Here is a 144,179-nt window from a genome sequence, read left to right as displayed (position 1 = left end):
CCATGAAATTAAATATAGAACAAGTCAATTAAATGGGAAATAAAAAAACAAGTCAAAGTGGGGCCCGGTGCTATTGGAATGACGAATCAGAGGAGAGAGGGGAGTCCGATCTTTTACTGGCCAATGGTAAAGTGCAAAAATGCCACACGTGCACGTTGACTGGTCGGACGTTTGACTGGATCCAGACAGCCACCACGCGCGGTGGCTGCAACCTTCTTCTCCGGCCACTAGTATTCTCACCTGCGCGAAAAGCTTTCTTTCGACCATGAGACTTAGGTTACCCCCCCCCCCTATTTTGGGGGCTGCGAACTCAATCATGGCCTTAGTTTTCTCTGAAAACGCATGTAAATGGCAGTACGAAGCTTGAGTATGATTATGCCCTAACCATGGCAACTGGACATCTACACGTCAAAACTTCTTAACATGGATCCAAACATGCTTTAAACATCGTCATGATCATAAATATGTACTCAAAACACGTTAATAATGAAGGAATTAATATAATCGAAGCTTGATAAATTTTAAACAAATCGTGCTCTGAATGATGGTGAATTACGATGCTGCGAGGCCTAAGGATGATTGGAGAGTAATCAGGAGAGTCCCAGGATTCCTTATCGATCGTCAGAAGCTCTTGAATTAGCCTGCAGTTGTGAAATCGGTTTCTCTTTTCTTGGAACTTTTGAAGTTGTTTGTCGTGTGTTCTGGGGCAGCAACCCTTGTCCTTTGCCTTCTGAATGTCCAATCACCCATAGCACGAAATTTCCATAATATTTGATATTTGGATCTCTTGATATGGCCATAAAATAAATCTCATGACTAATTTAATTATTTCATATTTTATTTGATTTATTAATATTTAAATGAATAAAATTCACATAAATAAAAATAAATGCCATAAAAATGAAATAATTGGCTTAATAGTGTTTATTTATCCCATGGACACATTTAGAATCAAGAAACCTTGGCCCATTAGTCAAAAGTTGAAATTTTTGCCAATTAAGATTTCTAGCTTTTCTCAATTTTCCCCCAACTTCTGTCAAACATAACTCCTCCAATATTGGTCATATGAAGATGTTATAGGACTTTTTGGAAAGCCCAAGATGTCATCTACAATACATTTTGGAACACTTTTTGCATTTGAGTATTTTGTCTTGAAGATATGGCTCCTGACAAAAAACAGCTTTTTGCGAGCTTCTAGAAGGACCTGTAATTTTTTGGCTCATATCTCTCAAATGAAGTATTTTTAGCCTTGACATGTGAGAGACAAAGTTGTAGAGAATTCAATTTCCTTCAAAATGAGATTTGGATGGGAAATTTCTGATGTTCCATGTGAAAGTTATGGCTGGTCAAAGTTTAGTTGACTTTAGGTTAAAAAAACCCTAATTTAGAAACTTTAGGTTTTGTTGATTTCTGAACTTTCCTTGATGAATCATGATCAACCCTTGATAAAATGATGAATGATACTTCAAAATAAGGATGTTTACAAAAAAATCAGGAGTTTTGACTGTACTTTGACTACAGTTGACTTTTAGGTCAAACTAGTCGACTGTTGACTTTCTGAGCAATTGACTAAGCAATCCTTGGAGTTGAAGCCTGAATTTTGTAATAGAGATCATTGGAAACATCATTAGCCTTATGAAATCCCTTGGAGACCTTGATTCATTCATTTTCTTCAGAGAATTCAAAACCCTAGTTCAGGAGGTCATTGTCTAGGAGAGTGTGCCCTTGAGTTTTGAATTTTGGTATGAGTTTTGAAAGGTGAAATGAGATGGGAAAATTTTGGGGTATGACAGTGTTGATTAAAGAAAAAATACTAATCTTTGGGAACTGAAGAAGAGGAAATGTCTGACCACATGTCAGGACATTTATGAGGACATGCCTCCCTTGAGTCAAACAAGGAAGCTACTCAGGAAATAAGGTCTAGCACCGTCAAATAGAGGTGTCAGTGATTGTGCTGGGAACTTTATTGGAGATAAGTCTCTTCAAATAATATCAGGCTCAAGCAGAGAAGGGAAATCTTGGAAAGGAATATTTTGGGAAGATAACATCAAAGCTTAGTCAGGGGGTCGTGTCCATGTCTATGCATGTGCTATCTTAGAAAATTGGTTCTTCCAGAAGAATTGGTCCACAGCCAGAAAAGGTAGTCAAAAGGCAATCTTTGAATGGGAATACTTTTTGGATAGACTACACACGTGGATGTTTTATCTGCTCAAGAGAAATAGTCCAACAGTATTAAAATAAATTCAAAGATTTTGGACGGTACACATTGGTTTGTGGTGGTTATTCTCCTCAGTTAACGCCTTCTTTGACCAGTCTGTTTGCCATAGTTCAAGAATCGTTACTTCCTAAGTCTGTCTTCATCCTATTTATAGAGCCTTCTATTTTCATCGGTTCACAGTGGGAGACAGTGCTAATTGTAACACCCCATTTCTACCCGACAAATATATATAAATCAGAGTTTTCAAAAATTTCTCAATAAACAAATGAGGCGTCACATAATAAAAACAAAACAAATCAACTCGTCGCATAAAGCGGATACATAGCACCTTTGAAATGGAATAACTTATTTTATTAAAACACAACGGAATCGCTTAAGAATGTACTCAATAAAATATCCTCAGTTAACTTATCATTTTGTTCAACCAAGATAACACAATTAAACAACAACATCATGAATGACATAAATCGTTTCCCCCCAGAGTGCTACGTATCAGAGCGACAACTGATTCGAGTAACGACAACTAAATCTTCATACTTGAATACCTGCACGTTACCAATATAAAGGCAACGGCGAAACAAGAGAAAAGGGTGAGATATCAAATCATATAAGTGGGCATATGATAAATTGCATGCTAGGATTAAGACATATAAAATCATCACATCACAAGTATCAATAGCTACTATACACATCATACTTCTACAGTTCATTAATCTCACATACTTTTCATCACACAACAAGTCATAATCATGTAAATAGTATCATCTAATAAATTTCACATATTCAAGTAAGCACAAAATTCAATAGTATAATACTCAAAAGATTCAATACTATTATCCCAAATATATACACAATCCATCATTATCACATAGTCACACGTTTAACCAATTATATATCAAAACATCACCAATTTCAATTATCACATCTCATGTACACATGACAATCACATAAATGCATATATTCAAACATCACTTAACCTCAATGTGACTCAATGCAAGACATGTGACTCTATGCATGTGGTACCCAATGTGGACCCAAAGTTCCACCGCTTCCGATTCATATAGAATCTAGCCACGCTTCAGATCCGGACAAGATCAAAGCCACCAAATGTAAACATATAGTTTACCGCTTCCGATTCACTTTAGAATCTAAGCCTCGCTTATGTTTCAAAGCAAACCACCTTTGTTTCAAGGCATCCATGATATGAATGTATGTACAATGTTAATCAAACATATGCAATTAAGATCATCTCTACCATCTTAATATTTAGCATATCACAATAATTCAACTCGATGAATTATCCACCAATTGTACACAACATTCACAACACATACATATCATTCACATATAAAAGGTCAATTAATCAATTACGATTTACAAAATCCAATTAACACTAGTAACCATACTATCTCATGTTAATTCTCATTTGCCAATTATATATAAACATACACATTTAAAATCAAGCAATTAATCATTAAAATTAATGCTATCCAACTACCCACAGAGAATCAATATCAAAACAACATCATTGACATAATAATATATATTTCTCAACATACATATTCAAGTCAAAACACAATTACGGATAAATTCTCAAAATATCGTAATTTACCGACAAACCAAATAGTTGATCTAATTTCAAATTGTATTCTAATCAATTAAACACATTGAAATTAATTCAACTATTAATTTAATCAACCAATTAATAATCACACTATATTAATTTAATTCACTTCTATTTCTACTCCATTTCCAATTTCTAGCATTCTATTGTTCAAGACCATTTTTATTGAAAAGAATATCATGCTAGCTTTCTAACGCCTCGAACGGAGACTCAAACGGAGTTACGGTTCAAAAGATATGAATTGTTAAAGTTCCAATAAAAAACAAACACCGACGTTATACACTGACAACTCTAAACATGTCAGAATTACTCAAAACAAATAAAAATACTACTCTAAATAATTCAAAACAACTCTGACAACTTATTATCGACTTTAACAACTCTATTGACAACTCTAACAACTCTATTGACAATTCTATTAAATTATTATAATTTATTTATAAAGAATATTTAAACCAAACACAATTTCAGTCGATTCGTAAAATATCACAATTTCAACAAAATAACACTACCATGTTAATCTACTAATTAAACTTAGCTACCACGTAAATTTTTATCAAATTCCAGACAACTAATTATATCATTTAATTCGGCTATTTCGAACAAACGGGACTATTTGAAATATATGGGTTCTATAATTCCTACTGTTTCACACTAACATTACCTACTGTTAGAAGTTAATAAAACCAAAGAAATAATATGAAACAAAATAATAAGGCTAAGGGTTCCCATTATATTATCTATCATAAATATTATCTCATTTTGGCACAGGAAAAACAAAAAGAACGAAACAAAAAGGAAGAGTTCGCTGTGCACATATGCCGCCGTCAATAGTCCATACGTTGCCGTCATTCTTAGGGTGCTATACCCACGTCTCTATTCATCCATTTCTAACCTTCTACTTCAATATCATTCAATATCAGATACACATCAACCTTATTTATTAATCCATATTCGTTTCCTAATATTTTTACACGGAAACAGTTTCCCATTCTAATTGTTTAATAGCACAACAGTATACCAACACAGCAACATAAATTCATATATCTCTAGCAGGATCAAGAAATTAACACTAACCATTGCAATAACTTAAATTCCTACTCCCCAATATACAAGGTTTCATAAGCCCCATTATAGGAAGAGAACCCCACCCTTACCTTATCAATTTGAGGCAACTTGTTGGGTCTCCAATTTGGCACCATAGATGGAAATCTTCAAGCTTTGTTCATCTTCTCCAAAGCTTGCCTCTTTCTCTTCTATTCTTGTTTTCTCCAAAAATGACAACTACTCTTTCTCATCTCTAAAACCCTAATTTAAAATCCAATTTGGGCTTAGTGGTTAACAACTCTTATTTATTTAATATCCTCCAAAATCAATTTAGGCCCAATAAGAGATATAACTCAATAACCAAAATATCACTTGTAATAATAATTCCTTCAATATAATAATTCCGACTTATAAATAATATTATTCTTAATATTATTTTCCGAATATCCGTCTTCAATTTATATAATTCCAAATACACCCTTAAATAACACCGACAATCCAAATTCGACTAAATCAATTATTTAAATCCTTCAATAATTTAATTAACCAATTTAATTAAATTCGGGGTGTTACAACTCTCCCCCACTTAGAATATTTTCGTCCTCGAAAATTCGCTCAACACCATCCAAACACAAACCTCGTGTCCAAATCTCAAATCTCCAAATCGCGCATGGTAACACTTCGATCACTACCTCTTTCTCACAACAACGATTCTCATGAACACAAACACATTACAGTTCTTACCAGTTTCTTAATAATCAATGACTCAATGCAGTATTCCTGGCGTATCACACTTATTCCAATAGTCCATTAATTTAAACATCAAAATAACTCATATTTACCGACTTCTTGCATATAGTTTCATACTCCCTCAAGTCTTACAATAACAGTGTCACATAAGCTTTCGCTGCTCAACTCTGATAAGTCTCTTTTAAATTACCAGTCTCAATAAAATTCCGTCTACTTATATGGTTCACAAATTCTCGATCCAATACAAACTTTCCTCAATACTCATCCTCACATAGTTGTTCACTTGATATTTCCAATCTTTCACTTTGCGACACTGGCTTGCATAAAACGTACCACACCGATTGTTAATCTTATCTAATTCTAACTCAACCATCCCTCTTACCAAGCTACACAACTGATGGGCGACTAACTTCACGATAAAATTATAAAAATCTTTCCACACTATTAGGACAACAAGACAAATTTATAACATCTAACACGGGTTTCGTCTACCATTAACAATAGATTGAGGGTGATCAGTTCCCCAATTTGTCAATTAGTATCCGACAACCATAGTGGAGTATAAATCGTTGTTACATCATAATAGCGTTTTTTTTTCTTCTGAATTTCCACTTAAATCCAATAACACGACGTAATCCAATGATTCACTTTGGGTGTTCACAATTCCTACAACTTCTTACTCAATCGATCTTGTCGATGAGACACCGACGTCCCAACATAATACAAAATCTGATTCACAATTACTTAGCATCACACAATAGTCAAACATCTTTAATACCAACACCTCGTCCTCTTATTTTAATCATCAACAATAAGTTCTGCTTAACTTCACTTCAGACATTTCCGGTAACAACCATTCTTATTCAACAGGCTTACACATTTCCATAAGGTAGAATACAACTTCACCTCTTCGTAGGTCCAAATGGTACGTCCAATTGATACTCAAAACTCAAGATACGAATCTCTGACGTTATCCGAATTGCAACATCGACTTCAAACATCGACAATTTTTATGTTTATCTCCCAAACTACTCAAATAACTTTGACGACAAACTGCACCTCATCCCAACATCATCACTTCAAAATCAAATCTATTACGGTTGCGGCAATCATTCTTATAATACACTTCATCTCGTTATCTTTCGGACGCTTCAAACGAAGTTCAAATCAGATATCCAAAACTCAAGCTACGCGCATTCTTGAGTTCCAACTCTGGTTCGCGATTCACAACACTTCACACATCGACTACGTCCGTTAATCACTTATGCGAGTCAAACATAAAGTCTACCGCAACCTCATCACTTTAACACTTGTCAAACACCGGCATCAGACGCAAAGGTTAAACACCGACAACTTCACTGTCCTCAACTGTGCTGAACATCGCCACTTTCTAAATTATGGCTTCCAAAATAATTCTTAACTTCAAGTCATTTCCGAATCCGGTGACATCCAAAACTCTCAACAACACTTGCATCATCGCTTGTTGACAATATACCGAACCATCTCTTACAACAGAAACATCATCAAGGAGTAAAACTTCTCCCCCACTTGGAAACAAACCAATTCCTGCAACAAAACAAACAAGCACAAACAGTGTTTCACACACGTGTCGTGTACTAAAGACTAAAATACTGACAACATTCAACTGTCGCACAACTCAAAAGACTGGACAACTTGGCCGGACGGACCGACCTGCTCTGATACCACTAATGTAACACCCCATTTCTACCCGACAAATATATATAAATCAGAGTTTTCAAAAATTTCTCAATAAACAAATGAGGCGTCACATAATAAAAACAAAACAAATCAACTCGTCGCATAAAGCGGATACATAGCACCTTTGAAATGGAATAACTTATTTTATTAAAACACAACGGAATCGCTTAAGAATGTACTCAATAAAATATCCTCAGTTAACTTATCATTTTGTTCAACCAAGATAACACAATTAAACAACAACATCATGAATGACATAAATCGTTTCCCCCCAGAGTGCTACGTATCAGAGCGACAACTGATTCGAGTAACGACAACTAAATCTTCATACTTGAATACCTGCACGTTACCAATATAAAGGCAACGGCGAAACAAGAGAAAAGGGTGAGATATCAAATCATATAAGTGGGCATATGATAAATTGCATGCTAGGATTAAGACATATAAAATCATCACATCACAAGTATCAATAGCTACTATACACATCATACTTCTACAGTTCATTAATCTCACATACTTTTCATCACACAACAAGTCATAATCATGTAAATAGTATCATCTAATAAATTTCACATATTCAAGTAAGCACAAAATTCAATAGTATAATACTCAAAAGATTCAATACTATTATCCCAAATATATACACAATCCATCATTATCACATAGTCACACGTTTAACCAATTATATATCAAAACATCACCAATTTCAATTATCACATCTCATGTACACATGACAATCACATAAATGCATATATTCAAACATCACTTAACCTCAATGTGACTCAATGCAAGACATGTGACTCTATGCATGTGGTACCCAATGTGGACCCAAAGTTCCACCGCTTCCGATTCATATAGAATCTAGCCACGCTTCAGATCCGGACAAGATCAAAGCCACCAAATGTAAACATATAGTTTACCGCTTCCGATTCACTTTAGAATCTAAGCCTCGCTTATGTTTCAAAGCAAACCACCTTTGTTTCAAGGCATCCATGATATGAATGTATGTACAATGTTAATCAAACATATGCAATTAAGATCATCTCTACCATCTTAATATTTAGCATATCACAATAATTCAACTCGATGAATTATCCACCAATTGTACACAACATTCACAACACATACATATCATTCACATATAAAAGGTCAATTAATCAATTACGATTTACAAAATCCAATTAACACTAGTAACCATACTATCTCATGTTAATTCTCATTTGCCAATTATATATAAACATACACATTTAAAATCAAGCAATTAATCATTAAAATTAATGCTATCCAACTACCCACAGAGAATCAATATCAAAACAACATCATTGACATAATAATATATATTTCTCAACATACATATTCAAGTCAAAACACAATTACGGATAAATTCTCAAAATATCGTAATTTACCGACAAACCAAATAGTTGATCTAATTTCAAATTGTATTCTAATCAATTAAACACATTGAAATTAATTCAACTATTAATTTAATCAACCAATTAATAATCACACTATATTAATTTAATTCACTTCTATTTCTACTCCATTTCCAATTTCTAGCATTCTATTGTTCAAGACCATTTTTATTGAAAAGAATATCATGCTAGCTTTCTAACGCCTCGAACGGAGACTCAAACGGAGTTACGGTTCAAAAGATATGAATTGTTAAAGTTCCAATAAAAAAACAAACACCGACGTTATACACTGACAACTCTAAACATGTCAGAATTACTCAAAACAAATAAAAATACTACTCTAAATAATTCAAAACAACTCTGACAACTTATTATCGACTTTAACAACTCTATTGACAACTCTAACAACTCTATTGACAATTCTATTAAATTATTATAATTTATTTATAAAGAATATTTAAACCAAACACAATTTCAGTCGATTCGTAAAATATCACAATTTCAACAAAATAACACTACCATGTTAATCTACTAATTAAACTTAGCTACCACGTAAATTTTTATCAAATTCCAGACAACTAATTATATCATTTAATTCGGCTATTTCGAACAAACGGGACTATTTGAAATATATGGGTTCTATAATTCCTACTGTTTCACACTAACATTACCTACTGTTAGAAGTTAATAAAACCAAAGAAATAATATGAAACAAAATAATAAGGCTAAGGGTTCCCATTATATTATCTATCATAAATATTATCTCATTTTGGCACAGGAAAAACAAAAAGAACGAAACAAAAAGGAAGAGTTCGCTGTGCACATATGCCGCCGTCAATAGTCCATACGTTGCCGTCATTCTTAGGGTGCTATACCCACGTCTCTATTCATCCATTTCTAACCTTCTACTTCAATATCATTCAATATCAGATACACATCAACCTTATTTATTAATCCATATTCGTTTCCTAATATTTTTACACGGAAACAGTTTCCCATTCTAATTGTTTAATAGCACAACAGTATACCAACACAGCAACATAAATTCATATATCTCTAGCAGGATCAAGAAATTAACACTAACCATTGCAATAACTTAAATTCCTACTCCCCAATATACAAGGTTTCATAAGCCCCATTATAGGAAGAGAACCCCACCCTTACCTTATCAATTTGAGGCAACTTGTTGGGTCTCCAATTTGGCACCATAGATGGAAATCTTCAAGCTTTGTTCATCTTCTCCAAAGCTTGCCTCTTTCTCTTCTATTCTTGTTTTCTCCAAAAATGACAACTACTCTTTCTCATCTCTAAAACCCTAATTTAAAATCCAATTTGGGCTTAGTGGTTAACAACTCTTATTTATTTAATATCCTCCAAAATCAATTTAGGCCCAATAAGAGATATAACTCAATAACCAAAATATCACTTGTAATAATAATTCCTTCAATATAATAATTCCGACTTATAAATAATATTATTCTTAATATTATTTTCCGAATATCCGTCTTCAATTTATATAATTCCAAATACACCCTTAAATAACACCGACAATCCAAATTCGACTAAATCAATTATTTAAATCCTTCAATAATTTAATTAACCAATTTAATTAAATTCGGGGTGTTACAACTCTCCCCCACTTAGAATATTTTCGTCCTCGAAAATTCGCTCAACACCATCCAAACACAAACCTCGTGTCCAAATCTCAAATCTCCAAATCGCGCATGGTAACACTTCGATCACTACCTCTTTCTCACAACAACGATTCTCATGAACACAAACACATTACAGTTCTTACCAGTTTCTTAATAATCAATGACTCAATGCAGTATTCCTGGCGTATCACACTTATTCCAATAGTCCATTAATTTAAACATCAAAATAACTCATATTTACCGACTTCTTGCATATAGTTTCATACTCCCTCAAGTCTTACAATAACAGTGTCACATAAGCTTTCGCTGCTCAACTCTGATAAGTCTCTTTTAAATTACCAGTCTCAATAAAATTCCGTCTACTTATATGGTTCACAAATTCTCGATCCAATACAAACTTTCCTCAATACTCATCCTCACATAGTTGTTCACTTGATATTTCCAATCTTTCACTTTGCGACACTGGCTTGCATAAAACGTACCACACCGATTGTTAATCTTATCTAATTCTAACTCAACCATCCCTCTTACCAAGCTACACAACTGATGGGCGACTAACTTCACGATAAAATTATAAAAATCTTTCCACACTATTAGGACAACAAGACAAATTTATAACATCTAACACGGGTTTCGTCTACCATTAACAATAGATTGAGGGTGATCAGTTCCCCAATTTGTCAATTAGTATCCGACAACCATAGTGGAGTATAAATCGTTGTTACATCATAATAGCGTTTTTTTTTCTTCTGAATTTCCACTTAAATCCAATAACACGACGTAATCCAATGATTCACTTTGGGTGTTCACAATTCCTACAACTTCTTACTCAATCGATCTTGTCGATGAGACACCGACGTCCCAACATAATACAAAATCTGATTCACAATTACTTAGCATCACACAATAGTCAAACATCTTTAATACCAACACCTCGTCCTCTTATTTTAATCATCAACAATAAGTTCTGCTTAACTTCACTTCAGACATTTCCGGTAACAACCATTCTTATTCAACAGGCTTACACATTTCCATAAGGTAGAATACAACTTCACCTCTTCGTAGGTCCAAATGGTACGTCCAATTGATACTCAAAACTCAAGATACGAATCTCTGACGTTATCCGAATTGCAACATCGACTTCAAACATCGACAATTTTTATGTTTATCTCCCAAACTACTCAAATAACTTTGACGACAAACTGCACCTCATCCCAACATCATCACTTCAAAATCAAATCTATTACGGTTGCGGCAATCATTCTTATAATACACTTCATCTCGTTATCTTTCGGACGCTTCAAACGAAGTTCAAATCAGATATCCAAAACTCAAGCTACGCGCATTCTTGAGTTCCAACTCTGGTTCGCGATTCACAACACTTCACACATCGACTACGTCCGTTAATCACTTATGCGAGTCAAACATAAAGTCTACCGCAACCTCATCACTTTAACACTTGTCAAACACCGGCATCAGACGCAAAGGTTAAACACCGACAACTTCACTGTCCTCAACTGTGCTGAACATCGCCACTTTCTAAATTATGGCTTCCAAAATAATTCTTAACTTCAAGTCATTTCCGAATCCGGTGACATCCAAAACTCTCAACAACACTTGCATCATCGCTTGTTGACAATATACCGAACCATCTCTTACAACAGAAACATCATCAAGGAGTAAAACTTCTCCCCCACTTGGAAACAAACCAATTCCTGCAACAAAACAAACAAGCACAAACAGTGTTTCACACACGTGTCGTGTACTAAAGACTAAAATACTGACAACATTCAACTGTCGCACAACTCAAAAGACTGGACAACTTGGCCGGACGGACCGACCTGCTCTGATACCACTAATGTAACACCCCATTTCTACCCGACAAATATATATAAATCAGAGTTTTCAAAAATTTCTCAATAAACAAATGAGGCGTCACATAATAAAAACAAAACAAATCAACTCGTCGCATAAAGCGGATACATAGCACCTTTGAAATGGAATAACTTATTTTATTAAAACACAACGGAATCGCTTAAGAATGTACTCAATAAAATATCCTCAGTTAACTTATCATTTTGTTCAACCAAGATAACACAATTAAACAACAACATCATGAATGACATAAATCGTTTCCCCCCAGAGTGCTACGTATCAGAGCGACAACTGATTCGAGTAACGACAACTAAATCTTCATACTTGAATACCTGCACGTTACCAATATAAAGGCAACGGCGAAACAAGAGAAAAGGGTGAGATATCAAATCATATAAGTGGGCATATGATAAATTGCATGCTAGGATTAAGACATATAAAATCATCACATCACAAGTATCAATAGCTACTATACACATCATACTTCTACAGTTCATTAATCTCACATACTTTTCATCACACAACAAGTCATAATCATGTAAATAGTATCATCTAATAAATTTCACATATTCAAGTAAGCACAAAATTCAATAGTATAATACTCAAAAGATTCAATACTATTATCCCAAATATATACACAATCCATCATTATCACATAGTCACACGTTTAACCAATTATATATCAAAACATCACCAATTTCAATTATCACATCTCATGTACACATGACAATCACATAAATGCATATATTCAAACATCACTTAACCTCAATGTGACTCAATGCAAGACATGTGACTCTATGCATGTGGTACCCAATGTGGACCCAAAGTTCCACCGCTTCCGATTCATATAGAATCTAGCCACGCTTCAGATCCGGACAAGATCAAAGCCACCAAATGTAAACATATAGTTTACCGCTTCCGATTCACTTTAGAATCTAAGCCTCGCTTATGTTTCAAAGCAAACCACCTTTGTTTCAAGGCATCCATGATATGAATGTATGTACAATGTTAATCAAACATATGCAATTAAGATCATCTCTACCATCTTAATATTTAGCATATCACAATAATTCAACTCGATGAATTATCCACCAATTGTACACAACATTCACAACACATACATATCATTCACATATAAAAGGTCAATTAATCAATTACGATTTACAAAATCCAATTAACACTAGTAACCATACTATCTCATGTTAATTCTCATTTGCCAATTATATATAAACATACACATTTAAAATCAAGCAATTAATCATTAAAATTAATGCTATCCAACTACCCACAGAGAATCAATATCAAAACAACATCATTGACATAATAATATATATTTCTCAACATACATATTCAAGTCAAAACACAATTACGGATAAATTCTCAAAATATCGTAATTTACCGACAAACCAAATAGTTGATCTAATTTCAAATTGTATTCTAATCAATTAAACACATTGAAATTAATTCAACTATTAATTTAATCAACCAATTAATAATCACACTATATTAATTTAATTCACTTCTATTTCTACTCCATTTCCAATTTCTAGCATTCTATTGTTCAAGACCATTTTTATTGAAAAGAATATCATGCTAGCTTTCTAACGCCTCGAACGGAGACTCAAACGGAGTTACGGTTCAAAAGATATGAATTGTTAAAGTTCCAATAAAAAAACAAACACCGACGTTATACACTGACAACTCTAAACATGTCAGAATTACTCAAAACAAATAAAAATACTACTCTAAATAATTCAAAACAACTCTGACAACTTATTATCGACTTTAACAACTCTATTGACAACTCTAACAACTCTATTGACAATTCTATTAAATTATTATAATTTATTTATAAAGAATATTTAAACCAAACACAATTTCAGTCGATTCGTAAAATATCACAATTTCAACAAAATAACACTACCATGTTAATCTACTAATTAAACTTAGCTACCACGTAAATTTTTATCAAATTCCAGACAACTAATTATATCATTTAATTCGGCTATTTCGAACAAACGGGACTATTTGAAATATATGGGTTCTATAATTCCTACTGTTTCACACTAACATTACCTACTGTTAGAAGTTAATAAAACCAAAGAAATAATATGAAACAAAATAATAAGGCTAAGGGTTCCCATTATATTATCTATCATAAATATTATCTCATTTTGGCACAGGAAAAACAAAAAGAACGAAACAAAAAGGAAGAGTTCGCTGTGCACATATGCCGCCGTCAATAGTCCATACGTTGCCGTCATTCTTAGGGTGCTATACCCACGTCTCTATTCATCCATTTCTAACCTTCTACTTCAATATCATTCAATATCAGATACACATCAACCTTATTTATTAATCCATATTCGTTTCCTAATATTTTTACACGGAAACAGTTTCCCATTCTAATTGTTTAATAGCACAACAGTATACCAACACAGCAACATAAATTCATATATCTCTAGCAGGATCAAGAAATTAACACTAACCATTGCAATAACTTAAATTCCTACTCCCCAATATACAAGGTTTCATAAGCCCCATTATAGGAAGAGAACCCCACCCTTACCTTATCAATTTGAGGCAACTTGTTGGGTCTCCAATTTGGCACCATAGATGGAAATCTTCAAGCTTTGTTCATCTTCTCCAAAGCTTGCCTCTTTCTCTTCTATTCTTGTTTTCTCCAAAAATGACAACTACTCTTTCTCATCTCTAAAACCCTAATTTAAAATCCAATTTGGGCTTAGTGGTTAACAACTCTTATTTATTTAATATCCTCCAAAATCAATTTAGGCCCAATAAGAGATATAACTCAATAACCAAAATATCACTTGTAATAATAATTCCTTCAATATAATAATTCCGACTTATAAATAATATTATTCTTAATATTATTTTCCGAATATCCGTCTTCAATTTATATAATTCCAAATACACCCTTAAATAACACCGACAATCCAAATTCGACTAAATCAATTATTTAAATCCTTCAATAATTTAATTAACCAATTTAATTAAATTCGGGGTGTTACACTAATCTCTATGAGGTTCATGCGGGTTGGGGTAAGTTGTACTTGGGTTTGGTTTTGTGATGGCCTTAGTTGTCAATTTTTGGCCAAAAAGGGGGAGAATGGGTGTGTTGCTCAGATGCTCTGTCAGGAGTTTGTACTCATATCTGATATCCAAACAAGTCGAAAACAATGTTCTATCTTAAGACTCAGTGGTATCTGTTTGTGATTTGTGTTTTGAGTTATGAAGAATTGTTGTGACTTCTGATCTGAGTTACACCATTTGTGTACCCAAGATCACATATCATGCAGGTAGTTCTTCGATTAAGAGGGAGAGTTATATATCTTTTTCCTCATGTACGCCAAATGACTTCAAGAGTTTCTATCTAACAATCTTGAGGTTGTTATTCCTTGGAGTTGAAGATCTGTGAAAATTCTGGTAAGACAGACTCAGAATGTCATACACAATGTTACGACACCTTTTCTGTCATCAGCTTAGCTGAGGCAATACATACAGATCCCCCAAATTTTGATTACTTCTTGCATGCAGAATTCCATGAATGTCGGGATCATATTAGTTCAAGTTCACTTAACACAAATAAATTTGCTTTGCAGAGGTTCTGTGACAGCACAGTCATTAAGCAAAACACTAATGTCATGAACGAAGTTATGACATCCAAACTGAACAAACAAATAAACAATGTAGAAACATAAACAACACAGAGAATTGTTCACCCAGTTCGGTTCTAACTAACCTACTCTGGGGGCAACCAAGCCAGGAAGGAAATCCACTATCAGTAGTCTTAATTTGAACCTAAACTCACGCGTTTACAACTTCTCACTTAAACCATACCCAATGCAATCTCTACCTAGGTTCTCCCTAGATATGGAATATCTTTATTCCACTCCCAATCATAGCAATGATGTCTAGAAGTCAACAACTCAGCCACTGCATCGACAGCCTAATTCCCAACACTTTAAACACAAATAAACACAACGTTAACTTGAAGTTGCTTACAAGCTTTCTTCAAGAACAAAACTTCACTCATTGCTTCACAGCTTCTGAGTGATTAAAATAAACCTCTCACCTACAGGCTTTGAGGCACAAATCAGTGACCATCCCACACACCGGGTGGTTCACATACACGGCTAACCCTAGAGACTACATCTTCCTAGCTCTGGCTATCAGCACCCAAAATTAGGTTACAAAGGTTTCCTATTTATAACCTGATCCCAATTGGACTTGGGCTTACAAATCCCAGCACTCCTTGTTGTTACAAATATGCAAAAAATATTCTGCTACAAATAAGGTCTTTCAATCATGAGTTTCCTAAATTAGAAACTGTTGAATCTTCAATCTTCAGATTTGATTCTTCAATATTCTGACTTGATTCTTTGACCGTTAAATATGTGCCACATAGGATTACATAATATTCTCATAGAATATTTTGTATCTGTTTTAAATCAAACTGAATCTTTCTTCCTCAGTTCTGCAGGAGCGATGTCATGGTTGAAGTCATGACATTCCATATAACATCTTGCTTTAGTACCTGTTTTGTTCTTTTCATATTTGTAATACTTATACAATATTACATTCAGCTGCTATTATGTTTTAGCCAAGCATGGATGCCAATAAGACAATTCTACAGAACAGAACATCAACAATTTGGAGCAGATAGAGCTGAATCAGAATGCTGGTCAAGATATCGAATGAGATGTTTCGCCAACATAGAGTTGAAGATGCTTCCGTTTATCTTCTTCCTTATGTGCTCCATATGTCGACTGCAAGCTTTCCAAACTGGACCTTCCTTCCCATGATTTTGAAGAAGAGGGGTTGTATCTCAAGAAGATACTGAAGAACAAAGTAGGCATGCTGCTGGACACAGAAGTTGCTGTAATGACACCTTCTGGTGTGTGGTTATTTGTTTTAGTCAAAAATATGCCAAAGGGGGGATTGTTAGTTCTGTATTTTAAGATTGGCAGATTTTTTGTAAAAAAAAATAATATTAGGACATATATGCTATTGAACAGGTACAGAAGATATCCTACAAGATGTCGTAACATGTTGAGTTGAAGGCTTTTAACATCTGGAACAACATGTCAAATAAGGAAGCACAAGACATCATGCCTGCTGAGTCGGACGATTCAGTCTGTGTTGAACTATGCAGAATATTCAGAGAATATTATGCAATCTTTAAAAGCGCCAATTTAAAGGTCAAGAGAATCAAAAAGAATATTGAAGAACAAAAGACTTTCTATAATTGGATGCAATTTAGGAAGATTTAATTGAAAACCTATTTTGTAGCAGTAGATGTTACTGATTTGTAACCGCAAATATGCTGCGATTAGAAGCCGAAATCCAGTTGGGTATAGGTTATAAATAGAAGCATTGTAACCTAGAAAAAAATACAACCACCGAGTAGAAAATATGTAATCTTTAGGGTTTGTCGAGGTAAACCTCCCGGACTGTGGAAAGGTTACCATAGTGATCCTCAAAGCCTGTAGGCAATAAAATAAAATAAATAAATTATTTTGAGATGATATGACTGGTGGGACTCATAAAAAACTCAAAAATGAGTTGCACCCATTGGAGATGGTCTAAGGAACTCATCCCCTGCTACTTCTGATCAGGCCAACACATGCAGTTGTGGCAGTGGTAGCTGCCTCATCAGTATTTCCCTTCACACAATTAGGCAAAGGCGGGATCCAAAAGACTTTCTTGATCAAGGTAGGTCTTGGAGGCTTGAGAGGAACATCAAAAATCTTCATATTAAATGTATTATAATTAGCCTTATCCAGGTGTAAATTGAACTATTCAACCGATTTTTTGAACAATAACTTAAATTAAATTGAAGTGTGAAAAGTTATATTAACTGTATTATAATTAGCCTTATTTTTTCGACAATATTAAACAAATAGTTAACTAATTCTTTAATTACAAATATTTGTCCAGTATATATTTTTATATTAAATTATAATAAGTATACTATAAGAGATTAATATGCATGAAATAAAAGTGTTACTTTATTTTTACACATGTATCTAATTAAATTATTATATAATACTATTTTTAGGTTAGTTTCAAAATTATCTCAATAAAAATCTATTTGACATAATTTAATTTAATACATAAGTAAAAATGTTTTACAGCGCAAGTGCATGAGTATTATTTTCATATTATAATCCTTTCTATTTTTAATTTCTATATATCCAAGGAGAAATAATAGAATCTCCTTTTCTTCCAGGGAGATATCCAATTGGGAGATATCCTTCCTATTGGTTTTCATGAAACAAGACGTTCTACAAAAGTCTTAGGAAAATATCCAAGGAGAAATAATAGAATCTCCTTTTCTTCCAGAATAGACAATAAATTTGGGTTCTCATACAGAAGTTATACCTTATCTTACCCTTCAATAACAAAGGGTTGAACAAAATCATATTACTCTTAAGGAGTTAAATTTCATAATTAGATCCAACAATTATACTAATGCCTACCTTGTTTGTCTAGGAGAACAATTTATTTCTCTAGAAAAAGAACTTTTATCCATAAAAGACCTTTTAAACAAACAAATAGCTCGTCAAAAAATTATTATTGACCTTATTAATAAGCCTAAACCTCAGGAACAAGCTTCTACATCTAATATTTCAGATGTTCCTATAATTCAACCGCCTATTCCTATAGAAGGATTTAAAATGGAAACCAACGGTGATGAGTTTGTCCGTATTCTTGAGAAAAAGCTTAAAGATTTACATTTAACTGTTATGTCTAATCAAGACTGTTCCAATGAAGAAGACATTAATGATTTAGCAAATATGTTTGTTGACTTAGACATTAGTAATCAAAATACTAGTGAGATAAACCCTGTTTATAACTCTAAACCCTTAGAAAAATATTATTATAAGCGTCCCTTGTAACAACCCAATTTTTATTAGTATTTTTATTAATTATATTAGTAATTATATTATTTGGTGCTTTAATAATTATTTATTTATTTAGTTATTATGTGATATAATAATTATTTGAATATTTGATTATGTATGTAATTGTGCTATTTAGGTTAATTGAGTTATTAGCATGATATAACTAATTGGGCCTAAGTATTATAATTATGATGCTATAAAGATTGTGGGTTAAGCCCAAATAAAAAAAGAGGGATAGTAAGAGAGTTAGAGTTTTGGAGAGTTGTTTCATAACTTTCATTTGGGAAAAAAAAAAGAAAAATAGAAAGATAGAAAGAAGAGAAGAGAAAGAGGCAAGAAGAGAGGAGGTAGATTCTTGAAGAAGAAGGAATTGAACTAGATGTAAGGGTTAGAATCCAAATTGCTATAGATTATATGATTGGGTAATGTATGTGTTTGTGTGATTCTCTTCAATCCTTGCAATTTCATGAAAACATAGAAAAGTTAGGGTTTATGCTAATTTCTATGGATTTGTATGATTAAACATGATTTTGATGAAGAATGTTGTTCAATAATGATTAATACTGGTTGTATTTGATGGTTATTGATGTTTGGAAGTGATTTGGAGTATTGGATTGTGTATTTCGCAATTCTGAATGTTGTTGTTTTTTTCTGTGAAATCGCAGGTCCGCTAAGCGGCCCCAGGCTCGCTAAGCGGATGCTGTTTGTTTTTCAAAAATAAAAGGAGCTCGCTAAGCGGAGCCAGTCCGCTAAGCGGAGCTCAGTTTGTGATTCGCTACTGTTTTTTACCGCTTAAAGCGGGGTTATTGAATTTTCATTTCCATAAACCTGCTTGACGGCCGCTAAGCAGACACTGCTGTAGGGAACTTTTTCCAAACTTTAAAATGTTGTATCTTCTGATCCATAACTCCTTTTTATGTGCCGTTTGAAGCACATTAAAGCTTAAATAATTGTCTATATGATAGAGTAGGATTGGTTGGAAATTTTTTAATTTAATTATGATGTTAATTGAGAATAACATGTAATTATGTGTGTATGTTATGGATGAATCGTGTATGATCAATGTTCATGGATGCATTATGTGATGTTAATGTCATGAATTATGTAATTGATTTGCTAAATGCTAGTTGATGTCGAATAGTTTAAATTTGATGTTAATATTATGGATACCATGTGATTACTTATGTGTGCATTATGAATTAATGACTTGTGGCTAATATCCATAGATGTGTTAAGTGATGTGATATCCATGATATGTTGGAATATACTATTTGAATATGTCTTGTTGATAATGATCATTTAAATGTGTATGTATTGAGATGTGGATTGAATAAATGATAATGCTAGACTTGAATACATGTGATTGATTGATGTATGTTAAGTGATGCATTGTTTGGAAGTGAAATCATGTTGTGTAATGTTGTGCAAAGTTGGAAAGATGTGATTATGTAGTTTAAGAGATAGAGAGATCGTCTTAAATGCATGAGCCTTGTTTTGTTGAACATGTACACAAGCATGAGTCTTTGGAAAGAGGCAATGTTGGGTATTCTTGTGAAGATTATTTGCTTGTCCTAAACCTAGCGCAATATGGGGTTTGAAAGCTTAACACTGAATGAGGCTTTTGAGGTGGTTATCTAGTCTATAGAGGAAAGACAATCGGCATGACTGGAAATGATAACGGATGGGATCCACATGCATATCGCATTGAGTCACACTTGATTCGCACGCTTTGGTGTGAAATGTTATTGTTGGTGTGATTTATGTGATATGAATTGTGTGGAATGATGTTGGTGGATATGCATATATGTGGATTTGGTGATTCATTTGATATGAATGGTTGTTGTGTTAAGAATGTGATATATGTGATTGGAACATAGGTGATGTAGATGTGAATTTAATGTACTAATGATATATATATATATATATATATATATATATATATATATATATATATATATATATATATATATATATATATATATATATATATATATATATATATATATATGTATGTATATATATATGTATATATGTATATATGTGGATATGTGAATCATGTTTGATCGCTTAGAATTGAATGAGCTAAGTAGTATGACATGAACATGGAAATCTTAATATATTGTATATGAATTGTTTTTTTGAGAAGAGTGATGAATTGTGAAATGTATTTGCTTGGTCTATTTTACATTTCTTATTATTATATTTTCTATAATAATTTGAATTCTCACCCTTCTGTTTGAATGTTGCCCTTTGTTGGTAACGCGCAGGTTTCGTGGATAGTGGTGCTTCGAAGGAGACTTAACTTAGAGATTTAGATCTCTTGTAAGGTGTCGTGACTAAGTAGTCATTTATGCTCTGGTCATATGTAACACATGAGATTTGGGTTTATATTTTTTATGACTCGATGTTATGAGATATTTGTTTGCTCATATTGTATTTCGTATCTGAATATGTTATTTTGTTGATGAGTAGCCTTGAGCCGAGATGTTGAGACATGGTGGATGATGTATGGGAATCATCCGATTTTACCATTTATTTGATGAGATGTTTATTCCGTTGTGGTTTTGCATGTTGCTTTAAATCCCGTGTTATTTGGAAATGAACATTGCATGTTTAAAGAAAAAAGGTTATTTTATTTTGAAATATGTGTAACGCCCTCGTGAGATGCATGCTTCTTTACTCTGATTTATGCAAATTTTACTCTGATTTATGCAAATGTATGCCTTATTTGTTTAGTATAGAATTAGCGGTGTTGCATCCCTCTCCTCAAGATTTACTTTTTGAGGAACCTGAACCCTTCCAAAATTCGTATTCTGGAAAAGCCATTTATGAATGGAATATTGATGGATTAAATGACAAGCAAATCGTTAATACAACACATAGAATAATTATGTATTCAACTGTTTGTAAATAGCACGGGAATTCCAACAGAGATATTGCCTCCTTCATATCAACTGGATTTGTTGGTCAATTAAGAGGCTGGTAGGATCATTATCTCACTAAAAGTCAGAAAAAATATATTCTTCACCATAAGAAAATGGTTAATTCTGAAGCTCCTGGAATTGGATCAAGTGGTATTGCCACCACAAGTGAAGAAGATGCGGTTTATACCCTGTATCTCTCTATCCTTCAACATTTTGTTAGAACCAATATCCCTATTGGAGAAAAAATTCAAACTCTACTTCAGAATCTAAGATGTCCTTCTCTTACACCTTTTTTATTGTATAAAGATACTTTTTGTCTGGAGTTTACCAATTAAACAACCCTAATTCTATCCACTGGAAAGCCAAATTTATTGATGGTTTACCCCATTTCTTTTTTGAAAAGGTTAGACATTCTTTAAGAAGTAAAAATGATGGGATAAATATTAATTACCCTGATCTTACTTATGGTCAAATTATTAGCACTTGTGTTAATAAGGGTTAACCTTATGTAACGATATTAAGCTTAGAAATCAGAAACTTTCTTAAAAACACCAAATGGATAAATTCTGCGACCAGTTTGCCTTTGATCTTGGAAGATCTTCAGAGAATCAAAGGAAGAAAGAAAAAATCTTCAAGAATAAACCTCATAATAATAATAATAATAATAATAAGGATATTTATAAAAATTCTTATAAGAAGAATAAGAAAAGGATTCACTTTAATAAAGGTAGACCAAAAGATAAGACTTTTAATTATAAAGGCAAAAGAAAAGCTGAAATTCTAGATGTATCTTGCCACAAATACGGTAAAGCTGGTCATTATGCAAACCAATGTTGGACCAAGAAAGCTCTCGATGAAATTGAGGATGAACAATTACGCTCTCAACTTGAGAAAGTTTGTTTGCTTGAGTCTGACTCAGAGACTAATTCTTCTAATGAAGATATTGACATGATCTATGAATCATCATCTAATAATTATGACAATAATAATTGTCGATGTAATCAAATAGATTACTGGAAGTCTATTGTTGAAATGAACAGTCTTAATGCTCTTACTACAGAACAAGATGAAGCCATAAAGGATATTGAGTCTATCCCTTATAATAATCTTAAAAGAAAAATGATTGAAGTTTTAATTCAAGAAAATTCTAAAAAAAGAATCTCATATTATTATTGAAGCCCCTTACCAATTAAGTGAGGTTTTATCCAAATTTCAACAATCCAATATATGTTAAACTCTTGTTTTTCTTACTGATTTACATAGAGAAATTAATCTTTTGAAATATGAAATTACTCCAATAAAGAAAGATAATAAAAAATTATCTTAAAGGGTCTCCTTACTTGAAACAGGTAACCTTAAAGTTGAAGAAATATCTTCTACTAGTAGTCCTTCCACTAATGATAGGTTTCTCACTCTTATTGATAGAGTAATTTCTCAAAAATGGTTTGTTAGAATAACTTTAGTTATTAACATAACGTTTATTTTAGAAAATGAAGTTGCCTTTATTGATAGTGGCGCTGACCTTAATTATTTGCATGAAGGAATTGTTCATACTAAGTATTATACCAAAACCACTCAAACCCTTGCTCAGGCTAGTGGTGACAAATTAACGGTTAATTATAAATTACCTAATACATACATTTGTAATCAAGATATTTGTTTACCTACCCATTTCATCTTAGTTAAAAGCATGACTCATAGAGTTATTCTTGGAACTCCTTTTTAAATAGCATTATGCCTTTAATTAATGTTGACACTAAAGGCATTACTACCATGATTAATGATAAAACTGTCACTTTTGAATTTATTACTGACCCTCGTATTAAAATGCTTAATGAAGTTAAAAGTATTCTCTTAAAAAAAGAAAAACAATTAGGTTTTCTTAAAGAGGGAGTTAGTTTATTAAACATTAATGAACAACTTAATAAAAATGAGATAAAAGCACAAATCAAATTGATTGAGCAACAGTTTAAAGACGAGGTGTGTAATGATTTACCAAATGCTTTTTGGGATAGAAAGAAACATGTTATTTCTTTACCTTATCTTGATGACTTTAATGAAAGTTAGATTCCTACCAAAGCTAGGCCAATGAACCATGAGTATTTGGAGTCATGCAAAAAAAGATATAGAATATCTTTTAGAGAAAAAATTGATAAGAAAATCCAAATCTCCTTGGAGTTGCACAACTTTTTATGTCAATAATGCTGCTGAAAAAGGTGGGATCCCTAGACTTGTTATTAATTACAAGCCTCTTAATAAGGTGTTAAGATGGATTAGATATCCTATTCCTAATAAAAAAAGACCTTTTAGATAGATTAAACAATGTTTTAATCTTCTCTAAGTTTGATATGAAATATGGTTATTGGCAAATTCAGATTAATGAATCTGATAAGTATAAAACAGCCTTTATTGTGCCTTTTGGACATTATGAATGGAATTTCCATCCTTTTGGCCTTAAAAATGCCCGTTCAGAATTTCAAAATATTATGAATGATATTTTTAATCCTTATACATAATTTATAATTGTTTATATTGATGATGTCTTAGTTATTTCTAAAACTATAGATCAACATGTTAAACATTTAAAAATATTTAAAGGATTAACTAAACATAATATTGGATTAGTTATATCTGCTCCTAAAATGTAACTTTTCCAAACAAAAGTTAGATTTTTAGGTCGTGAAATTGACCAAGGAACAATAATTCCTATACAAAGAAGTATTGAATTTGCTTCCAAATTCCCCAATATTATTACAGATAAGAAACAAATACAAAGATTTCTTGGTAGTCTTAATTACATAGCAGATTATTATGAAAAATTTTCTAAAGATACTGCCATATTACATGCTAGGCTTAGAAAAAAATTTGGCCCTTGGACTAATGAACATTCTCAGGCAGTCCAAAGAATTAAAAATAAGGTTAAATGTTTGCCTTGTTTATCTCTTGCTAACCCTAAGTATTTCAAAATTATTGAAACGAATGCTTCAGACTTAGGCTATGGAGGAATCCTTAAACAGGTTATACCAGATACATCAAAAGAAATTTTGGTCAGATTTACTTCTAGAAAATGGAGTCCTACTCAAACTAAATATTCTACTATCAAGAAAGAAATGCTTTCTATTATAAAATGTATTTCAAAATTTCAAGATGATCTTCTTAATAAGAAATTCGTATTAAAAATTGACTGCAGCTCAGCTAAATCAATTATTGAAAAAGATGTTAAAAATCTTGTTGCTAAGCAAATCTTTGCTAGCTGGCAATCTCAATTATCTATGTGTGAATTTAACATTCAACACATTAAAGGAGAAAATAATTCACTTGCTGACTACCTAACTCGTGAATTTTTTTAGGGAAAAATGATGATCCCATATAGGGGAAGAGGCCACGGTTATGGCCGTGGTGGAAGAGGGAGTAACAATATGTTACCCCAACCAGAATCAAACATTCCTCTAATAGGCGATTGGACTACAGTTTACAAAGAAAGAAAAATGCAGCAATTGCCTGCATCTTCATCAAAAAAGGAAGATATTGCTTCCTCCTCTTCTAATAAAAATATATCCTACAAGGAAGTTGCGGTTAATAATCCATCTCAAGAACAAATGGATTATTTTGAAAATCCAGTAACTGAAAAATCATGTATATTGATGAAGAAGATATTAAGATAAATCCAAATGATGGATGGTCTATCAAAACCAGATACCTCGAATTAAGAGGATATCCAGGTCTTCATGGAAAATCTAGGCCTCACCTTGAAATTCTTTTGACTGTTACTGAATCGGTAACGATTACTCACCACTTCCAGAAGATCAATAATCCTAAAAGTTTTATAAACTTTTGTAAATGCCATATTAATAAAATCTTGTTACCAAGAGAATGGGGTCTCAACCCAAATGGTGAAAAGGCAATAAGGATTGCTGAAGGAAAGTATATCTACTTTAATTACTGGGACTATGTCCAAGCTTTCACTCAAGCTTTTTACTATCAAAATCCTAAGAACAAGCATTCTTGGTTTTTCCCTATTAATCCATAAATGATTAATAAATCCATACCAAATTGGTTTTACGAATGATGGACTAAATTTGGTCCGTCTTTGGAAATATTACCCAAAGAATTACTTGATTTATACAATCCCTGGTGTGATGATAGTCCACTTATTGTAAATATTTTATTTGATAATTTAATCATGGGACAATGTCCATTTTGGTTCTTTACCAAATTTCAGATTCCATGGATATGGAGATGGTCTATCACCACATCTCAAGATAAATTTAACATACTCATTTTAGAAAGAAATTTCTTCTATAAATGGTGGAACAAGATGAGTTTTGGAGAAATATAGAATAAAATTATTCTAATTCAAGCAACTATAGCTGGAGACCAAAATAATAAAGTCAAAGACCAAAGCTCCCAACAAATGTCTATGGGAAATTTAAAAAACTTCTTCCAGAGAAAATATCCAAATGAATCGGAAGAAGAAATTATGGTTAGAACTTTGGATCATATGAAGAACCAATTATTTTCCACTTTTCCAACTAACGCATCAAAAGATGAGAATTCATCTATGAACACTAGCTCTTATATGGGATCAATAGATTCCAACAACTTTGACTGTTTAGCAGGAGAAGTCCAAGCGGATGACCCCATTGCTGAAGATTTCTGGGATGCAATGATTCAATCTATGACTCAGAAAGCAAAAGACAAAATAAAGAGATAATAAAGAATCTTAGAATCTCAAGACAAAGAGATAAAGACAAGAGAGAATCTTATCTTGACAGAAAAACAATGCAAAAAATAAATGCAAAGATAAGAAGGAATCTTATCTTGAAAGAATGCACATGCAAAGATAAGAATCTTATCTTGGAAAAAGGAAGGAATCTTTTCTGCTTTTTGTAAGATTGTTTTGTTGTTAATGAATTATTGTTGTGTTGATGGGGCCCAGTGTGTACCCGACATTAATAATTCATCTTTGTTTGTTGTAACCGGCTATCATAGATAGCTCTTACCGGCTTAAATAGTAAGTCTTTGTATCCCTATATAAAGGGAATTTCTTTCCTTTTGTAAGCACGCAATTTTTATACAACAAAATTTTTATATATGCTCTGTTTTCTATCTACCCTCTATCACTAAAATACTTAAATTTCTGATCCTTATTCCGTTGTTATATATATATATATATATATATATATATATATATATATATATATATATATATATATATATATATATATATATATATATATATATATATATTCCAAAGCTTTTTTGGTTTATTAGTTAACGAGAATTTCACCACTTAAAAATAAATGAATAAAAAGTGACGAGTTCAAATTCGCGTCATTCAAATGTCCCTCCATATATTTGTCTAATACTAGATTACCGACCCGTGCTCTGCACGGGTATGTTAGAAGTAATTTTTTAATAATAGTTGATATTTATTTTTTATTTGCATAAAAATTATTTTATAGACCATATAGATTATATTGCAATTATACTATTAATTATTTAGAATGTATAAATTAGAAGAAAGAAAAATTAAGTAACTATAGAATATTATTAAATATTTTTTTAAACTACATTTGATATTGTATCTATATCTTCACATTCATCTTTAGTCATCAATATCTTCAACCTTTTTTTTGAAGTAACCCGTCATATGGTAACATTTAAACTTTTTATTGACTTTTTAAGAATTAATAATAATATATTCAGCTAACACTATTAAAAATAATAATATTATAATAATAAGAATATTATAAACTTCAAATAAGATATTTAAAATTTAAATTTCATAAAAATAATATGAATTTTTTAAAAAATTAATAAAATAAAAACTCATAGAAATAAAAATATTTTGGGATTTAAATTTACAAAAATATGAATATCATTTAATCTTTTGAGTTATAATAAATAGTTAAGACAAATTTAATATATATATATATATATATATATATATATATATATATATATATATATATATATATATATATATATATATATATATATATATATATATATATATATATATATATATATATATATATATAAATTTAATGATATTAAATTTCCATTCTAATTGCAATTTTTTTATAAATACGACTGTTGTAACTTAATTATTAATAGCAAATAAGTAATGACTCTAATACTAATAGCAAAAGTATAACAACTCTAATAATGATTGTTAATAGGTTTTAGAATATGAGAAGTGTAACAATAAATAATGAACTATAAAATTTTAAAGAAATTAAATATAATAATACCCTTATAATAATTAATAATGTAATTTCTTATAGTGTTAATATTTAAAAGAATTGAATAAAATAAAAATGTGAGCTATAAGTGTCGGTTAATAAAAATAATATATTTATTATTTATATTAGTTACATTGTATCTCATCATTGTTTAAATATAAGGATATTTAAAATGAGATAATAGTCTTTGGTATTTAAATCAACTATTTTTATGAAAATGATATTATAATTGTCTTCATCAAAATTAAACCTGTAATGCCAAAAATATACTATATCAAGCAAGAAACATTATCACAATCACAAACTTTCGGAATCAAAATAGAGAAAAGTTGTAGAGAAGAAAAATGGTTAATAATCAAATAAAGAATGAATTGTATTTTATATCATACTTTAGAATTAACACACGAACCATCTAATATGCACATAAGAATCAATATAATTAATAATTGCCTTTTTTTCAATAATAATTTTTCTTAACATATCAATTACTTTTGACATTTTATAAAAAGTAATATTGATACACCAATAAAAAGTTTCTTAAGTAGTATTAGTTTGACTTTTAATAGCGTTCCGTTACTTATTTGTTGTTATTTATTTATTTTAAAGCATTAACAATCTACTTAGATTAGTATCAGCTGAATACATTTGGAAACAATAGAGTTATGAAACATATCACATCCAAACTCTAATTCAACTTTTTTAGTTTTTCCTAAATTATGAGCTTCCACATTACAAAGCCTACTAATAAAATTAAAATTCAAAATTTCACATAAGAGCTCCACACTCATGAATAATATCTTCAACGCATCTGTTTGGACTTTTATGCTTTGAATGTTATTTTTCATTGACAACTGAAGACATCATTTGATTCCTAGAGTTTCAGTCAGGCTAGAGTCAATAGTAACTGTCTCTTACTTGCAAGATTCCAATACAATTTCATTGTTAAACAATCTTATAACATAACTCCAATTTGTGAAACTATCCCTGTTACACCCTACAACATTAGTTACGAAGTTAATATTAAATAAAATAATAAGAGAAATAGAAAGACATTATTTCAAAAATAAATAACAGAAGGAAGAGGAAATTAGAGAAAAAAAAAGTAAAAGTTCTTATATGAATATATCTATTTATTATTCATCGGCTCCATGGAACCTCGCCATAAAACTGTTTATTCTCTTTCATCTTCCACACCCAAAAATAGATAAAAATGAAGAAATTGTCTTAACTTGTAAGACAGCTACATCCTTGAACAAATATTGGTTGAATCTATGGTATAGATCCTAATGTCATTTATAATTGTTATACAAATTCAACATCCTTGTACGTGAAAAATGGAGTGCAATTAGGAAAGGTTGAAAAAATGGATGATGAATTTTAATGTTTGTCTTTGGTTTAGTTTGTATGCTATGCTATAAAGGGACTGAGATATCCTTTATATATTAGTTATTGAAATTATGGAATTAAATCATATTAATGAGTTTTTTTAAGTGAGGCGAGTAAACTGTAACTGCTACACTAAATTAATATTAATGGTGGATTGGGGAATATAATGAGTTTACGTTATACTACTATAAAATAGGTGGAAAATTAAAATTGCAATAAAGTCTTTTCATTTTATTTGATATATATACCATCTTCAAGTAATCAAAAAATTAAAAGAATTAGGATTTTCCCTAGAGTTGTTATCATGAAAATTTAATTAAAATATTTTTAAATTATACATTAAAAATTATTATATTTTCAAAATAACTAACAATAATAAAAAATAAAAAATATTTATATTTTTTAAATTTGAGAAAATATTACTATGTAATTATTATTAATATTTTATTTATTTAGAAATCAAAAGATCATATTTATTTTGAGAAAATAATATCAATTTTTGAAAAGAGACAATTGTATTGACTCTATTCAATTTTTAGAACTAATTAGTTATAAAAAATGAGCTACTGAAATCATGAAATTTAAAATACAAAATATTTATAATTTATAATTTGAGAAAATATCACTATGTAATTATTATTTATTAAGAAATCAAGAGATCATATTTATTGAGAAAAATATATCTATTCTTGAAAAGAGACAATATAATTGAATGGTAACCGAAAGAGACAATATGATTGAATAATTATATTTTTTTTTTATTATTATTATTATTATTATATCATTATTATATTTTCTCATTATTATTATTATTATTATTATATCATTTTTAATTGATTGAATAGTAACTGAAAGAGTTATAATTTGATGACTTATAACCAATTAATTTTTTCATCATATTAATATTTTAATGCATATTAGATAGAGAGTTAAAGAGAGGGGTAAAAAATACTGAGATTTACAATTTCATTACAATATTGAATTATTAATTAAATATATATTTTATTATATTTTTTAACTTATATTTTAGAAACGATAAATATATATTAAAATTGTATTTAGATTTTTTTTTATTTCTTTTTGATTATAAATTATTTTATATAAAATATTTATTTATATACTTTTTGAATAATATATATTAAAATTGTATTCATGTTTTTTTATTTTCTACTATTGCAAAATAGATAAATAATTATATTTTTTATAAATCAAATTATTTTTAATCGTGGTAGCTAAATATTATATTATAATTTATTATTTATATTATTATTTTTAACAGTGATGCTGAATATTATATTATTATTAATAATATTATTTAATTTATAATCATAATTATTATGTTTATTATTATTATCATTACTATTATTTTGATTATTATTATTTTGTTTATTATTAATATTGTTATTATTATTATTATTATTATTTTATTTTTAGATATTTATAATAATATAAATAATAAATTATAATATAAATATTATTTATATTTTTAACAATAATAATATAAATAATAAATTATTTTTAATATAAATATATACATATAAAAAAAGTTTTATCTAATGTTTTTATACTTTATAATTAGAATATATTTGGGAGTTACAAAATACTAAATAATAAAATATTATTAAAAATATAAACATTAAAATACATACACATAAAAGTTTTTTATGTAATTTTTATATTTTATAATCGGAATATATTTGAGAGTTACAAAATATTAAATAATAAAATACAGTTATTATCATTAGATGAGTAATTTGAAAGAATTTGAGTTTATGTAAAAATTAATTTGTTGTTCATTAAAAATAATATAATTTTTATTATTATTATTATTATTATTATTATTATTATTTTAATTATTAATATTATGTCAATTCAATAACTAATAGATTTCAGATTGTGGCAATAAATATATATTACTTATTATTTATATTATTATTATTATTATTATTATTATTAATGGTATTATTATTATTATTATTATTATATTTATTCTTAATGTAGGGTTAAATTAGTAAAGTTAAAATTAGGGTGTGAGGTCAAATTTGTAAAATTAGTATTAGGGTTTGGGCTTAGAGTTGCTATCAGGTTGACATGTGGCTAGGGTTGCCATCATGACAACCTTGCATTTATATATATTAAGATTAAGATACAATGTATATGATAGATAAATAATATTAATTTAATTATTATTTATTAAAAAAATTAACTTAATTAAGACTAATTAATATAAACATTAAATTCGTATATAAATTTTATCTTCCGAATAATTTGTAAAAATATGATGTCAAAACAAAAAATAAACAAAACTGAAGAAAAAAAATATGTGTAAATTTTTTTAATGAAAACATATAAAAGAAGAAAAATAGAGTATAGGGTGGAATAAAATGTGTAAGTGTGGAATGTCACTAAAAAAAGGATGTCGCAATTTGTTTATTTTTTATTGAAGAGACGGCTAAACGTCCAGAAATAACAAACTACAAATTAATAACTCTAGAGACACCTAAACTGTTTAGATCAGCACTAAATAAATCTATAAAATCTGTTGGACAATCCGCAAACTCCTTGTAATCTTCCTTCAAATAGAAATTATACTTGGCCATAACATCCGCCAGCTGATTCGCTTCTCTGTGAATATGCTTGATATTAACCTCCCAGTCTAACTGGCATAAGCTTAAAACCTTGGACAGCACATTATTACTATGGTGTTGAGTGTTCCGCTTCCATTGAAAATCTCGCACCACATCTATTGAATCTACCCGAAGCTTCACCTTACTAAACTTTACCTGCCTTGCTAATTTCATATCTTCATATAAACCCCACAGTTCTGCCATATACGGTTCTCCTTGCCCAATAAATTTAGAGAAACCAGATATACATTCTCCCACATCCTCACGAATGACTCTCTACACCCAATTATGTCATTCTTACAAGCTCCATCCACATTAATGTATATCCATCCCCTCTTAGAAAATTCAAAATGTAGTTGAATTTTCATGCTTCTTCCCATGCACTTGTCCTTCATTATATTTGTCATTCCATAATACTCTACCATTTTCTTCACTTTCTCCACTTGATTACGAGGTCTCACAAAATCTTCCTCGTGATTCTCTTTTTTAATTTCATGGTGATTAACTTTTTCCACAAACAAGATTGATTTTTTAATTTGAAATGTGTATTAATTGTACGCGTCTACCACTTCTTAAGGAATTTGTTTAAAGAGAAACAACCTGAATACAATTGAAACGTGAAAAAAATTAGTCAATGTAGTACATGACATGTACATTGTTTTCATTTTTATTTCAACTAGATAATTCAACCAATTATTTAGTCAGATATTTATTTTGTGTCATATTTTTTAAATAAATTCAAATATATATATATATATATATATATATATATATATATATATATATATATATATATATATATATATATATATATATATATATATATATATATATATATATATATATATATATATATATATATATATATATAATTACTTTTTTATATTCTTATTTAAAAAATTAAAATTTTCAGATTAATATAAATATTTACTTTGATTTAGAATCGTACGGGCGACGATTTTTTTTTTAAGGTGTAAATTTTTATAAATTAAAGTAACACTTATGACTATTTTAGAGCAGTTTATAATGGAATTCAAATTCATTATACATTGTTGTATAACTCTAAAAAAATTATAGTTAATGTATAATTCTACTAATATTAATTTTTCTTTGTAACTAATATTTTTCTTATAATTTAAATAATAAAGTAAAATTATTATATTTTAATTCTTATTTCTACTTAAAAAATATGTTTAAAAAATAAATAATTAATTAACTAATGGTAAATAAATATTTGTAATATATAAATCATAGGAAGCACCAACGATTTCTTTAGTGATATATTTTCAAAAAAATATGTTAAAATATTTAGGCATTAAAAATTATAATTAAATAAATTTTAAATATATTCCCTTTTTCATATGAAAGTTAAAATATTATTAGTTTTAATTTATTCTTAATTGTAGTATAAGTCACATTCTATATTCTTCTCCAAAAAGAAAAGAGTGTAGGTGTACGTATGAGTTTGTTGTTTTCTTCCACCTTGGGAAGTTATGATTTTATTTCCATGACCTTCTTTCTAACGCAATCACTTATTTAGGTTCGACAGAGAGAGATTATGTAAGTATGATGTCTCTTAATTTATTAGGTATTTTGGCTAACTATGGGATTTGGATGCTCTGTCGTAAAAGCAATAGATGTAAAGTAACTTGAGATAAAATTTAAATTAAATAAGAGAGGTGGTGTTCAAAATGGAAGAAAAATTAATAATGGAAATCAAATCGATATTTAAAATTTAAATAGTTCTTAAGCAAAGAAAATAAAACGTGATGAATATAAATAAATAAAACATATTTTAATGTAATATATTAATGGTTAAGTTATCCTGAGAGAGGATTACTTGTTCAAGCTTCATAACTTTTTTTTAATACCAAATCCTGATCTATTAATAAAGTTGAAAGAAAAACCAAAAGTATGACAAAGATAGTCATAAGTATAAGATAAGAATGCTACAAGATATAACTAAAGAGCAAAAACATACAAAATAGAACAAACAAACAACAAAAATAAACTAACCAGCACTACTCATCAAGGAACCTCACACTTAAAGATCCAAACTACTAAAATTCAACTCGTTGGCAACAAGTTAGATCTTAAGCCATTTGATCTATCATCAACAAATCAAATTCAATTAAAAGAACACCAAAAAATCAAATTCCAAAATCTACTTCAGAAACCAAGGCAAATAAACACTCGATCCTAATCTATCCCATTAACCATTTCTAAGTTAAAAAATACAATTTTCTTCCACTCATTTCGCTGATTTTGTGACACTCACTACTACAAATAATACATATTATGACAACGATTTCACCTCACGTAACAAAAAATCAAACTATAATTGTTGGACGCGCCATGTCTTTTTAAAAAAATAAATTTACAATCTATTCCGTCGTTTTTTCCTAAACACCAAAGGGTAAACTACTTCAGGGTACATGCTTCGAATTCCAGCAGTTTCAATTTATGTTTTTATTTCATTAAAAGTGGTGTCTTCCTACATATTTTATTTTTAATCCAAAAATAATTCACTTTTCACCTCGATTATGTTTCTCAAGTGAGGTGAAATTTTTTACTATGATATATAGCTTAGCTTGTAATTTTCAATTTCCCTTGCCTAAAACAAAAACAACGTGCGCAAAACTCTAACAAAGAGTCATAAATAAAGAGAGCTCTAAGCACATATCATCCTCAATATGAAGATGATATATATATGTTTAGGGCTCTCGTTCGATACTTACCAAAATGTAAGACCTAAATCATTTCTTTAATCTTGTTTTTTAAACTGAGATTGATGTTGTTGTTTAAACTAATATTGATTGTTGTTGCCAAATTGATATTGATGTTATATGTTTATTGTTGATGTTGTGGTCGTTTTGTTGAGGGATTGTTTTTAGTTGTTCTACTTCCTAAATTTATGAAAAGATATATTGTTGTGTTGGAGTACCGTCAAGAACAAATCAAAACTATGAGAAAGATTAAGTTTTAAAAAAACGAGAAACCTTATTAGGTGTTACGATAGAGAGAGAAGATGGAAGAAGAAGAAATATTAGAATGGGTTGTAATTGTTTTTCAATTCATTTTCTCTATTAGGGTTTACATATTACAAGTGAAAAACAAAAATCAACCTCTCGCAACAACCTGAGATAACTAGTCTATTTATAGACTACTACGCTAACTTAGGCTACAAGCTAATTTAAACAATTGGGCTAAACAAAGAGACCTAACTGTACATGCTAATAAAACTAACATTATCGACAATTGCATGCTAGAACACAATTCGACTACAGCATGCAGGACTTCAACATCAATATGTGAACAGACTTCGACAACATGCTTAAATTTTGTTGAACCAAGAAGTTATCTATGTCGAGATAATAGAGTTCGATCCAAAATCTTGCAAACTCCACCTTGGAACAAACTCTACAACATCAAGGGAACAAATTAGCTTTCTTCATGCAGCTTTATCAACTACATACAGTTGAAAAATTGCAGCTTGGGAATGTCTTCGTGAACATATCAACAGCATTATCTTCAGTCAAAACCTTCAGCATTTGGACTTATCCATGCTCAATTATTTCCCTGATGAAATACAGCCTCACATAGATGTGCTTGATTAGTACATGATAGGTTGAATTCTTTGACAAGTGTATTGCAGTTTGGTTGTGACATTTAACAATGATAGCTTGACCTTGAAGTTTCAGCTCCTTAGCAAAGCCTACAAGCCACAATGATTCTTTCAAAGCTTTAGTGAGGATAATATATTCTGCTTCAGTGGTTGATAAGGCAACAACCTTCTGAAGTGTCACTTTCAGATTGATTGTTGTGTCAAACATAGTGAAAACATATCTAAAAATAGATTTTATGGAATTCATGCAACCTGCATAATCTGAATTTGTCAAATCTCCTATTCCATTATCGAGGAGATTGTTTCAGCACATACAAAGAACTATTCTGCTTGCACAGATGATCCTCCTTTCCTTTTTCTTCATACCCTTCAGGTTGCTTCATTAGGATTATTTCGTCTATTTCACCATACAAGAAAGCGGTCTTCACATCCATCTGTTCAAGTTATAAGTCGAACTTTGCCATCATGGCTAACAATATTCTAATGGATTTATGCTTCACAATAGATGAGAACACATCATTGAAGTAGACTCCATATTTTTGAGTGAATCCCCTAGGCCCTATCAACCAATCTTGCCTTATATCTCTTTGACTTCACTCATTCGATTCTTTCCTTAACCATGCAAATCCACTTACAACTGACTAACATCACCCCCAACAAGTTTCTTAATCAGCTCCCAAGTGTTATTATCATGAAGATATTTCATCCCATCATCCATATATTTCATCATTCAATTTTATTTCGACTCCTTTTAGCTTCCTTGTAGTCTCTAGGTTCTTCATCAAGGACCTCACCTACAGAGATTATTGCAAAGACTATGAGATCTGCATAACCAAATCTCTGAGGTGGCTTAATAACTTTTATCGGCCTATCTCTAGCCAGCGGGTAGTCATTATTAGTCTCCTCATCTTCATTAGAAACTTGGGATTCTTCTTCGACTTCATATGGATTATGAAATGCAGCATCAATATGCTCCACCTTAACATGAATCTTTTCCTATTCTAGCTCTTCTTAATAGATTTTTAAGTTTTTACTAGCATTATCACTTTTCTTGAATGGTATTTCTGCTTCATTGAAAACTACATCTCAACTTGTGATACACCTCCTGTGACATGGCTCTAAGAACCATAGCCTATAAGCTTTGACTACTTTAGGGTACCCCATGAACATGCATCTGAGAGCTCTAAGTTCAACCTTGTCTTGTCTAATGTAAGCATAGGATACCCAGCCAAATACTCTAAGTCTGTTGCTATTAGGTGGATATCTCGACCAGACTTATTCATGTGTCTTCATCCCCAAGACAGTCGAGGGACATCTATATATCAGATACGCTGCTGTCAAAACAGCCTCAACCCAAAACACCTTCTTCAATTCAGCACTAACTAGCATTCATCTAACTATCTCCAAAATGGTTCGATTAAACCTTTCAACTAAGCCATTTTATTGGGGAGTACGTGTAGTAGTTCTAGGCCTTGCAATAACAAACACAACACAATAGGTGTCGAATGCCTTATTGCAAAATTCAATACCATTTTTTGTTTTCAACCTCTTGACTTTCTTGTCAGCTTGGTTTTTCGGCCAGAGTCTTCCAACTTTTGAAATTTTCATAAGTTTCATCCTTAGCTTTCTAAATGAATACCCATAACTTTCTTGAACAATCATCAACTATGGATATAAAATACCTTGCACCTGACCGTGAAGGACATCTTGCAGATCCCAGAAGATCAACATGGATATAATCAAGGGATCCGTGTGTTATTTGTTTACCTTTGTTAAACCTCGTCCTACAGGATTTATCAAATACACAAGGTTCAAAAAATTCTAGCTTTTCGACCTTGTCATCACATAACATATTTTGTTTCGACAATTCGACCAAGCCTCTTTCATTGACATGGAAAAGTCTCTTGATCCATAACTCATTCTTCGACATAGGTTTTGTGGATGTCACATATGCTAAACACTTACAACCTCATCCCCAAGGGTATACATAGCTTTCCTTTTGATACCTTTCAAGACTTCATTCGAACGCTTCATTATCCTTAGGTATACAGTCAATAGATTTGTTGACTCATCATGGAGCATGAATCTTACAGATCCAATTCCTACAATTTTGCAACTTTTATTGTTTCCCAGCAGCACTGATCCACCATCTTAATCACAAAATTCCTCAAACACATCTTTATTGGACTCATATGCCAAGTGCAACCTGAATCCATGATTCATTCCTTGAAAGAATTGCTAATTGAAACTACAATAACATTAGATGATTCAAAATCATCTTGCGTAGTGGTTGCATTACCATTGTCCTTAACACCATGGTTGTTCTGTCAATCAGGGCACACCTTTCGTGTGTGACCCTTGATCAGTGCATTTTGATGCACATTCCTTTATGTTTGTACTTAGGCATTTCTATGGTTTGGTTTGTTTATTTTCCTATTTTATTATGTTTTTATATTTTAATTTATTTTTACTGTTATTTGATTTTCGCATTTATTTTTCAGCTTTAGCAGTCTGCACGGAAACGATCATAACTGGAGTTCCAGGAGTCCGATTGAGACGTTCTAATAATCGACGGAAATCTAAGAGAAAGAGCTACAATTCTTATGTTGGAGTCGAAGTCAGAATCGGACTGTAGAAGGGCCAGAAAATTCGTTGAAGTTGCAGCACTAGTTTTAGTTAAGTTTCGGGTCAATTAGTTTTGGGCCTGGGTCGTATGTTTGACCCAGTTGGATTGTAAAACGGGTCGTGCTATTGTCCCTTAGGTTAGCAGCCGCGGTACTGTAGCAATCATCTCCCATTCACGAAAAAATCAAGCTTGTACGAATTGATCCATGGCGAACTAATCCTTCCCTGTCGAATTGCTGTATTCAGGTTTCGACCTTGAGATTATTTTAATTTTAATCTAGTGTTTATTCCTTTCAATTTTGTTCTATGTTCTTGAATGCTTAATTCGAATTTCATAGAGTATTTTGATTCAATTCGATTGATTGTATGATCCTAACAAATAATCACGTTACCATTTGCTTAATTCGTTACCGTGTATGATTTATCATGTTTGCTTAATTCGTGAGGCTTAACTCCGTTTGCTTAATTCGGATATTAGGATTATACATCGTACAATACTCTTTCGCGCTTGTCACTGAGTTTGTAGTCGAATAGGAATAGATTACCCGCTTAGGAGATTAATATTGCTTAATCGATGATAGATAGGAACCGAATCAGTAATTCGACTTTTCAGCTTATTTGATAATCACTTTTTCATAATCAGTTTTTTTGTTTAATCTAAACTTAAAGCCCCCCCCCAATTCGTTTTTTTATTAGTTAATAATAATTCAAGAATCCTTGAGAGACGATACTCGAGTTACCGTTACCGTCGTTACTACAGTTTTACAAATTAACTCGTTTTTGACCGGCGTGCGACAGCGGATCAAATTGGCGCTGTTGCCGGGGATTCTTGTGAATATTAACTGATATTAGAGTCTTAGGTGTAGTGTTTGTGCGTTTTGGCCATAGGTTCCTCACGGTTTTGGCCATAGGTTCCTCACGGTTTCGGCCATAACGCCTTTTGAGTCGAAAAAATCGGTTTTTGGGAAAATTGCACCGTTTCGAAAATCTGTCCCGACAGTTAGGTGTGAAAAAATTCCCCGATCAAAAGTCACCTACTACAAAGTAGTTACGTGACAAATTTTTCAAATCGCGAAAAAAGCCTTTTTACTATTTTTAATGATTTATTTTCTGTTTTTATAGAGTCGAAAAAATCCAAAAAAAATATCAAAATTCTATTTTTACGTCGTTTGATTATTTTCGGTGTCAGTTTATTTTTTTGAATTGTTTTTAATCGATTTGCTTCATTTTGTTTGTTTTAGGGACATAGTTGGCATTTTCACGATTGTTGCTGCATTGCTGTGCACTAGTCCTGGCTACTAGGTCTTCCTGTCCTAAACTTGTTGCTTTTGATCTTGAGGTAGAAAGAACCTTGCACACACTTCGTAGAGCAGGCCAGGCTAGCAATAGTTCACCTTCACCGACCATAGTTGAGTCTGATTCTGAGTCCGACTATTTGCATAACTTGTTTGCTTCTGATTCTGAATTTGTTTTTGAAATGGCTGACAATAGAACGCTAAGGCAACTTGCAGCCCCTGATGTGAATTATAATGGCTTGTGTATTGAATATGATGTTGTTGCTATTCCTTTTGAATTAAAATCGGGTTTAATACACTTGTTGCCAAAGTTTAATGGTCTTGCAGGTGAAGATCCACACAAACATTTGAAGGAATTCCAGGTGGTGTGTTCTACACCATTGAAGCCTGAAGGGATCACTGAAGATCATATCAAACTTCGTGCTTTTCCTTTTTCTTTGCAGGGTGCAGCGAAGGATTGGATATATGATCTCCAGCCGAATTCGATCACAAGCTGGAATGCTCTGAAAAGAGTGTTCTTGGAGAGATATTTTCCTGCCTCTAGAGCTGCTTTAATCCGAAAAGAGATTTGTGGCATTAGACAAGATAACGAGTCATTGGATGAGTACTGGGATAGGTTCAAGAAGTTGGTTTCAAGCTGCCCTCAATATCAGATTACCGAGCAACTTCTCATTCAGTACTTTTATGAGGGGTTGTTACCTATGGATAAAAACATTCTTGATGCTGCTAGTGGTGGAGCACTTGTTGACAAAACTCCAGCTGCTGCCAAGGCCCTCATTGAAAATATGTCCTTAAATTCCCAACAGTTCACCACTCGAACCAATTCTGTCCAGACCAAGGGTGTACATCAAATTCAAGGTTCCTCGAACAGAGCTTTAGAAACCAGAATTGATGAGCTGACCGCTTTAGTAAAACAACTTGCAATAGCGAAACCTCAAACAGCAACTGTATGTGGCATTTGTACAGCTCATGATCATCCCACTAATACTTGTCCTCTTCTGAAAGATGATATTGTTACCGAGCTGCCTCAAGCCTATGCAGCCAACCTTTACAACCAAAACAGGTACAACAACACCCCTGACTTGTCCACCAACAAATATCATCCCAATTGGAGAAATCATCCCAACCATCGATATGGAAACCAGCAGCCCTCACAACAACAGCTCACCGTTCCATTACCCCAGCCACATCACACCCCTCCGGCTACTACTTCTGGGCCATCCTTGGAAGATCTTGTTAAACAAATGGCCGTGAACAACCTTCAGTTTCAACAAAGAACCGACACTAGCATTCAGACCTTGACCACACAGATGGGACAACTTGCTACTCAAATAAATAATATGCAAGCTCAAGGTTCGAACCAACTTCCAGCACAAACTGTTGTCAATCCGAATGGTAATGCTAATGTGAGCGCTATTTCTTTGCGATCCGGAAAAGTTGCAGAAACAGCCCCTGAAAAGAATAAAAAAATCATCGAGGTAACTTTTGAACTTTCTCCATCTGAACCTTCCCCTGCTGCACTTTCTTCTCCTTCTTCTGTTACGGTCGAAACTGAAAAAATTAAAGAAAAGGAGTATGTTCCACCAGTCCCCTTCCCACATAGAGTTTTGAAAAATAAAAGAATTGAGGAGGGAGACAAAGAAAGGGAGATTTTGGATGTGTTTCGAAAGGTGGCGGTAAATATTCCGCTACTTGATGTTATCAAACAGGTTCCTAAGTATGCAAAGTTTCTGAAAGATTTGTGTACTAATAAGAGGAGGATTAAGGGAAGTGAAAGAGTGAACTTAGGACGAAATATTTCTGCCTTTATTCAGCCCAAACAATCATCTGACAAGGCTGTAAATGAGCAAAATGTTTCAGCCCTCACTACTCAGGCTCTGCCACAAAAGCAAAAAGATCCGGGAACATTTGTTATTCCTTGTATCATCGGGGATAGTAAATTTGAGAATTGTATGCTTGATTTGGGAGCGGGCATTAATGTTATGCCTACTTCTGTTTATAATAACCTTTGTCTTGGACCTTTGCAACATACAGGTTTAATCATTCAATTGGCAAACAGGAGCAACGCTCGACCCGCCGGGGTTGTCGAAGATGTCCTTGTTCAAGTTAACGATTTGATTTTTCCTGCAGATTTTTATATTCTAGACATGGAAGGCGGAACAAAGACAAGCAGAGCTCCCATAATTTTAGGCAGACCGTTCATGAAAACGGCAAAAACGAAGATTGATGTTGATGATGGAACCATGTCCATGGAATTTGGTGACATTGTCGCAAAATTCAACATTTTTGACGCCATGAAACATCCCTTGGAGGAGCATTCCGTTTTTCACATTGAGTTGATTTCTGAACTAGTTGATGATAGTTGTTCTGAATTATTTGCACTTGATTTTCCATCTCTCTCTGATTTTGATGATAATTATTTAGGGATGTCAACTTGCCTCCGTTAGCGGGGATCCCCGTGGAGATTCTCCGTTTGGGGCCCCAAAGACGGGGAGTTTTATCCCCGTGGGGACGGGGATGGGGAGCAAAGTCTCCCCGAATTCACTTCAGGGATGGGGGTGGCGTAAATATCCCCCGCCCCGTGGAGTCCCCGCCCCGCCTAAAATAGCATAATGTCATTAATTTATATATAATTTTAAATTATTATGTAATTTTATTTGTCATTTCATATAATTAATCTTATACACAAATTTAAAATATATATGTATTGTTAGTAAAAGAGTAAAAACTAAAAGATTATTTCAATTTTTTTTTAGTTTGAAATATTTGTAGTCAAGACACTCAATATTTTAGATTAAATATTATTAAAACAATATATTTATCATAAAGGAATAATTTCTAAATTTCTTATGGTTAGTTTTTGAAGCTTTTACTATTAATTTGGTTTAAAAAAATCATATTTATGGATCTCCGCATGAACCTTAGGGATCCGTGGGGACCCGTGGGGATCCGCGGGGACGGGGATGGGGGACAAAATTCCCCCGTAGCGGGGATCCGAAGCGGGGATGGGGAATAGATTCGAGGGCGGGGATTGTGATGGGAATGTATCCCCTGGCTCCACCCCGCCCCATTGACATCCCTAATTATTCATGTCCTGATTGCACTGACACTAACGTTTGTGTTCTTTGTGCTGAGATTGATGCTTCCTTGCAGCCTGATACATTTCCTACAGGTGAAGTTGTTATCGATGAGGCTGTTTTTGCCGTCGATGCTCTTGACATCCCGGCTGCCCCAAGCCTTCCATCCATCGAGCAGCCCCCGTCCTTAGAGCTAAAAGAGCTCCCTGGGAACCTGAAATATGCTTACTTGGAGCATAATGAAAAACTTCCTGTTATTATCTCTTCTAACCTTGATTTCAATCAAGAAGACAAACTTTTGCAGGTATTGAAGAGGCACAAGAAAGCAATTGGGTGGACATTAGCCGACCTTCCAGGTATTAGTCCTTCGATGTGCATGCACAGGATTTTACTTGAGGATGGAGCAAAAACAGTAAGGCAGCCCCAAAGGAGGCTTAATCCTTTGATTCTTGATGTTGTGAAGAAAGATGTAACCAAGCTCTTACAAGCAGGTATCATTTATCCTATTTCTGACAGTAAGTGGGTAAGTCCAGTGCAGGTTGTACCTAAGAAATCTGGACTCACAGTGGTAAAAAATGAAAAGAATGAACTTGTTCCCACTAGAGTCCAGAACAGCTGGAGAGTTTGTATTGATTACAGGAGACTGAACCAGGCTACTAGAAAGGATCACTTTCCTTTGCCGTTCATTGACCAGATGCTTGAACGGCTAGCTGGTAAATCACATTATTGTTTTCTTGATGGTTTTTCAGGTTACTTTCAGATTCATATTGCACCTGAGTATCAAGAAAAGACCACTTTCACGTGCCCATTCGGTACATTTGCTTACAGGAATATGCCTTTTGGCCTTTGCAATGCTCCTGGCACTTTCCAACGATGCATGATGAGTATTTTCTCTAATTTTATTGAAAATTGCATGGAAGTGATTATGGATGACTTTACTGTTTATGGTTCTTCTTTTGATGCATGCTTGAACAGTTTAAACTTGATTTTAGAAAGATGCATCGAGACTAACCTTGTGTTGAATTATGAAAAGTGTCATTTTATGGTTGAGCAGGGAATTGTTCTTGGTCACATTATTTCTGAAAAAGGAATTTCTGTTGACCCTGCTAAGATTGATGTGATTTCTACACTGCCTTACCCTTCTTGCATTCGTGAGATTCGTTCTTTTCTTGGTCATGCAGGTTTTTACAGTCGTTTCATCAAGGATTTCAGCAAGATTGCTCTTCCACTGTCAAACTTGTTGAAGAATGATGTCACTTTCGATTTTGATGACAAATGCAAACAAGCGTTTGACTTCTTGAAGAAAGCATTGACCTCCGCTCCCATCATTCAGCCCCCTGACTGGACACTTCCTTTTGAGCATATGTGTGATGCTTCCAATTATGCTGTTGGGGCTGTCCTTGCACAAAGAGTTGACAAGGCTGCCCATGTTATTTACTATGCTTCTAGGACTTTAGATTCTGCACAGTCAAATTACACTACCACTGAAAAAGAACTGCTAGCTATTGTTTTTGCTCTTGACAAATTCATATCTTATTTGCTAGGTTCCAAGGTTATTATTTTTACTGACCATGCAGCTTTAAAGTACTTGCTGAAGAAGCCGGATGCAAAACCGAGATTGATTCGGTGGATGTTGTTGCTCCAAGAATTTAATGTCGAGATTAAAGACAAAAGTGGAGCTGAAAACTTAGTGGTTGACCACTTGAGCAGGATAGAGAGAGATGAAGAGTCTTTTCCTATTCAGGATGACTTTCCTGATGAGCAGTTGTTTCTTTTGCATGGGATTACACCTTGGTTTGCTGACATTGTTAATTTTCTTGTTGCTGGTGTTTTTCCTACAGGTGCATCTAGATCACAGGTTCACAAGCTCAAGAGTGATGCCAAATATTATGTTTGGGATGATCCATATCTATGGAAGTTTGGTAGTGATCAGGTATTCAGGAGATGTGTCCCCGACAATGAGATTGAATCTATTTTGAAATTTTCTCATGCATCTCAAGTCGGTGGACACTTCGGTCCTCAAAGGACTGCGAGAAAAGTCCTTGATTCAGGTTTCTATTGGCCAACTATTTTTAAGGATGCTTTCGAGACTTACCGCACTTGTAAAGAGTGCTAGATAGCAGGTACAAACATCACTCGCAAGAGTGAAATGCCTCAGCAGCCTATGCTTTTCTGTGAGGTATTTGATGTATGGGGAATTGATTTCATGGGTCCTTTTCCTGTATCATTTGGTTTCCTTTACATTTTACTTGCTGTTGATTATGTTTCAAAGTGGGTGGAAGCTATCCCCACTAGGACTAATGATTCTAAAGTTGTTGCAGAGTTTGTCAGGTCTAATATCTTTTGCAGATTTGGAATACCGCGAGCTATCATCAGTGACCAAGGCACTCATTTCTGTAACGGCACCATGGAAGCTTTACTCCGGAAGTATGGAGTTGTGCACAGAGTCTCTACTGCATATCACCCCCAGACTAATGGACAAGCTGAGATCTCAAACAGGGAGATAAAACAAGTTTTAGAGAAAATGGTGCAGCCAAACAGGAAAGACTGGAGCCGTCGTCTAGAAGACGCACTTTGGGCTCAAAGGACAGCTTTCAAGACACCCATTGGGATGTCTCCTTATCGACTTGTTTTTGGTAAGGCATGCCATCTTCCTGTTGAGATAGAACACCGTGCTTTTTGGACGGTGAAAGGTTGTAATTTGGAGATGCAACAAGCAGGTATTGAAAGAAAACTCCAATTGCAACAGTTGGAAGAGCTTAGACTAGAGGCTTATGAAAGCTCTAAGATTTATAAAGAGAAAACTAAGCACTTCCATGATAAAATGATTTCTAGGAAGGAATTTTCTGTGGGCCAACAGGTTTTATTGTTTAACTCCCGCCTTAAGCTTATGGCTGGGAAACTTCGATCCAAATGGATTGGCCCCTTTGTTGTTACTAATATTTTCCCTCATGGTGCAGTAGAAATAAAAAGTGCAGGTACTGACAAAGTCTTCAAGGTTAACGGGCAGCGGGTGAAGTTATTCCATGGAAGCTCGGTGCCTGAAGATGTCAGCATAGAGGAGCTTTCTTTGGAAGCACCTAACTACACTGCAACTTGATCAGGGAGTCCTTCTTTCCTTCTCTCTACTTTATTAGTAATGTCCTTTCATTGAGGGCAATGCTTAGTTTAAGTGTGGGGGAGGAAATCGTGTGTTTTATTTATGTTTGTTAGTTTTTTATTTTATTTTATTCAATTTCAACCAATAAAAAATGCATCTTCTTGAAAGTTTTAGGCTATAGACTGATTTGAGTCGAGTTTGCGGAGACTTGAGAAAAATTCATAAGATCGGTATCGTTCTAACACCGTAAGTCTCCTGCATATGGAAATTGATTTGAATTTGTTATTATGTTTTAGCCTTAATTCTCATTCTCTGACAGCTCTTGTTATTATGTCGGCACCATCTCTCACACACTTTACGCAGGGAAGCCGATGAATATAAGTGAATGTTCCGAAAAGAAAAAAAAAAGAGAAAAAAAAAGAGAAAAGAAAAAGAGAATACACCTTCTAAGTTTGGTGACCCTCACCCGGTCACTTAACCCAACGGTTGTGTAATCTTCAAAAAAAAAGTTTTCAAAACTCTTTGTTAGTTGGTTCAGCGGTTTCTGGTGCTGAACTTGGTAGGGAGGATTACGGTCCGATCCCCCGCAACTACATCTGAGTAAACAAAGGGTTATGCTACTTAAGTACCGGAACCCCGTGCAAAAGGATCAGAGTCACTAACCGGTCGTCCTGCTATAAGTGTGCGGAGATAACGGGCTTAATGTGATTGCACCTGAATGAAAAAGAGCAAAAAGGATGAGTAAGTTAGGCTATGGTATAATAATATGATTTGAATTGGTTTGTGTATTTAGGAGGCTTATGTCTGCATATTTGTGGTTCGTGTTCTTACGATATCCTTCATGTGCAAGATTAGTACCTGTCGATGCAAACTTACCCGAAGAAGATTTGTAGCCTAGGATGAGTAACTGTTGATGTATTTCTCCTTTCTTTTCATTTTGCTTGGAGTGCAAAAGTTCAAGTGTGGGGGAATTTGATCAGTGCATTTTGATGCACATTCCTTTATGTTTGTACTTAGGCATTTCTATGGTTTGGTTTGTTTATTTTTCTATTTTATTATGTTTTTATATTTTAATTTATTTTTACTGTTATTTGATTTTCGCATTTATTTTTCAGCTTTAGCAGTCTGCACAGAAACGATCATAACTGGAGTTTCAGGAGTCCGATTGAGACGTTCTAATAATCGACGGAAAGCTAAGAGAAAGAGCTACAATTATTATGTTGAAGTTGAAGTCAGAATCGGACTGTAGAAGGGCCAGAAAATTCGTTGAATTTGCAGCACTAGTTTTAGTTAAGTTTTGGGTCAATTAGTTTTGGGTATGGGTCGTATGTTTGACCCAGTTGGATTGTAAAACGGGTCGTGCTATTGTCCCTTAGGTTAGAAGCCGCGGTACTGTAGCAATCATATCCCGTTCACGAAAAAATCAAGCTTGTACGAATTGATCCATGGCGAACTAATTCTTCCCTGTCGAATTGTTGTATTCAGGTTCCGACCTTGAGATTATTTTAATTTTAATCTAGTGTTTATTCCTTTCAATTTTGTTCTATGTTGTTGATTGCTTAATTCGAATTTCATAGAGTATTTTGATTCAATTCGATTGATTGTATGATCCTAACAAATAATCACGTTACCGTTTGCTTAATTCGTTACCGTGTGTGATTTATCACGTTTGCTTAATTCGTAAGGCTTAACTCCGTTTGCTTAATTCGGATATTAGGATTATACATCGTACAATACTCTTTCGCGCTTGTCACTGAGTTTGTAGTCGAATAGGAATAGATTATCCGCTTAGGAGATTAATATTGCTTAATCGATGATAGATAGGAACCGGATCAGTAATTCGACTTTTCAGCTTATTTGATAATCATTTTTTCATAATCAGTTTTTTTGTTTAACCGAAACTTAAACCCCCCCCCCAATTCGTTTTTTTATTAGTTAATAATAATTCAAGAATTCTTGAGAGACGATACTCGAGTTACCATTACCGTCGTTACTACAGTTTTACAAATTAACTCGTTTTTGATCCGCGTGCGACAGCGGATCAACCCTCCTTCTTAAAATGATTTTCTTTTCAAACTTACTGTCTTTCTTTGAGAATTTTCCTTAATGGACAAACCTTCACCAACAGATGATGATTTATGATTCTTCCTCTTGTTCAAGTCCTTGGAGTACAAGGAAGATTGAACTTCTTCAAATATTAAGGAATCTCATCCATACAAGATACTTTCTTTGAAGTGATCATGAGAACATGGTAAAGCACACAACAACAATAGCAACAACAATGCTTGATCTTCATCATCGATCTTGACATCGATATATTCAAGATCAAGAATTAGCTTGTTGAACATGTCCAATTGTTCATCCAAGACTTTGTCTTCACTCGTCATGAATGAATACAGAGCTTCCTTTATATAGGGGAGATTTACCAACGATTTGGTCATGTACAAAATTTTGAGTTTCGTCCACACGCCCGCCGCCGTCTTCTCCTTTGAAACCTGTTGGAAAACCTTATCAGCAAGGTTCAATACAATGGCATTGTGGGCTTTTTCAACCGTCGTTGTTTTCTCCTTCTCCCTTAGCGTATCATCGATGGTTGCGACTCCCTTCAACACTTATAGCAAACCCTGTTGAACCAGTAAGGTTTAGATCTTCAAGCGCCACAAATCGAAATCATTCACACCAGTGAAATTTTCAATCTCATACTTCGTTGTCGGCATCTTCTTCTCCATGCTTAGCGCACTAGTTTGCTGTAACAGAGTGTCGTCAAGAACAAACCAAAACTATGAGAAAGATTGAGTTTCTTTAACAAACACAAAGAAACTCTATTAGATTTTCACAAAAAAGAGAGAGAGAAGAAGAAGAAGAAAAATTAGTATTAGTTATAACTCTCTTATTATTTGCTTAATCAATAAGGGTTCAAAGATTATAAGTGAATAACACTTTTGAATAACTTTTCACGTGAAAAATTGTAATATCAACCAATAGTCAAAGCATATTTTTTTGGGTTAAGTATGTTTTTGATCCCTATAAAATTTCCAAAATTTATTTTTGGTCCCTATTAAAAGAAATGACAAGTTTTTGTCCCTACAAAATTATTATGCATGTAGTTTTAGTCCGTGATGTTAAACCGATGTGTATATTTTAATGATTATTTTACAAAGAAGTTTAGAACGTTATAAAAAGGAACTCAAAAATTGATTTGTAAGCGAAATTTGCATAACTTTTATCATTATCTTTTGAAATTTAAAAAATTCATATTTAATTATTCTCATTTTAAAAAATTCTATAATTTGATAAAAAAATATTTTATAGTATTGCTAAAATGTATGAAAAATTATTAGAAAATTAAAAAATTTAAGGATAATTAAACAGTTTTTCAAAAATTTTAAAAATAGCAGGCACTAAAACTGCATGCATAAACATTTTGTAGGGACTGAAATATAACATTTTTTTATATGGACTAAAAATGAAATTTAAGATATTTATAGGGACCAAAAATATACTTAACTCTATTTTTTTTAACTATTATAATTTCAAAAACGTAATAATTTTATATTAATAATATTAAATAATATTTTAGTAGACAAGTTTCTAGAAGATAAATAATAGTACATTTATTCACATATGTTAATGTTATTAGATTACAACTATATATGTAGGGCTTGTTTATTATAGATTTAAAATAATAATAAAATATTTTTAAAAATGAATTTTATGATAACTCTTTTTTATAAATTAAAAATAATAATTATAACATTCATTAATTTAAATATTTTTAACTATTATGTGTTAGTTGAGTTAAATTGATGTGAAATATTTATCTATGGTCAATCCCGAGAAACGGTATTAATTTTTATTTACGAATTAACATAAATTTTCTTTTTATATTTAAAAATTATGAATTTTTATTTTAAGAAAGATATAATACTATAAAAAAATTAAAAATTTATAAATAAATTAACCTTGTTTATTTATTTATTTAGACACACTTGCGACTAGGTTAATTATCTAGTCTTATAAAAGTAATCCAGCAGAAATATTTTATATCACCATTGAACATGCATCTACTTTGGTTAAGCCTTTCCATAGACGATGGTGATATATATATATATATATATATATATATATATATATATATATATATATATATATATATATATATATATATATATATATATATATATATATATATATATATATATATATATATATATATATATATATTAGAATTATAGAAAAGGTAATAAATATATGTTAAAGTAAAATGTTTATGGTTATATTTTGAAAAAAAAATACATTCCACTATTTAAAATCATTTTGCTTAAATTATATTTTGTTAACCAATGTTTTAATGGTATATAGTTTAAAATGAAAAAAATATATTAAAAAGGTTTGAATTTTCAATTCCAATACTTTGAAAATAACTTTTTTAAAAATATAAAGAGAAAATGGGTGATGCGTAAATCAATTTTACATTGTCAACTAATTACGACCATTTATTTAGCCACCTCACGCTTTATAAAACTATTTTATATTGTCATGTCGATGCATATTTATTAAACTCATATATAAATTACAATTAAAGTAACATAAACATATTTTAGCACTTAAGTAATCCAGCTGTATAAAGTGTTTAATAGCATTAAAGTTAACTTTGGTTAAACCTTTCTTAAATTATATTATAAAGAATCTTATATATTTCAAAGAATCTAGAGCTAGAGAAAATCATGGCACCAAAGAGTAGCTTCTCCATAGAAGACAGTGACATCAAGCGAACTGGTTTGTATCTTAATTGTTGTATGAATATTTCTTTTTATTCTTGTCATTATAACATTGATAATTGTACGATTATAATTGATGAAGGAACATGGCTAACTGCGAGCGCACACATAGTGACAACTGCAATAGGATCTGGAGTGCTGTCATTGGCATGGGCTGTTGCTCAATTGGGATGGATTGGAGGGACTGCTGCTCTCATAATATTCTCACTCATCACTCTCCTCACTTCCATTCTCATGGCTGACTGCTATAGGTATCCTGATAGCAATAGAAACTCTACCTACATGAAGATGGTCAAAACTATTCTAGGTAATTAATTTTAAAATTCAGTATTTGATGTTTATTAATCTTTGATCTTATTGATCTTTGATGCACGACCTTGAGAATCAAGAGATATTAATGGTGTCAAATTTTATACAAATGGGACTGGTATAAACACACGTTAGGGATGAAAGTCCTCGAGTAAAATTAACAAGTATTTTTTTTTTTAATAAGGCCCAATATATTAAAAAGAAAAGGTAATACACAAAAGGGACAGGGGGCCAAACCAAATCCTCTGAAAATGTAACAAATCGGAAAAAGCTCATCCCCAATCTATTCTTTACAAAATCACTTCTAATTTCCAAGGGGATGGCGTCAAAAAGAGTTAGCGATTGAGAAGTGTGGCCCAGGTTAGCAAAAAAGTCTGCACATGAGTTACCTTCCCTATAAATTAACAAGTATATTTAACTACTTGATAGTTTACATATACGAATATAAATCCGATGATATTATTAGTACTTTGTGATAAATTTAAGATTATTTTTATAATCCTAAGTTTTCCACATTCATCATTCATTCAAGTTTAGTTTAATTTATTTGATCAAAATTAGACAGTTAAGAATTAAAATAAAATTCACTTTATTAAAAATATAAAATAAACAATTTTAAATTTAGATTCTCTATGATCAATTATTGACACAGTTTACTATTGATTTAAAATTTAGATCAATAGTGAATAGCGTTAATTATTGACAGCAGAGAATAGTGATCCAAACAAAAACACACTAATTTTTCTTAATTGATTGTTGCATTGTAACCTTTCTATCTCTTTTCCCCCAGGAGGAGGAGTTAAATACAAGTATTGTGGATTCGCTCAGTACACAAATCTTGTTGGCTGTACAATTGGTTACACTCTCACAGCAGCCATAAGCATGGTGTAAGAAACTATAAATCTTATTTTAACGCTTATTTGATAATTATGAAATATTTTAATATGATAGTAATACTAATTATATATTTACTTGCTTGTTTATGAACCAGGGCAATGAAACAATCAAATTGCTTTCATAAGTTTGGCCACCAAGCACACTGTGATGTATCCAGTAATCAATTCATGGCCATCTTTGGAGTTTCACAGATTTTTCTAAGCCAAATCCCAAATTTCCATGACCTTTCATGGCTCTCTATTCTTGCTGCAATCATGTCTTTTGGCTATTCTTTCATAGGCATTGGACTCTCCATAGCCCAAGTTGCAGGTCAGGCAAATCTTTTAGTTAAATATGTCTTGTTTTAATCTAACTAATATGTGAATAATTTGTTTTGTTTTCGACATTTATAGAAAAAGGACACCATATCGAAACAGGCCTTACAGGAGCGAAAGTCGCAGTGACAAAGAAGGTGTGGAATACCTTTCAAGCAATTGCAAACATAGCCTTTGCATACACTTTCAGCAATGTCATTGCTGAGATAGAGGCAAGTAAATAGCTTTAGGCAAAACAATGTGCACAATTTCTCAACTTTACAACACTAATAGTTCAAATTTTTTTCTTTCTATATAGGACACATTAAAACCAAGTCCACCAGAAAATCAAACCATGAAAATAGCATCCATTATTGGAATCGCAAGCAGCACAATCCTTTATGGGTCATGTGGTCTTATAGGTTATGCGGCATTCGGGAACAGCGCACCAGGAAACTTTTTAACTGGATTTGGTTTTTACGAACCGTTTTGGTTAATCGACATTGGTAATCTTTTCATCATTATTCATCTAGTCGGAGCTTACCAGGTTTTCGCACAACCTATATTTTCGATTGTGGAAAGTTGGGTCGGTAGGCGTTGGCCGGAGAGTAAATTCTTGACAAGAGAATATAATGTAAGAATTCCTTTGGTTGGTACATGGAGAATGAATGTGTTCAGGGTGATATGGAGGTCAACATATGTGGTATTCACAACATTGGTTGCTATGATATTGCCATTCTTCAACAACATTGTGGGTTTGATAGGAGCTCTATCGTTCTTTCCCTTGACTGTGTACTTTCCAATAGAGATGCACATAACACGAGTTAAAGTGCCAAAGTATTCTCTTAAATGGATTGGCTTGAAACTCATAATTGGACTATGCTTGATTGTTGCTCTCATGGGGGTTATTGCATCAATTCAAGGAATCATCTCAGAGCTTACTAAATAACTAAGTTCATCGAAGTTCTAAATCAGTTATAAGAGTATCACATTGTAAGAAACTTTGTTGAAAACAGTTATAAGATTATTATTAATAAAAATGTCCACTTAACTCTTATTAATTCGTATGAAAGTATCTAAACGACTTATAATAAAAAAAACGGATATGATAAATAAATAAATAAATAAAATTTACCATGTAATTTTTTTCCTCAGAGTTCGAAGAACGTCGGTAATATCATGAGTTAAACGCCCTTAACTCTTAAGAGATATATTGACATGGAGTAAATTACTTTATAAATATTCGATATTTTATTCATTTCTAACCGATGAAGAACTTAACGACTTACATTTGAACTCCCACTTTAAGAGATATGGGACACCATATTTGAAGAGTTCAGGGCACTAGGAGCAACAATTTACATTTGAACTCCCACTTTTAACAATTTACATTTTAACTCCCACTTTTAAGAGATATGGGAAGTGAAATTGGTTTATTTCATTTCCCTGTGATGATAACAAAGTATTTAATGAACAATTAGTCATACTAATATATGTTCAAGTTTAGGATCATTACCGGGCTGTGACTCAGATAGGAACATATGAAGAGAAGCTTGAGACTCAAATTATGAAAGACCAGAATCTGATGACTCAAATTCAATGATCAGATTATGATGTCTCACAACTAGGTAACCCAGTTTCTGGTATAAATACTTTACTTCTTTTCTTAAGGACTAATTTGAGATCTCCCTTTTTTGTGAGAGACTAAAATGAATTTTTAGTGACATTCTAGTCACGGTTCAAAAGTAAACTTTTGTGAATGACTAAAACGGATCTTCACACTAAATATTTTTGTCCTTAGATAATCATACGCAATTCTTCATTGATTTATGCATATTGAGTTGACACCCGTTTCCAAAAGTCAATTATTTAAATTTATTATTAGCTTTAAAAAGGTCTAGTGTAAAAAATAATTTAACAATGGAATAATTTAACACAACGAAGGATCTAAAAATTTAATACAATAGCTTCCAATTACTTAAGAGATAATGTCATTGAAAGGTAGATAACATTTTAAGGTCTAGAACATCATATATTTAAAAAACAACCGAGAAAGAATACAGTGCATCCAAAAGTACACCCGCACATTGATGACAGATAAGTAAAAAAACCATGGAAACAAGAATCTGAAATAGATTCTAGTAATCGCCCAAATCTTCATCATCACCCTCACCAGATTCAGCACCAACTTCTTCATAATCCTTTTCCAGAGCAGCAAGATCCTCACGAGCCTCAGAAAATTCACCTTCTTCCATACCCTCACCCACATACCAGTGAACAAAAGCACGTTTGGCATACATGAGATCAAACTTGTGATCAATGCGACCAAACACCTCGGCTACACTGGTGGAGTTTGAAATCATGCAAACAGCTCTTTGAACCTTAGCAAGGTCACCTCCAGGAACAACAGTTGGTGGCTGGTAGTTAATACCACACTTGAAACCAGTAGGGCACCAATCAACGAACTGAATGGTCCTCTTGGTTTTGATCATTCCAACAGCAGCGTTCACGTCTTTGGGAACAACATCACCACGGTACATCAGACAACAAGCCATGTACTTTCCATGGCGAGGATCACACTTGGCCATCATGGATGATGGCTCAAAAGCACTGTTGGTAATTTCAGCAACTGAAAGCTGCTCGTGATAAGCCTTCTCAGCTGAGATAACAGGAGCATATGAAGAAAGCATGAAATGGATTCTAGGATACGGGACCAAGTTAGTTTGGAATTCAGTCACATCAACATTGAGGGCACCATCAAACCTTAGAGAAGCGGTCAAGGATGAAATCACCTGAACCCAAACAAAAATAGAGTATTAGCACAACAATAATTCATAAAAACACAGTATTTAACTATTGGAATTGAACTAATTTCTTAAGAGCAAAATCTACCTGGGAGATTAGACGGTTGAGGTTGGTGTAGGTAGGACGCTCAATGTCGAGGGACCGCTTGCAAATGTCATAGATAGCTTCATTGTCCAAAAGAACTGCAACATCGGTGTGCTCCAAGAGGGAGTGAGTGGAGAGGACACTGTTGTATGGCTCAACAACAGAGGTTGAAACCTGAGGTGATGGGTACACGGTGAATCCAAGCTTGGACTTCTTTCCATAATCAACAGAAAGACGTTCCAGGAGCAGAGAACCAAGACCAGAACCAGTTCCTCCACCAACAGCATTGAAAACCAAAAACCCTTGGAGACCAGTGCAGTTGTCAGCAAGCTTTCTGATGCGATCCAAGCACAGATCAACAATCTCTTTTCCAACTGAAAGTAGCACAAATAACATACGTAACGTTAAACAATATTCTAACACACAACTTCACATGTGAATTGAGAAGATATTCTAGGTTAACACATACTGGTATAATGACCACGGGCAAAGTTGTTGGCGGCATCTTCCTTTCCACTGATGAGCTGCTCTGGGTGAAAAAGCTGGCGATATGTTCCAGTCCTCACCTCATCGATAACAGTCGGCTCCAGATCTACAAATACAGCACGGGGAACATGCTTTCCAGCACCAGTCTCGCTGAAGAAAGTGTTGAAAGCATCATCACCTCCACCAACGGTCTTGTCACTTGGCATTTGGCCATCAGGCTGTGCACAGAAATTCAATTGTCACTCAAACGAAATTGTAACATTATAAAGCTTAATATATAACAACTAGCTAGATTAAAACTAATTAAGAAGCAAAATTATGTTTAATTAACCTTATAAACGGATCTAATAAAACCATTAGGTAAAATTAACAGCAATCTCACAGGGAATACAGATCTATAAACTATTCAAATAATAGCAAATAAAATAAAGTAGATCCAACAAATCAAATATCAATAGTCAATTTAAGAAACAATGCAGGTAAAATTAAGTGAAAATGAAGGAAAAAAAATCAAAAAAGGGTCAAATTTCCTTAGATCTGATCAATTAACGATCACATTTCCTCAGATATCATCAAATAACGGTAAAATTTTCTCAGATCTGAACAATTTACGAACAAATTTCCTCGGATATCATCAAATAACGGTCAAATTGACTCAGATCTGAGCAAATACTAACCAATTTAGAACAAACAAAATGCTCAAAAAATCTAAGACTATACGCATAATAAGTATCACATATCTGAACAAAAATGAGAGAAAGCAGCGATAAAAAGCTAGTAACGAAGACTTACACCAATGCCGTGTTCGAGACAGTAAAGCTCCCAGCAAGCATTTCCGACCTGAATACCGGCCTGACCGATGTGAACTGAGATGCACTCTCTCATTTTCGGTAATGAAAAAACGAAGGAAATGGAAAGAGAAAACTATATGGAACGCAGAGAAAAGAGAGAAAGTGCGAAGACGTTTATGAAGACGCCTTCTTCTAGATCTGGATCTGATATGAGGATGATTTGAAATTTTGGGTTTTATTTATAGGGAGATGGATTGGATTGTTGTGCTGTCATTATGGTTAACTATGGTTGGTTTAGGTAGGGCCAATGCGGTGGGTGATGGGTGAGTTGTATTCTGTTGGAAGTAACCAAAGTTAGGAACCGTGGTTACTTTTTTTCGTTTTTTAAAATTTATTCGTTTGCCGCCCGAGGCCTGTGTATTAATGTAATAACAGTAAAAAATGAACTTAGTTATTGTGCATTGATTATCTTCAATTTTGAATTTCTTTCATCATCTCTATTATACTTTCATCTTTTTCAATTTAAAACTCAAAATTTCAAAAATACTAAGTTAAATTTTTAAACTAAAAAATCTATAAATTGAAAATATTAGATTCCAAAATTTAAGCTAAATCCAAATTTTAAGTTAGGGGCCTACCTAAATATACCATAATTTAATTTTAAAAAATCGATAAATAAATTAGAAAAGGTTTAAAATGTTAAAGGTCCGTCTAAATATATCATAATTTAATTTTAATCATTAAAAAAATCAAACGATTTTTATAATGTTTTTCATCCATACTTTTCGTCTTTATAGAATGGTATTCTGACTCATTTGTTCTTACTCAAATTTCTTGCAACTTGCACGCAGACTTCAAGTAACCCATTTGATCTTCTACATCTTCGTTTCATCTTAGGCCAGCATCTCACCATGGAGAACCAAACTTGTTTCAATGTTTTCTTCTAAATAAACAAAAATCACACTTGTTTCAATGTCTTCTTCATTCATTAAAAGCCAACTTGGAAGGTTATGTGGGAGTCATAGTCGTATAGTTTCTTACTATTGTAACAACGGGCCTAACAAAGGAAGTTTTTTTTAGAAATGTCCATTTTGGTAGGTACGACATATGTAGATGGTTGTTATGTATGTGATATTTGATTTTTATTATATTTAAATATGTTTTCCTTTGTTTTCAGGGTAATGATACATATGATTTATTTATATGGGATAAAGATATAAGACAAGTAAAAGATATTTATGATGTTGGAAAGGAAGATGGGAGCAAGGTGAATGATTTTTAAATTGTGGATTTGTTGAAGGAGTTATGTGAGGTTTCAAAAAAGAAGAACAAGAAACTACAGAGAAAATTCAATTCAGAGATTTTTGCCAAAATATTAAAATTGTTATGTTTTATAATTTAGTTTATGTTTAGCATCTACTTTGTAATAAAATGCAATTATTAGAGGAGCGTGTGCTTTAGAATGTTAATGTAATGTTGTTGATGAGTGTAATCTTTCATTGAATCCATCAAAATGTAATGATGGTTATTGTTCATGGAAATTGGTGATTAGTTGTTTTAAATTTTGATAGTATATTGTCATTGTTCTTTGACAATGTCTGACTTTTGCACCGGTAAATTTTATTGTTGACAAAAACATAATTGATAGTAAATATTCCATTGTTAGTTGTTTTGAATTGTGACATTATTATGCCCAAAGTCAAGCCAAATATTGTTTAAATTTTGTCATAGTTTAAATTTTTTTGCCTAAAGTTTAACGTTAATTTTTCCATATTTTGGCCTAATTTTCTCCATAATTTGCTTTAATTATATATCATTAATCCACTCACGACAATACAAACTATAACTTTGAGACAATGTCATACAACATTATCATATAACACATGCGTAACTTAAAATGACTCAGTAAAAAAACTAGTATTCATGACAGTACAAATACAACACTGACAATTTTACAAGTATAATATTAGACTGATACAATACCAATAAAAACTTGTATTCATGACATTATAAATATAACACTAGGTTGATGCAACATTGATAGTTTTACATATGCAACATTAGGCTGATAAAATACTAAAAAAATAGTACTCATGGCACTACATCGACAAAATAATGACTTAGGCAATTGTCTTTAAAATATTACAAACTTCAACATGTGTCAAACTAAATCTTCATTGAGATAATCCTTTTTAAATTTCATCTCAGCTTTTCATTCCCCTAGCACTACTACCAATTATGGTGTCTTCTTCTGAAATCACAACTAGATCTTCATCATGTTTTACAGAGTCTACTATATCATGTGTTTTGAATGTCATAAGTGCGTCACTCTTATATGAAATGTAACATCATTGATTTTTTTTTAGCATAATACCATTCACCTATTATCTCCAAGGTATATACTCTTTGATAGATTCATCATTTAATTCATTAGAGTGATTAACATCCTCATCACATTTTTTCTCTTACTTTTCTCTCTTGCCATATCCATAATAGTAGAGTCACATATAGATGATTTGGGCTCAGTGAATATTTTTACATCACACTTATTTATCTCAACAAAATTAGATAGTTGAGTTGCATCTCCATCAACGATTTTAGAGTTTCTTCCAAACTACCATCCTCATGTTTTTACCATAATTAATAAGATGAAAAAGAAAGAACATAAGAGACGAAAGACTAGAGAAGAAGATGCAAGATGCACTTGGAAAAGAAGATGAGAAGAGTGCACGATACCGCTAGGAGAGATTTGAGAAAACTTAAACTGAAACCTTAAGCGTGAGGAAGAAAAAATCAGTCATAATCGTAAAGTTATGGCATAATAGGTTTGAGTTTGGGTTGTTTGTAAGTTAAGTGAAGTTTGGGTTGTAACATGATGCGACTTAATTCTATTTGGTTTGGATTGTAAAATACAAACCGCAAATCGAATCGTTAAAGAATGACCCAAATACATCTGAACTATTTGAGATTTTTTGCAGTTTCGATTTAGTTTGGTTTGGTTTTGTGGTTTTCTATTGGGTCGTTCGATTTTGAACACCCTTAAGACTATCCATAATACGACATAATGTCTCCTTAAATAGTTTAATGAGTCTCCTTATGAGTTAGGCCCTATAAACCTGTGTTCACGGTCCATATAGTGGGAATGACATGTCCTTATAACAACTGACTTATAGTTAGTCAAGAAGGGATAACCGCTTCTTCATGATCAAGGGAAGAATGACCACTTCTTACCTATTTTAGTAGTGGATCGAAAGCAACTTCCCTCAACCAAGTCCTAAATAATTTCGATAAATACCCCGCCCCTAGAGATGAGGATCATTCACAATGTTTAGGGGAAAAAACACACAGAGCCTCTCATTCCCAATGTGAGCGGGCTCTATCTCCCATGTTATAATTTTATCCGATATAATTGGCATCCACCATGGAGCTTAAGAATCCTTGTCGTCCTACGGAGTAATACATTGTTGGGCTTCCACTGGAAGTATTGTCTAAATACTATTTTTGTCCCTTATCTATACCTAAGGATATATTATGGTCTCCTCAACTTAAAAAAAAACAATTTGATCCCTTATTTCTTCAAATAGTGTAATATATACCATTTCCATCTATTTCCCACCAACGGTGTCCATTTTTGCATGTGTGGCATTCCATTTGACAACATTATCATCACCTTCTTCATCTTCCTTAGCTTATTAATTATTTCCATTCTTATTTGCACCCAATCACACTCCTTCATTTCTTCATTTCCTTGCAATCTCAATGATATCCATTAATGGCTCATCGTCCTTCACTTCAACTTTTTCCTTCTTCGTCAATTTCTCCACTTCTCACCGCACCCCCTTATCAACTTCCTAAATTTTTGCCTATAGCTTATTCGACTTCTCTCTTTTTTGTGTGGAAATCTTGGTATCCGGCCTTGCAACCGACTAATCCAAGAGGGACTAATCCCATCGACTAATCCAAGAGGGACTTGATCCTTCGATATTCGACTGCTCTTAATTCATCTGATACAACTTCCAAATATTTTTCAAAGTGTTTTGTTTTGATAAATCATTTTGAAAAAAAGGTTTTAGTGCTTGTGTGTGTTTTAGCCTTGTACTTTAACAGAAACTCATTTGCTTTACATATGATCACTCCCTTAATAAATTATGATATTACTTGTTTTCTACAAGATTTTACCATGTGCTGCTCTTTTATGTTTATACTGTTTTAGATCTCTTGATACGACGCTTTAGATTATTTCTATTTAATTTTCCATCGTTGAATAGTCAATTTTATCAAACCATAATACTTAGGTTTGTATCTTTAATCGCTTAATTGATCAAGCTTGACTTATCATATTTATCATCAAATTTATCATCATGGTGGTTGTCATCATCAAAAGTAGATGTCATATTACCTACAAAACAAGATTCTACATTCTCCCCCTTTATAATGATGACAATGCATCTTTCAGGAGAGGTGGCTACAAAACCAATATATTTTTGGAGTATAGAATTCTCCCAGAGTTAGATAGAAAATATACCATCACCCTGAAAGTATAATTCTCCCCCTTTGTGAAAATAAAAAAGAGGGTAATTATATTTATAACTGCTGAGAAATCAAGTATCATGCTGATGAGTGTATTTATAACTGCTCCAAACTTCCTAACTACTTTCAAGAATATTTGATTCAGTTCTATAGCATTTTTTCAAAACATTAATTTACTCAACTGACTCTTAGACTTAGAAAATATACTAAGTCTCGTACAAACTGGTGACACCCTCGAATCCAACCATACTGTCAAAATATCTCTTCGAGTCTTTGAACATGTTTTGAAGAGAAAGTGATTCAAATCTTATGGATTTGTTCTTGAGATTCTTCCAAACCATACTCATCATGCTATTCGAATTATTTTAGTTTATGTGGTGGTCAGTCGAAGCTTTTTTAGTCGATACTTCTTGACACTTAGCATTTTTTCAACGTGGCTATCAACATTCTTCATTGACTTTTCTCCAGCTAGAATTTTCAGACTAACGGTTTTACCATTAACCAAGTGGCTCTCGGTGTTACTATTGTTTCAAAATTTTGATTTCTGAATCAAAAGAGGTGAAGAGGATAATAGACTTACCAAGTTGCGATAAAGCAATAATGGTTTTTGGTGAAATTTTGCAAAAACCAGACGTTGATTTCCATAAACAATGTTAGCTATTGTTTTGTTTAGAAACCATAAATAGTTGATGACAAAGTGAAGTAGAACTCGGTTGCGGTGGAATGTGCTTTCGATATGGCAAAACGGATGAACCTACATGGTAAAATTTCCAACGTCCAATTCTATTCAATGAATTAGTAGTATGAGTCTGTGAATGAGTGTCAATGAATAAATTAGAAGTAGTATGAGTGTATGAATGATTAGAGTACCTAAATATTGGTGCATGAAGAGTTTTATATAGAGAGGGCAGTTATAACCGCTTCCACTTGATCTGACGTCTCAGGTTGAATTTAATTGTGAAATTTTGGTAAGAGGTCAAAATTGCATACTTTGACCTCTAATATATACTCTAAGCTCTAGTAGCTTGTATTTATCTCTTTGTGCTTTTATTTGTAAAATTTATTTTGTAAAGCTTAATTTTAGAACTTAAATATGTAGGTCTTGTGACCAATTCAGAACAAATATAATATTAATTATTTTTTCATCTAATACTTTTAGCATTACTCTTGATTCAATATACTAATATATGGGGAAAAAATAACAAAAATACTTTTCTCTTTTAATTTATATAATTTTTTTAATTTGTTTAAAATTGTCAATTATGGTCCCGTTTATTTTGACTTTTTTTTTTAAAATGATTTTTATAGTATTACATAATTGTGTGTAAAAAAATTTACAAATAAATTTTTTATACAGTTTCAAATAAAATTTTGGTTTGGATAGTTATTTATAAAATGTGATTTTAAGTATTTCATATATTTATGGAAAAAAATTTGAATATCAAAATTTTAGAAAATCACTTAATTTTAAAGCTATTTCAAATAGATTTTCATTAAAATTATTTTTGAAATAGTACTTTTTTGAAAAATCGCAATTTTGACTAAGTTTTGCTCTTCAATAATATATGTTTATGTTATAGGATGTCAAAATTAGTGTTTCAATTTATAAAAAATGAATATAAAAAAGCTTGGAACGTTTTAAAAAATAATTTTAAAAAATCTATTTTAAAAAATACAAAGAAAAAATTCATTTTTTTAAAGCTCAAACATTTTATATTATGACAATGAGCTTGTGTCTTCCCGATGGTATTGCGATTGACATTGTCATAACGGTTCGATATTTGGAGAGTGGTTTGTCTATCCAATTGGAAAAGCAAAACTAGGCTAATGATAAAGAATAACACAGCAGAGATAAGGTGTTAGTATCTGTTATTTGATTGTTATTTTTGCATAAGTAGACCATTTGTTGTAAGGGGTGTTTGGAGTGCCAATCAAATTTGTGTAGCTCTTGTCCAGCATATCTCGTGCTGCCATGAGTATTTTATAGAATAATCCTTTTTGTTGCTTAAACAAAACACTGCAGAGGTTAACTTTGATCATGCCAAGCTTACAACCCGTACTGCATTATGCAAAGAAACACCAAAACCACATCCATCATTCACCAAGTTTCTACGTTACCAATTCAAGCATACACCATACGATAAAACAAAATGAATAAAAGTATGCATTCTAATGGGAGATGCTAAATGCTTGTTTGGCCATTTCAGGTGCTCCCCAATGGCGGAAAAAAGAAAGAGGTGCTCCCCAATGACGGAAAAAAGAAAGAAAGAAAGCTGCAAAATGTAGTTCCATGTAGGAATGTGATTCCTATAACCTCGTGTTAACCCTTCTCGGATCTATTAGGCTATGTTACGATATTTTATAACTAACAGGGTGGAATGAAAAAGGGCGGAGTGGAACGGCCCAAAGGTTCCAATCCATTGTTTCTCAGATCTAAGGTTCCAATCCATTGTTTCTCAGATCTATTAGGCTATGTTACGATATTTTATAACTAATAGGGTGGAATGAAAAAGGGCGGAGTGGAATGGCCCAAAGGTTCCAATCCATTGTTTGGATATTCTAAGATGGAGCAAAATCATTTTCTCATTCTCCAAATAGAGGGTAAGAAAATTGTGAAAAGTTACAGAATAAGAAGGAATGCATTCATCATGTTAAGCTTCATTCCACCCTCTTTTTATCAATTCAAATGATGGAACATAACCTTATTCCATTCCGTCAATCCACCATCTTTTTATCAATTCAAATAATGGAACATAACCTTATTCTATTCCGTCAATCCAAAAATAGCCCTAATCTCCTATGGTTATTTATGTTTAATAGTTCGTATAATATAACAGCTTGTAAACAGAAAAAACATATCCCGAGAAAAAGCTCAGTAACAATGAATTATCAAAACAGCAAAAACATATGGTTCCATTTGCATTATAGGTAAAAATTGTTCTAAAACATCATCATTTACATGCTCTTATGCTGAACAGAAATTGGTTTTAACCTAAACATTGGAACCAAACACATTGAGAAATCCTAACACCATACATACATGGATTCTATTCAAAATATATAATCAAAAGGAATAACATCTTATAAATCTTATTACATCCTTCACAACCAGCTATTTATCATGTATTCACTCTAGCAAAGTTGTTTCGGTACAAGGATATAGTCCTGCACTTCGACTCATTGGATTATTCTTTAAAATTCTCCCAGATGACATGGAGGAAAGAAAGTTCGCCTCGGTGTGTATGTAGGGGGAAGATTCAGACCAAAATTTGGCTGCAGATCATACTCCCCACCCCAAATTGGAGGCACTCCAAAAGGATGAGGACCTCTTCTCCTTTGAAAGTATCTCATAATACCATACCGAGGATTTCGAAAAGGTAGTGGCGGTTGTTCTGATTTCTTCTTCATTGCCCGATAATGCGCAAACAAGTTCTTAAAAAACTTCATACCATTCATCCTATCTCCAAACTCCTCTTCAAACTTTTTCCTCCATAACTCATCATTCGACGCAAGGTACGACATCTCCGAACAAGTGCAACACACTTTAGCCAAATCATCACCCGAAAGATACTCAAATATCAAAAGCTTAAGCTCCATGGGAAGTCGCATAAAACAAGGCGGAAGCTCCAATCCAGCTTTATCACAAAGATCAATCAAAAGTGGCAATGCAAGCTTATCTTTCACTATCTTCCACAATTCAAAAGCTTCATCGTCACCACCATCATTAACATCAACACTAACACCAACACTAGCACTACCATTAGGTTCAGAATTTGCTAGCATCAATTTTAAAGGTTTAGCAAACCTAAATTTATCTAAATAAACCCTATGAACCCTAGCACCAACGTCATCCAACAAAGATCCATAAACATTCACAAAATTACCTAAAGTTTGAATTTTTAAATTCACAGCATGAGATAAACCTTTGGACACAATTTCAGGAAGTGTATACCTCAAAGATATCATTGAAGAAGAAGAAGACACGTCACCAATCTCCTTCCCCTTACCCTTACTCGAAACTCCATCAACGCGAACAAACCCAGATTCGAGAATAAAAGCATGAACTGCAAACACCAATAGCTTGAAATCGCTAACATCATCGCCATGCGCTTCTTTAAGAATCGTTTTCACGAAATCAGGTTCGGAATTGTTCTTCTCCACCAACTCCGCGGGTTCATCGGACGCATCCACCATTTCTAGGGTTTGCACTTCTGCGGGCTTTTCCAAGGGAATTGGAGGGGATTGTTGTTGTGGGGCGGGTTTGTGGGGAAGGGTTTGAGAGGAGAAGGCGGTGGGGTTGAAAGTGTAGAAGATGAGGTCGCCGGTGGCGATGCCGAGTGAGTGGAGGGAATCGGTGGGAGAGGGAGGGTTGATTTCGTCTTTTCGATTGAGGGAAAGATGAAGAGAGGAAGAGGAAGGAGAAGAGAGGATGGTGGAAATTGTGGATTTGAGTTGTTGAAGAGAACATGGATCGGGAACTTCGATTTTTAGGGTTTCTTTGGATTCGAAAGATCTGAGTCTGAGTTTCATGGTGTTCTTGAGTTGATTTGGATTTTGTGTTTTTGGGTAAATTCTTTGTCTGGATTTTTGTTAGATGCTCCTACTCTGTTTTTATGATTAGAAATGGAAATGAGTCGGTTGAATCACAAAGGCTATAAAATAATTCAGTCTTCTACTTCTACTTCAACTTATCTACTTATTATATTTTTTTTGTTAAATAATTTTTTTATCCCTCTAAATATAAAAGTTTTTAACTTTAGTCCCTCTAAATTTTTTTTAAAAGAATGACCTCTTAAAAATTTTAATTTTAACTTTTCGTCTCTCTTGCAATTTAGCGACGATTTTAGCGACCGTTTTTTATTTAGCGACTGAATTAGACACCGTTTAGCTACGATTTTACCATGAGGGACAAAAAGTTAAAATTAAAATTTTTAAGAGGATTATTCTTTGAAGAAAATATTTATAGGGACTAAAGTTGAAAACCGCTATATTTAGAGGGACCAAAAATATATTTAACCCTTTTTTTTAATAGAATAAAGATAATATTATTACCAAAAAACAATGACATACAACCGATCCAAAGATCCAGGTAATGCATTATGCATCCAATAGAGATACTCATTGTTCCAATATTAACATAATTCCTAATAGACTTATGAAAACTACTACTAATAAAAATATCATGAGTGATTATCTTCCAAATTTGAGTTTCCACAGGAGCATGGTTGAATATCACATCATTACGATGCCTCCAAATACCATAGACACTTTCAGCAATAGCAATTTTCAGCATATCCTTATGTCAGCCCTTTCTCCTAGTTTCAACAATCAACCATAACCTCTCTTGAGTCCAGCCCACTGGATTTCTGTCATATTCAATGTTCTGTAACACCCTACGCCATATTTGTTTGGTTATATGACACTCAAACAACAAATGGTGAAGAGTTTCTTCTTTCTTGCAGAAGATACAACCCACATCAATCACATTCCCATGCTTCAGCAACATTTCTTTGGTGTTCAATCGTCCCAACAAACTTAGCCAAAGAATGAACCTGGCCCGAGGCTTTGCATAATTCTGATAAAGCATATGCTTCCAAGGCACATGCCCTCTATCTCCACTAAGCTCCTTATAAACAGTTGCGGGCCTGTATCTCCCAGTTTAGAGAACAGCTACCCAAGCATCAGTTTCTTTAATTTTGTCCCAGCATTTAAAAACATTAGCCAAAATCCAATAACACTTTTTGCACTGCCATTCCATTGCATTATGAGTGTGTTTGGTTTAGCTTTTCAACAGACAAACGCACGTCTCAACATGACCCTACCGTGATTTTTGAGAAGCTATAAAAGGCAGCTTCTGTGAAAACGTGGAAATCCACCGTGATTTCATAGAAGCCACCGCTAATCCAAACAGGCTCTATGTTGTTTTAAGTAGTATGCATTAACCCACTTGACCCACAGTTTATCAGCCTTAGCTTGAATGTTCCAAAAGAGCTTCCCCATTGTAGCAATATTTAACTCTTTTAAGGAAGTAATGTTCAGGCCCCCATCTCCCCTAGAATTACACATAGAATCCCAAGCTAGTGGTGCCTTTTTGGTGGTGTCAGCACTACCTTTCCACAGAAAATTCCTACAAATAGCTTCAATATGCTTGATCACACCTTTTGACATTGGGAACACATTCGTCCAATAAGAAGTAACTCCAAATAAGACACTTCTAATCAATTGATATCTGCCTGCATAGCTTAAAAGCTTAGTTGTCTATTCCCGTATCTTAGACAAAATTCTATCAACTAGAGGCCTGCAGTGATGTATAGTCAACTTCCTGCTAGAAAGAGGGACCCCCAGGTATTTGAAAGGAATGATTCCAGCAGAAAACCCAGTGATTTGAAGCATATGTTGCCGAATTGAATCAGGAACTCCTCCACAATAAACTTTGCACTTAGTGGGACTAGCACAAAGTTCTGTAGCTTCAGAGAAAAGCTGAGGTTTATTCATCATAACCTAAACAGAAGTAGGATCTCCTATAGAAAACAACATTAAATCATCAACAAAACAAATATTAGTAATACCTAACTTTTCACATTTGGGATGAAAATTAAAACCAGGCATGTGTTGTAATTTCCTTAAGCTCCAATGTAAGTACTCCATTATCAATACAAATAAAGGGAGTGAGATAGGATCCCCTTTTCTTAGGCCACGTTTTGCTTGTATGCTAGGGCTAGGCTGACCATTAATCACATATCTATAAGACATAGTTTTGGCACACAGCATAATCCAACCAATAAAGGTAGAGGGAAAACTCAATTCTCTCATAATATCCTCCAAGGCTTGCCACTATACAGTGTCGTAGGTCTTTTGAATATCCATATGAATTGCACATCTAGAGGAGATGTGTTTCCTACCATATCCTCTTAGCAGCTCATGGGCCAGAATAATGTTGTCATAGATAACTTTCCCTGGTATAAAAGCAGATTGGCTATCATGAATAACCTTGTAAATGCACTAACTAAGTTTTTCTAGTGAGAATCTTAGAGATAAGCTTGTATACAGTAGTGCAACAAGCTATAGGCCTCAAGTTCTTCATGTTTTTTGCCTCAGGTGTCTTGGGAATCAAGGTTACTAAAGCACAATTAAAGGCAGGGTGGAGACGTTTCTTCTCAAAGAAATCCTTTACAGCTGAGCATACATTATGTTTAGTAGTATTCCATGTAGCCTTGAAAAACTTGGTTGTATAACTATCACCCCCAGGAGCCTTGTTATCCCCCACTCCTTGCAAAGCCTCCCGGATTTATTATTATTATTATTATTATTATTATTATTATTATTATTATTATTATTATTATTATTATTATTATTATTATTATTATTATCATCACCATCGAGCTACTAAAAAAATGTCCATCATTCTATCCAAATTACCCTTTTTGTTCCAACAATTTACAAAGCAAAAAGGACTAAATTGTCTTTTTCTAATCCAACCATTTTATTTAACTTTCAAACAAACTAAAATGCAACACATGTCCCTCAATCTTTCACATTTCAAATTATTAATTTTCTTTTCTCTCTCTTTAATATTTTCACTTTCATTTTTAATTTTCTCTCTCTCTCAATTTTCTATTTTATTTTTTATTTTTTAAACATAAATAAATTAATAAATTGAATTAACATAATTATTAAAAATATAATTTTCAAGTGTCAAAATTATATATAATTATTAAAAAAATATTTTTAAATGTCAAAACTTTTACTTTTCTCACTGATCACTATCAACAAAATACATATTTTATTTTAGTTAACATTATATTTATTTGAATCACAAAATTTTCATTTTCAAATGTCAATATTTCTATTTTGTCATTGGAAACTATTAGCAAAATACATATTTTATTTTAATTAACAATTGTTTTTATTTGAAACACAAAATTCTTATTTTCAAATGTCAAAATTTTTACTTTTCTCACGGGGCACTATCAATAAAATATTTACATGTTTATTTAAATAAAATCTATATCGTATTAAATAAATTTGTAACGAAACACAATCAGTTAAATTCACGCAATTTTTTTTATAAATATTGCTTTCAATATGCATTTGAGTGTAAAACTACCATACAAAATTATTTTAACCTATGCAAATGCATGAATATCATTATTCTTTATACAATTATATTTATCATTTAATATTATAAATATATAAATAAATTATATATATATATATATATATATATATATATATATATATATATATATATATATATATATATATATATATATATATATATATATATATATATATCAAATAAATGTACCCGTGCTGTCGCACAGGTGATTTACTAGTTCAATTACAAGGTACACCACAACAACGACAAAATTTAAATTTTTATTTATTATTTATATTTAGTTTAGTACCTCCGACCATAATTTATTTTATGAGATTATTTAACTTCTTCTGAAATTCTAGCTGACATGCTTGGTTCAATTATGCCAAACATCATTTTTAAGGAGCAAAATAGCTTCATACAAGGTAGACTCATAAGGGATTGTATTGGCATCACTTATGAAGTAATTAATCTTCTTCCTAACAAATACATTCGTGGTAACTTGAGGCTTAAGATTAACATGGCTAAAGCCTTTGATACTCTGGAATAGAGCTTCCTCTTAAAGGTTTTGAAACATTTTAGCTTTTGTGATACCTTTTATAATTGGATCAACACTACTCTTCATTATGCTAAATTTTCTATTTCTCTTAATGGAGCACTTTATGACTATTTTCCCTGTCAGAGAGGGGTCAGACAAGGTGACCCTTTGTCCTCTCTCTTTTATGTATTGTTGAGGAGGTCCTCAACAAAGGTACCTCTAAGCTTGTTGAACATGGTAAGCTTGATTTGATCAATGGTTACAGGGTTATAAAAGCTCTTTCACACTCTAATTATGCTGATGATGCAGTCATTTTTTTGCAAAGAAAAGCTTTATAACATCGTGTTGCACCCCAATTTTTGACCTCTGAGATCCCATCATTTTCTAAGTGTTATGATCATTATTGTTATACCCCAAAATTTGCCCGCATTTTTTTTTCAAAGAGAAGTCAAAAGACTTCTGTCTAAAAATTTGGAGTTTTATACAATCTTGGATTTTTATTTCATAAATATCCTGATTTTATGAATACTCAATTTTTAGAATTTTTTATACAGTATTTTGGTTCGCTGTTAAATTTATTCTTACATAAACGCCAAATACTGTTTATCACTTCATACACTGTTTATTTGAGATTTATTTTCAGATAAATAATGCTGACGCAGTTTGTGCAGAATTAAAATTTGCAGGCGCGGAGTCCGGATTTCAGATTATGCTGGTAACAATTAAATTATTATTGGTTTTATTTCCCACTAATTTTTATTTTTATACTATATTATTTTTTTTTCAAAATCTCTTTCTTTCTTTTCAAATATCTTCCTTTCTTTTCAAATCTCTTTCTTTCAAATTAAATTCTAGCTTTATTCTACACCCCTTTTCTTTTCAAAAACCTACCATACTTTTTTTCAAATCCTACTACTATTCAAAACGGTAACACTCCACTCCCAACGTCTCTATCTCTCTCTTTTCACTCTATAAATACTCCTCATTTTTTTCATAAATTCTCACATCAAATTTCACTCATCTCCCAAATTTCTCAAACTTCTATCTCATAATTATTTTCTCTTCTTCCCCGGCAGAAATGGCAAAGTGGATGGATACACTTTTTCTTATAGTCATCACTATTTTTACGGTGATCATGTCCTTCTTCTGTCTGCATAGTCCTGAAAAATGCGGACCTGCGATGGTTACACTTCCGATCATCTATTTTCTGTTGTTCATAGCATGGATTATTAATCGTCATTTTTAAAGTTTGTTGTATCTGTCGCTTTCAAATAGTGTACCGTTTATTTTATTTGTCGTACTGTTCATTATATTATGTAATATTTGTACTGTTAGTATTAAATGTTGTACTATCTGTCGTACGGTAGTTTAATTATCAAGATAATATTATGTGTGTTAAATATTTATTTTTCTGTGCATTAAATATTTATTTTCAAGGTTATTATCGGTATTTTCGTTCGCGTACAATATATTTTATTTATTTATTATGTTTGTGTTTTTCTAATAGCTCAGGTAAATAAATTTTTCACCATTAACACAACAAAAACAAAAAAAGAAAAAAATTAACTTTAAACTGCTGAATTTTCACTTTAACTGTTACGTTAATACCCGGGCAGCTAGTTACCAGTCAAACCCGCTATCAGCGCAATTCTCCGTGTTTGTACCATCAGTCAAATCAATTTTTCGCACTTCAAATTTCCAAGATTTTGTTCTAGAAGTCTTCTGATAATCACGTGGTCAACAGAGACTCAACACTGCACAAAAATCAGGTACGCCTAACTGTCTCCTACACAAACAGTCCCTAACTAGGGTTTTTGTTTTTTTTCAGGAGAACGAGTTTTTGAGACCTCAAATGGATTTCATGGATCTCCATATGTCTCAAAATACCACCAGACAAATTTTCAAACTTCGATTCGCTCAGACGCACAGTCAACAGCTCAAACAGTCAACAGACGACCAGTTTGACCAAAAAGTCAACAGACAGTCAAAAATGCAATTTTTTGTCAACATCCATATTTTGTCAAAAGATTCATCATGTGATCAATGGTTGATCATAATTCATCAAGAAAAGTTCAGAAATCGACAAAACTCAAAATTGCAAAATTAGAGTTTTTTAGCTAAAAGTCAACTGAACTTTGACTGACCAAACTCTCTCATAATTTATCAGAAAAATTCCAACCAAAGCTCATTCTCAAGAAAATTCAATTCTCTACAACTTTGATGTTGGGACCAAGGTCAAGAAATGCTTCCGCCTAAGAGATATAAGCCAAAACATTACGGGTCATTTTGAAAGTCAACAAAAAGCAGTTTTTTGTCAAAGCCCATATCATCAAAATAACTTCTCCAAATGCAAAAACGCTTCCAAAGTGGCTTGTAGAGGACATCTTGGGCTTTCCAAAAAGTTAAAGAACACTTTCATAGGATCAAAATTGAGGGAGATATGCCTTGATGAAGTTGACCTTTTTTGGAAAAATGCATGAAACAAGTAATGACCAAAATTTGATTTTTTTTCAAAAAGGCCAATTCTTTTGTGATTCAATCTTGATTCTCATATGTTTAAAGGGCATCCACGACCCATCCATGATTCATGACATTTTTATTTCATTTTAATTAAATTTTATTCATTTAAAGTTTAATTAAAGTGAGATAATTCAAAGATATTATCAAAGATGCTTATGGTTGCCAATCAAGACCAATTCAAGATGCTTAAATATATTATTGCAAGGTTGAAGAGAATAATACTTGAGTGTTTTAACCATGGTTAAGAAATACACTCATTGAAAATATTCCATTATCATATTTTTTCCACAAAATCAATCATGACAATTTCCACTTGCAAGGCTTCCAAGATCAAACTCTTTGCCTATAAATAGAACTTCATTTTCTTCATTCAAGGGGGAGAAAAAAAAGAGGAGCAAAAGAGAAAGAACAACAACAAACACCAAAGCCATAGTTTAAGCATTTTATATTTTTCAAAAGTTTCAAGAAACTTGTAAAAAATCAAGGCTCATTCAAATAGCCACCTTCAATCAATTTCAATCACTCTATTCCACTCTTGGGACATCATAGAGTAAGTACAATGTAATTTTTAATATGTAGTAGTGTTAGGAGTTCATGAATTAAAAACTCCATATGTATGCATATTTTCAATTTCTCAAAAAAAATGTTTTAATTTTAGTTTTAAGTTGATAAAATATTTATTTAATTTTTAACATAAAAATATTTAATTTCTTTTCATAATTAATTTATTTTGCTTAATTAATTAGTAATTATGTAAATATTGCTTTTTAATTATTTTCAACCAATCAAAAACTCCAAAAATATTTTCCTTTTAGATTTAGGTTTATATTTTTATAATCTAATATTTGACATAAAAATATTTTATTTTTATTCATAGTTAATTTATTTTGCTTAATTAATTAGTAATTATGTATATATTTGCTTTTTTTTTAAATTATTTCTAACCTATCAAAAAATTCGAAAAAAATATTTTATTTTGTTAAATTAGGTTTATATATTGTATACTAATTTTATACATAACTAGATTTATTTTTCTTGTTAAGTTTAATTATTTGTATAATTATTAGTTTAATTAACTTGTTAATTAACTTAAAATCAATTCCAAAAAAAAAAATCACAAAAAAAAATGAATTGAGTTTAATTTGTTTTATATTTATTTTTGTATATTATTTGATATTATTTCTTATCTTTTTTTTCTTTGTCCCGAATTGGAATAAAAGATCAAATATGGCAGAGATTGTATGCAGTTGATTTAAGACTTTTGGAAATTTATCGTGTAGTCGCTATGATTCTATCAAGCTTCTGATAAATTTTCATTAACTTTAAATCCGAGATCATCATTCACTCACCATCGATCTTCACTAACATCGTGAATATACTTGACTAGCTTCAAGATGATTCACGTGCTAACATACTAACAATTGACTTTAATTTCCGCATTTTATTATATTGTTCTTTATATTTCTTGTTTTATGCTTTATTTTATTATTTATTATTTATGTTTCTGTTATTTTTTCTTTGTCCATTTGGACATATTATTTATGTTTCTGTTATTTTTTCTTTGTCCACTTGGACATATTATTTATATTTCTGTTATTTTTTCTTTGTCCATTTGGATATATTATTTATATTTCTGTTATTTTTTCTTTGTCCATTTGGACATATTATTTATGTTTCTGTTATTTTATCTTTGTCCATTTGGACATATTATTTATGTCTCTGTTATTTTTTCTTTGTCCACTTGGACATATTATTTATATTTCTGTTATTTTTTCTTTGTCCATTTGGACATGTTATTTATGTTTCTGTTATTTTTTCTTTGTCCATTTGGACATATTATTTATGTTTCTGTCATTTTTTCTTTGTCCATTTGGACATATTATTTATATTTCTGCTATTTTTTCTTTGTCCATTAGGACATATTATTTATATTTCTGCTATTTTTTCTTTGTCCATTTGGACATATTATTTATTTTTCTGCTATTTTTTTCTTTGTCCATTTGGACATATTATTTATATTTCTGCTATTTTTTCTTTGTCCATTTGGACATATTATTTATATTTCTGCTATTTTTCTTTGTCCACTTGGACATATTATTTATGTTTCCGCTATTTTCTCTTTGTCCATTTGGACATATTATTTATGCTTCCGCTATTTTTTCTTTGTCCATTTGGACGCATTGTTTATGTTTCCGTCATCTTCACTTCTTCTATTTTCAAATCAACAAAGCATTTAAAAAAGTGAGCTAAGCAATTAAGAGCCCATGGATAACCATGGATACAAAGGGTGCTTAAAACCTTCCCTTTGTATAACCAACCCCCCGAACCCAAAATCTGTCAAAAGGTCTTTCCTGTTCTTTTATTCCTTTCCTAAATGTTGGATAAAATAAAAGTCGGTGGCGACTCTTGCAAAAAAAAAAATAAGAAAAATAATAACCAAAAGAAAGAGCAAGGAGTCAGTTCGCCTAAAAAAAACCGAGTTTACAGAACTGGCGACTCTGCTGGGGACTGAAAAATATTTTCAAAGAGGGGTTACCTTAGAGTTTTAGATCACTTTAATATTTGCTTATACTTGGTTATTTTGTACATACTTGTTATTTCATGCTATTCTTGATATATGTGTGGTTCTGTTACAAGTGATACATTATGGACAAATCCTAACCCGGATTAAGTACACATAAGAATTAGGTGGAGGGTATAGTCATGTATGGCATACAAGGAGTCAGTCCTTAAAAAGCTGGCATGAGAATCCTTCCGCTCAGTGGAGGTTTCTTGTTGGTAGTATATGTTTAGCAAGTTCAGTTGCGAAGACATTATTGCTTTCATTGAACTGTAGAAGCTGAGTTGGCTGTAGAACCCATAACCCATCCTGGCCTTATTAGGTTGTGGCGCAGAAACTATTCAGGTGTAGACTTGGATTAGTTGTCATGCGGAGAGCCACACTCAGACGAGTTTTTCTTGAGAATATTATTGGCTCACAAGTTCAGTTGTGCAAGCCGGTAATATCCGAAAGAAAAATGTAGACTCTGACGTATCAGTAGAACATGTTATGCAGGTGATTAACCCTAGTACTATCCCATATTTGGTTCTTTGACCTCATGCTCGTGACGTTGAACTTTGGAACCTACCTTATGTGCACCATGTTTGTGTTACCATTTCTGTATATGTGGCATTCATGTATTCATACATTCATAAAAATCTTTTCCTTTGATTTCCAATGAACTCAGAGGTCTTTTTTTGTAAACATCGTAAGTTTCATCAAACTCAATGGATCTTGGGTGTTGATGGGGTGAAAACTCTAATCCACCAAAATGGATGATTGATTTTGATGATAACTTGATCAATGCTTTAATCTAATGCTTGAATGTTTGCAAAATAATATCTTAAGTTCTTTAAAACTCAAAAAAATATAAACAACAATTGCATCATTTGCATACATACATCCAGGTTATCCATGAAACTTATCCTTGTCTGTCTCCATCTTCAGAAGTTATCTGTCTACCATTGAGTTGATTCTTCCACCTCGGAATCCTCTTCCAGAAGGTTTTAGGTCTGATTTTCATTGTCCTTTCCATCAAGGGGCAGCGGGCCATGATTTAGAAAGATGTTTCCCTACTGTTTGCATTTCCTCAGTTGTATTGTTTGCTTTTAAACTTTTTTCATTCCAGAATGTTAATTTTAATGAAATGAGCATCGTATGTTTGAATTCATTTTCATCTACTATGTCTATGTTTATGTTTCTTTTACAAAAAAAAAAGAAAAAAAATTCTATTTTGCTTTCTCTATCAAACTTGTGTTTTATGCAAAGATTGGAGGGAGGATGATGACAACGAAATACCCAAGTCGTTGAACTGTATGCTTTCAAATAAAACTTTGCTGACGATGTACAGGCATTGTTTCAATTCCCAAACACTGGAGAAATAAGGAAGTTAATCCCTCGTCAACCCCTTTGAGCCTAGAAGTTGGTGTTTCTTTCTATACGAAATAACCCACATTTTAACCCGAGGCAGGGTAGTTCCCAGTTAATTTGGTTGTGCATTCTATTTTAAGAGAATCATTCAATACACCTTTCAACAAGTGTTTTAATCACAAGCTTTCCCCCGCTTACATCAAAGAAGTGCTGGAGATGCCAATCAAAAGCTGATAATGGTTCATTATAATCATTAAGCAGGATAGTCACTATCTTTCAAAAAAAAAGTATCAAAAAAAGAAAATAAAAGAAAAGCCTGCTAAGTCGAAATCCAAAAATGACTTAGGCAAAAATTAAGGCATCCCGCTGACTGTAAGTTCAAAATAAATAGTTCAGGCAAACGTTAGGGATATCAAAAGAAGGAAAAAAGAAGAGATAAGTCAATAAATTCTTGAACCACAAAATGTTGTGACTATCAAAAGGAAAAAGTGACTGTCATCTCTAAGTTTTCTTGGCTTGTGAACTATCATCATTACAACAGGTAAAATTCCAAAAGTCTCTTGGTACCTGAATGCATATTTTGAATTAACTGGGTTTAGGAATGAAGATCATCACGGAGATGGGGTGGGTTACAAAAATTTTGAGCCTTATACCTTTTGTTTTTTTAAACCGTGAACCTGACCACGTTACAACCTTCAAAAGCCCTAATTGAAGCAAGGTTTATTTTGAAAGCATACTACAACAAGGTTGCGTAAGCTGACTCCCAAGAGATTTACCAATCATTTATGTTGATACCATATCTTTGCTTTATCTTTCACGTTGATTGTTTTAACCTTTATGTTTTGAACAGTGATTCCATTTTCTTTACAAAGTGACTTTAATTTCAAAAATATATTTTGAGCATTGCATTAAAATTACCATTCTTGAATGAACACTTTATTTGAAAGTAAGTACTTATCTTTCGGGAAGTTCAAACAGTCGAGAAACTTGATCAGTGATCCTATCAGGGGCACGTTCCTTCAAGATCCTGTTGTTCAGATGTTTAATCAAGATTTGTTGATCAGAATATCCTCTTCAAGATGTATACTATGGCAAGTCTTCCCAACATTCATTTCAAGAGTTGAATCCGTGATCAGTTCATCCCCAACATAGTTCAACTGAAGCCATGATCAGTTAACTTGCAACAATTATTCAATCAGGGGCAATCTTCTTCAGCAATACTCAAGCCTAGTTTATCAGTTATTCTCAAAGGATCATTTGTTTGATACAGTTATTAGTGTGACAAGAAGTTTGTTCATGCATCTTCTTTCCAAGCGGATTTTTTTTAGAGTTCCTGTGTTGAGGAATCAAAGCTCCAATCTTGCCTCACAAAAGAGTCAATCCCAGTCGTCATGAATAACTACATTGCATTGAGCATTCATCATGCATAGAAAACTTTAACATCATGCATAAAAACAAAGTCATGCTCATTTACATTCTTCTAAGGTCCTGTTGTTGTCAACATCTTACCTTGAGATCAAAGTCCAACTTACTTGGCACCTACCCAAACAAATTTATCCTTTTGATTCGTTTTGTCTGTATCTATCTGATATTCTTCATGATATGTCTTGTTTGTTCTGACAATTTTTCAGAACTTTGTCACCTTTTATTCAAAGCTTCTATGGATGTCCCAATTCCCAATAAAGTGTTATTACCTCATTCAATGTCACTCTTGAATGTCTCTGAGTTCAATCATGTTTTATCTTGATTGTCGTTGGATGCTGCTGCATTCATGGTTTATCTTAAAACGCTTTTGATATTTTCTTCTTAAAATTCAAATCATGTTTTACCATGATTGACCTTGGTGTTCTCTAATAATGTTTTACCTTGATTGTCACTTGGTATTCTCTAATCATGTTTTACCTTGATTGTCATTTGGTATTTTTCAATCATGTTTTACCTTGATTATCATTTGATGATTATCCAATCATGTTTTACCTTGATTATCCTTAATGACATCCAATCATGTTTTACCTTGATGGACCTGTGATCATGTTTTACCTTGATTGTCCGTTGATGATTACCCAATCATGTTTTACCTTGATTGTCATTTGATGTTGTCCAATCATGTTTTACCTTGATATTCATTTTATGTAGCCACATTCATGTATGCCTCAGATATTCTCTTCTCAAAGTTCAATCATGTTTTATCTTGAAAGCTTTTGTCAACTGTTTCTTTCTTGTGTGAAGTCTGATTCTATTCCTAGATGACGTATACCTTTTCCCTAGTGGAGTCTGTTTACTTCTCCCCATTGGTGTCCTGTTTCCATCTCGTGGAAATCATATGCATTCATAATCATAAGCATTATATTGCATCTCAAGTTCAAAAATTGTGTTTTTATATATATTTAAGTCTCTTCAATCACGTCGAAACGAAGATTTACAATCATCGTGTCTCCGGATAGAAGAAACTTAAATAGGGGCATCTGTTGCACCCCAATTTTTGACCTCTGAGATCCCATCATTTTCTAAGTGTTATGATCATTATTGTTATACCCCAAAATTTGCCCGCATTTTTTTTTCAAAGAGAAGTCAAAAGACTTCTGTCTAAAAATTTGGAGTTTTATACAATCTTGGATTTTTATTTCATAAATATCCTGATTTTATGAATACTCAATTTTTAGAATTTTTTATACAGTATTTTGGTTCGCTGTTAAATTTATTCTTACATAAACGCCAAATACTGTTTATCACTTCATACACTGTTTATTTGAGATTTATTTTCAGATAAATAATGCTGACGCAGTTTGTGCAGAATTAAAATTTGCAGGCGCGGAGTCCGGATTTCAGATTATGCTGGTAACAATTAAATTATTATTGGTTTTATTTCCCACTAATTTTTATTTTTATACTATATTATTTTTTTTTCAAAATCTCTTTCTTTCTTTTCAAATATCTTCCTTTCTTTTCAAATCTCTTTCTTTCAAATTAAATTCTAGCTTTATTCTACACCCCTTTTCTTTTCAAAAACCTACCATACTTTTTTTCAAATCCTACTACTATTCAAAACGGTAACACTCCACTCCCAACGTCTCTATCTCTCTCTTTTCACTCTATAAATACTCCTCATTTTTTTCATAAATTCTCACATCAAATTTCACTCATCTCCCAAATTTCTCAAACTTCTATCTCATAATTATTTTCTCTTCTTCCCCGGCAGAAATGGCAAAGTGGATGGATACACTTTTTCTTATAGTCATCACTATTTTTACGGTGATCATGTCCTTCTTCTGTCTGCATAGTCCTGAAAAATGCGGACCTGCGATGGTTACACTTCCGATCATCTATTTTCTGTTGTTCATAGCATGGATTATTAATCGTCATTTTTAAAGTTTGTTGTATCTGTCGCTTTCAAATAGTGTACCGTTTATTTTATTTGTCGTACTGTTCATTATATTATGTAATATTTGTACTGTTAGTATTAAATGTTGTACTATCTGTCGTACGGTAGTTTAATTATCAAGATAATATTATGTGTGTTAAATATTTATTTTTCTGTGCATTAAATATTTATTTTCAAGGTTATTATCGGTATTTTCGTTCGCGTACAATATATTTTATTTATTTATTATGTTTGTGTTTTTCTAATAGCTCAGGTAAATAAATTTTTCACCATTAACACAACAAAAACAAAAAAAGAAAAAAATTAACTTTAAACTGCTGAATTTTCACTTTAACTGTTACGTTAATACCCGGGCAGCTAGTTACCAGTCAAACCCGCTATCAGCGCAATTCTCCGTGTTTGTACCATCAGTCAAATCAATTTTTCGCACTTCAAATTTCCAAGATTTTGTTCTAGAAGTCTTTTGATAATCACGTGGTCAACAGAGACTCAACACTGCACAAAAATCAGGTACGCCTAACTGTCTCCTACACAAACAGTCCCTAACTAGGGTTTTTGTTTTTTTTCAGGAGAACGAGTTTTTGAGACCTCAAATGGATTTCATGGATCTCCATATGTCTCAAAATACCACCAGACAAATTTTCAAACTTCGATTCGCTCAGACGCACAGTCAACAGCTCAAACAGTCAACAGACGACCAGTTTGACCAAAAAGTCAACAGACAGTCAAAAATGCAATTTTTTGTCAACATCCATATTTTGTCAAAAGATTCATCATGTGATCAATGGTTGATCATAATTCATCAAGAAAAGTTCAGAAATCGACAAAACTCAAAATTGCAAAATTAGAGTTTTTTAGCTAAAAGTCAACTGAACTTTGACTGACCATAACTCTCTCATAATTTATCAGAAAAATTCCAACCAAAGCTCATTCTCAAGGAAATTCAATTCTCTACAACTTTGATGTTGGGACCAAGGTCAAGAAATGCTTCCGCCTAAGAGATATAAGCCAAAACATTACGGGTCATTTTGAAAGTCAACAAAAAACAGTTTTTTGTCAAAGCCCATATCATCAAAATAACTTCTCCAAATGCAAAAACGCTTCCAAAGTGGCTTGTAGAGGACATCTTGGGCTTTCCAAAAAGTTAAAGAACACTTTCATAGGATCAAAATTGAGGGAGATATGCCTTGATGAAGTTGACCTTTTTTGGAAAAATGCATGAAACAAGTAATGACCAAAATTTGATTTTTTTTTCAAAAAGGCCAATTCTTTTGTGATTCAATCTTGATTCTCATATGTTTAAAGGGCATCCACGACCCATCCATGATTCATGACATTTTTATTTCATTTTAATTAAATTTTATTCATTTAAAGTTTAATTAAAGTGAGATAATTCAAAGATATTATCAAAGATGCTTATGGTTGCCAATCAAGACCAATTCAAGATGCTTAAATATATTATTGCAAGGTTGAAGAGAATAATATTTGAGTGTTTTAACCATGGTTAAGAAATACACTCATTGAAAATATTCCATTATCATATTTTTTCCACAAAATCAATCATGACAATTTCCACTTGCAAGGCTTCCAAGATCAAACTCTCTGCCTATAAATAGAACTTCATTTTCTTCATTCAAGGGGGAGAAAAAAAAGAGGAGCAAAAGAGAAAGAACAACAACAAACACCAAAGCCATAGTTTAAGCATTTTATATTTTTCAAAAGTTTCAAGAAACTTGTAAAAAATCAAGGCTCATTCAAATAGCCACCTTCAATCAATTTCAATCACTCTATTCCACTCTTGGGACATCATAGAGTAAGTACAATGTAATTTTTAATATGTAGTAGTGTTAGGAGTTCATGAATTAAAAACTCCATATGTATGCATATTTTCAATTTCTCAAAAAAAATGTTTTAATTTTAGTTTTAAGTTGATAAAATGTTTATTTAATTTTTAACATAAAAATATTTAATTTCTTTTCATAATTAATTTATTTTGCTTAATTAATTAGTAATTATGTAAATATTGCTTTTTAATTATTTTCAACCAATCAAAAACTCCAAAAATATTTTCCTTTTAGATTTAGGTTTATATTTTTATAATCTAATATTTGACATAAAAATATTTTATTTTTATTCATAGTTAATTTATTTTGCTTAATTAATTAGTAATTATGTATATATTTGCTTTTTTTTTAAATTATTTCTAACCTATCAAAAAATTCGAAAAAAATATTTTATTTTGTTAAATTAGGTTTATATATTGTATACTAATTTTATACATAACTAGATTTATTTTTCTTGTTAAGTTTAATTATTTGTATAATTATTAGTTTAATTAACTTGTTAATTAACTTAAAATCAATTCCAAAAAAAAAAATCACAAAAAAAAATGAATTGAGTTTAATTTGTTTTATATTTATTTTTGTATATTATTTGATATTATTTCTTATCTTTTTTTTCTTTGTCCCGAATTGGAATAAAAGATCAAATATGGCAGAGATTGTATGCAGTTGATTTAAGACTTTTGGAAATTTATCGTGTAGTCGCTATGATTCTATCAAGCTTCTGATAAATTTTCATTAACTTTAAATCCGAGATCATCATTCACTCACCATCGATCTTCACTAACATCGTGAATATACTTGACTAGCTTCAAGATGATTCACGTGCTAACATACTAACAATTGACTTTAATTTCCGCATTTTATTATATTGTTCTTTATATTTCTTGTTTTATGCTTTATTTTATTATTTATTATTTATGTTTCTGTTATTTTTTCTTTGTCCATTTGGACATATTATTTATGTTTCTGTTATTTTTTCTTTGTCCACTTGGACATATTATTTATATTTCTGTTATTTTTTCTTTGTCCATTTGGACATATTATTTATATTTCTGTTATTTTTTCTTTGTCCATTTGGACATATTATTTATGTTTCTGTTATTTTATCTTTGTCCATTTGGACATATTATTTATGTCTCTGTTATTTTTTCTTTGTCCACTTGGACATATTATTTATATTTCTGTTATTTTTTCTTTGTCCATTTGGACATATTATTTATGTTTCTGTTATTTTTTCTTTGTCCATTTGGACATATTATTTATGTTTCTGTCATTTTTTCTTTGTCCATTTGGACATATTATTTATATTTCTGCTATTTTTTCTTTGTCCATTAGGACATATTATTTATATTTCTGCTATTTTTTCTTTGTCCATTTGGACATATTATTTATTTTTCTGCTATTTTTTTCTTTGTCCATTTGGACATATTATTTATATTTCTGCTATTTTTTCTTTGTCCATTTGGACATATTATTTATATTTCTGCTATTTTTCTTTGTCCACTTGGACATATTATTTATGTTTCCGCTATTTTCTCTTTGTCCATTTGGACATATTATTTATGCTTCCGCTATTTTTTCTTTGTCCATTTGGACGCATTGTTTATGCTTCCGTCATCTTCACTTCTTCTATTTTCAAATCAACAAAGCATTTTAAAAAGTGAGCTAAGCAATTAAGAGCCCATGGATAACCATGGATACAAAGGGTGCTTAAAACCTTCCCTTTGTATAACCAACCCCCCGAACCCAAAATCTGTCAAAAGGTCTTTCCTGTTCTTTTATTCCTTTCCTAAATGTTGGATAAAATAAAAGTCGGTGGCGACTCTTGCAAAAAAAAAAAAAATAAGAAAAATAATAACCAAAATAAAGAGCAAGGAGTCAGTTCGCCTAAAAAAAACCGAGTTTACACATCGATGCTCTATTGGGTTTGTTTGAGAAATATGTTAACATTTCAGGTCAGAAATTCAATTCTTCATCTATGTTGGATCCATCTCTAGACTCAACCTTATTGCTCATAAGTTATGTTTTAACATTGGTGATTATATCTTCAATTATCTTGGAGTTTATATCTTTAAAGGTAAACCTATGTCTAAACACCTTAATCATATTGCTGATTCTATCAAGAACAAACTCTCAACCTGGAAAGCCTCCCTATTGTCTACAGCTGGTAGAGTCCAGCTCGTGAAAAATGTTACTCATAACATGCTTCTCCATAGTATTCTCATTTATTCTTGGCTCATAAATATTATCAGGCAAGTTGAAATGTGGATTTGGAATTTTATATGGAGTGGGGACATGACCAAAAGGAAATTAGTCATTATTTTTGGGGTAAAGTTTGTACTCTCATTTCTGAAGGTGACCTTGGTTTAAGAAACCTCTTTAAGCTTAATGAAGGCTCTGACATGAAGCATTGTTGAGATTTCGTTCATACAAAGGATTCCTGGGCCATGGTCTTGAGACATATGGTGATCAGAAAGAAGAATATCACTGGTCGTCACATTTATTCCTCTGTTTGGAGCAATAACAAGACAAGTTTCAAACTATCTTGGACCACTCTTCTTGGTTTCTTGGTGATGGTTCCAACATTGATTTCTAGTTGGATTCTCGGTGTGGTAAGCCTTTCCTAGACACCCCTCGCTTCAATTCTTCCAACGCCATTGATCTTAACTCCAAGGTTCAACACTACATCTCAAATGGTTGTTGGAACTTTTCTCTTGATATGATTTCAGATTTTCCTCAAATCACTGTTGTTGCCAGCAACTCGCATATTCCTATTGATAAAAAACTAAATGAGTTGTTATGGAGACATTCCCCTGCTGGTTCTTTTACCTAAAAGGAAGCCTATCTGCATCTTAATCCTCATAATCCTCCTTTGACTTGGCCTAAGATAATATGGAATTTGTCGTTTCCTCCATCTAAATCTTTCCTTGTTTGGATAATGATGCATAACATGATGCATTGTGATTCCAATTAGAAGCTTTGTGGTTGTTGCCTTCCATTTGTATGTAGTATTTACAAAACACATGATAATTCTACTTAACACATTTTCTTCACTTGTCAATTTGCGGTTGCCCTTTAGTCATGGTTCAACAACATCTTTAATGTTGCTTTCTTACCTTTCCATCCTTCGGCTTTGTGGCTGCCTGTTGACCCATCTTGGAGCCCTCAGTGTCTTTTGGTCATCAATGCTACCATGATTAATATCATTAATGCCATTTGGTTTCACAGGAATCAACCTCGTTTTAACAACATCCCTTCTAATCTGGTTGTGGCTAAGAATTAAATCATAATGAATTCTTCTATTTTGGGTAATCACACATCTCTTTCATCGAGGCCCTCCACTAGAGACTTTGTCATGCTCAAAGCTTTTCAAATCATGATTCACCCGCCTAAAGCTTCTATTCTCAAGGAAATTATTTGGAAGCCTCATTTATCATCTTGGGTGAAGTGTAATACAAATGGTGATGTTATTGGTTGTCCAGGGCTAGCCTCTTGTGCGAGTGTTTTTAGGGATCACTTAGGTTGTTTCTTAGGTGGTTTCACGATCAACTTGGGCACTGACACAACTTTCCACGTGGAGCTTATCGGTGTTATGGAGGCCATTGAATGTGCTCGTGAGAAAGATTGACACAACTAGGGGTGGGAATAGGCCATGCCGACTAACAAGGGCCTACGCCTCAGCCTACATAGGCCTAGGTCAGATCAGACTTTTTATATAAATAGAAAAGGCCTGGGCTTTTTTATAAGCTTATTTAGCTAAAAAGGCTAGGCCACAGACCATATAAAAAGCCTTTTAAGCCTATGAGTCCGGTCTATTTAAATAAATATGAATATTATTATTATATTGTATTTTGTACTTTAAATTAAAATATAAAAATAAATCTTAGTTATCTTGAAGAAATTATGAAAATAAGATAAAAATAGATCTTATGAACAATGTCATAAGTTGCTTCCATAAGTTCTCTCAAACAAATAGTATCACAAAATTTATGCTACTAGGTAAACCCAAATAAGTCAATGCAAACAAACATTTAATCTCACTGATATTTTAATTTGTTAGTCTATATAAAGTTGAGTTGAATGACTTATTTACAAATGTTCAAATGAAATAGGCTTTTAAGTAGGCTAGTAGGCCATTCAGGCCTTCAAAGAGGTGAGACCCAAGCCAAAAAATAAGCCTATGATAGACTACAAGGCAGACTTAGGCTTTAAATTTTTTAGCAGGCCAGACTCAAGCTTGGCAAAGCCTAGCTCGGTCCAGCCTATTCTCATCCCCAGACACAACCTTTAGATTGAAACTGATTCAAAATTAGTTATCCATGCTTAATTAATCTATCACTATTTGTATTTTTTTTTATGTCTCTTTTTTTTTTTTGGTTTATAACCACCGGTTTAGTCCGGTTCGGGGGAACAGCTCTGGCATCAAGTGGGTCAAGCCCCCTCCCGATCGCAGTTGCGGGGGATCGAACCGTGGTTCTCCCTACCAAGTCCAGCGCCAATCACCACTGGATACAAATTTTTATTAAATTTTTGTAGAGATGGAGGAGTTATGGGGACATTTTTTCAAAAGATGTTTTTCCAGTTACTTGTTTTCATGATATCAAAAGATTTTAGGAACTACTATAGTTAATTATTTAACTATGAAGAGATTCCAAATTTTAAAAAGTTCGTTTTTTCATTATACTAATAAAAATGCTATAATAAAAATTCAATAAAAAATATATATAAAATTAGTTAAAAATTTAAAAAATTATAATGAAATATATTTTTATTAATATATAATCAAATTTTTAATTTTTAATTATTATAATTATATCTTTTTAAAATTTAGGTCTATTTTTTAAATTAGAAGTAGAGTTTCGAGATTGATTGAGCAGACTCTAATCCAATAATTTCTAATCAAAGATGTAAATGGATATCCATGAAGACGGATAGTATTATATCAATGTCCGTCCCGTTGGATAAATATGATATTCATATCCGCCTCATATCCATCAAATATCCGTTAAACGGGTAATCCACATATTTTAAAATTTTCGCGGATATTTCCAGATATCCATCGATAACACTATTTTGAACTAATTTAATACTATTCCTTGCTAATAATCATGGCTCCAAATTAAAATTAATATATAACGGTGTAGATAGCAACCCTCACCAATTTTTGCCCCTTTCAAAACCCAAATCTATATAAGAAGCCCACAAGAAAAATAAAATAAAATTTGCTACATAAAAAACGTATTTTTATTTTTCTTGAGAATCTAAGGGGACATTTACCAAGCTGTCAATCATCATTCTACTCCTGTCTGTCTCCTTCTCAATCTCGATCACTGTAAAAAAAACTAAAATCCCTCTTTCTGTTTCAATTTCAACTCTCTACCAAAACCCTGCGGAATTAACCTCCTTTCTTCTCCATAAACCCCCTTTTCATCTCCATTGGTATGTATATATCTATACCTATATCTATATCTATATCTCACACGTTGTTCTTTATTGTTTAAATTGTAAACCGCATTCAATTTTTATTTTTTGCTTGCAACCTAATTTTCTTTATCCGGGGTTACGAAAAAAATTCAATTTTGATGCTGCCCTATGGATTGAACTTGTGTTCCGTGTTGATTTTGTGGCACATTGGTTATATTTTCTAGTTCTGCTATTTTTGTTTTTACAAACAATTATATTTTCTAGTAAATTGAATTTGATTTTTAGTTTGTTTTGATTATTGTCTCAATTTCTGTGACCTAGCTTTTGATTTTGTTTACTCGAATGCCACTTCCTTTAGTGTCTACTGGTTTATAACGAGTTTCACCATTTCACTATTTTATATGTTGGTATAGTGCTATGAAGCAGTTGAACACGACCCTGACACTGATACAGCGACACCAATAATAATTAATTTTTTTTAATTGAACATAACCACAAGTGTCGGTGCAGGTGCCAACCCTGACACAAGCATACCTTTTTTCATAGAGGTGTCTATATGTGCTACATAGGTTTAATATTATATATAATAGTATTGGGGCTACTAAGATATGAATGGATTTTTACTCTTGTAGACTGCGATATCGTTAGGATTTGGAATCGGAGACTTCTGTGCTTGGATGTCGAATAATAATCAACAATATCCAGGCTTACAGGTAGAGTATCTAGAAGTAGAAAATTTTGCTGGTTTATGTGTTATTATGTTAATGTTAATTTTTTTTCTTCTATTTGTTGTGCTAGCCACTTCGGCCTCCGATGTCTGGTTCAATGGATCCTCAGCGCAATTTCGGTCAACTCATGCCTGTTCAAGTAATGCTTTTATGTTTTTACTAACTGTGATGGTATCAGCTTTAGGTCAAATTACCGGTTATTTGAATAAACCAATTTGTTTCTGCAGTTTCGCCCTGGGGTTCCAAATCAACAGCCACAGCAGTTTGTTCCCATGCCTCCTCAACATTACCACCAACAGTATAATGTTGGAATGCCTCCTCAAAATCAACAGCCGCAATTTTCTCAGCCAATTCAACAGTTTCCCCCGAGAGTTGGTCAGCAGTTACCAATTCAACCACAAATGATGCAAATGCCAATTGCCCGGCCAAACATGCAAACCTCGTCCGATTCAATGATGCCACAACCTGATTCTCAAGCTCCAAATGGATACACACCAGGTTTAGGTGGCCCCGGAATGCCACTTTCTTCATCATTTATGGTAATGTTCTGGCTTGTATTTATAGTGGATAATTTAATACTACATTATACAAGTGCTGATTCAAGTTTTTCATTTATGCAGTTTGCGCCATCCTCTTATGGTCAAGCGCCACAAACTAATTTTAATTCTACTGGCCAATACCAACCTGTTCCCCAAATCCAAGCTCCCTCCGGTTCTTTGTCCCAGAGCATTACTCCTGGTACAACTCCCCAGAGCAACAGCGAGCAACCTACAGCTACAACTGTCATGCCTTCAGTACGAGTCATACTTATTTTTGATTCACACAAATTCTGTGTATTGCCTCTGCGGAAATTTTATGCAGTCTTAATTTATTTCTTTCAGGCTACAAGTGTCCAGCCACACCTTGCCAAGGTTGGCTCCTCTGATTGGATTGAGCATACGTCCTCTACTGGAAGAAGGTAATTGATTCAGTTGTCTGCTTGTGTTCCTAGGTTACAAACCAATGAGACCATGGTTGAAAATAATAAGGGGTTGGGAGAGTGGGAGTGGCAATAGGTGACGATAACGGCCAGTGTTTCGAATAAGCTATTCCCTTAACACACATCATTGCCTATTGGGCTTGGAATTCTATCTTTTAGACTTTTGTGTCTGTCTTCATGCTGCTCTGTAGTCCTTTTTTCACCTATCATGGGTTCCAAGCATGCTTTGGGTGTAGACTGTAGTTAGTTTACCCTGATGGTATTATTATTAATTAAAATGGTTGAAAACTACCAATGAAGATACTAGTTATTTGTAGACGTGATTCATGTTTAATTTGCAGTTTAACATTTGTTTCTGTTAAGAAATGTGGTTTGACCTAACTCAACCCTACAAAACCGGCTAGTAGGGTGAGGATTGCCCCCACTTATAAGCACATGTTCAGGCCATATATTGTCCAAAGTGGGACTCTTAATAGTTTCTTTCATTTGACCTAAACTGGCTATCCAACTCGTTTATTACATCTAAAATGATTCCAACTTGTTTAACAAAATTCTATAATGAAATTACTCTTTGGCCTAATTGCTAGTTGTTACATCTCTATCCTTAACTTTTGATTTTCACAATAATTTAATTCAACGAAGTATCTATTGAAGGGAAATTACAATTAGTATTTGGTTTAGACTTATCCCTGGTCTTATGTTGCTGTCAATTTATAAATATTCTTTATGTTCATGCGATGAGTTAGGATAATTTTAAATACTCTGAGTAATGCTCAAAATTTTTCTCGTATTAATTGCTTACAAGTCTCAGTTTATAAAATTTCTCTCTATTTTACAGATTTTACTACAATAAGAGGACTAAATTATCTAGCTGGGAGAAGCCTTTTGAATTGATGTCACCTATTGAGGTGAGTCATACCATTAATTTCACTTCACTTTGTTGTATGGTTTGTCGGTCATGCCTTTGGATCTTTTACCTTTTGGGTTTCTGGTGGAAGTTGGGACATTTGCATCTCTTTTGTTCAGCAAGTACAGTATTAGCTGGGTCAACATATTCAAGTTTAATTGTTATTTACTTTCAATTTGTTCATGTGTGGTGAAAATAATCTGGTACATTAGCTCACTCTTCACTGAATGGGTTTTCTCTCAGGCAGGCAACTATCAATCTTGACTTTTACGTCTTATAGTAAGGTCAGTTTTGTGACAATTGCCGGTTGGACTGTCTGATATCAGCTTTGTTTTCCTTGGATGATGCTGTAGTGTAGAATAGTTTTTAATTACATTCTTTTATAATTGAAGTTATTGAATAAAACTTATTCTCATTAAAATCAGAAAGAATGACAGAAAACAGTTGGGGTTTCTTACATCTTTCTTTTGACCTGACTTCTAACTTATGGTTGCTTATTCATGATTCATAGATCCTTATGTATATTTGTTAAAATTTGCTTCTGTAAATAAACTATGAAATGCTTTTTCTCTGGTTCCACTTCATGTGTTCCTTAATGTGATTTTGACTAGATAATTACTGTCTTCTATTTGCTTCTAGTCATGATTAGACAATGCATAAATCATGTTGATAATATACACTGGATGTTTAAATAAAAGAATTGTAAAGATAGATCTCTTATTCCATCATTTTCTTATCATCAAAGAACAAAGTTAAGTGTCAATCAATGTTCAGATGATTTCTGATAACATATAGTTCTCTTCACGAAGCTAATTCAATGTATTCCCAAGAGAAGGATTCTAGTATCCATTTTACGTAAGATTTTGAGCATATGAGGTTGTCTTTTTTAGTAATAGTAATACTAGTATTTGTATCACTCCAAACACTTCAAAGCTGGTGGCTTTTTTTTTACGCCTTTAGGACTTCACATCTTCCAATTTCACTTATTGAATAAAATGTGCATTAGACATACCTGATGCTTCTAAATGTTAGACAATTTTTTGTAATAATATCAGAATATCGGTTTACAAAATTGTTATTTGTATTAGAGTTGAACTAGGCAAAATTTTCATCCAAAAGAATGTTTCCAGTCTTCCTACTTGTAGAATAAACGTTAGATAAGAAAACCGGTGTTGATTTTTGTAGGTACTGCATGTGCCTTAGAACTTGGGTTTTCTCCTATGGAAGCAATAAGTTGCGTTGCTATCTATTTCTTCTATATATGGTTTACTGCTGTTTGATTTTAGGATCTTAAAAAGGTTAATGTTAATGATGTTTGCAAAGAAAATCCGCACTTGCATTCATATATGAACTTTTAGTATAAATATAGTGTAGTTACAATATGAAGATTCAGGATTTCATATCCACTGCCTATGAATCATTTAGTATTCCTGTATATATACAGTATGATCAGTTGGGAGGATTGCATGTAACAAGGACTGTCAAGGTTGCTGGTGAAATAGTTTGCTTCCACTTGGATTTTCTGTTAAGATTTGGCAAGGAGGAGACATAACAATATGAAATATGAAGGCTGACTATAATTGACAATGACATTACTGTATGCTGCCTCTAAATTTCTACATCTTCAGATGACCATTTTGTGTAAATATTCATTCAACTCTTATTTGCTAATGGCCAGAACTCTGAATCATCAGGGAATGGAGTGAAAAATTCATAAATGTCAATAAACAATTTTTTTTTGCTTAGGCATGATAAATATATAGGGAGATGTAGGCTAGTTTTCTAAGTGCAAGATATTAGTTGGCTTGTTAGTAATTGATCCTTTACCTCTCCCAATTATTTCCTGGATTTGCTGTTGTTTCTATTATATTATTTCTTTGGAAGGAAATCTCCTTATGATAGCTTATTCAATTCTTTTCATTTTGTTAGAGGGTAGATGCATCAACAAACTGGAAGGAGTATACAAGTCCTGATGGAAGAAAGTGTGTCTTGGTTATGTTAATTGGCTTTTTTTTTTCCTTCTGTTTTTAATGCTTGTTGCTGATTTTTCACCCTAAATTTTATAAAATTCTGTAGGTATTACTACAACAAGATCACGAAGGAATCAAAGTGGTTAATTCCCGAGGAACTGAAGGTTTCCATCATTGAAAACACCACCGTTTTAAATATTCTGCATTATTTTATGCATCTTGTTTCTGTACTCACATTTATTTTCTGTATTTGTGTTTTGCTTCAAGTTTGCCCGTGAGCAAGCTGAAAAGGAAAAGGTCAATGCAACTCTTCCCGAGCCACTACTGAATCCCTGTACTCAACCTTCTGCAGTTTCTGTGACTGAAGCAGTGCCTAGTACGGATAATTCATCTTTACCTGGCCAAGACGAACCATCAAGTCCTGTTTCAGTTGTTCCAGTTGTTTCCACGTCCCCAATTAATCTGCAATCTGAGATAACTTCGGGATCACATGCCTCTCCTTCTGCAGCTGCTATAACTGGAACAAAAGTTGATGAACCTGAGGCACCCGTAAATACTATCAATCCACCAGATGTTAGTGTGGGAAGTGATAGAGCAGTTGTTTCTGATACTAATACTGCTGCAACACCAAAGTATTCCCTATTCTGCTAGTTTTATGTTCATTCTATGATTTCATTTTTGTCTGGTGGCTCATTATTTTATTTGTTTTTGCTAAAAATGTTGTAGGAATGAAGCCAATAACTTTTCAGCTCAAGATACTGCAGTTTCTGCTGATGGAGTTCCGGGAGAAGATAAAGAAGTATGCTTCCCTCATCGTAGTCTTAATGTCTCTTGGAAGGTGTTGCTTCTAGTGGTTAGCAAGATGATTAAATCTTTATTTTTGTAGGTTGGAAAAGTTGATTCAATAGGGGAAAACGTTAATGATGTGGCCTCAGAAACAAAGGCAGTTGAGCCAGAATCCTTAGTTTATGCGAATAAGATGGTATGCAAACGAAATATCAATATATCAACTCTCTCTCTCTCTCTCACACACACACACACAATTTTTCTTGGGCATTGAACATATGGTATATTTTCTTTTCAGGAAGCTAAAGATGCATTCAAAGCACTCTTGGAGTCTGTAAATGTTGGATCTGACTGGAATTGGGATCGGGTATAGTGATCTCAATTTATTGAAATATTTTATTTGACTTATGTAAAGCATTTCTTATTTTTGAATGTTTCTCTTGTTTATTTGATTTTGCTTGACATTGATGTTCAGGCCATGCGATTAATAATTAATGACAAAAGATATGGTGCCTTAAAATCTCTAGGAGAGAGGAAGCAAGCTTTCAATGAGGTTATTCTTAGATCTTATTTATTTTTTTCCCGCTTGTGTGCACTTTACTTTAGCTGCTCAGATGTATCATCTTTCACTTTACTTTAGCTGCTCAGATGTATCATCTGTCACGAGCAAAATCTTATTTAGTAGTAATCTTCTTTTGTATTATTGATCATGTATATTGGTATTAAGGATGGAAAATTTATAAAAATAAGTTCTCTGTTGAGTTTGTCTGAGCTATGTGTTAATAGCAGATTATTTATTATGTGGACCTAGTCATGTCCAGAGTAAACAATTGTGTTCTATAGTAGTGCTATAGCACAGAGTAGTCAATAGTGGCGCTATCACGCCATAGCGGAGCAGAGGCCAACCGCTATGGGAAGAGCCTTAGCGGTGCAAAACACTATAGCGGCTGCTATAGGGTAAATAGCAGGCTAGCGGAACAGAGCGGTTCCCGACCCGGAGTGGTTTCTGACCCGTTATCCTTTTTCGCTCTAAAAAACCGAAACTACATAAACTTACTAGTTTTTAAGGATAATTTTGAGTTTTTTTTAAATCAAATTTGAGATGAGACTCAACCTTAACCCCCTTGTTAGTCGTTTATGCACTTCTAGAGTCATGTCTACTTTGATTTATGAATATTATGAGTTGAGTTATTTGTTTAATTTTACATTAAATATATGTTCATAATTACTATATGTAATTTGCCAAAAAAATGATCAAATAGAGCGGTTATATGCTATCCTACTATCCCACTTTTGGGGTCGGCCGCTCCGCGCCGCTATCCGGGGATGACTACTCTGCTATAGCTCCAGATAGTGTGGCCTACTGAGGCTGCTACGGAGTGCCGTTTGCTTCATGCCTCTCGCACAAGTGATAATCAAATAGGGTTAGAAGTCCATCTTTCCTTTGTTCTTGGCCTTTATTTAGGGTTGAATATTTTGATCCTAGAATTATTGTCCATTTGTTATACTATAATCCTCAGTATCTCCTGTTATTTTTTTGGTTACAACTCAGTATCTCCTCTGATAAATCAAAATTTTCATTGCCCTGACTATTTTAAAAAGATAACTTTATTAAACTTGATATTTGATCAAATAGTTATTATCAGAATATAATAATACATTAGATATAGTATATTAAGGATAGTATAAGTTGCCGAGGACAACATTCTTTGTTATCTACTTTGTTCTCCTTTACTACAAAGTTGATCCCTACATTACTTTTTATTGTAAATTTGTGATCTTACAAATTTGGTATGACTAATCTATATTGGCTATTGTGCTGCATCATTAACTTAATATTTATGAATATGACATGATAACACCGTTATGTTGTATTTTCAGTACTTAATTCAAAGGAAAAAACAGGAAGGAGAAGAAAAGCGCATGAGGCACAAAAAAGCAAAGGAGGATTTTAGAAAAATGTTGGAAGTAGGTTTATCTGCTTCGTGATATTTTCATAACCATGCCATATGACACTTCCTTTGATTGTGCATATTTTTGTTGCTAATCTATGCAAATATTTTTCAGGAGTCCACGGAGTTGACTTCATCCACTAGATACAGGTTTCTTTTTCATTTCATGATATTTGAATTTGATTTTTTTTTTCTTGACTTAGATTGGCCAAATATTTTAAGCAATCTATTTTGGATCTTTCTGTTGATATATTTTGGGAAATCAACGCAGCAAAGCAGTAGTTATTTTTGAAAATGATGAACGTTTCAAAGCCGTTGAACGAGAAAGAGATCGCGAGGATATGTTTGAAAGCTTCTTGGAAAAACTTTCAAACAAGGTACATTATATTGTTCAACCATTTTTAAAGCCTACATACATATTTCAGGTTGTTTGACTACCTATGCACATATATGTCATTGCCATGCTAGATGTAGTCTCCAGGATTTGCATGCACACCATTAACCTTTCCTCCATTTATGACACTTGTATTGGTTACAGCGGTTTCAAAGGCACGCTAGATTTTATTCAAAGATACATTATGGATTTGGCATCATTTAATTAAACTGTAGTGAAGTCATGTTATGGGCCTCTAGGTGAAGTTATGTTATGGACCTCTAGATGCAGTCTATATAACGTTGTCTGTCATTCTTTACTTATTTTTTTTTTTCCTGGATAAGGGGCCATGAGGGATGTTTTTTAAGGTTGTGATCAATGCATTAAAATTGCTAATAATTTGAAATGCTGTTAGTGAATATTAACCTGTGGAATTTTCGTCAGGAACGGAAGCGAAATACAGTTGAATACAGGAAATATTTGGAATCTTGCGACTTTATAAAGGTACATATTTTATTCATTATGTTTGTAAATGTTTATATGATGCTAAAATTTCTATTGATGCATTCATCACCTTTTCCACAGGCTAATACGCAGTGGCGAAAAGTTCAAGACCGCTTAGAGGCCGATGAAAGATGTTCTCGACTTGAAAAAATTGATCGTTTGGAAATATTTCAAGTAATTTTCTTTTTACTTTTTTCATAATTTAAGTTGATTACTTTTGTGATTCAACTTCTATAATATTGATGTTTTCCATTAATCTCCTTGAAATGGGCAATAAATTACAGAACCCTCAACACAATCAATCAATTGTATTAACACACACTGACACATGCACACACATACAAGGTAACAATGCAAACTAATTATGTAACAGAAAATTAGATGATATTCTCCCCTAAATTGGTGATACTTTCCCACAAATCTAATTTATATTTTCGCTTTCAGGATTATTTGCGTGATTTAGAGAAGGAAGAGGAAGAGCAGAAAAAGATACAGAAGGTGATTTTATGTTTATGCTCAACAAGTGGTTGTATGACTACTCCCCTCCTTTATTTTATTGCTTAATCTTTTCTCTGTTCTCAAACAATAGGAAGAATTGAGAAAGACGGAACGTAAAAACCGTGATGAGTTCCGCAAATTGATGGATGAACACATCGCCTCAGGCATTCTTACAGCAAAAACTCACTGGCGTGATTATCATTTTCAGGTTAACTGTCCATGCTATGGCTATTCATCTATTTGTTTATGTTTTCTGTGTTAAGGTGCAAAGTTTAGTTTTTTGATTTGTTGTCTTGGACACTTGGATTAACTATTTTACAGTTACAGCAATGATGATGTTGTTGTTTTTGGTGGTCTTGTAGGTGAAAGAATTACCACCCTTTCTAGCAGTAGCTTCAAACACCTCAGGTTCAACTCCAAAAGAGCTGTTTGAAGATCTTGCCGAAGAGCTAGAGAAACAAGTGAGTATGCTCAAGTGTATTTTTCAAGTACCTCGGCCTTTTATTCTTTCCCCCTTGGGATTATTTTTCAAAACATATTTTCTTTTAGGTTTTCTTGGGAGTAACTTAAATTTCAATTTACTGTAAAGGCAAGATAAAGAATCGTTATATGCTGATACTTTCAATTTTATATTCTCTTTTGATAAATAACGAGGCATGAATGACTTTAGTTATAAGCTCGACCACAAGGATTTATAGCAACCTAAATGAATTTAAGCTATCTCACAGCAATAAAAAATCAATTTGGGTACTATTTTAACATTATTCCTCGGCTCATGAGCTGGACAACTTCTATATTTATGTATCCTGATAAACTTTGTAATTGAAAATAAGTGTTCTCATAAAAACCTAATCTCCCTTGTTTAATATTACAGTATCAAGAAGATAAGAGCCAAATAAAAGATGCAGTAAAGTTGGCAAAGGTATGAGAGATTAACCATTTGTGGTTTCTGTTTAATAATCCTTTTCTGACATATACGATGTTTTCTTCTCAGATCACGATGTTGACAACCTTGACTTGTGAAGACTTCAAATCAGCTTTATCAGAACACATTAACTCTCCGCCTGTATCTGATACCAACTTAAAGGTAAGGACACAAGTGACATATCCACACAATCAATTGAATTTTCTTACATCTTTGTGCCAATTGCCAATTTGCGCTGTAAAATGAGTGACGTCTCAAGTTTTTCTTATATTTCTTGTTTTCCTCACAATTCTGCTTGAACCTGTGGTTTTTCCTTATTTTTATATTTATGAATCCAAAAACTAGTTTTAAAACATAAAACATGAAACGATATTTTTATATTTATGAATCCAAAAACTAGTTTTCCTCACAGTTCTGCTTGAACGTAATCATTTATTTTACTCTCGACAAGTTTTGGTTTTAATATTATTATTTATCATATCATTTAATTCTGTCCTTTTATTTTTTACTCCCTTGTGGTATTATACATATAAGAATATCAATTTTGCATTCCAAATTGTTCTCAATTTTGAAAAAATGTTCAGTTTTAATTATTCTTAATTTCGAAAATATGCCTTCTCCAAGTCTGGTCTGATTATGTGCTATCCTGCAGTTAGTGTTTGAAGAGCTACTAGAACGGGCTAGGGAGAAAGAGGAGAAGGAAGCTAAGAAGCGTAAACGTCTTGCTGATGCTTTCTTTCATTTACTATATTCTATCAAGGTGGCGTATTGCGGTCATTAACTAACAAGTGTCACGTTGTAATGATTGGAGACTAAATATTTTTATTCTTTTGCTTAAATGTTGCAGGATATTTCCGAGTCTTCAAAGTGGGAGGACTTTAGGCCACTTGTTGAAGATAGCCAAGAGTTCAGGTCTGAATTATGATAACTTTAAGCATGAAACATAAATGTTTGAGTGCTATAGATGAATGTTTGAGTACTTTTCTGGGTTTGAGATTTGTTGCGTATTATAAACTATTGTTACTGTATCAGTCATCTTTGGCATAGCAGTTGCGCTGCAATTTCCTGTACCGCTATAACTTTTTTTTGTGGTTGGCTGTTTGGCGAATAAGCCTATATATTTTCAGTTGTAAGTTTACATTTCCTGATTTTACTTTACTGGCTGTATATGCTTTTCTAGATCTGTTGGAGATGCGAGCCTCTGCAAGAAAATGTTTGAGGAGTACGTTACACAACTGAAAGAAGAGGCAAAAGAGAATGAGCGGAAACGAAAAGAGGAAAGGGTATGAATTCTGCCCATTTCATCCATATTTGAAAATTGACTTTTATCATTTTATGCTTCTCATTCATTATATGAAGGGTGTCATCTGTGGTAAAAGAAAAGCTTTCACTTGGTAACTAATAAGTTCTGAAATTAAAATTCTTGTTCAGGCAAAGAAGGATAAAGATAGGGAGGAAAGAGATAGAAGGAAAGCAAAGCAGAGAAAGGAAAAAGAGGGAGGGCGTGACAGATGGAAAGAGGAGACACATAAGAGAGATAGAACAGACAGTGACAGTATGGACTTAAATGATATCCAAACGTCTAAAGAAAACAAAAGGAAACAGCATCAAAGTCCGGACTATGTTTCTCACGAAACTGATAAAGAGAGGACTAAGAAATCTCACGGTCACAGTAGCGACCGCAAGAAATCCAGACGGGTAGGCAAATTTATCATTTTTTTTGGTTTTTGTAAAGATTTCATTTATTGTTTCACCGTTTGGTTGTGCTCATTTTTTGATTTGGGTTCAATGGAGCAGCATAGTTCTGGTTACGACTCTGATGAAGGACGGCATAAACGACACAGAAGAGACCACCGTGATTCTCACAGAGACGGCGAGCAGCTTGAAGACGGGGAGTTTGGCGATGACATAGTTATGGATAGATGGTAATCATGTCTATTAGAACTTCATCGAATACCTGCTGTTTAGCTTTGATAAAATTTTATAGAGAGCTTCCTTGTATTCTGTAATGTCTTACACCCAAAAGTTTGTTACTAGAAGGAAATGATAGTTTTCTCACTTCAGGGCCCTGTTTGTGGCAACAACTTACATTAGTATAGTACCATTTTTTGATTTAAAAATATATTCTTCTTCACAAGTATTGATTTTCTTATTCTAAGTTAAATGGATGCAATGTTTTAATTTTGTTGTTGTTGTTGTTGTTAAAGATGAGTATGGAAATAGAATCCTATATATGAGTGTTTCAAGTGTGCAGATTGGACTGAGCATGAACCAGATATGGGTTACTTCATGTGGTATGGGATATCACCGATCTTAGGGACTTGTTAAGAAGTTATTGTCCTTTCATTGAATAAAAGTTCAACGATTCAGAGGTAATGTCATAATTTTTTAGTATATGTTTATATTACTACCTCATTTTTATATATACATTTAAACAGGAAACAACGAATTAAAAGAAAGTTAGTTGTCGCATTAATCTTACTTCAAAATTTATCCTTAAAAGAGATAAATAGTTAATGTTTTTATTGGTTATTTATTAATAATTATGGAAAAATATGTAACATAATTTAAAGTATATAGTAAATAAATAAGTAATGTAGTTTAATATTCAAAGAGTATTATTAAAAAGATAGAAAAAACTCAAAAGAGAATCTTATATTCAAGACAATGGTATTATTACTTTAAATTTTAAGAATCATTTATAAAATAAGTTGGTCAAAGTACTACAAAACTTTGATTTGTTAATCTTTTAGGGGGTGTTTGTTAATCTTCTAGGGAGTGTTTGTTTTAAGAATTTTAAATGATTTTTTTAGAAATGAATTATTTGAGAATAAAAATATAAAGTTTAATTCTAGATAATTTTTTTTTTTAAAAGCGCTCAGTATATAATTTGATGTTCATAGAAAAATTGATACTTTTGTTTTTCAAATTTTTTTATAAAATTTCAATAGAATAGACATTTCAATTTTTTTTACATGAGAATGAAATCATAAAAATATGAAAGTTATTGGAGATTATTTTATTCTAGAAAATTCTTAAAAATATATATTTTTTAACTTTTTAAAAAACACTGGTATAACTACTTTCTAGTCCATATTAAATATTTTTCAATAAAATTGTCAAATTCTTACATTTTAATTTTTAAGAAACATAAGTATATTATGCATTAATCAAAATGGAATTAAACTTTGATGCCAACAAGAATTTGGGTTCAAATTTTGATGAAGGAGAAAATGTTGGTTAGAATGAGATTCTTTCGAAAGTGTCATCAATAAAGATTGGTCATTAGTTGCACAAAAAGGAATATTTAATGACTGGGTGAATAAGCAATGAATGTCATCAATTTAGATTACAAAAGGTGGGTGCATATATTCCTAATGAAAATTAAATTAAAATCCTACTTACCCTTGATTTATATCTAAATACAGTTTCCAAGTCTGTTATGCATTTTTATTTGGAATTTCTTAATACACCTTTATATGGATGAAATAAATATCTAAAAACTAAAAAAAGTCCTTTTGGATAGGGATATTTGAATGCTCTCAATATTTTCGGATATGCATATCCGAAATAACTCAATATTTTGTCTTTAGGGGATTTGCATATCCGAAATAACTCAATATTTTGTCTTTAGGGGATTTTTAGATATGAATATTCAAACTCTATATTTCGTCTTTAGGGGATTTTTAGATATGAATATTCGATTTTTTTTATAAATAACCATGTATTAAAAAAAATTACGCAAATAATCACGTTTCAGAAAAAATTACGCAAATAACCAGGTTTCAGAAAACCTTGACACCAAGGCGCCACGTGAGATAGCGCCACCATTGTACCAGATGAAGGGAGGCGCCATTTGGGATGGCTCCTATGTCCAGCTTTTCTGCAATAAGCCATCTCAGATGGCGCCTTGGTGCATTTGTAGAAGACACATATACAAGGAGGAGCGATATGAGATGGCTCCTCCTCCTAAAAGTTGAAGGGAGGCGCCATTTGACATGGCTTATTGGACTGAGTGTGCCACGTCAGATGGCGCCTAGGGCTAAAAAAAAAGGAATAAGCCATGTGAGATGGCGCCTTGGTGTTAAGGTTTTCAGAAACGTGGTTATTTGCGTACTTTTTTCCGAAACGTGATTATTTGCTTAATTTTTTTTTAATACATGGTTATTTTTTAAAAAAATTCTGAATATTCAAATTAATAGGGTGTTATGAATCACTTAGAAAATACCTTTTCAATAAAAATTAAGACGGATAAAAATTTCTCTTAAATAAGAATGAATGTTGTCAATACTATTTTTTAAAAATTTTAAATATGTATTATTATATCAACTTAAAATTAATTAATTAAAATTATTAATATACATAAATTTAAAAGTTTATATTAAAAAAATAATAATGGTTTTATGAATGTATTTTTTTTATTACATACAAGTTATTCATATTAATTGTAAAATAAAAAAGGGTCATGCTAATATGTGCCCTTCTTAAGGGCACATGTTAAGGATACTATAATTAGAAAAAGTTAAATGTAATTAAATACAATAAAGTCATATTTAAAATTTCGATATATTGAATACACGCGTTCCAAAAAAATATTTCTATAAATATCTAATTAACTTGTGCCATTGGGGCACATGTTAGTTTTTCCCAATTTAATTTTTAATTGTTATTCATTAACTTTTACAACACAATGCATATATACTTGTAGTGTATATTTATATTCATATAAATTTGATATAATAAGATAATAAAATTGATTCACCTTGATTCTTAACACCTCATTAGTCCGTGTCCACTGCAATTAAATAATTTTTTTTGTTGGACACTATAAAACCGTACCAAATACGTGTCGTAAGCGTATCGTACAAGTATCCGTGTCCGCCGCGGCGACACGCCTTCTGAATGGCGTGTTGGCGCTTCATAAGCCGAAAGTATTTTTGAATTTTCGTCAAAACCTATAAGAAAGCATAAGGGTGTTTTTTTAAAAGAAATTCTCACATTTATTTTATAAGCTTGATGCTTATATTAAGGTTATATATTGAGAGAATTTTTAAAACTTATAGTTTATGTTATACAACTTATAAGTTTGTATATTTAAAAGAAATCTATTTGATAAAAGTGTTAGTTTTTTCTTTTTACTTTAGTTTCAAAAGTACTTATGGAACACAACCAAAAATTAACATTGAAATGCATATTTCTCTCTCTCTCTCTCTCTCCAGATGATATGATTTTTAGTGGAGAGTCAGAGGAGAAATGTTAGAAGACTTGGAGAAGAACCTTCAGAGTGAGGAACCTTAATTAAAAGTGCATGATTTTTGCATAAGGAGAAATAAAACGTAGCATATGAATAGTAATTTTAGCGAAATACTTGAGAAGAGATATAGAAAGAGACGTAAATCTTTAAATTTTAATTGTGTGGTTGAAATGAAAGATGACTTTTGAAGTTTTAATTGTGTGGTACAAACTGAAGAGAAGAGAATATTTTTATTCGAAATTGATAAGACCATCGATGTTGTATAAGACTTGGCGAAATATATTTAGATGGTTTCAACATGTAGAGAGAATATATATAGAAAAAAAACTTAAGAGAAACTATTAAAGTAAATCTTGAGATCAATGATTTGAATAAAAACATAATTTCTAATATTATAAAATAATTTGATCCATATATCTAATCTCATTTAGTGAGATAAAACTTATTTATTGTTGTATATTTTTTATAAGTTAATTCAAATATCTTATAATTTATCATTTTCTTTCTCAAATTTACCATTGTTTTTTACTTAGAAGTTAGTACAACCATTAATATTACCGTATACTATGAATTCAATAAGTCACCTCATGGTTGTTAAAATCTCGATTTAAAACATAAACTCTATAGATTTTACGTTTCTAGGTCAGCATTTCGTGTTAAATCACAGATAAAAACCTTCTTATGTAAAATTGTATTCCGGAACGATTTTAAGTGATTTAATTCATTCTGAAATTGGTGAAATCGTGTAAAATCATGTAAAATCGTTGGATTTTACTCTTTGACCTGATTTTACTTTTTTGTCAAAATTTATAAATCACATCACATTTTATATTTTGGCCCATAAAATTTTTTCTATAGATTTTTAATTTTATTCACATTCATATCTTGGTATAATATTAAAGAATCTTTAACATTTGGAGATGGATTTAATCAAGTCGAATATGAAAGTTTTAATGAAGATGATGTTGTAGAAGGATTGAACTGTTGATTAAGTTGAATATCACACTCTCAATATCTTCTTATATATGATGGAATCACACCACGTTTTACTCTAAACTTCTCTTTGAAGATTTATAACCTCAATGATTTCCTCATTACCACTTTTATTCCACCTCTTTTTATTAACATTGAGGATCACATTTATGGCAAACTTAATCACGAGTTTAGTCATTGGTGTCAAAGTGATCAAATGATTCTCTCGTGGCTTCAATCCACACTTTCCAATGATGTCCTAGTTCGTGTTCTCGCTTGCTTTCATAAGCATGTGTGTACAAATGCGAGACAATTGCGTGTTGAATTACGATCCACATCGCTTTCGAAATCACATTGTCCGTGATAATCTCTCATGCATCCGACTCCTAATTGATAACCTAACATCAATATGAGATTACCTATCAATAAGTTCCTTGATGTAATCTTAAAAGTTTTGCCTCATGAATTCAATCCGGTTATCGCTGTTGTTGAAAGAAAGTTCAAACCTATGAATGAATATTGATGAAATTGAGTCTCTCATTTTGTGCATGATAAAATTGCAGTTGATATAATCTTTTATTTTGATGTTCTATTTAAATTTGATCTGTGTGTAATTTGGCTTATCTTTATTTGTACTTTGTGTATAATTTGATTATTTTGATTATTTGATTAGATTTGTACCTTTGAGATACCTTTACATTCAATAAATTAACTTTGGACCCACGACAGTGTGTTTTTTTAGCCTAAGCTAAGTGGTCTAAGTCAATATGTTGACCGTAGCTTGAATCACAAGTTAGAAATTTTAAATCAAGGTTTTTACGAAGCTTGATTCGAATCAAACCTTTTGGTGATTCGAATCAAACATTGATAGAAAGTCTAAAATTTGGGTATGTTAGGTTGATTCGAACCAAGGATATGTGTGATTCGAATCACAACACTCCTTGACTCGAATTACAAGACTTTTTATTCGAATCATGTGAACTCATAATCTTTTATATAAACATGTGATTCGAATCACGCCTTAACTCGACTCAAGTCATGGACACAAATCTTGATTCAAATCAATAGGTCTAATTCCTCACTTTACTACCTTGATTAAAATCACTTTTTTTTATTCAAACAAAGACCTCATGATTTAACTCTAATCATTTTATTATTTTCTTCACTTTTTTGTGCCTAACCTCTAGGCTCTAGCACCTATTTAAATTCTTTTAATATCTCTTTTCAAGGTTGGTCATTTCAATGATACATTGAGATTAGATAATCGATGGGTTGGTTAACCATGTCAACTGACTAAAGGATGATCTAAAAAAAAGAAGTATGATAATAAGATTCTTCCAGAGCGAGATGTATTGAGATCCATACCCATATTTTCAAAAAGCTTGAGAAAAACTATGAGAGTTTCTCCATTCACAAACACACTTCCATGTTGATTCAACTTTATGAAAAGCTTTTGAGAATTGTGATGTTGTAAGATTTATTTGTGTTATGCGAGATTGTTTAGATATCCTTCATCATCTTCATCCTTGTATCAAGAAAGTATTTTTGTGGTGCTCAACTCTAAATAATGAGTGTGAGAGATATATCCATGGTACATTAGGGAAGTTTAATTTTTTTTTTTGTGAATTTTTGATGTGTGTATCACGATAAAGAATCGTTATTTTTCTATGGTATTTTTTGGGTGATTATCTATCAAGAGAGGAATTTCTCTGTACTCCATGGAAGACTTCGGTGGAACTGAGTAAAATTTTCTACATAATGAAATTGAGAGCTATATAATCTTTCTTGGATAGAACAATCGCCCAAACACGTAACCAGTAGATCTGAGTAAAGGTTATTTCATAATAGAAGCTTGGAGCAGGATTGTTGTGTATGGTTGGACCAAGATCATTGGAGATCTTGAATGTATGCATTTTGAGTAATATGCTTCAATAGAAGAGAATATAAATTTAAATATGTGTTGGCTAAAGCGTTGCGATTGTTATGTTTAGATTATTGATAATTCATTGTACCAAAATACTTGTATCTTAACTTTACAAAAAGACGAAGATATTACAATTTTCAATGGTGAAACCATTGAAGAGTGGACTAATTTCTAACGAGGACGAGTGAGCTGAACCTCTATACATATAATGTACATTGTTCTTTTCCTTAACTCCTTTAATTTTCTGCATTATATCGTATGTGGATTCAATATATTTCATAGTCAACTTGTTACATGTCATTATCTGAATGACCTAGAGTTATGTTATGTGTAGTAATTCAATTTTATTATGCTGACAATTCTATAATCATTTAATATTATTTCATACCAAAATACCTCTCACTCTCACATGTAAACTAAAAGCTAGCCAACCTGTCTCATTTCTCATATGTCAAAAGAAGATAGACAACCATACACCATCTCACCTACATCAAATTTTCACTAGGATGCTAGACCTCTTAATACGCACCTTGTGGAAACTTGTGCCGAATTTGGAATTGTTCTTCCTCATATCTATCTTGGACTTCTCCTTACCTATATTGAACTAAAAGAAAATCTTACTTTTTACTCCTACAATTATACTCATACCCTGACACGTAAAAAATTAGGACCAAAATACCTCGTATAAATACTTATTTTAAAATTTTTCATTTTTTTCTCACATTTTAAAAGAAAATTTGAAACACTTAAAAATATATAAACCAGAACACTTTTTGAAAGTGTTCCGGTTTAAAAAAAAAACACCGGAACACTTGAAAAAATAATTCCGGTAGTCAAATTTTTCAAGTTAAATACCGGAACACTTAGAGCATCTCCAATGGTAGTACTTTTCATTGAGTTCTCCAACTATACATAAATATAATAATTAAATATTCAAACAATTGGCCATGTCATAGTACAGTTGCATTGCAATGCAATTAGTAAAAAATTGTGGTACCCAATCAAATTACTTTATGAGGTAAAGTTGTGGGACCCATTATAATTACATCAATAAAATAAAAATTAAATAAAATATTTTGAGATGATATGGCTGGTGGGACCCATAAAGAACTCAAGAATGAGTTGCACCATTGGAGATGGTCTTAGTTAAAGTGTTCTGGTAATTTTAAAGTTGAATAAAGTGGGAGTTAAGGTAAGTGTTCCGATTGGTTTATTTTTGAAAAAATTCTAGACTTTAGATAACAATTTAAAACCGTTTCCTAAAGTTACTGAGAACAAAGCAAAACTGTTGCCTATGGTGTGACAAGCGCACGCTTATTCACAATACAATTAGGCAACGATTTTTTTATTTGTCATTTACTTTAGGCATCTGTTTTAAACCGTTGCGTAAAATCTAGAATTCTGAAAAAAAACATAAACCATCGGAACACTTTAAATAAGTGTTCCGGTATGTAATTTTAAACCCTACTTTAAATACCTTGAAAACTATTGGAACTATTTTTCGAAGTGTTCGGTATGTTTTTTTTAACCGGAAGACTTTAAAAACATGTTCCAGTTTATATATTTTTAGGTGTTTTGAATTAATTTTTTTTGAAATGTGAAGAAAAAGTAAAAAATTTAAAAATATGTACTATTTCTACGAGGGTATTTCGGTCCCATTTTTTTCTGTAGGGGTATAGGTATAATTGTAGGGGTACAAAGTAAAATTTTCAACCAAAGAATATTAACCGACCCTTTCTAGACCCTATGTGGCATGATGCAACAAAGAAATAGTTAAACGCTCTTCAAAAGGATAAATGCCTCCAATTTGGAAATCTACTTGTTACAAATGGATTTATAAGATCAAAGAAAATTTATATGGCACAATTAGCAAGTTAAAGGCTCACTTGGTTGCAAAATGATTTCATCATTCCAATAATTTGACTTTATTGAAACCTTTCCAAATTTGGTCAAATTTGTTAAGGCTTGGAGCTGAAGAGTGTGCTCCTCTTAAAGTCTTAGCTTTAAATCTTGCTCGGTGCTAACAATTTCAATGTTAGGACAATCCACATAGGCAACTATTTCAACGACTAAATTTCAACACTATTTTCCTCAACAAGCTTCTTAAAGAAGAAGTTTACTTGGAAAAACCTCAAGGCTTTAAAATCAAGGATCCAATTTTTTTGTTACCTTTACAAAGTATTGTATGACCTTAAGCAAGCTTAAAGATAATTGTTTGATAACTTAAACCACACTTTAATTCAATTTTAGTTCCAAGCAAGCAAATATGAAATATGATCCTTCCCTTTTCACATATACAAAATATGGACAAATGGTTTATCTTTTGGTCTACGTTGATGATATCATCATTGTTAATAAATGCAGTTGGACCTAAATCAATCCTACAAAATTGATTTGTATGGTGAGGATTGCTCCCACTTATAAGCACATGTTCAAGCACATGCCCAAACATATATGTAAATTAAATTCTTCTCCTCCCTTCCCATCCCTTTGATAAAAATACCTCCCCCTCTCCTCGATTAAACCAAACAAACCCTTAAAATACCACTCATGCCCAAAACTAGACATTTGGAGCATGAAGAAAGGATGGTATGATAGTGGAAACCTGAAAGGTGGTGTTCTAACAAATCTTAAAGCAGACTCTTAATACCATGTTAAGAAATGTGGTTGAGCCTAACTCAACCCTATAAAATCGACTTGAAGGATAAGGATTGCCCTAACTTATAAACACATGTTCAAGTCATATGTTGTTCAATGTGGGACTCTTAACAATCATCTTATAGAGCTTCTCTCTTCTAATTCACCCCCTAATTAAAAAACATCACGAACTCTCCGGTCTCAAGCAATTGAGTGCACTTAACTACTTTCTTGACATTAGGAAAGAAACTCCCCGATGATACACTCTTACTCACTAAAAGCAAATATATTAGAGAAATTATCTCTATAACCAACATTATGGAGTTCAATACCATCAACACACATATGATTATCACGTACATGCTTTCTAAAGTTTCCAAAGTTGTTTCATACACCTTTCACAACTTTTCCCTATACAGATTTGTAGTAGGAGCTCTACAATATCCTATGTAGTTAACAAGGTTTTCCAATTTATATTTAATCCCTTTGAAGTCAATTAGATTGTTGTTAAAAGATTCCTAAGATACTTAAAAGGTTTGATCAACTTTGACTTCAAATTTTGTCATACTATCATCTATAAACCTCTCTCCCTAAAGGTATTTTGTCATATTGATTGAGCTGTAGATCATGATGACATAAGATTAACCTCTAGAGCTTCCATCTTCTTTAGACCAAATCTCATCCCTTAGGGGTCAAGAAAGCAATGTGTTATTTTTAGGTCAAACACTAAGGCTTAATACATGAGCCTAGCTTAAGCACAACTAATATTCTTTGGCCTCAAATTCTTTTACAAGAGCTATTTATTTCATTTTCTTCATATGCGGTTTATTGTAATAATCACTCACTTGTACTACTCTCCCATAATCTCATTATTGTAATAATCACTCACTTGTACTACTCTCTCATAATCTCATTTTATCTCCAAGGATAAAGCACATGGAGATTGATCTCTTCGTTGTTAGGGAGAAAGTTTTTGTAAAAAAAACTCATTACAATGCACATCATTGATATTGATCAATGGACTGATATACTTACTTAGCATGTATCCACAACCAAGGTCATCCATATGCATTCAAGTTCAATGTGACCAACTCTTCGACAAGCAACTCACTTTGAGCTTAAGGGCGATGTAATAAAGTAGAATCAATGACTATTGAGAGTTAGTTGATATGCCAACTATCCTTGACAGTTATAATGTTGTTAGACTTAACATGAGCACATAATTAAGGATCAGGATCCACTGCAGTCGATGTAGTCATCCATACATAAACCAATGAACTCATCAATGCGTCATGACCGTTGATTTATTTCATTAAAAAAATTAATAAAAAATATATAGTAGAAAGAAATATAGAGAGATGACTGCATAGAATTAAATTCTCATGATTCCATAGATTAAAACAATTGCCACTAACATGCACATATGTGTGATTAGGATCCTTTAATATGTTGTAATTATTCTCTATTGAATATCAATGAAAACACTATTCCAAATAATAATCGATTATTAAAATTTCACAAAATAACATAAGTACCCTTTATCAACGAACCACTATTCTTATACATATCCCTATATATCCAACATTTTCAAGTTTCTAAAAGGGTCATCATGCTCTCATCTTTTCCACATGCAAAAATACCATCAATTGCATCCACATTTGAAAGATGATAGTGTTGACAAGAAACTCGTGATGATGGTGAGTTAGATAAATTGTCACTAGAAATGAAAAAAACTACATAATAAATGAAAAGCTTCTCAACTTTTCTTTTGCCATACAACCCCACCCCACCCACATGCGAAAAGCATTGTCCACCCATTAGCATCCTCTTATTCATTGCTTCTAGTTTTTATTTTCCTTCTTTAGGCATGCAACTTGAAACTTCATAATCAATTTTGCATTGCTTTGTTGTTTACATGTTGATGCTTTCATCATTGTTTTCTCATGATTTTAATTATTAAGTTTAAGTCAAAGCCATTTTAAGAATCTTGATATTGAGGAGTGTTTGTTTCACATATTCAAGAATTATTATTATTATCAGGAAGACTTAAATATATATCTTTGGTCCTGTAAGTTAGCGAATTTTTGATTTTCGTTCTCGTAAGTTTTTTTGGGTCTGAGTCTCTGTAACTCGGTTTTTTGAGGCGAACTGACTCCTTGCTCTCTTTTTTTTGAATTTTTTTTTATTTTGCAAGAGTCGCCACCGACTTTTATTTTATCCAACATTTAGGAAAGGCATAAAAGAACAGGAAAGACCTTTTGACAGATTTTGGGTTCGGGGGGTTGGTTATACAAAGGGAAGGTTTTAAGCACCCTTTGTATCCATGGTTATCCATGGGCTCTTAGTTTTGCTTAGATCACTTTTGCTCTTGTTTGATTTTTAAAATAAGCTCGGCAAGACATTAAGCCTTGTGCCTACATACCTCCTCGGTGCAATGGAGAAGTCAGAGCTAATGTAGTTCCGCTTAAAAGGGAGAACGGTTTTTTTTAAAAGGAATAAACACTTTATCGTCGTCGGAGAGAAATACTCAGCCATTGATCTTGATCATGAGAACAAATAGATTCTTTGCATCACAAATGAAAGAAGAGCTCCAACTCGGATGAAAATCAACGAGTATGACACTATCTCTCTCACGTGGAAAAGATTCCATTATATCAATCAATCTCAAAATCGTGGGGTATCACAACTCACTACAACATTTAATCGTGTCTAAACTTTGAAAGAAAAGCCACTAAGGGCAAAAGGTATTTTTATAAGAAAAGATTTTTAAAAGAGGTTTTACAAACATAAGAAGATTTTGGAAAAAGGGAGAAGATTTTGAAAATTTAAGAAGTGGGAGGAGATGAAGAGGCTATCCTAGTGCTTAAAATAAAAGTTTAAGGAGAGAATGATCTGACCAAAATAAGAAACCAACAGTTGACCGACGCATTACCACTTGGGGATCCAGATGAACTTATTATCTTTAGCACCACTTTGCATTAAGCACATTAAAGTTCTGATGAAAATCGGGCAGAGCAACGGCTGTTTTCGGGTAAAATCCTTATCTCAATGCCTTGGAATTAACCATCAAGGACTTTGAAGGAAATACCTGCATACGGAAACAGACAACAATCCAATGCCAGACAGAACAACCACAGAGTAATAACAGAATAAGGGTCCAGAGGCACTAAGTCCATAAGTCCGAATCTCCAAAATGCTAGGGATAGTAACCAATAGTCCAAGAGAGAACCTTAAGCGTTTTTCTTTAGTTTTTTGTTGTTTATTAGTGTTTTAGCATAAAAGTAAAGTATGGTCCAAGTGGACAAAAAGAAAATAGCGGAAACATAAACATAGCGTCCAAATGGACAAAGAGAAAATAGCGGAATATAAACGTCCAAATGGACAAAGAGAAAATAGCGGAAACATAAATAATATGTCCAAGTGGACAAAGAAAAATAGCAGAAATATAAATAATACGTCCAAATGGACAAAGAAAAAATAGCAGAAACATAAATAATATGTCCAAATGGACAAAGAAAAAATAGCAGAAATATAAATAATATGTCCAAATGGACAAAGAAAAAATGACAGAAACATAAATAATATGTCCAAGTGGACAAAGAAAAAATAACAGAAACATAAATAATATGTCCAAATGGACAAAGGAAAAATAACAGAAATATAAATAATAAATAATAAAATAAAGCATAAAGCAAGAAATATAAAGAACAATATAATAAAATGCGGAAATTAAAGTCAATTGTTAGTATGTTAGCACGTGAATCATCTTGAAGCTAGTCAAGTATATTCACGATGTTAGTGAAGATCGATGGTGAGTGAATGATGATCTCGGATTTAAAATTAATGAAAATTTATCAGAAGCTTGATAGAATCATAGCGACTACACGATAAATTTCCAAAAGTCTTAAAACAACCGCATACAATCTCTGCCATATTTGATCTTTTATTCTGATTCGGGACAAAGGAAAAAGATAAGAAACAATATCAAATAATATACAAAAATAAATATAAAACAAATTAAACTTAATTCATTCTTTTTGTGATTTTTTTTGGAATTGATTTTAAGTTAATTAACAAGCTAATTAAACAAATAATTATACAAATAATTAAACTTAACAAGAAAAATATTATTTTATGTCAAAAATTAGATTATAAAAAATATAAACCTAAATCTAAAAGGAAATTTTTTTTGGAGTTTTTTGATTGGTTAAAAATAATTAAAAAGCAATATTTACATAATTACTAATTAATTAAGCAATATAAATTAATTATGAAAAGAAATAAAATATTTTTATGGTAAAAATTAAATAAACATTTTATCAATTTAAAACTAAAATTAAAACATTTTTTTTTGAGAAATTGAAAATATGCATAAATATGGAGTTTTTAATTCATGAACTCCTAACACTACTACATATTAAAAATTACATTGTACTTACTCTATGATGTTCCAAGAGTGGAAAAGAGTGATTGAAATTGATTGAAAGTGGCTATTTGAATGAGCCTTGATTTTTACAAGTTTATTGAAACTTTTGGAAAATATAAAACTTATGCTATGGCTTTGGTGTTTGTTGTTGTGCTCTCCTCTTGTTTCTCCCTTTTTTTCCTTCCCTTGAATGAAGAAAATGAAGTTCTATTTATAGGCAAAGAGTTTGATCTTGGAAGCCTTGCAAGTGAAAATTGTCATGATTGATTTTGTGGAAAAAATATGATAATGGAATATTTTCAATGAGTGTATTTCTTAACCATGGTTAAAACACTCAAGTATTATTCTCTTCAATCTTGCAATAATATATTTAAGCATCTTGAATTGGTCTTGATTGGCAACCATAAGCATCTTTGATAATATCTTTGAATTATCTCACTTTAATTAAACTTTAAATGAATAAAATTTAATTAAAATGAAATAAAAGTGTCATGAATCATGGATAGGTCGTGGATTCCCTTTAGACATATGGGAATCAAGATTGAATCACAAAAGAATTGGCCTTTTTGAAAAAAAATCAAATTTTGGTCATTACTTGTTTCATGCATTTTTCCAAAAAAGGTCAACTTCATCAAGGCATATCTCCCTCAATTTTGATCCTATGAAAGTGTTCTTTAACTTTTTGGAAAGCCCAAGATGTCCTCTACAAGCCACTTTGGAAGCGTTTTTGCATTTGGAGAAGTTATTTTGATGATATGGGCTTTGACAAAAAACTGCTTTTTGTTGACTTTCAAAATGACCCGTAATGTTTTGGCTTATATCTCTTAGGCGGAAGCATTTCTTGACCTTGGTCCCAACATCAAAGTTGTAGAGAATTGAATTTCCTTGAGAATGAGCTTTGGTTGGAATTTTTCTGATAAATTATGAGAGAGTTATGGTCGGTCAAAGTTCAGTTGACTTTTAGGTAAAAAACTCTAATTTTGCAATTTTGAGTTTTGTCGATTTCTGAACTTTTCTTGATGAATTATGATCAACCATTGATCACATGATGAATCTTTTGACAAAATATGGATGTTGACAAAAAATTGCATTTTTGACTGTCTGTTGACTTTTTGGTCAAACTGGTCGTCTGTTGACTGTTTGAGCTGTTGACTGTGCGTCTGAGCGAATCGAAGTTTGAAAATTTGTATGGTGGTATTTTGAGACATATGGAGATCCATGAAATCCATTTGAGGTCTCAAAAACTCGTTCTCCTGAAAAAAGACAAAAACCCTAGTTAGAGACTGTTTGTGTAGGAGACAGTTAGGCGTACCTGATTTTTGTGCAGTGTTGAGTCTCTGTTGACCATGTGATTATCAGAAGACTTCTAGAACAAAATCTTGGAAATTTGAAGTGCGAAAAATTGATTTGACTGATGGTACAAACACGGAGAATTGCGCTGATAGCGGGTTTGACTGGTAACTAGCAGTATAATCTGAAATCCGGACTCCGCGCCTGCAAATTTTAATTCTGCACAAACTGCGTCAGCATTATTTATCTGAAAATAAATCTCAAATAAACAGTGTATGAAGTAATAAACAGTATTTGGCGTTTATGTAAGAATAAATTTAACAGCGAACCAAAATACTGTATAAAAAAATTCTAAAAATTGAGTATTCATAAAATCAGGATATTTATGAAATAAAAATCCAAGATTGTATAAAACTCCAAATTTTTAGACAGAAGTCTTTTGACTTCTCTTAAAAAAAAAAAAAAAAAAAAAACGCGGGCAAATTTTGGGGTATAACAATAATGATCATAACACTTAGAAAATGATGGGATCTCAGAGGTCAAAAATTGGGGTGCAACAGTCTCTATATTTCACTTTCGCGTTTGTTTTAGTCTTAAAATCAAAATTCACAGGAAAATTCGCAGATTTTCCTGCGGATTTTGGCTTTAGGGACTAAACCGCAAACAAAAAGTAGGATAGAGCGACTCATACCAACAAAAAAACTTACAGGAACAAAAATAAAAAACTCATTAACTTACAGGGACCAAAGGTGCATTTAAGCCTATTAGGAATAACATATTTGAGAATATAAAGATAAAAATTTGATTTGCAAATATTTTTTTAAAAAACGTTTAGTTTCTGCCACAAAAAATAATGTTGCCAATCTGTGACAAGTTACATGCATCCTTATTTTCTTTTTTGAAAAGTATAAGGGAAATATATGTACTCTACTTGAGACATGCATGCGACCCTATTGACTTATTTTTAATTTCTTAGGCACTAACGGGACTCTAAAAGTAAAGTAGCCCCCAACAAGACACTAAATATCTATATAAACGTATCACATAGTCATATTCTTGCTGCATTCCAAAGCAATAGGCAATTATAGGAAACAAATAATTAAATGTCGTCTAAAGTTAGTCCCTCTCTTTGCTTGATAGTGTTCTTCTTCCTCTTCTTAACCTTCACTTATGCAACAACACTTGGCCCTGTCACCTCAACCAATACTCAATATGAGGTAAGTCACTTTAATTCATATCTTATATATTATACACAATTTTAATTAAATCAAGTGATAAAACTTAAGTATATATATTCTCTTTTTGTATTGTTTAATTAATAATCTTGTTCTCTCAAACGTGTTAATTAAAGGTATTGGAAGATGGAAAGGTGAACATAGAAGAGAATTGTGAGGGTATTGAAGAAGACGATTGTTTGATGCGAAGAACACTTGTGGCTCATACAGATTATATCTACACACAAAAGCAAAATCCATAGGTTTAAAGATTGTTTTCTACACCTTGTTGTAATTTTATGTATAACCATAAGTTATCTTTCATATGAACAATAGTTTTTGACCTTTGAAGATTTAGATATGTTATGTACTAGTAATATGTTTGTTTAGTTTTTTGTGTGTCTATATACTAATTTCTGTAGATAAGTATTTTGATATATTTTAATTTATACATAATTGGAGTTCTTTTTTCTTTTCTTTTTTGGGGGTTGGGGGTAGAAATGTATCCAGTTTGATTAGACATATTAAAGTATAAGCTGTAAAGTTGGGACTTGTTTGGCATAAAGCCAACAAAATGGATCCAAAGTCACTTGTTTTGTAAAGCGAATAATAACTTTTGCAGGAGAAAATAAAGCTAAAAATTATTGATTCTTCTTGTTCACTTTTAATTTAAAACATTAGCGACATGTTTAAAAATATTTATTTATAACTTTAATTATAAATTATTGACAAACTAGTAAACTCAATTATATTTTTTTCTCTACCCCAATCATTTTTTATAAATAAAATAAGATATATATTTTTTTTATCAACTATACTCAGTAATTGAATGGAATAATTATAATAATTTGTTTTTTAATATTTTAATTTATATTTATCAAAAGTTACATTCATCAATGAAAATTTTGTCTTATGTATTTATTAAATAAATATATTAAATATTATTTATTAATTATAAAATAACGTTTAATAAGCGAGATTGTGTCCAATATATATATATATATATATATATATATATATATATATATATATATATATATATCACGTCTAATGGGTGCGACCTGTATCAAAACTTAGTGTCAAGTATTGCTAGAGGCCTCGATAGAAGTCCTACTTAAAAGATTAACGATCCCCCAGAGGAACTCAGTATCTCCTCGGGCGAGATTGTGTCCAAAAAATAACGTATAATGGGCACGACCTGTATCATGCCCCGGAGTCTTGGTAGCAAGTCTTGCTAGAGGGCTCGATAGAAGTCCCGCCTACAAACGTCTCGTTTGAGGGACTCAGCGCCTCCTTAGCCGAATTACGTAAATGCAACCTTTGAAGGACTTAACATCCACACACTTGATAAAAGCTCTCACTTGAGGGACTCAATATCTCCTTGGGCAAGAATGCATCCAAAATATCCGCATAGTGGGCGCGACTTGTATCTAGCCTCAGAGACTTAGTGTCAAGTCTTGCTAGAGGGCTAGATGGAAGTCCCCGCTTAAAAGATTAACGACCCCCCTGAAGGACCCTGTGCCCCCGGCTAGGCTACCTGATATAACTTTTGAAGGGCTCAATGCCTCATTAGCCAACACACATAGCCTTCGCGAAAGCCTGAATTCCTAAAGGCTGGCAAAAGTCTATAAGGTAAAACACCTGTCCTCGGAATACTCCTCGAAAAATGCCCTCTGCTGAAGGACTAGTGTATGAGAGATTGTGTAGTGTTATATTTGCAAATAACCTTTCCTAGGGCAACATCTTGGGACCTCCCTAGAAAAGGGCAACGATGCGAGGTCGCCTAAAGGGAGGTACCGCTTCGCCCCTGCATTTCGTCGCCCATGAGGAGAAGAAATATTGGATAAGACATGTCTTGGATAATGAGAAAGTCAAGATAGTTACTGACTCACATATCCCTTGAGAATAAGAATTCAATTGTCCATCTTTTGACTGGGTGACCGGTGACCATTTCCAAGAAAGCCCTGGGAATAGGAAATTCCTATAAATACCTCATCCTTCAAAGGAGAAAGAGACAACTCTCAAGTAACACTTACTTACACACATTCAAACACCATTCTGAGAGCACTTGACTCTAAGTAACCTTAGTAACATTACTCCAACCGTTCACATGCGACCTAACAACGCCAATACACAACACGACCTCTCATCTCATGTGAGTTAGTCCTCTAAACAACCTCACAAAGCATCGTATAGGAGTATTCAAAACCGTGCGATCCTAACCCTTAAACATGTAATATGCCTACTAAGGCCTCTGAGTCTCTCTGCCCTTGCATGAGGGACACACACACGCCTATACTTTTTGGACATTATAGTCATCAAACTCTTGAAGTGCTTCCACGCGTCTTAGTGTAAAAAGTGTCGCGAATCCACTATCCATCTAATAACTACCTTTGAAAACTCCTAACTACCTCTGTCGAGAGTTCTTTACTTACATAAAGTTATCAAGATATTTGTGGTCTGATTTGCCTTAGATTGAAAATATATTGAGTCCATAATAATCTAACTAACGTGTCGAACTTGACAATTTGTCAAAGGTTTGATATACGCAAACCTTTTTGAGATCCTGGATATGTTTGGAAGAGAGAGTGATCTTAATCTTGTGGATATGTACCTGAGACTCCTCCAAACTCTTCTCGACCTTGTCTCATCTGACAGGTTTAGTCGAACCATTTAGTCGACAAAATTAATATATCAAAACTCTTGGTTAAAATTCTCAAAACTTGGCATTTTCAACATAGCTATCACCATCCTTGGTTGAACTTTTTACAGCTCGAATTTACAGGCTAACACTTATTTCCTAGGTCATTAGTTATCCTTACCACCTCAAAATAGCTCCACTTTTATACATCACATCTAAGCTATGAAACTAATCTTTCATAACTAGAAAACTCATCATCTACAAATGAACCCCCATGGTAGATAAATACATGAACAAATTCATCCAGTATTTACCTAAGAAGAAAACACTACTACTTAATAAACATTCATACAATGATATTAAAATTTAGAATCAAAACTAACTCATAACCCTAAAACCATGAGAAGATCCTCATGCGAAGATTTAAGCCACGATAAAACCCTTGAAAGATCATAATATGTTAAACCCAACACATTAAGAATCACAATCTAAGAGAGAAAGAGGGTGAAAATGAATACTTAATAAACCCTAAATTAAAAAGGGGCGAAAAATTAGACTTACCAGTAGACTTGTCTTCGTCTTTTCGTTTCAGAAAATACTTGTCTTCCTCTTCCTCGTTTAGTTTCCCCTCGTTTCAGGATTCCTTCCTTCATTCACACCTTGCTTGAGAGTTCCTTCATCCGTGGAAATGTTCTTCATTCTTCCTTCCTTGTGGAATAATACTTTCAATCTCAGCAATTTGGTTTGAGCAAAAATATGAAAGGAAACTAAATGAGGAAGAGGAAGACAAGTGTTTTCTGACAGATCTAATGGAGAAGACACAAAAAAAGTGGAATGCAATGATCAACAAGATACTTTCATAAAGAGCTTGCAATTGATACTGTGGATTAATGATTTAGGGATCCTTATATAAGAATTTATGAAAATTACAACTCAGGCATTTCAAGGTGGAGAGGAAAGCCTTAAACATCCCGAGAGACCAACGAACCCACATTTTCAAAGGATGTATATATGCTTTAAAGGATGCATAAATAGTTTTTTCAAATACATACCCATTATAGGATTGGTGAGTGTTTCTTTAAGGATTATTATGGAGGACAAATACTAGCAACCATTGGAAGGGACTCAAACAATCAAATGTTTCCAATAGCATTCGTTGTTTTAGAGGATGAAACCAAGGATTCATGGAATTGATTTCTAGAGTTTTTGACAAATGATTTAAGAGGTGTCAGGCTATGCAAGACCTACACATTCATCAATGATCAACAAAAGGTACTATTTTCAAATGATTTACATTGTTATTACATACTCGGATTTGATATTTTGAGTTGACATTGTGATGTACATTTTATTGTTTTTATAAACATTTATACTACAACTTCAAGAATAAGTTTCCAGGAATTAAACCAAAAAGAACTGATGTGGAAGGTTACAATTGCAAGTGATGTCAAAGCTTAGGAAAAAAACATGATTGAAATAAAGGCATTTGATCAGTGCATTTTGATGCACATTCTTCTACTGTTGTACTTACATATTTATTTAGTTTATTTTATTAATTTACTATTTTAGTGTGTTTTCATATTTAGTTTATTTTTGCCTTTATTTAATTTTTATATTTATTTTTTAGCATAAGCATTTTTTACCGTGAAAATCATAATTGGAACTACGAGATGTCATTTTGCGCGTTATAATATGCGTTGGAAAGCTAAAAGAAAGAGGAATCCAAAAGCTGATTCGGAGTGCAGGAGTCTCACGTGATTCGTTGAAGTTTCAAACTTTAGAGAATAATTTGTTTTGGGTCATTTTTGGCCAGGTTAATGTTTTTCGACCCGATTTTAATTAGAAGTGCAATGCTTATTTTGTTAAAAAGGCAATCATCTGCGGTATTATTGCTTTATACACTATTCACGAGAAATTTTATGCTTTGTACGATGATGATGAGGAACTAATCATCCAGAGTTGATATGTTGTAATCGACTTTCCAACGCTTTGAGGTTATTATTCTATTAATTCAATTTCGTTTCTCTTTTAATTCTGTTATATGAATATTCATTTGCTCAATCTGTTATTTCATGGAATGGTTTTGATTAAATTCATATGATTATATTCCTAACTTTTAATCGTCGTTTACGTTGCTTTATTGTTAAATTGCGTTTGTAAACTGTGTTTGCTTAATTCGCAATTGTTTTAATCCGTTTGCTTAATTCAGAATATAGGAATGTCAATCTATTTTATATATATTGAGCTTGTCAGTCGATATTGAAATTGAATAGAGATCGAAGTCGCTTAGGGAATTGATAAGGTGAAAACTAGTGATTAGCCGAAAACTGAAAATAGTAGATTGACTTATTTTTATAATCGCTTTTTTAATCACTTATTTACTCTATTTTATAAATCTATCCTTAAAACATAACCCCCCAATCGATTTCAGTAGGTTAATAATAATACAAGAATCTTTGTGATACGACTCGAGCCATTTAAGCACATAATGAAAATTTCACCAAATTTTGGAGCAAATCAAGGTTTAGAACAATTCCAATATGTGATACCTTAGTTAACAATATGTCATAGGCAAGCAACTGATTCTTTGTATGTGCTAGGGCCAAGCCCATTGTCGCTATGATTGAACAAATCATAGTTTATCTTATGATGTGTTGGAAGTCAAATAGGAAGAAGATTTCAATGCATGTGGGTAAAATTCTACTAGATATAAAAAAAAAAGTTTGCAAAGTGTCATACCCCAAAATTTACCCGTTTTAATTCTTGTTTTAATTTATTAAGGGTGTTAAAAATTAAGAGCCATAGGTTTAATATATCCATTGTTAAACTCGATCTCTTATAAAACTCCCTTATAAATTGGTTAAAATAAAATGGAGGTGTTAATAGCAAAAATCTCTCTAAATCCAATTAGCACTTAGTCTTTCTTTTTGCTTCTTAGGAAAAAGAAAATAGAGGGGTGTGTTTTAGGACATTTTGGGGTCCAATAGGCCCATTTTGCTTATCACAATTTAACCACGTATATTATTATTAATCATAAACTTATTAATATTATTAATCCCCAAATATTAGTTTTAATAATTAACATTGGGTTATTAAAGATTAATCAAGTTTTATTATTAGTATAAATATAATTGGTTATCCGAATTATATTATTAACTAACACGTTCATTTGGTTATTATCAGTTAATTAGTTTTTTATTGATTAATTGATCAAATTAATTAAATGAATTAAGTAAAGTTAGTGATTTTTTTGCTGGCATTTTTGTCATTTCTCCTTTTGGGTCACAAAGCATTTGCTACTGGGCCTAATGCGCTGGGCCGTGAACGGGTAATGGAGCGGACCGGGCCAAACCCGACCCAGCTACTATTCACCGTCTCCCTCACGCTTCTGTACAGCCACCAACCCAACGCAAACCCTAGTCTCCATGCTCTCAGCGGCGCCGCCCCCTTCAACCCACAAACAATCCAAGCCCAAAATCCAGAATCAAGCAATACTCAATCAGATTAAATCTTTATCAAACGAAATCAAATAATATCACAGATGAATCAAATCTTCAAAAACTCAATCTAATCTTAACAAATCTGAATCAAAACTTAATAATAAGATCAAATCTTCATTAATCAGCACAATATTACAACGAATCAATCTTCAAAAAAAAAACTTAAATCGAATCCTTCCTAAACTAGAAAACCCTAAGGTTATAAAAGAAAATAGAAGAAGAAGTTGAGGGGGATTTGAAATTTTGGACGGACGGAGAACCCTAAAGCCGCGACGAATCAAATTCTCGAATCTTCATCTTGTACCTGCGATACATAGAAAAAGAAGAGAGGATTAGGAGGAGGGGATTTGGAACTTACACGAACCAGAAGAAGAAGACAAAAGGTAATCCTTGAAACACTTAGCTCAGGCTTCAATTCTGTGATTGCATGTGTTTTTGGATCGAGTGTTTGTCTGAGAATTTGGGGGCTTAGGGTTGTGATTCAAGGTTAGGGTTCTTAGATAGGTTAGGGTTCATGCGTTTTTGGGTTAGGGTTCATGCTATTGGGGGGTTGTGGGTTCGGAAGCAATGAAGGTTTGAAGGTTTCGGTCGAGTATCAACCGGAAACCTGGGTTTGGTGGTGGTTTAAGGTGGGAATAGGGGTGATTCACGGCGGCCGGCGGTAATTTAGGGGTTAATTTTCTGGGGTTTTGTTTAAGGGTGAGGAGAGAAGTAGAGAGAGTGAAAAACGAAGAGAGAGAAAAAGAAAAGGAAAAAGAGAAATGGGAGAGGGAAGATATGGATTTGTATCACCAAACCGGGCCCTCGGATGATGACAAGTGGCCCTCCCATGGCCACTTGCCTGCAATAATGGACATGATCCAATATGCCATCCATGCCATGCGCTCTCAATGCCAACACATGCAGACCCTTTGATCTGTTTGGATCTCGATCCAACGCTCCACACTCGAGTACACGGCGTAAACCATACACGCGCACCACACTTGATTCCAACGGACCCAAACCTTTATGGGCCTTAGCCCTTACTATTAACACACCCTCCAATTACTGTCCTCAAGTAAAATACACCCCTTATACGAAATAAAAAAATGAAATTGATTAATTAATTTTTTTTGCAAACTCTAATTATGTAATTGTTTGTTCTTTTGAATATTCAATCTAATTTCTTCCTCGAACCAACTAAATTTATTAGTCGCACTAGACGAGAAATAATTTTTGATTATTCAATAATATAATTGATTCTTGATTTAATTTTCTCCTCGAACCGACTAAATCCATTAGTCGTATTAGACGAGAAATGACTTATAATTATTTAATTTATTGGTGAATTCTAATTTAATTACTCTTATTAATTCTCTCCTCGACCCGACTGAAGCTATCAGTCGCTTTAGACGAGAGATGAAAAAACACAAATTAAAATACATTTTAATTTGCTGCCCGCGATGATCAATCTATCGATCTGAGCAATCAGCAATGTCCTTAATCCGTTAGCTATACTGACCAAATCCATTGGTCACCGCATCTAACGGTGCCATATAAAATCAGGGTTGTACGCCCAAAAACACTTAAAACACATCCAACCACAAACTAGAGATTTTCATCTCTTCGAAACTGCGAAACGGTAATTCAAAATACCGTCAACACATTCATTCAATTCAAAGGCGTACAATCCTGTGCCCGAACTACGTTGACTCTGATTCTCCCTAAGGAGATACGTAGGCACTTGGATAACCAAGGCGAGTCCCCCTCCCTAAAATCTCAATTTTCCCCTATTCAATTCTTTAGTTATTAAACCTTAACTTTTAGCCATAAAACTTGACCCTTAGATTCAAAGCCAATAGGAAAGGGTTGAGGGTGCCTAACACCTTCCCTCGACCTAATTATAATAACTTACCCCGATCTCTAAACTGCGTAGGGTTTCCTATTCGCCCTTCAGAATAGGTGGCGACTCTAAAAGGCTAATTTTTAGGGCAGGTTGCTACAGCTGGCGACACTGCTGGGGACAAATCATCAATGGTGAATTATTATGCTCCTAAGGCTTGAGAGGGTTTAGGTTTTGGCAAACTTTTTAGGTTTTGGCGAACTTTTTTGGGGTTTGGCAAATTTTGCCAAAATTAGGGTTTGGTTTAGAATTTAGGTTTTCCTTAAATATTTAAATTTTTATTTATTTATTCATCTGCAATTTATTTATTTACGTTTAATTTAATTAAATATCTTTATATTTGTTATTTTATGGTATTCTGTTGGGATATTGTAAATTGCTGTTAAGCCTAAGCGTAGGAATTATAATAATGACCAGAGGGGAATTACATCGCCTACGAGTCTTATTATAATTCCACTCAGAGTGAGTTAGATATTCGGAAAGGTATGATACGAGGCTCGACCTTGTTGAGGGCTGGACTGGGTATTTAGCTGATCTCTCTGGGAACCAACCCCTAAAATTCGAACCTCATGGACCAATGAGTCGTTCCAAAATCCAAAGAGACAAAAAGTCTCGGCGGTTACGAACGATCCCATGAGACCTTCTAGAACATTCCCGTGGGAAGGGTAGGCACCCTAAGCCGTTACGTCGAACCTATGAACCTAGGGCTTATATGCTTATGTGTTTAACTGTGTGCTTTCATTATTTCTTGTATATATATGTATTTCATACAATTGTGGCATTCGTCATGCATCATGTGCATTCTTGCGTCATGTCCTATAAAAAAAAACAATACAAAAAAAAGGGGAGTTATTTTATTTAATCAATGGATACGCATGAAGCATACCATTCATGGCATGCATATCATTCATGGCATGCATATCATTTTCATGGCAATGAAAAAAAGATTTCTCTTTTACCTTCAGAGCAAGAAACCATTGGGAAGGATAATCCAACATCCCAACCGTCTTATCAGACAAGATTTCAGCAAAAGAAATCAATGGAGCAGCTAGAACAAAATCAAGCCGCACTCCGTGGGGAGGTGGATCAACTGAAGGTTAGTGTGGAAGAGGTTAAGGAAGGTATGACTCAAATGCTAGGATTCATGAAAGCCCTTTTGGATAAACAAGAGAAAGGAGAGGCCTCTCAAGAGGGATTTGTCCCCACTCCACAAACTAAAGGGGCATCCCGCACAGTTCGCATTCCTGCTAATAATGTCCCTAAGGATGGAGATTACTTGGATCTACAATACGGAGAGCAAGAGGTGGGGCACACAGACCAAGCACCTCAGACACAGCAGTCTGATCCCAACTCTAGGGGAGACTCCAAGGACAGTGAACAGATCAAAGCGCTAGAGGAGAGACTAAAGGTGGTAGAAGGATATGATGCTTTCGATGTGGATGCCTTCGAAATGAGTTTGGTCTCAGACTTGACTATCCCACACAAATTCAAGATTCCTGAGTTCGAGAAATACAAAGGACTCACATGTCCGAGGAACCACTTGCGCATGTATGTGCGAAAAATGGCTGCCTATGCCCACGATCAAAAGCTGATGATACATTTTTTCCAAGATAGCTTAAGTGGGGCGTCAGTTGATTGGTACATGCAATTGGAGAAATCCTATATCCGAAGCTGGAACGATCTTGCTAATACCTTCTTGAAGCAGTACAAGTACAACCTGGACATGGCACCCAATCGGATGCAATTACAAAACATGTCACAGAAGAAGGATGAATCATTCAAGGAGTATGCCCAAAGGTGGAGGGAGATGGCTTCTCGAGTCCAACCTCCCCTAATGGAAAAAGAACTGGTGGACATATTTATGAGCACCTTGCAAGGACCATACTACGACAAGATGGTCGGAAGCATATCTTCGGGGTTCTCGGACTTGGTAGTCATTGGTGAGAGAATTGAAGATGGAATCAAAAATGGGAAGATACAAGGGGCACCCTCAGGTTCCTATCACACAAAGAAGTCATGTGACGGAAAAAAGGAACCCAACACTGTTGGAGCGATCCTGGTTAATCAGACACCAACACTACAACAGAAGGATCAGCAAAAGCAACAGGGTGGCCAACGCCCCTGGAGATCCAAACCAAAACGATCATTCACTCCGTTGCACATGCCACTATCTCAAGCTTTGCAACATCTGCTCAGTCAAAACATGATAACTCTGCTGCCTCCATACTCGGCTCCAGCTAACCCCGCTCCTGGGTACAAGCATCATGCTAGGTGCGCTTATCATTCAGATAGTCCTGGTCATGATACAGAAGATTGTGGGCCGTTGAAGCACAAGATCCAAGATCTAATTGAAGAAGGGCTCATTGAGTTTGAACAGCCTCGCAAGTCTAATGCTACAAGTGGCTAAAAGAAGGGTTTCCTTAGATCATTAGTTTCTGCTTTCATTTGCAATTTCTTTTCAGTTTGTTTAAACATTGGTTTGCGGTATACGCTATGTACTTTACAAAAATCATTAATGCATTGCTTACGTTTGCCTTGGTTTATTCCTAGTATTTTCACTATATTCAAAACTGTGTCTTTACTTGGTTTATTATTTGTGATATTCAACTTTTGTTCAAAGATATGTACCTTTAGAGGGAGAATGACGAAAACGATACCACAATCTCATATAGTACGCTTTCGAACAGACCATGTTGACGATGTACAGGCATTGTTTCAATTCTAATACAGTGGAGATATAAGGATGTTAATCCCTTGTCAACCTCGTTGAGCCTAAGAAGTAGGAGTTTTCCTTCACGTACAAAATAAAAACCCTCAAAGTATAACCTGGGGTAGGGTAACTGTTCAGTTAACTTGATTATCCCAAATTGTTCCTTTGAACATAATCACTGATGGTTCTCCGTCATAATTAAACCTGGCAGTCAATGTCCGCAAAGAAAAAGAAAAATAACGCAAGGCCCGCCAAGTCAAAACCTATTAAGGAGACTCCGGCAAAATCGGGGCATCCCGCTGACTGTATTTTTTAATAAACAGTTCAGGTAAAATTGGATAATAAAGTAAAAAAAAAGGGGCACAATATATCCCCGACAAATGGAAAATATTACAAAAAAGAGGATGACTGCCTTCGCAAATAAACCTTCGGTTTTTGAACCATCATAAATGTCAATGTCATGATTCCCAAGTTCTTTTGGAGACTAAATGAATAGTTAAACTGAGCATAGGACTGGAGAACATCACGAAGATGGGGATTGGGTTAAACAAATTTTGAGCCTTATATCTTTTATTTCTTAAAACTGTGAACCAGGCCACGTTACAACCCTTAAAAGTCCTAACTGAAACATGGTTAGTTCGAAAGCATACCATTACAAAAAGGTATCCCGACTCCTTAAGGTCTACTATAACTTTTGAGTTGATATCACTTTCTTACAAAAAAAAACTTTGTTTTACTCAAAAAAAAATGTTTTAAACTTCCAAGACAGACATACGCATTCGCATCTTATGAATTTCATTGTAAAGCACACTAGTCTATATAGATTTCCAATGTTTTAACATCGGGGAGAAGTTGCATGGGGCATGGCTAATGGCTAAAAATCCTACTGACTGACGAAGTAGCTCTAAAAGCTTGTCAAAAGAAGAAACATATCTTACGCATGACTGAGATAGCTAAGGTGTACACGAGGCATAACCCGTCATTATCCCATTTACATTGGGCAATCTAATCAAGATCCATAGAATCTCTCAAAGACGCTGAATAGCCCATGGGGCAAGCCCATTGTCTGGGACACGTTGCAAAGGTCACTCGGTATCAGATGGGGTCAATACCACTCTCACATCCTTTCCAGGAACCTGTATAGGGCATCTCCCAATCTGTCCACGTAGTCTTCTTTAAGACATGTTCAAATACTTCTTACCCTTTCTAGGAGCCTTTTTCAGATAGTCTTTTAAGACCCATTTTCTTATCCTCTCTATTTTCAAACCCTTTCAAACAGTCTTCTCTAAGACATATTCCTTTCCAAGAACCTTTTCTAGGCAGTCTTCTGTAAGACATCTCTTAACTTTTTCAGTTAGTCTTTTAAGACGTATTCAAACTTCTCTTATGCTTTCAAGAACCTTGTCAAACTTTGTCTAAAGTACAGAGTCTTCTCTAAGACAGTTCACCATCCTTTCTAGGGTGATCTTCTTCAAGATGTCTTTTTCATGAGTTTTGTTTAAAACACCACATTCTTCAAAATAGCCTTTATCCTCTATGGGATTCTCTGACCCTCTTTGCAAACGTGCCTCCCCGAGCTTTGTTTAAAGCACAGTCTTGTTCAAGACGATCTCATATCCTTTCCAGGAACCTCTTCAGGTAATCTCCTAGAAGACACCATCTCATCCTGAGTATTCAACAAATTTTGTCCATTGGACACGACCAAGACGCATGACTAATTCTGAAAAGCATCTGCTTCACATTCGAATCAATACTTAGCATCAGGGACAGTGAGTTAATCAAAGGCGATCATTGATAATAAAGATCCCTGAACCGGGGGGACCACATCTAGGGGGTTCTCCTAGACAGGGGCAAAATATCAAGGATTATAGGGGGCATACAATCAAGGATCCTATCGACTGGGGCATATCTTTCAAGAATTCAAATACTGGGGCAGTGCATATCAGGTTCGTGGCATGACATGGTAATACTCGAGTTCCCTCTAAGGATATTTCCTTCAAGTCAAATGGTGCGTCTCTCAAAATTTCTGATATTGAAGAAATCACGCTTGTATCGCACAGGGAGCATTGCTGCGTAATTGGCCTTCTTACGCCTGTATTATTTACGACCTACAGTGGGGGTCGTCGTACATACATAATTCTCATTTATTTTGAGAATCTCATTACATGACACATGCATCATAACATTGCATAAATTCAACATTCGCCTTTTCAGGTCACTCCAGAGTCAAAAGGATATCATCATCCAAATACGGTGCAAATACGATCGTTTCAACGATTTAATCTTAACAATTTCGATGCTTTATTCCGAGCCTTTCTTCAAAGGCAATTCAGAAACAATCAAAGATTTTCTTACTTTTCAAGGCAGTCTTCTCCAAGACGCTTGTCAACCTTTCTAGGTAGCCTTCGATAAAACCTTTTTATCATCGCCAGGAGTCTTTCTATGTCAGTCTTGTTTAAGACATATTTAGGTTAACCTTGTAATTTTGTTTAAAATACTTCGTATCCTTTCTAGGAACCTCTCTAGGTTAGTCTTGTTTAAGACATATCATCTCCCGTCTAAGAGCCTTTCCAGGTCAATCTTGTTTAAGATGTTTCATATCTTTTTAGAAGCCTTTATAGGTAAATCTTGTTTAAGACGTTTCATATCTTTTTAGAAGCCTCTCTAGGTAATCTTGTTTAAGACATTCCATATCTTTTTAGAAGCCTTTCTAGGTAATCTTGTTTAAGAAGTTCATATCTTTTTAGAAACCTGTCAAGGTTATCTTGTTTAAGAAGTTTCATATCTTTTTAGAAACCTGTCAAGGTTATCTTGTTTAAGAAGTTTCATATCTTTTTTAAGAAACCTGTCAAGGTTATCTTGTTTAAGAAGTTTCATATCTTTTTAGAAACCTGTCAAGGTTGTCTTGTTTAAGAAGTTTCATATCTTTTTAGGAGCCTTTCTAGGTAATCTTGTTTAAAACGTTTCAGGAGCATTTCTAGTTGTGTCTTGTCTAAGACATATCTCAACCTCCTTAGATAATATCCTTCAAAAATTTATCCAATCTTTTTCTAAAGACACCTCTTGCTCTTTCAAAAAGTTTCCTCAGTCAGTCTTCTCTAAGACAATTCTTCCCGAGCTTTGTTTAAAGCCTAATCTCCGTCGCACTAGTCATTGATATACCGTGTTCAAGAAACCTCTTCAGGTAGTTTTATGTAAGACATTACTTCATCTCTCCTCAAATACAATCCGAACAAGGATTCACACACATCTCAAAAGGGTGAAACAAATTCAATGGGTGACAAGGAGATAAGTCGTTTGAGTTATCATACATACATACTCATGTGCTTACACGCAACACTTACAGGCGTAAACATTCATACATCTACATTATACAAACACCGGGGTCACATACATGCGCATAATGCATACGCATTTACAAAATAGTATTCTATATAGGTAAACTTGTCCGAACCAGGGCAAATGACTCCTATTGATGCAGGCGAACTTGCTAAGAGCTATAGCAAGTAACCCTTTTGGGTTGCGCAAACTACGGAAACTTACTAGGACTATGGTAAGTGGGGTTCATGAACTGCGAAAGCATGCTAGCACTACAACAAGCTGATCACACAACTAACTGCAGGTCCTCGCTATGTAAGACTCAGGCTTTAGCAGGACATTTCTTTTCTCTCACACTCCAGCGCAAGGTAAATTTAGGGGTCTTCCATTATTTAATAACCCTTTGATCCGAAAAGCGTGAGATCTGCGTATTCTCACGCCATTCAATCCAAGGTAATTAAATAGGGGCAGCTGTCATACCCCAAAATTTACCCGTTTTAATTCTTGTTTTAATTTATTAAGGGTGTTAAAAATTAAGAGCCATAGGTTTAATATATCCATTGTTAAACTCGATCTCTTATAAAACTCCCTTATAAATTGGTTAAAATAAAATGGAGGTGTTAATAGCAAAAATCTCTCTAAATCCAATTAGCACTTAGTCTTTCTTTTTGCTTCTTAGGAAGAAGAAAATAGAGGGGTGTGTTTTAGGACATTTTGGGGTCCAATAGGCCCATTTTGCTTATCACAATTTAATCACGTATATTATTATTAATCATAAACTTATTAATATTATTAATCCCCAAATATTAGTTTTAATAATTAACATTGGGTTATTAAAGATTAATCAAGTTTTATTATTAGTATAAATATAATTGGTTATCCGAATTATATTATTAACTAACACATTCATTTGGTTATTATCAGTTAATTAGTTTTTTATTGATTAATTGATCAAATTAATTAAATGAATTAAGTAAAGTTAGTGATTTTTTTGCTGGCATTTTTGTCATTTCTCCTTTTGGGTCACAAAGCATTTGCTACTGGGCCTAATGCGCTGGGCCGTGAACGGGTAATGGAGCGGACCGGGCCAAACCCGACCCAGCTACTATTCACCGTCTCCCTCACGCTTCTGTACAGCCACCAACCCAACGCAAACCCTAGTCTCCATGCTCTCAGCGGCGCCGCCCCCTTCAACCCACAAACAATCCAAGCCCAAAATCCAGAATCAAGCAATACTCAATCAGATTAAATCTTTATCAAACGAAATCAAATAATATCACAGATGAATCAAATCTTCAAAAACTCAATCTAATCTTAACAAATCTGAATCAAAACTTAATAATAAGATCAAATCTTCATTAATCAGCACAATATTACAACGAATCAATCTTCAAAAAAAAACTTAAATCGAATCCTTCCTAAACTAGAAAACCCTAAGGTTATAAAAGAAAATAGAAGAAGAAGTTGAGGGGGATTTGAAATTTTGGACGGACGGAGAACCCTAAAGCCGCGACGAATCAAATTCTCGAATCTTCATCTTGTACCTGCGATACACAGAAAAAGAAGAGAGGATTAGGAGGAGGGGATTTGGAACTTACACGAACCAGAAGAAGAAGACAAAAGGTAATCCTTGAAACACTTAGCTCAGGCTTCAATTCTGTGATTGCATGTGTTTTTGGATCGAGTGTTTGTCTGAGAATTTGGGGGCTTAGGGTTGTGATTCAAGGTTAGGGTTCTTAGATAGGTTAGGGTTCATGCGTTTTTGGGTTAGGGTTCATGCTATTGGGGGGTTGTGGGTTCGGAAGCAATGAAGGTTTGAAGGTTTCGGTTGAGTATCAACCGGAAACCTTGGTTTGGTGGTGGTTTAAGGTGGGAATAGGGGTGATTCACGGCGGCCGGCGGTAATTTAGGGGTTAATTTTCTGGGGTTTTGTTTAAGGGTGAGGAGAGAAGTAGAGAGAGTGAAAAACGAAGAGAGAGAAAAAGAAAAGGAAAAAGAGAAATGGGAGAGGGAAGATATGGATTTGTATCACCAAACCGGGCCCTCGGATGATGACAAGTGGCCCTCCCATGACCACTTGCCTGCAATAATGGACATGATCCAATATGCCATCCATGCCATGCGCTCTCAATGCCAACACATGCAGACCCTTTGATCTGTTTGGATCTCGATCCAACGCTCCACACTCGAGTACACGGCGTAAACCATACACGCGCACCACACTTGATTCCAACGGACCCAAACCTTTATGGGCCTTAGCCCTTACTATTAACACACCCTCCAATTACTGTCCTCAAGTAAAATACACCCCTTATACGAAATAAAAAAATGAAATTGATTAATTAATTTTTTTTGCAAACTCTAATTATGTAATTGTTTGTTCTTTTGAATATTCAATCTAATTTCTTCCTCGAACCAACTAAATTTATTAGTCGCACTAGACGAGAAATAATTTTTGATTATTCAATAATATAATTGATTCTTGATTTAATTTTCTCCTCGAACCGACTAAATCCATTAGTCGTATTAGACGAGAAATGACTTATAATTATTTAATTTATTGGTGAATTCTAATTTAATTACTCTTATTAATTCTCTCCTCGACCCGACTGAAGCTATCAGTCGCTTTAGACGAGAGATGAAAATACACAAATTAAAATACATTTTAATTTGCTGCCCGCGATGATCAATCTATCGATCTGAGCAATCAGCAATGTCCTTAATCCGTTAGCTATACTGACCAAATCCATTGGTCACCGCATCTAACGGTGCCATATAAAATCAGGGTTGTACGCCCAAAAACACTTAAAACACATCCAACCACAAACTAGAGATTTTCATCTCTTCGAAACTGCGAAACGGTAATTCAAAATACCGTCAACACATTCATTCAATTCAAAGGCGTACAATCCTGTGCCCGAACTACGTTGACTCTGATTCTCCCTAAGGAGATACGTAGGCACTTGGATAACCAAGGCGAGTCCCCCTCCCTAAAATCTCAATTTTCCCCTATTCAATTCTTTAGTTATTAAACCTTAACTTTTAGCCATAAAACTTGACCCTTAGATTCAAAGCCAATAGGAAAGGGTTGAGGGTGCCTAACACCTTCCCTCGACCTGATTATAATAACTTACCCCGATCTCTAAACTGCGTAGGGTTTCCTATTCGCCCTTCAGAATAGGTGGCGACTCTAAAAGGCTAATTTTTAGGGCAGGTTGCTACACAAAGGAGTCACAAAAAACAAACAATTAGATCGTGAGGTAATTTGTGAATTCTAAAATTATGAATATTATGTTATGTTTTAAAATTGGACTGTGAGGTAACTTGTGAATTTTAAAACTGGGAATTCTACATGTATTACAGGCCTGCTGATGAATATTATTATGAGGTGGGATTCAAATAGGCAGTAGATTTCCATGTATGAGGGTAACATTCCACCAAATATTTAAAAAAAGGATTGCAAAGGAATAAAAAATTAGATTGTGAGATAATTTGTGAATTCTAAAATTGTTAATATTATGATGTATTTTAAAATTAGATTGTAAGATAAATTGTAAATTCTACATGTGTCACAGACGTGCTTGTGAATGTGATTATGAGGTTAGACATATCTCATACAATCGGGAAAAATACATTGTTAGTCTGTTAAAAAAAGAATGCTCGTGTAGGAGATGGGTACTGACAAGGTTGCCATGTTGTCATGCGATTTCATGCATGAAGGGTCAACACTTGAATTTTGAAGATTTTGTACCTGATTGTTACAAAAAGGATTGTAATGAAGCTTCATATGAACCAATTATTTTTGATGTCAATGGTGAAGCTTTATGGACAAAAATTAGGTTTGTTAATCTGCAATCACCACCTATAAAAAGATAACCTGGAAGGCCCAAGAAGAAAAGGAATAAGGAGTCTAGAGAAATAGTGAAAAATGAGACGCAACTGAGGCAGACAAAATTTGGAATCAACTGTTGTCGGTGGCATATAGATGGACACAACAAGGCTACATGCAAACTGCCGATGCCTTTGACACAAGAAGTAACTCAGCCTAACACAAGTCAAGAAGCACCAACTGAGCCTGCACACCAATTCAGAGAGAACCACCCGAGCCTTCACCACCACGCTCTTCAAATCAATCAATTGCAACGAAGAAAAAAAGACTTCAAAATGAGTTCAAACCTATTTTGAGCCAACCATAATTTTGTTGATCTTTTATGTATACTTTTGTAGTATAGTTTGTGTAAACCTTATGTATTAAGTTATGAAATGTCCAATCATATGTTACATAATTCTGCTCAACATAGATTAATACAAAAAATTGTAAAATTATGGTATGTAATTCTATTCAATAATTGGTTACAAAATTAAGTTTATATGTTAATAATTGGTTATGAAATTTTGTTCAACACATATTAATAGAAAAAGTTTTAACAACTTTTATAACTAGAATATAGCAGAGTTTTAGCATAGTTTATGAATAGATTTTAGTAGAGTTTTATAAACAAGTTATAGTAGAGTTTGGATCAACACATTGTATTGTCAATAATATAAACTAGTTTTTGTATAATTTTAACAAAGTTTTGCCTTTATAAATGATAGTTGTTGTAGATTTATAACATGCTTAATCAATATTATAACAAATTTGCATTGAATGAGCACAAATTTTATAATATTTGCTACTGAAAATATGCCATCACGACTTTTACATAATTTTCTCGTGAAATTAAATCAACACAACTTTTAAGCTAATCCTATTTAAAATACATTGTTAAAATAACTATATTCACCTCTAAACTAAAATTCTCAACCACCATTAACATTTTCAACCATTCTCTTGTGTTGACAACCTCATTCTTCACTTGGAATTTTTTTTGTTTCTTTCAATCTTCAGATCCCTTTCATCAACAATTTTATCACCTAACCACTTACATAAATTTCAACACGCTTTCATTTGATTTATGTAATTTCTATAATCCTAAAACTTTTTCCCTCCGTCGTAGCACGAAGAACACACTTCTCTTGGAAAAACACTTTCCCCTCTTTTTTCTTCTAAGTACAAATCCAACTATCCCAAAACTTTAATTGTTTAAAACTGAAGCACTTCTAGGAATCTTTGACATTGAATAAAATTTTAGAAGATGAAAGTAGAACTATAAAACGCCAGACAATATTCTTTTTTACGATTTGCTTCAAAATGAAGAAGATTATATGTTTATAAAACGTTTGATGGGTCATTATTTTGACTTTTGCCAATTAGTTTGCCACTGTTAGGGCAATTCGGGAGGGTCATTATGAAGGAACATTTTTTCACTTTGGGGCATTTTCTTTTTGAGCAACACACCTTGTGAGAGGCACGCCACATACTCACCCATCTCCACATTTCTAACTAATATGAGACTTCCCCACACTACTCACCCTTGTAATTATATTTTAACACCCCCCTCAAGTGTGAGTATATCCATAATGCACCCCTCAAGTGAAAGCTCTTTTATCCATATACACTTGTATCGCCATTGACACTTTTTAAAGGGACACATACGGGCATTTTGATACATGTAAACTTGTCCCTTCAATCAAAACAAAGACCCATGATGCCATTTGTAACTTCCCATAATGCTTTCAGGATTACTGACTAACCCCACAAACCAACACAAGTCTTTTAAACATGTTTTTGTCTTCAATCACACGCTTTCTGGAAAACTTCCCAAAAGGTCATCCATCCAAATACTACTCCAAGTCAAGCAAGCTTAAGTATGAATTTATTATTTGTTAGGCCACCAAAAAGAAGATGCATCTTATTGGTATAAGTAGTACCAGTAGATCTTTATAAGCCTTCCTTCAACCATGTAGTCTCATACCTGCAAAACCTTAGGATGTGAATTCTATTTTTGTCGAGAAGTTTCCAAGAGCCGCTCATTTTCATTCCTTCTGCACCGACGACCACTCCTCGCCCTCGTCAGCCTCAGGTGTTACATTCCCACAACTTCCGCTTGGTTCGTCTTCGAACCACATCTTACTGGGAGAGGTCTGCTCTGATACCACTTGTTAGAGAAGTCAGAGGAGCAAGGTTCAAAAGTGTCAATTGACCAAACATTAATGGTTACAAGAGACTTTGACACCATATATCCATCCAAAATCTTAAGGAAATATGGTGTGGATCATACCTCTTATAAAGACAAACATTTCCTTCATTCTTAGTCAATGTTGGAATTTAACACATATTTCACACTTGAAAGCCAACAATCTCCCCCACGAGTGTGAGTCACCCACACGACTAGCCTTGATCCACACTAGGATCTATTTCCACCCCCACCGAGTCAAGCAGGGTTCTGATACGACTTGTTGGGGATTTCGGGGAGCGGAAAAAATGACAATAGGCCAGACATCCACTTATGCTTTCCCACCAAGTCAACCGAGTTCTGGTACCTTTTATTGGGGCAATTCGGAATGGAAACAAGAAGGAGCATTTTTACACTTTGGGGCATTTCCTTTATGTTCAACACACATTGTGAGAGACACACCACATACTCACCCAAAACCTTAAGGTGATAAGTGTCTGGATTTTTTCACTTATAAATACTTCCATATTTCTAACCAATGTGAGACTTACCCACAGTACTCACATTTGTAATTCTTTTTCAACGGTCACATCTCACAACTTAAACATTTTTTCTCAAAATGATCAATTTGGCTAAGAACAAATTTAAGAGACTAAGATGTAGCATTTGTTAGATAAGAAATTAAAGTAAAAATTTAAATTAAGTTAAGAATCTCATAACTAATTAAGCCTATTAAAGAAAGAAGAATATTAATAAAATACAATATTTCAAACAATAATTAATTGTGAATTCTTCGCTAAATTATATAATTATTTTTCGGTCAAAGTTGACTCAATTGATTAGAAGTTGACTCACATTCCAAAAGACGGTAGATTCAATTTTCATTGTTGATGTGATGACAAATTTTTTATGAATAATTTGTAAATGGGTTAAATAAGTTTTTGGTCCCTATAAATATTGCAGTTTTCATTTTTAGTCCCTCCTACCTTTAGGCAACAGTTTTTACATAAAAACCGTTATCAAAACCAGCTAAAACCGTTGCCAAAATCCAGGAGGGACTAAAAATAAAACTGCAATATTTATAGGGACCAAAAACTTATTTAACCCTTTGTAAATATATGTGTAACCGTTCTTTAAATCTTGAAATATTTCAAAGCTCTAGTGCAGTCCAATTCATCTAATCTTTCCTTTACAAAAGAACATCATTATTTTAAAACAAAACATAACCTAGCTCTCATTTTCCACATGCACTAAAAAACCCTTACTTGCGTTCATATTTGAAGATGATCTTGTTGACAAGAAACTCGTGACAAAGAAAGAAAAATAGATGGTGAGTTAGCTAGATTGTCACTAGAAATAATAAATGAAAAGCTTCTCAACTTTTCTTTTGCCACCACCTTTTACTGAGTCATACCACCCCACCCATAGCAACCGTATACCAAATGCGAAAAGCACTGTCCACCCATTTGCATCTTCTCATTCATTGCTTGAAGCTTATACTTTTCTCTTTTAGGCATGCCAGATACATTATTTCATGAGCAACTTGAAAATTCAAGTAATCAATTTTGCATTACATTGTTGTTTACGCGTGCGTGTTGATGCTTTCATCATGTTTTGTCATGATTTTCATCATTAAATTTAAGTCAAAGTCATTATGCAAATCTTAACCTTAAAAGCAAAAGTAATTATTAAGTATAGTAAGTGTTGTTTTCAAATCGTGTAATTAGTTCATTCCCCGGCTATTTGAAGAGAAAATAAATATTTGATGGAATAATACTCTATTATGTTTAATAGAATTTGAATTTTAACTTAATTCATTTCTATAAGCAATTCCTAGTTATGTGATTTTTTTTTGAATAACCAATTTTTTAAAAAAAATTCCAAAAATAACAAGGTTTTCAAATTAATTACCAAAATGTCACTTTTTTGCTAAAAAATACACGTTGTCGCCAGGGGGGGTGGCGACAACGTTGTGGGCTTTAGTGTGGTCGCCAGGCCCACTGGCGCCTACGTTGTTTCCTTTAAGTGTTGTCGCCACCCCCCCCCTACTTTTTTTTTCTTTTTTTTTTTGGTATTTTTTTCAACTGTTTTTTTTTTCATTTTTTTTTTCTGTTTTTTTATATTACTTTTTTAGTTGTTTTTTTATATTTTTTAAGATGGAAATATAATACCAATATATTAAACATAACCAAAATACAAATTACATTGAATTGAAAAACAACACAAAATACATTAAACTGAAAAACAACTCAAAATACATTAACGATACAAATAAAAATCTTATTGCGCGCCACGTGGACCATGGTACGACCCACATTGAGGTTGTCTAATGGGTCGTGTAGACGGTTCACGAGTTGGTAGTGCCCCCCTATTCCTGCGACGACGCCCCCCTCTATTTGGTTCGTCTTGTGCTTGAGTCGACGGCCCCTCAATGAAATCTGGGTCTTCAACATCTGTGGGCCGTCCTTGACCTCTAGAATTCCCTCCATAGGATAGGCGGGTGCCCGCGGCGCTGTCAAAGCTTTGTCTAGGCGGGTTGAAATTTCTCCTAGTGGGTGCGGCCTGGAAGTTTTGGAAGTTGGTGGTGGAGCCGGTTTGTTTAAAATACAATGGTTGTGGTGGTGTGTTGAGGTCAAATTGTTGGTTGGTGTACTGTGACGTTGGTTGGTCGAATGTGGTGTATTGCGGGTATTCTTCTTCTATGCCCATGTCGGGGGTTATTGGTGGTGATCTTGAAGAGCTCCCCGCATGGAACTCTTGGAAATGTGATCTGGAAGAGCTGCCTACATGGAATTCTTGATTTTGTGGTTGAGGGTGGGATGGAAAAAACTGGTGGTATTGCTGGGAATGTTGTTGGTAAAAAGGTGTTTGTGGTTGGATTGGTTGTTGGTGGTAACTTTGTTGTTGCTGTTGTTGGTGTTGTTGTGGGTAATGTTGTTGTTGGTAATTTGGTGGTGGTTGTTGTTGTTGTTGGTAATTTGGTGGCGGTTGTTGTTGTTGTTGTTGGTGGTAATTTGGTGGTGGTTGTTGTTGTCCTCCAAAATATGGAGGTTGTGCTCGCGGGTCAGCTAAATAGAAAGGGGCAGACACAATCATTTCAGGATTTGTGACCGATCTGTACCAGTTAACATAGTCAACAGTTGGCTTCATTTCTCCCGGCGCCACAGGAAATTCTAGAACATATTTGGATCGACGAGCCCATATTTTACGCTGATCTATTGCAAACGTCTTGTAATTTTCTACGTACCACTGTTCGCTAACCTTCGCCAGATGCCAACGTCCCAAACAGTCAGGCTCAGGTGGGTCAGGGATACCTTGATGCATGCCGAATTGGAGCTTCACACGGTCACTTTGGTGCATCTCCACAGTGGTGAACCGTATGATGGGTGATTTTGTCGTCCAAATAGCCGCCTCGTCAAGGTCGGGTTCGTGATCCAATTCCAGGTAAGGTCTCCAAATAAACTGCAAAGCAAATAATATTAATTTCAAAATATAGAAGATAGTTAATTTTAAAAATATATTTAGAAAATGGAAATTTTTAGTGGTCTTACCTCTTGGGGTCCAAGTCGATCTAATACTTGGCGGTAGAAAATGATTTTGGATACAGGCGTATTGGTGTAATCCATTCCGATTGCATTGAACCTAAACACATTAAAAGATATAAATCAATATAGTTACAAATAATAATAGAAAAAAAAGCAGTAATTAAAATAAGATCCAAAAGTTACCTTGAAGCGTAAGGGAAGGCGAAACTGTGTGGATTTGCAGGGGCCAATACTGGCATTCTCCACCATGCCCATGCTTGTAGCAAGAATGCGCATCCACTAAATGTACAACTATTCTTTTTTGCACATTTGCACAAGGAACTATAGAGGTATGCTAACACAGCCGAACCCCAACTATATGTCTTTATTGCATCAATGTCCCCAAGTAAACACAAGTACATAAAATTAACACTATTTCCCGTGCCTTCGGGAAATAAAAACTTACCAAACAATAACATAATATACATCCTAGTTTTCCGTAGGATACTTTCTTCGTCAGAAAACTCATTCAATTTAAGGTTATCATAAGCTAGTTGAAGGCCAGCAAGCTTTATACCTTGTCCCCTACCCCTTTGTCGCCCCTCACCCTCTATTAAATCCACACCCAACAATTCGACGCAGAGAGCGTTTGGTTGTTGGACATTTCCATACACTGCCTTTCCATTTGTTTTGAGACCCAATAACATGTACACGTCCTCTAGAGTGACGGTACATTCACCCATTGGAAGGTGAAAAGTATGGGTCTCAGGCCTCCAACGCTCACACAATGCTAATATAAACTTCATATCAACTTTGCTTTCTGTTAAGTTCATTACCTCACCAAATCCCGCACGTTTGACGTAGTCCTCAATCAAAGGGTCAGGAGCATTCATCGGTCCAGCACGGGTCCTAAATCTCGTGATATCCTATAAAAAAAATATTACCCATAAGTATTTGAAATTAGTAAATTTAAGGTGAAAAAAATTAAGTGTTTACTCAAACTTACAAAATCAGCAATGTTTGCAATGGTTCCTCGATGCTCTTGACCCATAGTTAGGAGAGACATGTTTGTTGATGATGAAACACAAAGTTGCTCTGATGATAAGTTGCTCTGATGAAAGTATAAGAGGTGATGAAGAAAATGAACAAGTTTGGGAACATATTTATAGCCAAAATGCATAGGTTATTACGAGATTCCCTGCAGTGTCTTGTCTCGTCATGTCTGTGGTGGGGACGAGATTCCCTGCAGTGTCTTGTCTCGTCATGTCTGTGGTGGGGACGAGATTCCCTGCAGTGTCTTGTCTCGTCATGTCTGTGGTGGGGACGAGATTCCCTGCAGTGTCTTGTCTTGTCATGTCTGTGGTGGGGGGACTAGATTGCTATAGAGGCATGCATTCTTGTCATGCTAAATTATGTTATACCGAAGCATGCACCGAGAATCTTTTGTGACATGCATTAGTCTCGTCTTGTCATGTTTATGTTAAATTATTGCGTGCAGTGATTTATCATAATTTTTAATTCATTTAAAACATATAATTATAATAGATTTTGAGGATTTTATATTAAACTAGCGCAGATATATATATTATGGAAAACATTAATTCATTCATTAATTAAAAAGGTACATTGACAATAACCAACACAGAAACTAAAACATCTAAGAAAATAACACATAACAACTTGTAGTACACGCTCGATCATTGCAACAAACACAACAACACTTAATCTAAACTACTCGAGTATCACTGCAAGAACAAGTGGATTTTCAACGCCTCGGTTAACCTCTCCACTGTGTGTCCAAAACATTAGATCCACGTCCACATCGTCTTTCACACGGTCCCAATAATACATGTAGGTGCCTTCTGGATTATTATCCGTCAACGTAATGTATGGACAACGGTAATCTATCTGTTTAACTTTTCTGGTCGGACCATCTAGTTGACGAAACCCAGTGTTGATGGCTCTAACAATTCTCTGGAAATTCCAATGGGGGTTAAGGCAGACACGCATGTGACTACCTTCCTCAAAAAAGACGACAGCCCAAACTGAGTTCATTTTTAGTGTTTGTAGTAAGAATGAAGAAAGAGTTGGTACTTCAACTCCACACACACACACCTTTATTTATAGTGGGTGAAATACAGAGGAAAGTAATTTTGATAATTATTAATAACTTAAATACTAATTGGAAACTTTGTAATGTTAAAAAAACATTTCATTAATATATGCTCAGAGCATTTAATTGGACGGTACAGAAGTAGCTGAAATGATAAAGAAACTGCAACATCTAGGATATTACAACGGTTAGGACAATGTCTTCTCTGTCCTCCATCATTCGAGTGCATTGAATGTCGTCCTCCATCGTCTCCCACCAACGCTGTCTTTCAATAAAAACACCTCCCCTTGTTCTAAGTCTCTTGATAGATCTGATTTGTTCGCCTGGACTCCACTCTCCCTCCAAAAACCTGAGAAGGGTTCTCTTAAGCTGGTCCATGGATTGAATGTTCCAAAACATTACCTGCATGGGAGGTTTGACGACAGAGAAAATAACGTATCCGTTCCTTCGAACAAGGGGAGGTTGATAGTCCAAACGCCTTACAGGTGGTGGAGGCTCAGTAGTCCGGTGCGTGCTATCTGGCCGTATTCGAGATCTCATTTTTTCGTGTGTGTACTGATGCACACAGGAAACCCTAATTTATAGAGGGACAATTAGGGTTTCATATACAAGGGAAAAACATAAACAATAATTTTGAAGAATAAAAATTAGGGCCCCACATGGTCCCCATCTGTTTTCTGTCCTTCGCATGCGTCCGAAACGAGTTCCTGTACCCTAGCATGCGCCTGTAATGATTCCTGAAGCGATTCCTGATAGATTCCTGCAACGATTCCCCCTATCTTCATGCATGCAGCCCTATCTTCTGTGGCATGCAATAGTCTTGTCAAAGTTACAATCTTGTGCAGAATTATTGCTTCATTTCTTGCATGCATTACCTTTGTGTAAGAGGTGGGGACGAGATTCTTTTGTGGCATGCATTAGTCTTGTCAAAGTTACTATCTTGTGCAGAATTATTGCTTCATTTCTTGCATGCATTACCCTTGTGTAAGAGGTGGTGCATGATATATAGGAACTACTTCACTTACTATTTTTTACAACCAACACAATTCTCCCAAACATTTCTTCCTTTTACAACACAATTCTCACATTTCTTCTTTCACAAACACATATCAAAATTATGGCATCCACCTCGCAGTACAAGGTTCGTGTTCATATGAATGGTGAGACATACCACTGCGACACAAACGGTTTTCTATTTAGAAACACAAACTCAACACGTTTTGCTCTAAATAGACAATCAGATTTCTCCTATCTAAAAAGGAAAATCGAATCCAAAATAAGAGAACCAGTGTCTCAGATATTTTACCGACAACCCCTTCTTCAATCTAACAACTCAGTCATGTTTTGTCAATCACAGATAACAACTGACTTAGAGGTCCAAAACATGTTCCTCACCCATGAGTATTTTGGTTATGATTATCTGGAACTGTACATAGTGGTTGAACAAAATGCTCCTTCGCAAAATATTCAGTCACAAGTTATTGATCCTGTTGTTGATGACGAACAACAATTCGAACATGTCATTGACGAAGAAACTGATATAGAAGATGTTGTTGATGAGTTGGTGAATCGTGAATCCGAAGATGAAGGTGACGAAGAAGTTCCAGTACCGGATCCAGTACCGGATACACATGCATATTCACCTCCGGCACATTTCACAACGCTTAATTTAGGAGAGGACGAGCCATCGTCCGATATGTTCTACAATCCATATATGAGGTCAAGCGAGGAGTTAAAAGAGGGTGAGACGTTTCGTTCGAAGGATGATTGTCTGTTGGCTATAAAAAATTGGCACTTAGCAAATTGTGTTGATTTTAAAGCCGATCGATCAAATCCAGAGAGAGTCAGTATTGCATGCAAAAACCCGGAGTGTGGATACATGCTGAAGGCATCATTCAGAAAGAAGTTTAACGCGTGGGTGATACGTTCGATATCTCAAGCCCACACCTGCGTCACCACTAACATGGCGCAAGATCATCGAAAACTCAGTCATGACATGATATGTCATACCATCATTCCTCTGGTCGAAACTGACCCATCCCTGAAGGTGAAGACAATTATTTCTCATTGCGTTTCTGTGTTCAAATACAGACCTTCGTACAGAAAGGCTTGGTTGGCGAAACAGAAAGCAATTGAAAAAGTCTACGGCAACTGGGAGGAATCGTACCAACAACTTCCTTGCTACCTGGCTGCACTGCAATTGTATTCACCTGGGACTGTTAGTATATTGGAGACACTGCCGGCACAGTCCCAGGACGGAACCCCTCTCGAAGGTAATGGAATCTTCCATAGACTATTCTGGGCGTTTCGACCATGCATCGTCGGTTTTGGCTTTTGCAAGCCGATTATTCAAATTGATGGAACGTGGCTGTATGGGAAATACAAGGGAACTTTGTTGATGGCGGTCGCGCAGGATGGAAATAGCAACATTTTTCCAATAGCCTTTGCTTTGGTAGAAGGAGAAACAGCTGCTGCTTGGGGTTTCTTTCTGAAGAATCTCCGAGCTAGAGTCGCTCCACAACCTAATCTTTGTTTTATTTCTGACAGGCACGCTTCTATTGACAGCGCATACAACAATCCGGCAAATGGTTGGCACAACCCTCCCTCTAAGCATGTCTACTGTATTAGGCATATAGCACAAAATTTTATGAGAGAGATCAAGGATAAATTTTTGAAGAACCACTTGGTGAACGCGGGGTATGCCTTAAACCAACCTGGATTTCAATACTACCGCCGAGAAATAGCGTTGACAAATCCAGATGGAGGGAGGTGGATTGACAGCATTGATAGAGCAAGATGGACTAGGTCATACGACGGTGGGGCTAGGTGGGGCCACATGACTACAAATCTTGTGGAATCAATGAACGGGGTTTTCAAAGGCATACGAAACCTACCTGTAACTGCCATTGTTAGTGCTACGTATTTTCGGATGGCAACTTTGTTCGCCACACGAGGTAAGAGGTGGAATTCAGTGTTACAAACACAATAGGTATATAGCGATGTCTGCATGAAATATATACAACAGGAATCTGCCAAGGGTAACACTCATCGAGTGACCGAGTTCGACCGTCATGGCCACACCTTCAGTGTCAAAGAAACAATTGACCATAACCAGGGGCTTCCACGACAAGAGTATCGCGTCAATATCCCAGGTCGTTGGTGCGACTGTGGCCAATTTCAAGCATATCGCATGCCTTGCTCCCATGTCCTTGCAGCATGTTCACATACTCACTTTGATGCATTATCTTTGGTATCAGAAATTTATAAAGTATCAACGTTGCTCAACGTATACGACAATTACTTTCCGGTGGTAGCAATGGAGGCATATTGGCCTGTGTACGAGGGGAAACAGTTTGGCATAACGATTTAATGCGTCGGAATAAAAGCGGTCGACCAAACAGCAGGCGTATTAGAACCGAGATGGACGTAACTGAAAAAATGCAGAGGAAGTGTAGTATATGTCGCGAGGTAGGACATAATAGGACCAAATGTCCCAATTGTGGATCTAGCTCCACAACATAGTTTTTAGTTTCGATGATATCTGTAATTTACTTTTTCAATGAAATGAACTTTTTTTTATAAATTTTATGGGTTACAACACACAAAAGATTACCAAAAAAATAATGGATTCATGAATCATATTGAAAGAAATTACCAAATATTACCATGGAAAAAATATTTGGAACCAATAATATTTACAAACATTTAAGAGAAAATATTACCGAAAACATTAATGTTGAAAGTAAAAAATTACCGAAAATATAATACCATGGAAAAAAAATTTATATAAAAAATTCATGTTGAAAGAATATTTGAAAAATATAATATAAAAAAATTTAGAAGGAAATATGTTAAAGAAAAAAAAATAACAAAAAAAAAGAAAAAAAAATATGGGGGGGTGTTGTCGCCAGGGGGGGTGGCGACAACACCTAAAATTTACATGTAGGCGCCAGGCCCACTGGCGACCACGTTTTGGGCCCATTGTTGTCGCCACCCCCCCTGGCGACAACGTGTTATTTTTAGCAAAAAAGTGACATTTTGGGAATTTTTTTGAAAAGCTTGTTATTTTTGGAATTTTTTTTAAAAAATTGGTTATTCAAAAAAAAAATTCTAATTATGTGTATAAGGTCTAAAGATAATGATTCAATAGTAAGGCAAAATGAGTCAAGTAAAGAGTATATAGATTATATTCCCTCTTTCAGTAAGCAATTCTTAGTTGGGAAACTTTATTGATCGTTCAAATCTATCTTAGGCTAACCACGATCTAC

At 33.3% G+C, this 144,179-nt stretch overlaps 5 protein-coding genes across 8 annotated transcripts; 3 read left to right on the top strand and 2 right to left on the bottom strand.

Annotated features, from left to right (window-relative positions):
• The first annotated feature begins 50,759 nt into the window (after positions 1–50,759).
• Positions 50,760–53,473, top strand: LOC131611101 (amino acid permease 6-like). 2 transcript variants are annotated; one of them, XM_058883228.1, is made up of 6 exons: positions 50,760–50,915; positions 51,000–51,224; positions 52,020–52,113; positions 52,218–52,432; positions 52,516–52,649; positions 52,736–53,473. In XM_058883228.1, the coding sequence occupies exons 1-6, from the start codon at positions 50,864–50,866 to the stop codon at positions 53,363–53,365; spliced, it is 1,350 nt and encodes a 449-aa protein (XP_058739211.1). In that variant the 5' UTR covers positions 50,760–50,863; the 3' UTR covers positions 53,366–53,473. The 2 variants fall into 2 exon arrangements, with proteins under 2 accessions (XP_058739211.1, XP_058739204.1); XM_058883221.1 differs by having other exon boundaries at positions 52,017–52,113.
• Positions 53,474–54,360: 887 nt separating this feature from the next.
• On the bottom strand, positions 54,361–56,799 carry LOC131643399 (tubulin alpha chain). The gene is made up of 4 exons (XM_058913617.1): positions 56,584–56,799; positions 55,775–56,009; positions 55,309–55,679; positions 54,361–55,208 (listed from the first exon to the last, which is right to left on the bottom strand). Exons 1-4 carry the CDS (start codon positions 56,674–56,676, stop codon positions 54,555–54,557), a joined length of 1,353 nt encoding a protein of 450 aa, XP_058769600.1. The 5' UTR covers positions 56,677–56,799; the 3' UTR covers positions 54,361–54,554.
• A 7,199-nt stretch (positions 56,800–63,998) lies between these two features.
• Positions 63,999–65,769, bottom strand: LOC131643398 (F-box protein SKIP22-like). The gene has a single exon (XM_058913616.1). It carries the CDS (start codon positions 65,640–65,642, stop codon positions 64,305–64,307), a length of 1,338 nt encoding a protein of 445 aa, XP_058769599.1. The 5' UTR covers positions 65,643–65,769; the 3' UTR covers positions 63,999–64,304.
• Positions 65,770–86,657: 20,888 nt separating this feature from the next.
• Positions 86,658–98,944, top strand: LOC131643397 (pre-mRNA-processing protein 40A-like). 3 transcript variants are annotated; one of them, XM_058913614.1, is made up of 30 exons: positions 86,658–86,843; positions 87,461–87,541; positions 87,627–87,695; positions 87,784–88,095; positions 88,177–88,350; positions 88,438–88,514; positions 89,374–89,443; positions 91,372–91,424; positions 91,519–91,576; positions 91,680–92,044; positions 92,139–92,211; positions 92,299–92,394; positions 92,497–92,565; positions 92,674–92,751; positions 94,080–94,166; positions 94,266–94,300; positions 94,422–94,527; positions 94,968–95,027; positions 95,109–95,201; positions 95,472–95,525; positions 95,617–95,733; positions 95,888–95,986; positions 96,400–96,447; positions 96,520–96,612; positions 97,103–97,210; positions 97,298–97,362; positions 97,631–97,733; positions 97,882–98,148; positions 98,248–98,375; positions 98,705–98,944. In XM_058913614.1, coding segments are annotated over exons 2-30 (2,994 nt in total). In that variant the 5' UTR covers positions 86,658–86,843; positions 87,461–87,505; the 3' UTR covers positions 98,706–98,944. The 3 variants fall into 3 exon arrangements, with proteins under 3 accessions (XP_058769597.1, XP_058769596.1, XP_058769598.1); XM_058913613.1 differs by lacking the exon at positions 98,705–98,944 and having other exon boundaries at positions 98,248–98,587; XM_058913615.1 differs by lacking the exons at positions 87,461–87,541; positions 87,627–87,695; positions 98,705–98,944 and having other exon boundaries at positions 87,811–88,095; positions 98,248–98,587.
• A 14,978-nt stretch (positions 98,945–113,922) lies between these two features.
• On the top strand, positions 113,923–114,815 carry LOC131611089 (phytosulfokines-like). The gene is made up of 2 exons (XM_058883213.1): positions 113,923–114,170; positions 114,305–114,815. The coding sequence occupies exons 1-2, from the start codon at positions 114,057–114,059 to the stop codon at positions 114,428–114,430; spliced, it is 240 nt and encodes a 79-aa protein (XP_058739196.1). The 5' UTR covers positions 113,923–114,056; the 3' UTR covers positions 114,431–114,815.
• Positions 114,816–144,179: the final 29,364 nt, after the last annotated feature.

This window comes from Vicia villosa, linkage group LG1 (genome assembly GCF_029867415.1).
Source record: "Vicia villosa cultivar HV-30 ecotype Madison, WI linkage group LG1, Vvil1.0, whole genome shotgun sequence".
Taxonomy (NCBI): domain Eukaryota; kingdom Viridiplantae; phylum Streptophyta; class Magnoliopsida; order Fabales; family Fabaceae; genus Vicia; species Vicia villosa.
This window is presented reverse-complemented; position numbering and strand designations above follow the sequence as displayed.

What these genes read in the sequence shown, in the direction of transcription:
- LOC131643399 (XM_058913617.1), bottom strand. Translation starts at nt 56,676, where the DNA reads ATGAGAGAGTGCATCTCAGTTCACATCGGTCAGGCCGGTATTCAGGTC. An exon ending in GTCTCGAACACGGCATTGGT is followed by an intron (nt 56,010 to 56,583) that starts GTAAGTCTTCGT and finishes TTCTGTGCACAG; the next exon opens with CCTGATGGCCAAATGCCAAG. An exon ending in TGCCCGTGGTCATTATACCA is followed by an intron (nt 55,680 to 55,774) that starts GTATGTGTTAAC and finishes TGCTACTTTCAG; the next exon opens with TTGGAAAAGAGATTGTTGAT.
- LOC131643397 (XM_058913613.1), top strand. Translation starts at nt 87,506, where the DNA reads ATGTCGAATAATAATCAACAATATCCAGGCTTACAG. An exon ending in AATTGATGTCACCTATTGAG is followed by an intron (nt 89,444 to 91,371) that starts GTGAGTCATACC and finishes TCATTTTGTTAG; the next exon opens with AGGGTAGATGCATCAACAAA. An exon ending in ATTTACTATATTCTATCAAG is followed by an intron (nt 97,211 to 97,297) that starts GTGGCGTATTGC and finishes TAAATGTTGCAG; the next exon opens with GATATTTCCGAGTCTTCAAA.
- LOC131643398 (XM_058913616.1), bottom strand. Translation starts at nt 65,642, where the DNA reads ATGAAACTCAGACTCAGATCTTTCGAATCCAAAGAAACCCTAAAAATC.
- LOC131611101 (XM_058883221.1), top strand. Translation starts at nt 50,864, where the DNA reads ATGGCACCAAAGAGTAGCTTCTCCATAGAAGACAGTGACATCAAGCGA. An exon ending in GATGGTCAAAACTATTCTAG is followed by an intron (nt 51,225 to 52,016) that starts GTAATTAATTTT and finishes CTTTTCCCCCAG; the next exon opens with GAGGAGGAGTTAAATACAAG. An exon ending in CTCCATAGCCCAAGTTGCAG is followed by an intron (nt 52,433 to 52,515) that starts GTCAGGCAAATC and finishes CGACATTTATAG; the next exon opens with AAAAAGGACACCATATCGAA.
- LOC131611089 (XM_058883213.1), top strand. Translation starts at nt 114,057, where the DNA reads ATGTCGTCTAAAGTTAGTCCCTCTCTTTGCTTGATAGTGTTCTTCTTC. An exon ending in CAACCAATACTCAATATGAG is followed by an intron (nt 114,171 to 114,304) that starts GTAAGTCACTTT and finishes TGTTAATTAAAG; the next exon opens with GTATTGGAAGATGGAAAGGT.